The 144179-nt window shown below is 41.1% G+C and overlaps 2 protein-coding genes, 2 non-coding genes and 1 pseudogene across 8 annotated transcripts; 4 read left to right on the top strand and 1 right to left on the bottom strand.

The window, feature by feature from the left end:
- The first annotated feature begins 25416 nt into the window (after positions 1–25416).
- RAB30 (RAB30, member RAS oncogene family) lies at positions 25417–140833 on the top strand. Of its 5 annotated transcripts, none has more exons than XM_053561550.1 (6): positions 25457–25631; positions 125692–125792; positions 127830–127850; positions 129782–129865; positions 133413–133596; positions 139845–140833. In XM_053561550.1, exons 2-6 carry the CDS (start codon positions 125700–125702, stop codon positions 140093–140095), a joined length of 633 nt encoding a protein of 210 aa, XP_053417525.1. In that variant the 5' UTR covers positions 25457–25631; positions 125692–125699; the 3' UTR covers positions 140096–140833. The 5 variants fall into 5 exon arrangements, with proteins under 5 accessions (XP_053417528.1, XP_053417525.1, XP_053417526.1 ...); XM_053561551.1 differs by lacking the exon at positions 25457–25631 and adding an exon at positions 47696–47937; XM_053561553.1 differs by lacking the exon at positions 127830–127850 and having other exon boundaries at positions 25417–25631.
- Positions 31163–31269, top strand: LOC128566137 (U6 spliceosomal RNA). The gene has a single exon (XR_008374433.1). It is a non-coding gene; the product is annotated as a U6 spliceosomal RNA (small nuclear RNA).
- On the top strand, positions 33927–34033 carry LOC128566129 (U6 spliceosomal RNA). Its single transcript, XR_008374425.1, has one exon. It is a non-coding gene; the product is annotated as a U6 spliceosomal RNA (small nuclear RNA).
- LOC128564541 (40S ribosomal protein SA-like) lies at positions 46977–47706 on the bottom strand (annotated as a pseudogene).
- LOC128565198 (protein S100-A11) lies at positions 68612–69102 on the top strand. Its single transcript, XM_053561555.1, has one exon. The coding sequence runs from the start codon at positions 68661–68663 to the stop codon at positions 68976–68978; it is 318 nt and encodes a 105-aa protein (XP_053417530.1). The 5' UTR covers positions 68612–68660; the 3' UTR covers positions 68979–69102.
- Positions 140834–144179: the final 3346 nt, after the last annotated feature.

Here is a 144179-nt window from a genome sequence, read left to right as displayed (position 1 = left end):
GGGTAGCTGGCCGGGTTAGAATCTTCCAACTTCGGTGTATGTGGCTGGTGCCATAACCACTGTGCAACAGGTGCTGAGCTGAAAAATGAATTTTTTTTTTTTTTTTTTTGTAGAGACAGAGTCTCACTTTATGGCCCTTGGTAGAGTGCCATGGCCTCACACAGCTCACAGCAACCTCCAACTCCTGGGCTTAAGCGATTCTCTTGCCTCAGCCTCCTGAGTAGCTGGGACTACAGGTGCCCGCCACAACGCCCGGCTATTTTTTGGTTGCAGTTTGGCCAGGGCCAGGTTTGAACCCGCCACCCTCGGTATATGGGGCCAGCGCCTTAACGACTGAGCCACAGGTGCCACCCCGAAAAATGAAATTTTTTAACTGATGGAGAAATAAAAATTTTTCCAGACCAGCAGACACTAAAAGAATTCATCACTTACTAGACCTGCCCTGCAGGAAACACTCAAAACTACATTATACATGGAACATAGCAATAGATTACACACCAGTGTAAAAGCACCTCATACCCTGTTTCCCTGAAAATAAGACATCCTCCAAAAATAAGACCTACTTACAGGAAAGATAAGACAGCCCCTGAAAATAAGACCTAGCGCATCTTTGGGAACACACCTTAAAATAAGACACTGTCTTATTTTCGGGAAAACAGGGTAGCATAAGAGGGAAAACACAACAACAAAGTTTCATCCAAGATGATAAACAGAACAATCTCCCACACATATCAATACTGACATTGCATGTGAACAGTATGAATGTCCCACTTAAAAGACATAGAGTGACTGAATGGATGAAAAAACACATTACAAGTGTATGCTCTCTCCAAGAAACACATCAAAACCACAAGAATGCATATAGACTCAAGTTAAAAGGATGTAAAAAAATATTCCATGCAAATAGAAACCAAAAGCAAGCAGATGTAGCCATTCTCATATTAGATAAAACAGACTTCACAGGGGTCCTCAAACTTTTTAAACAGGAGACCAGTTCACTATCCCTCAGACCGTTGGAGGGCCAGACCTAGTTAAAAAACAAACAAACAAAAAAAACTATGAACAAGTTCCTATGCACACTGCACATATCTTATTTTGAAGTAAAAAAACAAAATGGGAACAAATACAATCACACCACCTCATGTGGCCCATGGGCCATAGTTTGAGGACCCCTGCAACCAAGGCTAGTTGAAAAAGACATAGTCATTTTATAATGGTAAAGAGATCAATTTAAGAAGAAGACATAATAATCCTAAGTATATGTATGCACCTAATATAGGACTTCCCAGATTCACAAGGAAAATTCTACTAAAACTAAAGAAAGAAATAAACAGTAACATAACCTCCAGAAACTTCAACACTCCACTGACAGAACTGCACAGATCATAAAAGCAGAAAATAAGTAAACTCTGAGTGTAAACAAGACTCTAGAACAAACAGGCCTAACAGACATTTACAGTGCATTTTATCTGAAAACTAATGAATATACACACATTTTTTTCATTACCACATGGAACATTCTCCAAGAATGATCATATCTTAGGCTACAAAACGAGTCTTAGGACATTAAAAAAAAAAAAATCAAAATCATACCATGTACCCTTCTCAGACCATAGTGGAACAAAAATAGAAATCAATTCCTAGGGAAATTCTAAAATCTACATAAAGTCATGGAAATTAAACCACTTCCTATTGATTAATCCTTGGGTCAATAATGAAATTAAAATGGAAATCAAAAGATTCCTAGTACTGAATGACAAAGGAGACACAGCTTTCAAGATCTATTTGATACAGTAAAAGCAGCCCTAAGGGGAAAATTCATAGCCTTAAATGCCTACATGGAAAAGACAGAAAAGGTCACAAATTAACAACCTAATGTCACATCTCAAGGAATGGGGAAAGGAAGAGCAAATCAAACCCAAAGCCAGCAGAAGAGAAGAAATAACAAAGCTCAGAGCAAAACTAAATAAAATAGAAACCAAAAAAATACAACAGATAGACAAAATGAAAAGTTGTTTCTTAAACAAGATGAACAAAATAGACCACTAGCCAGATTAACCAGAAAAAGCTCAAATAATCTCAGTAAAAAAGGAGACATTACAACTGATACCATGGAAATACAAAATATCACCCATGAATATTATGAAAATCTAAATGCCCATATACTAGAAAACATAGAAACATAGAGGAAATGGATAAATTCTTGGAAACACACAATCTTCCAAGCCTGAATCAGGAGGAAATAGAAATCTTTTTTTTTTTTTGGAGACAAGAGTCTCACTATTTTGCCCTCATTAGAGTGCTATAACATCACAGCTCACAGCAACCTCAAACTCTCGGGCTTAAGCAATTCTCTTGCCTCAGCCTCCCAAGTAGCTGAAACTACAGAAGCCCACCACAATACCTTGCTATTTTTTTGTTGCAATTATTATTGTTGTTGAGCTGGCCCGGGCCGGGTTCGAACCTGCCAACCTCGATGCATGTGTCTGGTGCCGTAACCACTGTCCTATGGGTGCCAAGCCAGAAATAGAAATCTTTAACAGACCAATAATGAGTGGTGAGATTGATGCAGTAATAAAAAAAAATCTCCCAGGCAGCGCCTATGGCTCAGTGAGTAGGGCACTGGCCCCTATACCAAGGGTGGCAGGTTCAAACTCGGCCCTGGCCAAACTGCAACAACAACAACAAAATAGCCAGGCATTGTGGCGGGCACCTGTAGTCCCAGCTACTCGAGAGGCTGAGGCAAAAGAATCCCCTAAGCCCCAAAGCTGGAGTGGCACCATTGCACTCTACCATGGGTGATAAAGTGAGACTCTGTCTCTAAAATAAATAAATAAATAAAAATTAAAAAAAACTCCCAACAAAAAAAAAAGTTTTGGACCTGGGTGGCACCTGTGGCTCAGTGAGTAGGGTACCGGCCCCATATACCAAGGGTAATGGGTTCAAACCCGGGTCTGGCCAAACTGCAACAACAACAACAAAAAAAATAGCCTGGCACTGTGGCAGGCACCTGTAGTCCCAGCTACTTGGGAGGGTGAGGCAAGAGAATTGAGTGCTGTCACACTCTACCAAGGGTGACAAAGTGAGACTCTGTCTCTTAAAAAAAAAAAAAAAAAAGCTTTGGACGAGATGAATTTATAACCACAAGGATGATTTAACATATAAAAGTCAATAAATGTGATTTACCACATAAACAAAAGCAAAAGCAAAGACTACACTATGATTTTCTTAATAGATACAGAAAAAGGTACTCAATAAATACAGCACCCTTTCATGGTAAAAATTCTCAACAAACGGGCGGCTCCTGTGGCTCAGTGAGCAGGGCACCGGCCTCATATGCCGAGGGTGGTGGGTTCAAACCCAGCCCCGGCCAAACTGCAACAAAAAAAAAAAATAGCCGGGCGTTGTGGCGGGCGCCTGTAGTCCCAGCTACTCGGGAGGCTGAGGCAAGAGAATCGCCTAAGCCCAGGAGTTGGAGGTTGCTGTGAGCTGTGTGACGCCACGGCACTCTACCAAGGGCAATAAAGTGAGACTCTGTCTCTACAAAAAAAAAAAAATTCTCAACAAACTAGGCATAGAAGAAATATACCTCAAAATTATAAAATCCATTATGAAAAACACATAGCAAATATCATACTAAATAGGGAAAAGATGAAAGCATTCCCCTAAGAATTGGAACAAGATAAGGGTGCTCACTGTCACCACTTCTATCCAACAGTACTGGAAGTCCTAGGCAGAGCAATCGGGCAAGAGAAAGAAATAGAGGATATCCAAATTGGGTACTAGGAGACAAAACTATTCCTGTTTGCTGAAGGTAGGATCTTGTATCTAGAAATTCCTAAAGGCTCTACTAAAAGAATCTGAAAATTGATAAATTCAGCAATGTCTCAAATTAACAAAATCAGTGTACAAAAATAAGTAGCATTCTATGTACTACCCTGTTTCCCCAAAAATAAGACAGTGTCTTATTTTAAGGTGTGCTCCCAAAGATGCACTAGGTCTTATTTTCAGGGGACGTCTTATCTTTCCTGTAAGTAGGTCTTATTTTCAGAGGATGTCTTATTTTTGGGGAAACAGGGTAGTAATAGTCAAGTTGAGAGTCAAATCAAGGACTCAGTATCATTTACAATAGCTGCAAATAAAATAAAATACCTAGGAATATACCTGACCAAGAAAGAAAAAGTTCTCTACAAGAAGAACTATAACTAGAAATCATAGGCTATATGAGAAGAACCATAAGAACTATAAAAGAAATCATAGGCTTGGCACCTGCAGCTCAGCGGCTAGGGCGCCAGCCACATACACTAGGGCTGGCGGGTTCGAACCTGGCTTGGGCCTGCCAAACAACAATGACAACTATAACAAGAAAATAGCTGAGTGTTTGGCTGGTGCCTGTAGTCCCAGCTACTTGGAAGGCTGAGCCAAGAGAATTGCTTAAACCCAGGAGTTGGAGGTTGCTGTGAGCTGTGACACCATGCACTCTACCGAGGCCAACATAGTGAGACTCTGTCTAAAAAAAAAAAAATAGAAATCACAGATGACACAAATAAATGAAAAAACATTCCATTTTCATGGATTGGTAGAATCTGTGTTGTTAAAATGTCCATAACACCTGAAGCAATTTATAGATTCAATGCAATCCCTATCAAAATACCAATATCATATTTCATTGATCTACAAAAAATAATTCTATGTTTTATTAGGAACCAAAAAAGAGCCCAAATAACCAAAGCAATGCTAAGCCAAAAGAACAAATCTGGAAGCATTACCTTACCTAGCTTCAAATTATACTACAAGGCTATAGTAATTAAAACAGTATACAAGTAGAGACACAGGCCAGTGGAACAGGACAGAGAACCCAGAAATAAAATCATTTACCTATGACTGATTTTTGACAAAGCAGACAACAATATATACTTGGGAAAGGAAGCCCTATTCAACAAATGTGCTGGGAAAACTGATTGATCACATGCAAAACAATGAAACAGGACTCCTATCTTTCACCATTTACAAAAATTAACTCAAGATGGATAAAAGACTTAAATGTAAAGGATGAAACAATAAAAATTCTAGAGGAAAACATAGGAAGAACTCTTATAGACATCAGGCTTGGCAAAGAATTTATGACTAAGACCCCAAAAGTGAATACAGCAACAATAAAAATAAATAGTGGGAGACTTGATTAAAAAGCTGCACAGCAGGGTGGCTCCTGTGGCTCAATGAGTAGGCCACCGGCCCTGCATACTGGAGATGGCGGGTTCAAACCTGGTCCGGGCCAAAAACCACAAAACAACAAAAAAAAAGCTGCACAGCAGGCTCAGTGCCCGTGGCACAGTGGTTATGGTGTCGGCCACGTACATCAAGGCTGGCAGGTTTGTACCCAGCCCGGGCCAGCTAAACAACAATGGCAATTGCAACAAAAAAATAGCCAGGCATCGTGGCAGGTGCCTGTAGTCCCATCTCTTGGGAGGCTGAGGCAAGAGAATCACTTAAGTCCAACAGCTGGAGGTTGGAGGGCAGCATAGTGAGACTCTTGTCTCAAAAAAATAAGCAAGCTGCACAGCAAAGAAAATAATCAATAGACAACCCATGAATGGGAGAAAATATCCACGAATTATACATCCAATAAAGGAAAGGCTAATATGCAGAATCTACAAAGAACTCTAACATTTCAGCAAGAAAACAACCACCAGGCGGTGCCTGTGGCTCAGTGGGTAGGGCACCAGCCTCATATACCAAGGGTGGCAGGTTCAAACCTGGCCCTGGCCAAACTGCAACCAAAAAATAGCCGGGCGTTGTGGCAGGCACCTGTACTCCCAGCTACTCAGGAGGCTGAGGCAAGAGAATCTTCTAAGCCAAGGAGTTGGAGGTTGCTGTGAGCTGTGATGCTATAGCACTTTACCAAGGAGGACAAAGTGAGACTGTCTCTAAAAAAAAAAAAAAAGAGAGAGAGAAAGAAAGAAAAAGAATAGAAAAAAAACCACCGACCCCATTAAAAAGTGAGCAAAAAACATGAATAAAAGTTTTTAAACAGTAGATGTAACCAACAAATATATGGAAAAAATGCTTAATATCATTCATCATCAGAGAAATGCAAATTAAACACAATGAGACACAACCTAACCTTCGTCAGAATGGCCATTATTAGAAAGCCAGAAAACAGGGCGGCGCCTGCGGCTCAGTGAGCAGGGCGCCAGCCCCTTATACCGAGGGTGGCGGGTTCAAACCCAGCCCCGGCCAAACTGCAACAAAAAAATAGCCGGGCGTTGTGGCGGGCGCCTGTAGTCCCAGCTACTCTGGAGGCTAGGCAGGAGAATCGCCTAAGCCCAGGAGTTGGAGGTTGCTGTGAGCTGTGTGACGCCACGGCACTCTACTGAGGGCAATAAAGTGAAACTCTGTCTCTACGAAAAAAAAAAAAGAAAGAAAATTATGCCCTGTTTTAAGCACAGAGGGAAATGTGAAAGTAAATATAGATTAGCTCCTGCTCTTGAAGGAACTTACTACTTAGTGGTCATGCACTATCAATGTAGTTGATAGTAAACAAAAATAGGTAGGAAAATAAGAGGATGGAGAGTAGGGAAAAATTAAGTGTAGTCCAATTATGGAAGCAACTTCTTTTTTGGGGGGGGGTAAGAGACAGGGTTCCCTTGTCTTCAGACTAGAATGCAGAGGTGAGATCACTGTTCACTGCAGCCTTGAACTCCTGGGATAAAACCATCCTCCCACTTCCACCTCCCAAAGTGCTATGATTACAGGCATAAGCCACCTCATCTAGCCTGGAAACTTAATGTTCTACTACAAATAATGCTAGCGTGTGTAACAGGAGACCTTATAATGTTCTTTAATAGAGCTACAGGTGGTGGGGGAAAACCTTATTGAGTGACAGAAAAATAGACCTGATGGATGTAGCATATCTGAAAATGCTCTAATTGTATTTTAACCTTTTTTTTTTTTTTTGCTTTTTCTACCACCATCATTTATTATCAGAATCAATTTTGTTGAAAAAAGTTATACTTTTTACCGTCTCATCTTTCTCCTCTCTTTGACCTGTATTTTACCCATTTTAAAAGAAATTGAAGATGAAATAGGCTTTGATACAACTGCATCTTCTTGGAATCTATTATCATAAAAAATCAGGTACCAAAGGACAGTAATTTATTTTCACTAAAAACTAATCATTCCATGGACATTTTGTAGGTTCCCTTTAGAAGATAAACTTAAGTGTTACAGTAATGGCTTTATGGTTATGACTAAACACATGATAATATAAAGGTCAACTTTTAATACATGATATTTTATTCTCAAACATCAAGGCCTTCTCTACCTGCCCCCACGTCCTAGTTTTAAGGCACTGGTAATGAAGAACCCCAATTCAGTCTCCTATTGAGACCAACTAGATTTCCAGAAATGTTCTATTTCTCTGATTACCTGAAACAGTACAGTTTACTAGAGCAAACCTGTCACAAAAGGATAATAGGTATAAGTTAATCAATATTTTAGAGACTAAGCAATCAAATTTCGTAACTTAACAACTTATTTATCCATTAAACAATTATTGCATGCCTATATGTATGTGTCAAGCAGAGGCATGTTGCCTACTAGTACCAGTAATATCTGGCCACCCAAGGCAGTTTACTGCTTTATAAGCCAGCCATTTTGCAACACTACTAAAAGACAAGGAGAATTAGAAGGTAAAGTTGTTTTCTGGATATTGAAATCAGCTTTTGGGGAGCATAATGAATTTTAAAGGTGATTTTCTAACTTTATTTATTGGCCTAGTACACTATTTCTATATTTAAAGTGTAATAGTAAAATATTTCTATATTTTCCAGGTCAAATGACAAATGTTATGCAGATTATTCATAGTTAATTTCAAAACACAAAATTGGGTCATGTGGCCTGCATGAAGTCTGCAAGTTAAAAAGAATATTTGGAATTAAAACTGTTCTGTTGGGAACTTAAATGTCTAAGTCTGTATGTTTGCTTCTAAGTACCAAGTGACCTAGATAAGTATTCTGGGGAGGAAATAACCACAGGCTGACAACAGTCCCTTATCCTAAACCCTTGGAACCAGATATGGTCCCAAATCAGAAATCTTTAGAGTTTAGAATGGCAATAAGGTCCATATACCGTATGTTATAGAACAGCCCCAGTAGAGTATGGGGCATCATATTATGATTAAAGAACATTTCTGTAGTGAAGCGATGAGTACTCACACTAAGTAAAGCCAAGCCTATAAAATGACTTTCCATCAGTACAGGTCAGGCCAGATTTTAGTTTCCAGGTACCTACTTCCTTTATCTGTAAAATGAAGTTCTATTTAACTTTTTCAAGCTATGGATCAATGAACAGGGCTACTTCTGAAACAGAACTAAAATAACCTGCATGATGCATTAATTTAGAGAATTTTGGTCTAGCACTTCACATGTGGATCAGCAACGCTTGGAAATCACTCACTAGCATTTTGTCAATCCAAACAGTGACGTTTTGTATAAACTGCTCAACCTCTTTCCAAACAAGCTATGTGAAAACATACCTACCAATTGGGGGGGGGGGGGCATTAAAAACTCTATTAGTTATAAATTACCAACACAAACCCCAGAAATCACGAAATGTTTTCCTTGAAGAGTGCAGCAGAAAAGATGAAAATATGCTGATTACACTGTGACGGCAAAACAGAAATTATTTTTTTTAGAGACAGTCTTACTTTATCACCCTCGGTACAGTGCTGTGGCATCACAGCTCACAGTGACCTCCAACTCCTGGGGTTAGGCAATTCTCTTGCCTCAGCCTCCCAAGTAGCTGGGACTACAGATACCCGCCACAGTGCCAGCTATTTTTTGTTGCAGTTTGACACAGTTCTGTGCAGTTCGAACCTGCCACCCTTGGTATGTGGGTCTAGCACCCTACCCACTGAACCATAGTTGCTGCCCAAAGCAGAGATAATTATTGCAACATGAACTACAAATATACGGTAATCTATATTTAAAGTTGCTAAACTATTATGCATTTTTATTTATTTTTTATTATTAAATCATAGCTGTGTACATTAATGCGATCATGGGAGACCATACACTGGTTTTATAGACCATTTTCATCGCACTGACATATTTTCATCACACTGGTTAACATAACCTTCTTGGCATTTTTTTATTGTGTTAAGACATTTATATTCAACATTTACCAAGTTTCACAGGTACCCTTGTAAAATGCACCACAGGTGTAATCCCACCAATCAGCCTCCCTCCGCCCAACCTCCCCCCTCCCTCTTCCTCATATTCTTAGGTTATAACTGGGTTATAGCTTTCATATGAAAGCTATAAATTAGTTTCATAATAAGGCTGAGTACATTGGATACTTTTTCTTCCATTCTTGAGATACTTTACTAAGAAGAATATGTTCCAGCTCCAGCCATGTAAACATGAAAGAAGTAAAGCCTCCATCTTTCTTTAAGGCTGCATAATATTCCATGGTGACTATTACACATTTTCAAATAAAACATAAAAAAGATATGTTTTAAATATTTATAGAATTTTTGTCACCTGGTTTTAGTTTCCCAATGGTTGTTTCGTCTCTCTGGGAAATGTATAAAAAATAACCACATAAATGATAGTTTTGGACAATTGCTAGTTTTCTTTTATATACAAAATTGAGGGCACTCACCACATACACCCAGGCTGGTGGGTTCGAACCTGGCCCAGGCCTGCTAAACAACAACTGCAACAAAAAAATATTTGGGTGTTGTGGTGGGCGCCTGTAACTGTAGTCCCTGCTACTTGGGAGGCTAAGGCAAGAAAATCTCTTGGATCTAAGAGTTTGAGGTTGGTGTGAGCTGTGATGCCACAGCATCCTACCAAGGGCAACATAGTAAGATTCTGTCTCAAAAAAATGTTGATAAAATTATGTCTGGGACATCCCCTACATCAGTTGGTCACCCTCAGTAGAGTGCCATGATGTCATCGCTCACAGCAACCTCTAACTCTTGGGCTCAGCCTCCTTTGTAGCTGGGAATATAGGTGCCTGCTGCAATGCCTGGCTACTTTCAGAGACAGGGTCTTGCTCAGGCTGGTCTTGAACTCCTGAGCTCAGGCAATCCACCCACCCTGGCCTCCCAGAGTGCTAAGATTACAGGTGTGAGCCACCATGCCCAGCATATGCCTTATTATTATTATTTTTTTTTTTTTTCAGTTTTTCGGCTGGGGCTGGGCTTGAACCTACCACCTCTGGTATATGGGGCTGGCACCCTACTCCTTTGAGCCACAGGTACCACCCCTTAATTTTTAAATGTAATTCTTACTCTGAAGTAATAAAGATGATAAACATCATACTTAGGGCAATACTTACAACTACAACTTTCAGTTGTTAAAATAGAATGTCCCTCTTCATTCACTTACTGAATGCCTGCTAAGGTTTTTTAGGTAGGTTAATGCTGAGATGTTTGAGCAGTGTTGAGACTTAGAGGAAGAGAGGTACTCTAGATTTGAGGCTGAGCACTAAGTGAGGATAATCTAGTGGTGTGCTAGGCACTTTCCTGGGCTTTTGGAATAGGTGATACAGTGAACACAAGCAAACAAAAAAGCCCTTTTCCTGGAGCTTACACACTAGTGGGACTATTTGATGATGGCAACTCTACTCTTGAATCCCACCTATGATGTAATAGACATTACTTGGATTACAAATAATACCTCTAATCTATTAAGCAATGAGAGCATTTTATCTCTACTATTTCATGTTGCCCCTTGATGAATGTTCTCTAAAATTGAACTCATTGGAAATGTTTATTTACTTGTTTTTGAACCTTATTTGCCTAGTAGATACAGTCAAGCTTGAATATTAAACCTACACTTTGAGATGCCAGCAAAGGAGCTAACTTCTCCCCTATTCCCATGCTGAATGAAACAAATGAAGATAATTTAGTATCTTTTAAAAAGTCTTCACCATGAGAAGAATGAGAACTTCCTTTCTTCAGGACATAAATATCTTGACTTCGAATTATATGAGGCAAGGCACCACGAATTTTTTTAGTACTTTGTCTCTAAAGTCTTTTTCTTTTGAGACAGTCTCACTAGGTCGCCCTTGGTAGAGTGCAGTGGTCACAGCTCACAGCAACCTCAAACTCTTGGGCTTCAGCAAGTGTCTTGTTTCAGCCTCCCAAGTAACTGGGACTACAGGCAGCTGCCAAAACACCTGGCTATATTTTTGTTGTTGTTGTAGTTGTCATGGGTTGGCCGGGTTTGAATCTGCCAGCTCCATTGTATGTGGCCGTGGCCCTAGCTGCTGAACTACAGGCGCCAAGCCTACTTAGTCTCTAAACATCTTTTTCTTTTTGTGTTTTTGCAGTTTTTGGCCAGGGCTGGGTTTGAACCTGCCACCTCCAGAATATGGGGCCAGTGCCCAATTCCTTTGAGCCCCAGGTGCCACCGCTAAAGATCTTAATTAGGACTTGGGATACAATAGTGAAAAATAGGAAGTTCCTATAATTAAAATGTTCAAGCAGGGTTCTTAATCTGGGATTTACAGATGGAATTCAAGGGTTCCATTGATTTGGATGGGGAAAAAAATACGTCTCTTATTTTTAATAATGTCTAATAAAGTAAAAATTGAACATGGGCAATGAATCCCAGTAGTGTTAGCAGTAAATGTGACTCATACTTGAATGCTGATATTTTCATGACACATTATGATTATTGCAGATAACCTAGAAATTTTTTTTTTGAGAGTCTCACTCAAGTCACCACCCTTGGTAGAGTGCCGTGGCATCACAGCTCATACCAATCTCCAACTCTTGGGCTTAAGCGATTCTCTTGCCTCAGCCTCCCGAGTAGCTGGAACTACAGGCGCCTACCACAATGCCCAGCTATTTTTTTGTTGTTGCAGTTGTCATTGTTGCTTAGCTGGTCTGGGCTGGGTTCGAACCTGCCAATCTCGGTGCATGTGGCCAGTGCCAGAACCACTGTGCTACAGGCGCCCAGCCTGGAAAATTTTTTATGTTCACCAGTATGTTGAAATTATAGTAGGGCCACTGTCAGATCTTACTAGTAAAGCCTAAGTATTTCTACATCAAAAAAAAATTTTATAACTATTTCAGTATTACTGGCTTGTTTTGTAATTCAGCGTACTGTATTTTATGCATTGAAAGGCTTTTAAGGATCCCTAGACTTCAGCATTGTAGAATGACAAAAGGGAATCATGACACTAGAAAAGTTAAGAATAGCTTAGAGGGCTGCCGTTATCTTTGTGCCTTCAGGGCCTTGTCCTTGGTATTTACTCAGTACATACGTACAGAATGGAACACATTTAAAACTGCATCCCCCAAATTTTGATACTTTGGGTATCTAGAGTGAGTACTGCAGCACTGCTTATACAAAGTTTTAAAAAATCAAATGTTGGCTGGGCACCCATAGCTCTGCGAGTAGGGTGCTGGCCACAAACACTGAGTTTGGCGGGCTCAACCCTGGCCCAAGCCTGCTAAACAGTTACAACTGCAACCTAAAAATAGCTGGGGGAGGGAGGTGGCGCCTATGGCTCAGCAAGTAGGGCGCCAGGCCCATATACGGAGGGTGGCAGGTTCAAACCCAGCCCAGGCCAAACTGCAACAAAAAAAGTGTGGCAGGCACCTGTAATCCCAGCTACTCAGGAGGCTGAGGCAAGAGAATCGCCTAAGCCCAAGAGCTGGAGGTTGCTGTGAGCTGTGACACAACAGCACTCTACCAAAGGCGACATTGTGAGACTGTCTCAAAAAAAAAAAAAAAAAAAAATCAAATACATTAGGTGAAGCATGATCAAATGATTGACAATTTCCCTAAAAGAATTTTATTATATACCTTTCTAAATAAGCAATACTTGCTCATGTGGTTAGACTATATTCTTCAAGAAATTTCTATATATAGGAAAACATTTACAATTTTGGCATCTGTGTCTTGGAACTGAAGCATGAGTAAGAGGTACTGGAGCATAATGGAAAGAAAACTAAATTATGGACCCACAGAGGGCAGGGGCCCATATTTAGAGGTCTGACTCTAGCAAGTTATTTATTTCAGTTGCTTTCAAGTAAAATTAGGGAGTGAAGAATCACCCGTAGCTTATTAAAAACTTACCAGAACTTACCATTGGATTTTTAAGCAGCATATCCTATGTTCAGACCAGAATCTGTACTTTTAGCACATATTCCAGGAGAGTCTAATGCTGGAAGCTTGAAGACTATGTTATAGAACCAATATTATAGAAAACTGTATATTTGATGGATGTAGATTCAAAACATTAATTTGTCTACGCTGACTCCATAGTATAGCCAGAATCCTAAACTCAAACCTGACTCTAAAGCAATTCTTCCCACTTAGCTATACCTTTGGAGTTGTTATAGATGTAATATTCTTCAAGTGAGCCTATGGTGAACTCACTTCAAGTATTTGAGACCAAATCTTAAAAATGGCTGTATTTATTCAGACAATACTATCCTTATCCCAATTTTTAAACTGTCAGTGATAGAAGTAGTTAATGTTTCTATATACACATACATGAAATATTTTCAGGGCACATAAAGCATCATATACTAAGCTAGGTACTTGGCAAAGTTAAAACTGAGGGGATATTGCTTTAAAATACCTAGAGCAGAGAAAATCAACACTTTTCTTAAAAATTTTTTGTTTTTAGTAGAGACGGGGTTCTTGCTCTTGCTCAGACTGGTCTCAAAAGTCAGAGCTCAAGTAATCCACTCTCCTTGGCCTCCCACAGTACTAGGACTAAAGGCGTGGCCTTTAGTTTTTAATATACACATTTTCAGTAAATCCCAGTGCCACTTTTCTGCTTCAAATAGTGACCTCATATGTGACAGCATTTTATATATTTCTTACAGCAACCTAGTGAGAAAGATTTTTTTCCCCATTTCACAGATGAAAAAGCAGCAGAGTTTCATAACTTGCTCAAAGTTAACACAGTGACTGGCAGAAGTATGATTTCAACCCTGGCAGACTGGCTCTGAAGTCTACATTCTAAGTCATTATACCATACTGCCTTTTGAGTATTTAGTATGCATTAAGCATTGTTCACATATTTCCTTGATTCTTACGAAAACCCAGTAGATAACACATTCTTTTTATAGGACTGAAAGTCTCAGAATGATGAAAAGGCCCAAAGTCATTAAGTGTTGAGATTAAAATTCAGATTTTTTTATTGCTAAAGCCCTTATTCTTAATGACTAAACCAATTCCACATGATCAGTCTTAAGTGGATTTATCCATCATAATGTACTTTTAGTATAGTGTGACACACTGTAGTTCTATTTTGACCCCAACTAGTATAAAAAAATTTTACATGTCCCTGTCAATCAGAGGGATTACTTCTCAGTTATCTAATAACCGTTAAATGCATTTTAAGTGAACTCAACGTTGGACCAATATATCGCCTAAATATTTAGGTTACTTCAAGCTACAATGGGCCATACATAGCTTGAATTTCTACTTAGGTTCAGGAACGCAAACCAACAATCTTTAAGAAGTTTCTTTTGGGCGCCAGCCCCATATACCAAGGGTGGCGGGTTCAAACCAGGCCCCAGCCAAAATGCAACGAAAAATAGCCAGGCATTGTGGCAGGCACCTGTAGCCCCAGCTACACGGGTGGCTGAGGCAAGAGAATCACTTAAGCCCAGGAGTTGGAGGTTGCTGTGAGCTGTGATATAACAGCACTCCACCCAGGAGGAGAGCTTGTGGCTCTGTCTCAAAAAAAAAGATTTTTATCAAATACCTTTGATAAAATAAGTCAAAGGAAGTTTGTTATTGGCACCATAACCTCGTCTGTCTGGTCCAACTGTGGTTTGGGTTTTTTCCCCCCCCCCATTGACCAAAGTGTCCTCTCTGGATCAAGTTTTTGTGTGTGTTTGTTTTTTTTGTGTGTGTGTGTGTTTGTTTTTTAATAAACAAAATCTTGATCTTGCTTTGTGGCCCAGACCCCTCCCAAATAGCTGGGACTACAGGCACCTGCCACAACGCCAGGTATTTTTTTTTTTTTTTTGGTTTAGTCGTCATTGTTGTTTGGCAGGCCTGGGCTGGATTCGAACCCACCAGTTCTTAGCAGCTTGAGCTATAGGCGCCAAGCCTAATAAAAATTATTCTTTTGTATTTCTATCATGCTCAACTTTCTCTACAAAGCTCTCATTTATTGAATAATGGGATGAAATTATACTTCAGGTAATAGAAATTTAATTCATAACTATGTCAGAATTGGACTTTATACTTTTAGTGAGGGCTTTTTTGCCATAAGGTGTCAGTTTCTTTTCTTTCCTTGTACGTTTTCCTCAATTTGCACAGCTATAACTTTCCTCACTAATCTAATGGAATTCAGGTTTTTTTTGGTTGGGGCTGGGTTTGAACCCCTCACTTCTGGTAAATGGGGCTGCACCCTACCCCTTTGAGCCACAGGCACTGCCCAATGTAATGGAAATCAAAGATCTTAGATTGCGCCTGTTCTAGGTAATGTACACTGATAAATACAACTGGGCAACAACAGACAGACAAGTACAGTTCAAGTCTAACCTCCTGATCAAGCACCAAGTGTTTTCTCTAGTACTGGTCCTGAGGATCCTAGTTAGGTTTGGCAAGGAAGTATTAATGATAAAGGTATGAAGAGCAAACATCATCTTTTAGAAACAAGTTAATTTCTCGGGTGGCGCCTGTGGCTCAAGGAGTAGGGTGCCGGTCCCATATGCCGGAGGTGGCGGGTTCAAACCCAGCCCCGACCAAAAACCACAAAAAAAAAAAAAAAAAGAAACAAGTTAAATTTCTCAAAATAAGCTGAGGCTCATATCGTTACCATGCTTTTGAGAGGAAGAGAATCATAAAAATGCACCATTGTTAAGAGTACAACTTTGGTTAAACAGGCAGCCATAAAAGACCTGAAAAGTGGGAACCATGGGCAAGAAAAATTATCAAATGAAAATAATAGAGTAGTATGCAGAAAAAAATTACAAAAGTACTTTAGAGTTCTCCACTCCACCCCCACCCCCCATCTTCTCCTGGCTGTCTTTCAGGGCAGGGTAAAACTTAAAAGCATCCTCACATTCCTTTGGATGTGATCAGACTGCCCTGAGGTACTACGTTATTTTGGCTCCCAAGTAGGGAGATTTAAATATGCTTGTGCTTCTCCTTCCATCTTAAATAGACCTGCACTCATTATTTCTTGCCAATTTCAGAGCCAAACTTCTTAAAAGAAGTTATGTACATTCAATACTTATTTCTTTTTATAGTCCCCTTCATTCATTCCTCAAACCTCCCCAAATCTAGCTTTTCCTCACTACATTAATTCAAAGTTTATTTGGAAAATGAGAAAATCCAGCAACTCTTCTCAGGAAAATACACTGCCAGATGAAAAGTAACAAAAATTGCTCATAAATCATCTCAGGGGCAGCAAGAAACAGAAGCAAACAATTTTAGAAAAAGAAACGTGAATACTGAAAATGGAACAGCTATGGGGCTGAAACTCAAGTTATTTGCAAAGTAAAGTTGAAATGGAGATTCTTGCCATTTAGATTTTCAAATATAATAACAAAAGTGAACTGTTTGTCACCAAAAGTAACACTTTTACTACATTTTCAACTGATCAGACTGATTAAAAGTATTATACTTGGCTCGGGGCCTGTAGCTCAAACAGCTAGGGTGCCAGCCACATACATCGGAGCTGGCGAATTCGAATCCAGCCTGGGCCCGCCAAACAATGACAACTACAACCAAAAAACAGCTGGGCGTAGGGTGGCGCCTGTGGCTCAAAAGATTAGGACGCCAGCCCCATATGCCGGAGGTGGTGGGTTCAGACCAACTCTGGCCAAAAAAAAAAAAAAAAACTGCAAAAAAAATAATAGCTGGGCATTGTGGCAGGCGCCTGTAGTCCCAGCTACTTGGGAAGCTAAGGCAAGAGAATCACTTAAGCTCAAGAATTTCAGGTTGCTGTGAGCTGTGATGTCACAGCACTCTACCCAGGATGACAGCTTGAGACTGTCTCAAAGAAAAAAAAAGTATTATACTATTGTTAGTAAAGTATTTCACAGAAATGGCACCAGATATTACACATATGCAACATGCTATTTAGTTGCAATATAGCAACTGTGATGATATTATCTGTAATAGCATGCTTTTACATATGACCACTTCAGGTAAAAACAAAATCCGTCAGCAATTGTTTTCAGCATGTTTTACTTAAAGCATCTCCTCTAGAGAAACTCCAACTGCTAGTATCATACAAATACAAAAATACACTGATAACTGAGCCAAGGGAATAAACATTGTGCAGTTTCACGGGGACAAGGGCTAAGAAACTATAAAAGACCCACTTAATACTACATAAATGGCTGAAAGTCTACCCTGGGTGCACTCAAGGAGGCTGAGACAGTACAATCACTTGAGGCCAGAAGTTTCAGGCTATACTGTAAAATGATGCCTGTGACTAGCCACTGCATTCTAGCCTGGGTAACACAGTAGGACCCAGTATGAAAGTTTGATGCCGAAGGACAGGTAAGAGGAAAGCTGAGCTTTAGTCTGGCTCAGTTTTTGTTTTTTTAAAGCATTATTCAGGTATCTTAAGGAATATGGTTACTGAATTAACTGAATTTTATCTTCTTAGGGTGATGAAGCTCAGAATAGCCCAGCCTGTCAGTTTAATAAGCACCCATGTATTAAGTTAATCAAATTATGAGATACTTAGCTGTGACAGTTGCTTTGATGAACATTTATTCTTTTTTCTTGAGACAGTCTCACTTGGTCACCCTTGTTAGAGTGCTGTGGCACCTTAGCTCACTGTCACCTCAAACTCTTGAGTTCAAGTGATCCTCCTGCCTCAGCCTCCAAAGTAGCTGGGACTACAGGTGCCTGCTACAAAGCCTGGCTATTTTCTTTTAGAGAGGGGGGTCTCACTCTGGCTTAGGCTGGTCTTGAACCCAGCCTCGAGCTCAGGAAATCCACCCACCTCAGACTCCCAAGCACTAGAATTACAAGTGTAAGCCACGGTGCCAGGCTGATGAACTTTTTTTTTAGAGACAGAGTCTCACTTTGTTGCCCTCAGTAGAGTGCTGTGGCATCACAGCTCACAGCAAACTCCAGTTCTTGGGCTTAGGCGATTCTCCTGCCTCAGCCTCCCAAGTAGCTGGGACTACAGGCGCCCGCCACAACACCCGGCTATTTTTTTGTTGCAGTTTGGCTAGGACCAGGTTGGAAACTGCCACCCTCGGTATATGGGGCCGGCACCCTACCCACTGAGCCACAGGTGCTGCCCCTGAACTTTTTTTTTGAGACAGTGTCTCACTATGTTGCCCTCAGTAGATGCTGTGGTGTCATAGCTCACAGCAACCTCAAACTCTTAGGCTTAAGCAATTCTTTTGCCTCAGCCTCTGGAGTGGCTGGGATTATAGGCACCCACCATAATGCCTGGCTAATTTTTTATTGCAGTTGTCATTGTTGTTTTAGCTGGCCCGGGCCAGCTTTGAACCCGCCAGCCTGGGTATATCTGGCCAGCATCGTACCCACTAAGCTGCAGGCTCCGCCAGATGATGAACATTTTTTTAAAGTTTAACTTTTAGCGTGGCATCCATAGCTCCGTAAGGGTGCCAGCCACATACACCAGGGCTGGCAGGTTGGAACCTGGCCTGGGCCTGCTAAACAATGACAACAACAACAACAAAATAGCTGGGCGTTGTGGTAGGCGACTATAATCTGAGCTACTCGGGAGACTGAGGCAAGAGAATTGTTTAAGCCCAAGAGTTTGTGGTTGCTGTGATGCTATGGCACTCTACTGAGGGTGGCATGGTGAGACTCTGTCTCAAAAAAAAAAAAAAAAAAGAATATATACATTTCTCTTCACCAACACTCCAATGTCGGTGCTATTATCACTGATGTGCAGAATGTTATAAATTCTTGTGACACTGAGCAAACCATTCAAGGGGCAGCAGGAATGCAGGTCACTGATAGGAATTATTTTCCAAAATCCTAGTCAGTCTTGCTACACTATTTCTGAGAAGGCTTCACCCCTTTAAGATGCTGGACCCATTATGTGTTTCAATCTTGTGGTGCTTACAGGGGTCCTCAAACTTTTTAAACAGGGGGCCAGTTCACTGTCCTTCAGACCATTGGAGGGCCAGACTATAGTTTTAAAAAAAAACTATGAACAAATTCCTATGCACACTGCACATATCTTACTTTGAAGTAAAAAAATGGGAACAAATACAATCACACCGCCTCATGTGGCCCTTGGGCCACAGTTTGAGGACCCCTGCTTTAATAGGTTCAACTATCTATTGTCTTGGGTTTTATCTTCTTATTCTTGAGCAGATACAGACAAAAGAATGTTACACAATTTAGAAAGTAAACACCTCAAACAAATTTGGTAAGTGAGCCGAAGAGGGAGTTAAAAGGGAACCAAGGACAATATACCTAATTCTTCCAAGTGTCACTGATGTTGCACAGCAAAATGATTTGACCATGGAGACACAGCAAGTTATGAGCACAAGCACCAAACTAGAATCTTTTTGAAGTTTAAAATGCATTAAGTTCCTCCTACTTCTTTTTTCTTTTTTTTAGTTCCTCCTATTCTAATGAGGCCTGTCTTCAAAGCTAGGCCTTCAACACTAACCCTAGACCAGGACTCCATCATCGATGGGGAGATCTGCATTCTACTGGTTTGCATTTACATTCAGGACTTTAACTTGGTCAATGACTTGGGAAGTTTGGCAACTAAGGATCTACAGAGCAAGCCATAGTGCGTAATTATTAAAAATTAGCAGACTAATCCCAGTGGCCCTCAAACCACTGAATTATACTTGTACACAAGACTATTAAATTCACCTTAAACCTAAATTAACAAATTTTAGCATTTAAAGAAATAAATTTCTTCAGTCCTGGCCAAATACATAAGACAAATGATGTCCTTCCACGCCTAGAACTAAATGACTAACTGAAAACAATCACCTACATAATAATGGGATAGAACTATGGTTTTCTATTCTTGATTTACCTTCAAATTACTGACATGCCTGAAAAATACTTCACAGTTTTATTTCAGAAGAGGTAACTTCTTAGCAGAATCACGTAATGGTATACTTGATGGAAATTACAAACAGACTAAAACATTGCTGTGTTAATTAAAGTAACTTAACGGGTTCATTTCCTACTCTGTAAAGAGTTAGCTTTGAATATTGAATGGTTATAAGAAACTATTTTGGAAAGTTGTTTATTAATAACTCTGAAGTATCTAAAGCTTATACTCAATTGTATAAAGTAAGACCTTAAGCTATTAAAAGGAAAATTGACCTCCTGGGTGAAAGGCTCAACTACAACTTGAACTTTACCTTATAATTATTTTTTTAGAAACTTTTTTTTTTTTTTGCAGTTCCTGGCCAGGGCTGGGTTTGAACCTACCACCTCCAGCATATGGGGCCAGCACTCTACCCCTTTGAGCCACAGGTAAAAACAATGTAACCTAAACATTGTTTCTTTTCTTCTAGAGACAGAGTCTTGCCCTCCTTAGAGTGCTGTGGCATCACAGCTCACAACAACCTCTAGCTATTGGACTTAAGTGATTCTCTTGCCTCAGCCTCCCAAGTAGCTGGTAATCTAAACATTTGTACACACACATTACTCTGAAATAGAACTAAAAAAAAAAAAGAAAAAGAAAACTTAATTTCTTGGTTGGAACATAAAATATAAAGTATGTCATGTGCACTACTGTTTTAAAACATTATTTGAAGAGTCCAACATGAAAATATACACTGAAATAAATTATACAAGGAATCAGAATTCTATTTTATCATGAGAAAAAGAAATCTAATGTTTAAAGGGTAACAATGGCAAGATTGCTGAAGCATTAAAAACACTCAACACGCACCTATGGCTCAAGTAGCTAGGGTGCCAGCCACACACACCAGAGCTGGCAGGTTCAAATCCAGCCTGGGCCCACCGGACAATGACAACTACAACCAAAAAATAGCCAGGTTTGGGCGGTGCCTGTGGCTCAAGGAGTAGGGCGCCAGTCCCATATGACGGAGGTGGCAGGTTCAAGCCCAGACCCGGCCAAAAACCACAAAAAAAAAAAAAATAGCCAGGTGTTGTGGCGGGCGCCTGTAGTCCCAGCTACTTGGGAGGCTGAGGCAAAAGAATCACGTAAGCCCAAGAATTTGAGGTTGTTGTGATCTGTGAAGCCGCAGCACTCCACCCAGGGCAACAGCTTGAGACTTTGTCTCAAAAAAAAAAACAACAAAAAAAAAAAAACAAAAAAACCCCTCAACATTCCTGAATCTAGTTCCAGCCTTATTTCTTGCCATTAGTGGGCAGTATGACCACTGACTAATTTCTTTTTTTTGAGACAGTCTTATTATGTCGCCCTCGGTAGAGTGCCATGGGTTTAAGCAATTCTCTTGCTTCAGCCTCTCAAGTAGCTTGGACTACATGCACCTGCCACAATGTCCAGCTATTTTGTTGTTATTGCAGTTGTCATTATTGGTTAGCAGGCCCAGGTCAGGTTCAAACCTGCCAGCTTTGGTGAACATGCCCTAAACACTGAGCAACAGGTGCTGAGCCTAATTTTAATTTTACCATGCCCACTGCTTTATCTGCAAAACATGGACTAGTTTGTAAGAGTTCACAGCTCTTAAATGGTGTCCTCTAAACCTAAAAGACATTCTATTACATATCATTTACTTAAATATCAAGAATACTATGGTAACATAAAATATCTAAAAAAATTAAGATTTAGGGCAAGGAAAGGAGTTATTAAAGAGACAATTTATCTTCAGAAAATTCTAAAAGATATCTTTTTTTTTTTTTTGTAGAGACAGAGTTTCATTTTATTGCCCTCGGTAGAGTGCTGTGGCGTCACACGGCTCACAGCAACCTCCAACTCCTGGGCTTCAGCGATTCTCTTGCCTCAGCCTCCCGAGTAGCTGGGACTACAGGCACCCGCCACAACGCCCGGCTATTTTTGGTTGCAGTTTGGCGGGGGCTGGGTTTGAACCCGCCACCCTCGGTATATGGGGCCGGCGCCTTACCGACTGAGCCACAGGCGCCGCCCCTCTAAAAGATATTTTGTTGCCTCTTTCGAGATATTTCAATTTCCTTTAAGTTTCTAAATAACTATAATTTTATAGTATCACTGAGCTCTTACTGTGTAAGTACCCCTTATTGTGAGACTTTGCTAATATTAGGCTAAAATCTTACTCTAAGAAATCTACAAGTAAGTTGGGTATCATGGTCCTCTTAAGGCAGTGGTTCTCAACCTTTTTAATGCCATGACCCTTTAATACAGTTCTTCATGTTGTGGTGACTCCCAACCATAAAATTACTTTCATTGCTGCTTCGTAACTGTAATTTTGCTACTATTCTGAATTGTGATGGATGGTCGTAGGCGACCCCTGTGAAGGGGTAGTTTGACCCTCAAAGGGGTCGCAACCTACAGGCTGAGAACTGCTGTCTTGGGCTAAAACTGATCTCCTTTCCCCTCATTTCCCACCTATATCCTCCAACTGCCACGTGCAAAATGATCACCAGGTGAATTCCTCACCTACTCATTTTTTAAATTCATTCACTGGTATAATTAGCAATCCACCTAAAATCTTCACCAAGGTTTATTACTTACATGACACACTACATAAAATACAACTACAGGATGTAGAACATCACTCCACCCAATCTCTGTAGACCAATGGTTCTCAACCCCCTTTGGGGGTCTCCTGCATATCAAATATTTATATTAGGATTCATAACAGTAGCAAAACTGTAGTTATGAAGTAGCAACGAAAATAATTTTATGATTCGGGGTCACCACAACATGAGGAACTGTAGGTTGCAGCACCAGGAAGGTTGAGAACCACTGCTGTAAACTAACCTATGGTTTTAAAAATACACAATATTTGGTTCCAACCCCGATAATTCAACGGGGATGAGTAGGCAACAACCATCTATTTTTAAGAGTTCTATAGATGATCCTGATACATACTCTGCTGAAAAAAGCCCTTGCTTTAACCGCAATTGGCTCCATACTCTTTAATTGGTTACCTGTAATTATGATACAATGTCCTAATTCTCTTTTGATAATAAAAAGAATGTAGGTTGTTTAATCTCCCTAGGCATTTCTAATTTCACTTACAATGTTTTCCTAAGCTACAGTGTTTTCTCTGGGACACTGAGATTTATTTTTAACAAGTTAGCATCACCAATCCCTTAAATATTAGTTTTATAATGGCATTGCTAAAGAGTACAATTTTTCATGTCTTTATGGTCAGATGTCCATTAAATGTAAGGCTAGAAAAACTCCAGACTACCCAAATGTATGACAAATTACAGAAATCACTACATTCTTTTTTTTTTTTGTAGAGACAGAGTCTCACCGTACCGCCCTCGGGTAGAGTGCCGTGGCGTCACACGGCTCACAGCAACCTCTAACTCTTGGGCTTACGCGATTCTCTTGCCTCAGCCTCCCGAGCAGCTGGGACTACAGGCGCCCACCACAACGCCCGGCTATTAGAAATCACTACATTCTATAGGTATAATTTTTAACACCCAAGATTGCTGAGCAATCTGTTGCTTTTTCCACTATACATTTGTCCACCATATAATTCAAATTGAGGTTGTTGCTTATGTAAGGTAATATCTTATAAAATAAACAAGATAAGAACACCCTTGATCACCAACCCCTAAAAATAACTTAAGAGGCTGAAATTAAGCCAAATGCAAATCTGTGGAGTCATTCCTTTTCTTATACTTACCACCATTACTTGCAAAAGTATTTCTGCATAACCAAAATAGCCTTTTTTCACTGTTGTGTTCATGGAGCAATGACACTAACATGTATTACCTTTGCCTAAAAATGAGAAAGGCTATTTATCTTATGGCTTGTTCCTGGACACACAACAAATAAGATCATTCTTCAACCCTGTTTTTGCAGTTATCACCTGCATGCTTTTGATAAACTATTTCTACCATGTTTTGGTCATTTCTAACCTTTCTTTGATATGAGGGTACACTTACCAGCTGTAATTTTATTAACTCCTAACACAAAGGTGTAGTGAATACCTTCAGAGACCCAAGTAACTAGTTAATTTGTTTTCAGAATAATGTGCAAAAGGGAAAAGGAAAAATAGCACAAAGTATTATTAGTATTTTTAACACTTCTGATACCCTGAAGAAGAAATTTCTCATCTTGTCATAGTGTAGACAGACTCTGAAAAAGAACAAACACACAGCACTGTTTTAGTAACATAAGAAAAAAAACACAGTTCATTTGAAATACTGTGCAAAATAACACAAAAGACCAGTAACTTTAAGTTTCAGTTACTTAGTTAAAAAATAGTTTTTAGACATAATCATATGTAGAGTACCATATATATTAAACACTAAATGCATTCCAAAGTATTCTAATTTGGTGATCCATACTAATGAACTTTACATCTCTGCAGTATTTTATCAACAGCATACACTCTAGGTTTATCCAAGACCAGTGTTCCTCCAGAACGGACTGCTAGACGTCAGTAGGCCTATCATCAATAATATCTTCTTTAAACATCTCCCTGCTTTCGCTGGTAGGTGAAACGATGCCGTTTTCAATCGAGTGTACGAGTCTATTAGGGCCGCTTCTCTTCTTACTCTTCTTACTTTGCAGGGCCAAAGCAACTTTCCCTTTTCCAGCTTGGCTACCCTCCAAAAACGATTTCCTTGCACCTCTTTACAAATCATTCCTGTGTGAAAAATCGTTGAGGATCTGAAACCTTGGGAAGGGGTAAGATGGGTTGGTAAACAAATGACAAAACACAAATTAACTTGGAAGTGGAGCCCAACTGTGGCGGGGGGGAAAGTGGGCTTCTCCGAATAAAGGCGAAAAGTCGCCGTCAAGCTCTCCGGACCTCAACAAAGACACCTACTGTCCAGAGTATTCTGTCAGCGGGTCTACATGATACTTGGAGTCAAGAAGCAAACAGACTCCCTCAATCCCTTATTTAGAAAATGAAGCAAGAAGGGTATGGCCCTAAGCAATCCCTTCAGTACCGTGGCTCACTCGGCCCCTTGATGCCGCCTCCGGTCAGACCCGCCCTACATCAGTCCCTTGTGTAGCCGCCACCCTCTGGTTCCCAAGTTCATGCCCGAGGCTCTCGATTCAATCGTCCTCCACCTCACCGTCCCCACTGCACCACCACTCGTCTTCCGCACACCCCAAAATTTCTGCTCGGCTCCGCAGAATTGTCCCGCCAACCTTAACATGGCGGCCGGGCCCCTCCGTTCCTTCACTGTGGGAGCGTCCACCCTTGGCGCATTTTGGGCATTGTAGTTCCAGAGATAGCTTCGGTGTCCCGCCAGGATGTAATAAGACTACAATTCCCAGAACGCACCGCTCCTGAGCATGCCTATTGCGGCTGTTTGGACAGAGGGATGATGTCATTGCAAAAACCTCACTGCATTCATTGTGCTACGGTCTCTCCACCCCCTGCTGCTGCTGGGTTTGCGATTGCCGCTCGCTCCAGCTGAGCTAAGAGTAGCAACAGCGCCGGGGCAGGGACTGACTCCAGCCCTTGGACATAGGACATCGTGGCAACTTCTTTGCGTGCGTGACTCATTCACACATCATTTCTGTTTATGCCTGGGGTAGGGAGAAAAATCCCAAACCAGGTGAGTTGAAGTGATCTATTCAAATGGTTCCACCAAGTTATTCCTCCCGCTTAGTTCTTAAGGCTTTCTTTTAGAAAGATTGGGGTGAGGGCTGGATTGGGGAGGTGCTCACAGGCGCCTCTGAGGAAAAGCTCTGTGCAATTTGGGTCACTGCAAAGAACAACTCCAGCAACCTTCCTCCGCCAGAGTTTCGGTGCCTGCCAATTAATTCCCTAGTCGCAACTCTGCTCAACCTTTCTGAGGCTGGGAGAGGGGGCTGGGGTGGGAAGGATGCTGGGAAGTGCTATTGGAAAATCAGAGGAAGGCAGAGGTGGTAGAATGCAGTCCTGTCATATGCGGCCCGAGCATTAAGGTTTGAGTGGGTAGGGGTGATGCGTGGGGAGAAATGGAGACAGTGATTTAATGTGGTCGCACTACTTTAGAACATTTCTATGTCGCGTGGTCGAGCAAATATTCATTTTTAAGATGTACCTGCTTCTTCTGAATAACTTGAGCTTTGTGGGGCTTTATTTAGTGTGTGTATGTCTATGTCGTTTGCCTCGCCTTTTCTGGTGATTTGAGGTGACAGTGTCCTTTAATCGTGTACTCCGTGCCAGTCGGAAACATTTCACGTGTCTGGGGAAGGTTCCCTTAGGCTGCTGGAAGAAGCATTTTTGTTAAGTGTTTTCAGTTCTTCTGACTGCAGGATTCAGAATTGTTTGCAAGTGGAGCCGACAGATTTGTGCTTGTATGTTTTAAATTACATTGCAATAGGCTCCTTGCCACTGACAATGGTATCATAACGAGCTGCCGTTTTCTGAGGCACAGTCACCACTCATGAATAATGGTTTGGAGAAGGGATCGATGAGGGAAACCGGGTTCGTTTTGACACATTAGGGAAAGGCAAAATTAGAAGCACTGTTAACCTTCATTTGCCATTACTGAAAGATACCCATGGAAAAGTGATTCTGGCCAGAGAAACCAAGGAGCATAGTAATGTAACGCTTATTTTTAAGCGAACTTACTTTTATCAGGATAGAAAGCATTCTGACTTGTGTTACGTGAACTCTCCTAAGAGGGATGATCAGTGCAATAAATATGTTACTTTGAAATAAACAGCTGGCTGACTACAGAACAGATGGGGCCAGTCTTAGCTGAGAGATCTACAACCTTGGAGATGAATGGACCTAGGATCAGCCACACCCCCTCTTGGAATGTCAAAAGAAGGAGAAATGCTAGAGTGTTTGCTTAACTCTAAAATGTTAAACCTTTTCATAACTGAGTTGAGGGAAAGTCATCATCACTCCCTGTCTTCTGCTGCTGAAACAATTTTGTTCATTTTTATTTCAGACCCTTAGGTCTCCAAAGTTGTAGCTGTGTAATACTTCCTTAGATGTTGCTTGTTACTAAACACAATGGACAGTCCATTGTATGGGCTTTGTGGTAAGAGTGATTTATTATGGGCGGCGCCTGTGGCTCCGTGGGTAGGCGCCAGCCACATATACCGAGGGTGGTGGGTTCAAACCCGGCCACGGCCAAACTGCAACAAAAAAATAGCCCGGCGTTGCAGCAGGCGCTTGTAGTCCCAGCTACTCAGGAGGCTGAGGCAAAAGAATCGCCTAAGCCCAGGAGTTGGAGGTTGCTGTGAGCTGTGACGCTATGGCACTCTACCAAAGGCAATAAAGTGAGATTCTGTCTCTACAAAAAAAAAAAAGAGTGATTTATTAGGATGCAATGAACAACTTTTCGATTTGGGAAAAGATCGACAGTTTGCCTGTCCCTATGTCTCTTTTGTTTACTTTTTGCTCTTCTGGACACCTAACCTTTTTACCTGTACTTTACTTTCTTCCCCATCTGACCCATGTTTCTTGAAGTTCTGCTTCTTTCGCTGTCTCTCCATTTGCAGTTTATATTTTCCCTCTGTTTCAAAATCTCCTTCTTATCACTAGTGTATCACATCTCTTTCTCTATCTCTTCCCAATCTCTGACCACTTTCCTGGCTCCTCTTCCCTCTCACCCCAGAACTTGGGGGTGGATGCAGACTGAGTCCTCTTTGAAGATCCTTTCTTTGCCTTTTCTTGTTCTTGGATGAATGGCAATGAGCCTGACCCCTTTGCCTGGTTTGTGGTTTCTGTGATAGATACAATTTTGCCCTAGCAGCATGTGAACAACGAAATGATGAAATGTTGCATTTGGGATCATGTCACTTTTCCTTTCATTGGACCTGTTTTGAGAACTGCCAGTGGGTTAGCAAGGATTTTTAATGCTTTACATGAAATGTTCTCATGATTCCCAGAAAATAAGTAGTCTTCAGATGACTTCTGCCTCATTTAATAAATTTTCCCCCCTTATCCCTGTTCCAGTCAGTGGTGGGAAGGCTGTCTTTTCCCCACTTTTCCTTCCTGTTCCTTGCTGCTTGCTGAGAAACAGTCCAGATAGTGAGATTGCCCATTTATTGTTGTTGTTATTGTTTATTTTTGTTTTATTTTTTGAAGATACCTAGAGAGCAGTTTTCCCTCCTGTCATTTCTTGCCCTTTGTGAAAGAAGATTTTTTTTTTTTTTTGCAGTTTTTGGCCGGGGCTGGATTTGAACCTCCATGGATTTCTCTGGCAATTTACATATTTACAAAGGGACAATGAATCTTGCCCTTTCGTTTACTTGGCCTGATGTTATAGCCCCTATAATCTGGCCCCAGCCTATCATTCGGATAACTATTATAAAATTAATTATGAAGCTACTGTGTGCTAAGCACTGTGGATACTCACTGAAAAGAAGTGCTTTCCTTGGGGGCAGGACACAATTATAAGAGGGACTTTACATAACAAATGCAATGGTGTAACCTAACTCTTTGTACCCTCAATGAATCCCCAACAATAAAAATAATTTAAAAAAAGAAGTGCTTTTCCTGCTTTCATGGCGCTTATACTCTTTAATAGGGGAGACACTCAATGAACAAATGCAAGTGTGAATGCAAGCGCCACTTCCAAAGGGAGATGTCTGTAATGTGGATAGGAGTGCTTCATGTGGGGCACTCCCCTGTCTGGGGTAATCAGAGGTCTTCATAAGAAGATGATATTTTGTGAAGAGTGAGTGAAGTAGTAATTTAAGTGGTGTGGGAGATGCATGGAGTGGAACAAAGAGGGTTTCTGGCACAGGGAACTGCCTTTTTAAGTACAAAGGGCAGAGTGGCGAGTGTGAGGGTTTAAGAGGAGGTTATCAGAATGCAGAAGCAGAGCAAGGGGACTGGGACCAAAATGAAGACGAATGAGGCTAGAGAGGTGGATAGAACCTAGGTAGTTTTCTGAGCCACAGGTAAATTTTGGTCTTTTTCCACAGGACAATGGGAACTTAATAAGGGCTTTAGGCTGGGCACCCGTGGCTCAAGCAGCTTAGGCACCAGCCACATACACCTGAGCTAGTGGGTTCACATCCAGCCCGGCCTGACAAACAACAATGGTGGCTGCAGCCCAAAAATAACTGGGTGTTGTGGCAAGCACCTGTAGTCCCAGCTACTTGGGAGGCGAAGGCAGGAGAATCGCTTAAGCCCAGGAGTTGGAGGTTGCCATGAGCTGTGATGCTATGGCACTCTACCCAGGGCGACAGCTTGAGGCTCTGTTTCAAAAAAAAAGTGGGGGGAGACTTTAAATAGCTAGATGAATGACATATATAGAATTATGTTTAAAATATCATCCTGGATATTAAGTGGAGGATGGATTAGAGGAAAGGCTTGGCCAGAGTGAATGTATGGAGACCAAGTGGCAAGTAATTTTTGTAGTCTATATCAGGTATGGAGGTGCTTAGGTCTAGGATAGTGACAGGTTTGGAGAGACACACTACATTTGAAAGTTATAATTGATAAGATTTGTTGATCAATTGACTGTGGAGATTGGAAGAAAAAGAAGTCAAGCTTGGGCAGCACCTATGGCTCAAAGGAATAGGGTAGCGGGTTCGAACCCAGCCCCAGCCTGAAACTGCAAAAAAAAAAAAAAAGTCAAGCTTGTCTTGAGTTTTTTCTTGAGCAACTAAGGATGATGTCATTTACAAAGAAATGGAACAATGAATGGAGAGCAGATTTTTCTGTGTTTTCAAGAAGGGAGGACTTTTAGATGTTGACTTTGAGGTTCTTGGGAAACATCTAAGATCTTTCACTCACCATGTATAGGATGTGGCATGGTGGAGTAGAAGAGAGCTCTGGATGAGGCTGTCTAGGATTTGGCACTGCTTATTTATTAGCCTTACAATGTTGGACACATTGCTTTCTTTTTCTGAGTTTTACTTTTCTTATTTGTAAAAGGTATTCATTTTATACTGGTAATTTATACTGATTCGCAACTACAAATGCACCATGCTAAGAAAACAACATTGAATAAGATAGCATTTGCTTTAGGGAAATTCACTCAGGGGAGAGAGATAAGCATAAATAATCACCATGAAAGAGATAACTTTGGCAATACTGAACACAGCCCCAAGGAGGCATTCATTCTTGTAAAGGAGGCTGTGTTGGCAAAGTGGCAAGTGACCTTTGACTATAGACATGAAGGCAAGAAAAAGCTTTCTAGACTATGTACCCAGGTACTTAACAGAGTCTCTTGTGAATTAGGGACTCTTTGTTGACTGAATAGACTATCCTAAGTCACTAAGGGTCCATTCAAAAGCTGGAAGTAGCAACACATTGAAAGAGACTAGCTAGTAATAATACAAATGTTAAATGTTCTTAGCCAACCCTTTGTTTTTTTTAGAGACAGAGTCTCACTTTGTCACCCTTGTAGAGCGCTGTGGCATCACAGCTGATAGCAACCTCCAGCTCTTGGGCTTAGGTGATTCTCTTGCCTCAGCCTCCTGAGTAGCTGGGACTACAGGCGCCTGCCACAAGGCCCAGCTATTTTTTTGTTGCAGTTTGGCCGGGCCAGGTTTGAACCCACCACCCTCAGTATATGGGGCCGGCGCTCTACCCACTGAGCACAGGCTCCGCCCCTTTGAAATGTTTTGTAGATGACTTTTAGGGAAATTCAGAAATGTTTCAGATCTGGTTTCTTTGGGAGCCGAACTTCCTTCATTCAACTTAGTTTCTCAAAAAGTCATCCTAATCACATGGGGTTCCCTAGATCTGTGGGTCTCAGAATTTTACAGATAAGCAAAATTACAAAAAATAAAATTGAATGATCTGTGGGCAATAGTTACTTTTCGATAGTAAATTAAAAAATGTTTTCTCTTGGTCTGACTCAGTGGCTCACATCTGTAAGCCCACCACTCTGGGAGGCTGAGGCAGGTGGATAGATTGAGCTCAAGAGTTCTAGACAAGCCTGAGCAAAAGTGAGATCCCATCTCTAAAAACAGCCTGGCATTGTGGTGGATGCCTATAGTCCCAGCTACTCAGGAGGCTGAGGCAAGAAGATCACTTGAGCCCAAGAATTTGAGGTTCTTATGAGGTATGACTCCATGGCACTCTATGGAGGATGACCAAGTGAGACTCTGTCTCAAAAAAAAAAAAAAAAAAAGTTTCCTCTAACTTTTTAATTTTATTTATTTTATTTTTAAATTTTTTTCTTTTGTGCTGTTTTCTGTAGCACATATAATAAAATTAGAGCAACATAGAGAAGATTAGCATGACCCCTATACAAGGATGACACACAAATTTGTGAAGAGTTCCATATATTGGGCAGCGCCTGTGGCTCAGTGGGTAGGGTGCCAGCCCCATATACTGAGGGTGGTGGGTTCAAACCCCGCCCCAGCCAAACTGCAACAAAAAATAGCCAGGCGTTGTGGTGGGCACCTGTAGTCCCAGCTACTCGGGAGGCTGAGGCAAGAGAATCGCCTAAGCCCAGGAGTTGGAGGTTGCTGTTAGCTGTGATGCCAAGGCACTCTACTGAGGGCAATAAAATAAGACTCTGTCTCTAAAGAAAAGAGTTCCATATATTATTAATAAACTGCAGTATATGTATACCATGGAATACTATTCAGCCATAATAAAAGATGGAGGCTAACTTTATATCTTTTGTATTAACCTGGATGGAGTTGGAGAACATTCTACTTAGTAAAGTATCACAAGAATGGAAAAGCAAATGTCCGGTGTACTCAATACTAATATGAAATCGATAGATGAACAAATATACACACACACAAGAGAAAAACATGATTAAACTTAAGTTGGGTGATAAGCGGCAGGGGCAGAGGGGAGGAGGAAGGGGGTAAAGAGATTGGTGTGCTCTCACCTAACAGGTACAATGTAAGGGTATAAGACATACCTCCTGGGTGAGGGGCACAACTACAACTTGAAGTTTATCTAACAAATGCAAATAACGTAACCCAAATGTCTATACCTTCATACTAAACTGAAATTTAAAACATTTTTTTTCTTTTTTGTTCCTCTTCTACTTTGAAGGAATCCTCTCACTTTTTATCTCATAAAAATATATTTAACTATGTGAAAAATTCTCAACATTGTTTTTATTTTGTTGTAGACTAGGAGAAAAAGACAAGCAAAACATCAGAATGTTTTTATACTTTAGGAAACCCCATTGCCCTGTTTCCTTGGCTATAGTGTGGAGTTGGTATCCATCTCCAAATAAGAATATAGTGAATTTTATGTGATCACAAATAATTTATTTTCAGTTTCTTCCTCATAGGAATCCAACCCTTGAAAATCAGGTAGACCTCTTCAAGATTAACCTAACATAGCGGTTCCTAATTCCTCCCTGGTAGGTCTAAGAACGACCATGAACTCCTGAGATCATATGTTAAAATGTACATATGTGCTGAAGTTCATATGTACATGCACACTTTTTTTTTTTTTTTTTTTGCAGTTTTTGGCCAGGGCTGGGTTTGAACCCGCCACCTCTGGCATATGGGGCTGGCGCCCTACTCCTTTGAGCCACAGGCATCGCCCCATGCACACATTTTTAATCACTCTGCATGTGTCCTTGGATAAAATTACATAATCTCTTTGAACCCCTGTTTCTTTGCAATATTGTTGTTAAGGTTTAAATGAGATAATGCATTTCAAATGTCTGACACTATGCTTGGTATAGCTGATGCTCATGGTAGCTGTTTTTTAACATTATATTTATTTATTGTTTTTAATGTTTTATTTAATGGGTGATACTTGTCTTAGTGCCACAGTGACAAACTAAAGAGAAAGCTAACTTATTGTAATGAGACAGCCTGATTGAATGGGAAGTACATAACATCATCAGTGGAGAATTATTGACAGAAATGCTTAACGTAAATCCAAGTATGAGCAAATAATCAAACAAATCCAGATTATGGGACACACTGCAAAAAGGCTGGCCTTTGATCTTTAAAAATGCCAGTGTTGGGCGGCGCCTGTGGCTCAGTGAGTAGGGCGCTGGCCCCATATACCGAGGATGGCAGGTTCAAACCCAGCCCCGGCCAAACTGCAACAAAAAAATAGCTGGGTGTTGTGGCAGGCGCCTGTGGTCCCAGCTGCTCGGGAGGCTGAGGCAAGAGAATTGTGTAAGCCCAAGAGTTAGAGGTTGCTATGAGCTATGTGACGCCATGGCACTCTACCCCAGGGCGGTACAGTGAGACTCTGTCTCTACAAAAAAAAAAAAATAAATAAATAAACAGGAAAAACAACAACAAAAAAAAACATTAAAAAAAAATGCCAGTGTTGTGAACAACAAAACTAAATAAAAGGTATGGGGGACTGATCTACATAAAGAGATATGACAACTAAATGCAACGTGTCATCCTTGATTAGATCCTAGACTTAAAAAAAAAAACCCTAAAGGACATTTTTGGGACAATTGGGGGAATTTGAATGGAAGATATCTATTAGATAATCAGTAATAATGTTAGTTTTCTTTGATATGATAGTGATTCCATCCATTTAACTTAACATGTTGAAGATATTGGTAGAGAGATCAATTGGTGTTCCTGAATGTTGTCTTCAGGAAAGTCACAGCACAGCTGGAAGACTTCAAGGGCTGCTGCAGAAGGCGGTGATTTTCTTGGTCACTTCAAGTATTTAATCAGCCTATGGTCTTGGATATCATTTGTCAGGATATTGTAAGTATTCTCTTATGTCCTTTTTTTTGAGACAGAGTTTCATTTATTAACCCTCGGTAGAGTCCTGTGCTATCACAGCTCACAGCAACCTCCAAATCCTTGGGCTTAGGCGATTCTCTTGCCTCAGCCTCCCGAGTAGCTGGGATTACAGGCACCTGCCATGACGACCGGCTATTTTTTTGTTGCAATGTGGCTGGGTTTGAACCCCACCCTCAGTATATGGGGCCGGCGCCCTACTCACTGAGCCACAGGCACCGCCCTCTTATGTCCTTTTAAAACACAATCTTGTGGTCGCTTTGGCAGCACATATAATAAAATTGGAAGGGCACAGAGAAGATTAGCATGGCCCCTGTGCAAGGATGACCTGCAAATTCATGAAGCTTTCCATATTTTTGTATGTTTTACAAAAAGAAAATAAATTAAAAAAAAACACAATCCTATCATTCTGTGATAGTGCAAACTTCTACAGCTGCTGCTTTATCTTGACATTATTAGAGGTAGTAATAAAGCAGACAAATGTTTTCCCCAGAAAATTCTGCAGAAAAATTTTGTTTTTGAGTTATGGTTAACTTCACTAAAATGTGGACACCATCAACCTTGAGATGAAAATGATCTCCCTTCTCACTCCTTCACTTCTCTGCTACACAACCACATTGGAAAGGGGGAATTTAAACTCTACTTTTAAAATATCTGAAACCAGGTGCTTATCATAAAAGGCCTGTTGTTCGTTTTTCTAAATTTCAGTAGAAGCAATCATAGGGAAGATTTTTGGCATTATTCTTTAGCAAAGCAGGTGTGAGCTGAGGAGTAGGCCATCAGTGACTCACTCTGCCCTAACAGAGACCCTGGGGGAAAGATTGTGAGGATCATGAGCTGTGAATTATTTTCATTCTTTTAGCCATTGTACCTGATAGGAGAAAACAAAAAATTTGAGCTATTTGCTACATGGGCAACTTATCTTTTTAAGTCTCAGTTTTTCTTTTCTTTTCAAAAAGTGAGGATTATAGTGAGGCTCAAATGAGATAATGTGTATAAAAGGGCTTTGGGAAATTTATGTGCACATAAATATGTGCTGTTAGAGTGCTGCTGTCTCTGACTGAGCCAGTTCATTACTAATCTTTCCTTTAATTCCAATGGTATTTGTAGGCTAAAAAATTGGCTTTTAGGAATCCTACCTTATAATGTCTTATTGGTACATCTTCAAGCAATGTTTGTGTGCTACATGCAAGGTATTCTGACAAGGAAACAAAGGCGGACCCAACTGAGTTTTTCCTTCTTCATCACTTTTATTCTAGGAGATTAGTGTCTTTTAATGAGGGTCTTCAATCAAAGGTGTATTGTGTATGCTGTCTCATTCTCTAAATTCTAGGCAGTAGATTTAAGCTACATTTATTTAACATACAAATAAGGAAATAATTCTTAGTAAGATTAAGTAGCTTGTTTTGTTTTTCAGTGTTTACCTAGCCAAAAGAAAAAAAAAAAAAAAAAAGCAGAGGCCTTCTGGAACCAAACTATACTGTTTCTATAGCTGCTTCCTATTTTTGCCTTGCCTTCTAATTGAAAGCATCATAGTTTGGCTCACATGGATTATGGAGGTTAAGAAGTCCCATGATAGGCTACCTGTAAGCTAGAGACCCCAGGATGGTGGTAGCATGCCTTAGTCCAAGTCTGTAGATCTCAGAACTAGGAATGATACTGGAGGAAGTCAGTCAGAGGCTGAAAGCCTGAGAATCTGGTGGCCGGGAGAGGGGGAAATGTGCTGGTGTAAGCCAGCGTGCCTGGTTGTTGTCCCAAGAGAGGAGAGAAAGAATGTGTTCCCGCTCTAGCAGATAGCTCAGCACATTCGTTTTTTCTCTGTTTTTCTTCTCTCCAGGTCCCTATCTGATTGGATAATGCCCATCAAATTGAAGAGGGAGGGAGTCTTTCCCTCCAAATCCACTCTGAGTTGCAAGCTAATCTCCTCTGGATATACCCCTAACGCACACTCAAAATAATGCTTTACCAGGTTTCTAGGTATTCTTTAATCCAGTCAAATTGATACCTAAAATTAATAATCACAGCAGTTACCCTTGCCTTTTAAGATTTTGAAATTTTTAAAGATTCCTGGGCTCAGCGCCTGTAGCTCAGTAGCTAGGGCACTAGCCACATACACTGGAGCCGGCAGGTTTGAATCCAGCCAAATAACAATGACAACTACAACCAAAAAACAGCTGGGCGTTGTGGTGGACTCCTGTAGTCCCAACTACTGGGGAGGCTGAGGCAAGAGAATCGCTTAAGCCCAAGAGTTTGAGGTTGCTATGAGCTATGATGCCATAGCACTACCCAGGGCGACATAGTGAGACTCTGTCTCAAAAAAAGAAAGAAAGAAAGAGTACCCCTTTCTTTTGTAATGAATGCAATTATCTGTGGGGGTAATATCTTGAGATTGTTTGAATATCATGTTCCACAACAAGTTGTATGCAGTGATTTTTTAATATCTGCATCTGTTAATAATCTTGGTCTAGGTCAATTAGTATTTATAAAAGGATGATTTTCTAATTCTCTCTTTCCTTCTATATTTATTATCTAATAGATGAGCTTCACCTCCCCCCACTTTAAAATATCACTTGGACTCATTGGTTCCCCCACCAAGTGTTCTAATCCCTTACCAATTTTCTTGCCTTTCTTCCCTCCCAATCTTACGGTTTTTGATACTCAGATTGTCCCAAATGTAGCCATTAAGAGCTTATCTTATTTTATTTGATCCTAAAAGCAACTGGATAAATTAGATGAGAATTTGCCCTTCCAAGCGAGGAAACAGACTCAGAAACTACAAGTAGCTTTCCCAGGGTCACATAGCTAGTCAGCAGAGGTGGGCAGATTGCAGACCTGGTTCTAAGTGGTTCCTGCTACTCCACACTGCCTCCTGGACATCCACAAACAGAATGACACCTGCTGAAACCAAAAGGAAAGACCGTGATCATTGCATCCTTGTTGGTGTAGCAAATGGTTGGAAACTCCCATTAGTGTGCATCACTAGGGAACGGGCTAAATAAATGGATATGTTGGGCGGCGCCTGTGGCTCAGTGAGCAGGGCGCCGGCCCCATATGCTGAGGGTGGCAGGTTCAAACCCAGCCCCGGCTAAACTGCAACAAAAAAATAACCGGGTGTTGTGGCGGGTGCCTGTAGTCCCAGCTACTCGGGAGGCTGAGGCAGGAGAATCGCCTAAGCCCAGGAGTTGGAGGTTGCTGTGAGCTGTGTGATGCCACAGCACTCTACCGAGGGCAATAAAGTGAAACTCTGTCTCTACGGAAAAAAAAAAAAAAATGGATATGTTTACCCAAAGGAAAACTATGAAACTATGGGGTGGCGCCTGCGGCTCAGTGAGTAGGGCATTGGCCCCATATACTGAGAGTGGTGGGTTCAAACTTGGCCCCGGCCAAACTGCAACAAAAAATAGCCAGGCATTGTGGTGGGCTCCTGTAGTCCTAGCTATTTGGAAAGCTGAAAGAGAATTGCCTAAGCCCAAGTATAGTAGTCCTAGCTATTTGGAAAGCTGGAAGAGAATTGCCTAAGCCCAAGAGCTAGAGGTTGCTGTGAGCAATGATGCCACAGCACTCTACCGAGGGCAAGGAAGTGAGATGCTGTCTCAAAAAAAAAAAACAAAGAAAGAAAACTATGAAACTACAAACAAGAGTGACGGTGTTCTCTATTACTGATATGGAAAGATCTCCAAGGACAAAGATAAAAAAGGAAAGCACTGGGTGGCGCCTGTGGCTCAAGGGGTAGAGTGCCGGTCCCATGTGCCGGAGGTGGCGGGTTCAAACCCAGCCCCGGCCAAAAACCAAAAAAAAAAAAAAAAAAGGAAAGCACTGAACGGTATATATTTGTGAAAGAAGCAGATAATTAAATATCTTTGAATTTGCACAAAGAAAGGAAGGTATAAAAACATAAAGTGATTACAAGTAGAGGGAGGGTGGGAAGAGTAGATAGTAGATTGTGTGTGTATACTAAGATTTCTCAAGATTTATATAGTGTTGATATTTAATAGCTTTACTGAGATATAATTCACATATACCACAAATTTACTAAAGTCAATAGTTTAGGTATGTTGATGGAGTTGTACACAATCAATTTTATTTCATTAACTTTTTTTGGTACTTTGAGTTGCTGTTCACACAGTTAATTTTATTATTTATTTATTTTATTTGTGTATTTATTTATTTATTTTTGAGACAGAGCCTTACTATGTCACCCTTGGTAGAGTACCATGGTGTCACAGCTCGCGGAAACCTCAAATTCTTAGGCTTAAGCGATTCTCTTGCCTCAGTCTCCCGAGTAGCTGGGACTACAGGTGCCCGTCACAATGCCCAGCTATATTTTGGTTGCAGTTGTCATTGTTGTTTACCAGGCCTGGGCTGGGCTCAAATCTGCCAGCCTCGGTGTATGTGGCTGGCACCCTATGCACAACACACCACGTATGGTATGGTTCCACATATGGTTATATGAAATGTTCATAATGGGCAAATCTATAGCAACAGAAAATAGATTAGAGCAATGGCAAATGACTGCTAATAGGGACAGTTTCTTTTGGGGGTTAATTTACCCCAAACATTTCATATAACCATATGTGGTGTGCTGTGACTGATATCTTTAACTTCTGAACATTTCATATAACCATATGTGGAACCATACCGTATGGGGTGTGTAGTGACTGATGTCTTTAACTTAGCCTAATGTTTTCAGGGTTCATCCATGTTGTAGCATGTTCCATTGTATGGATATACCATCTTTTATTTATTCATTTATCAGTTGATGGACATTCGGATTATTTCTACCTTTTGGCCATTATGAATAATGCTGCCATAAACATTTGCATACACATTTTTTAGTGGATACATATTTTCTTTCTTTTTTTTTTTTGCAGTTTTTGGCCGGGGCTGTGTTTGAACCTGCCACCCCTGGTATATGGGGCCGGCTACTGCTTGGGCCACAGGCACTGACCTAGTGGATACATATTTTCAATCAATTATGGTACATGTCTAGATTGAAATTGCTGGGTCAACTGGTTACTCTATGACCTTTTGAGTGAATTGGCAAATTGTATTTCAAAGCAACTAGACCATTTTATGTTCCCAACAGGAATGTTTAATTCCTCTAATTTCATGGGAGGCGCCTGTGGCTCAAAGGCTCCATATGCCGGAAGTGGCGGGTTCAAACCCAGCCATGGCCAAAAACTGCAAAAACTGCAAAAAAAAAAAAAAAAAGAAGTTCTAATTTCTGCACATCCTTGTCAAAACTTGTTATTATGTATTATTATTTAAAAGAAAAAAAATTTTTGAAGCAGAATCTCACTTTTTTGCCCTCAGTACTGTGGTATGATAGCTCACAGCAACCTCAAACTGTTGGGCTCAAGCAATTCTCTTGCTTCAGCCTTCCAAGTAGCTGGGACTACAGGTGCTTGCCACAATGCCTGACTGTTTTTAGAGACGGGGATCTTGCTCTAGCTCAGGCTGGTCTCGAACTCCTGAGCTCAATCTATCTACCCACCTCAGCCTCCCAGAGTGCTAGGATTACAGGCATGAGCCACTGCCCCTGGCCTAAAATTGTTATAATTATTTTTTTTTTGTTTTGTTTTGTTTTTTGTAGAGACAGAGTCTCACTGTAATGGCCCTCGGTAGAGTGCCATGGCATCACACAGCTCACAGCAACCTCTAACTCCTGGGCTTAAGCGATTCTCTTGCCTCAGCCTCCCAGTAGATGGGACAACAGGCGCCCGCCACAACGCCCAGCTATTTTTTGGTAGCAGTTCAGCCGGGGCCGGGTTTGAACCCGCCACCCTCGGTATATGGGACCGGCGCCCTACTGACTGAGCCACAGGCGCCACCCAATTGTTATAATTATTTTTAATAAGTTCTTGCTCTGTCACCCAGCCTAGAGTGCAGTGGTATGATCATAGCCCACTACAACCTTAAACTCTCGGCATAAACCATTAGCCTCCTGAATTATTGGGATTGTGGAGGTACATGCCACCGTGCCCAAATAATTTTTTTTTGTGGAGACAAGTTTTCATTATGTTGTCCAAGCTGCTCTCAAACTATTGGTCTCAAGCAATGCTCTTACCTTGGCCTCCAAAAGTGCTGGGATTATAGGCATGAACCACCATTTCCAGAGTGTTATTATTTTTATTGTAACCTCTAGTGGCTATATCACAGTGAATTTTGAACCATATAAGTGTTTTAGTAATATAGTATCTGTTCAAGAAATAAAATAAAATTAAATAAAATTAGAAATAGCAGCTCAGAAAGAAAAGTTTCAGATGGCTAATTGAAGGATCAGGGTGTGGAGAGATGGTCTCAGGGTATCCACAAGCTTCAGGTCTTTCTCATTTAGCCTAGTGTCCTGATGCATATACATTTTCCATTTTCTTTTTAGTATCATTCCACTTTTCCTCCTCTGTTGCTCTCCCAGGTTCTTTGCCCAGAGGCTGGGAGGTTTGGGTATAAAGTGCTGCCCTCAGGGTCTTTTGCATCAAGTGCAGCTCTAGGGACAGAGTGGCTAGGACCACACTGTTTTTTTTTTTCCTTTGAGACAGTCTCACTGTGTCACCCTCAGTAGAGTGCAGTGGCGTCACAGCTCACAGCAACCTCAAACTCTTGGGCTTAAGCGATTCTCTTGCCTCAGCCTCCCAAGTAGCTGGGACTACAGGTGTCTGCCACAATGCCCAGCTGTTTTCTGTTATAGTTGTCAGTGTTGTTTAGATGGCCCAACCTGGGTTCGAACCCACCAAATTCAGTGTATGTGGCTGGCGCCATAACCACTGTGCTACAGGTGCCGAGCCGACCACGCTGTTTCTTAAGACCACAGAAAGTACCGGGATTCTGTGTATTATGATGTTCTCACATTGGCTTCCTCAGTACTCATGATGAGGACTTTAGCCATTGGTGGCTAGTCACAAGGCAGAGGTATGCTTTAGAAAGATCTCACATCGGGGCGGCACTGTGGCTCAAGGAGTAGGGCGCTGGTCCATATGCCGGAGGTGGCGAGTTCAAACCCAGCCTTGGCCAAAAAAAAAAGAAAGATCTCACATGTGGAGTTTGAATTGAGTTCTTGCATTTTCAAGCTGCGTGATCTTATGCAAGTCATAACTACTCAGAGGCTCAGATTCTTCAGTGAAGTTGTGACTAGCCCAACATCATGCAGTCTGAAAACAGGAGATGTCTTGTCTCAAAATACCTCTTTATAAGTAATTACTAATTTTAAAGGGACAAATAGTAATGTTATAGAGGAGAAACATGGCAGACACCACTTTTGCTAAATGATCAAGGATAATACCAGTGATGGGTCACATGGATATCTAACAAGGACACAACATCACTGTGTGGCATTCTCACCAAAAAAAAAAAAAAACATAACCCGATCTAATCAGAAATACCTCAGAAAATATCTGATAAGCTCAAATTTTTTTTCTTGTATTTTACAAAATGGTAAAGTTCACGAGAGAAAAAGACTGTGGAATAGTTGTGGATTAAAGGAGACTAAAGACACATATGAGCAAAATGTAACATATAATCCTGGATTGGATGTTTCCCCAGAGAAATTTTATTTTTCTTTTGCTGTAAAGAGCATTATTTAGTCAACTGGTGAGATCTGAATACGAGTTGAGATTAGATAATAAAATTTCCTGATTTTGATAATTACAATGTGGAAATACAAGGACTGTCCTTGGTTTTGTTTTGTTTTTTTTAGGAAATATATATATTTAGGAGTAAAGCAGTTGTCTATATGTAGAAAGAGAGAGAACGATAAAATGTGGTAAAATATTAACATTTGGATAATCTGGGTGAACAAACATAGATTCTTGGTAATTTTCTTGCAGCTATTTTGTAAATCTGAAATTAATTAAAAAATTAAAAGGTTAAGATGGAAGGAGGGGGGAATGCTAATACTTAGAGCATAAGTTGTTGTGAGGATTAAACAAGGCTCAGTTTCAGCATGGTGCTTGTCACACAGTAGGCCTCACAGGACAGGTGGGCTTCTGGGTTGGGCAAGGCAGGTAGTAACTTTTGGCCATTATTTTTGAGCCTAATTAAAATTGGCCAGTGTTATATGATGATAATATTGTTCTGAATCCCAATTGGGACCCATGGTCTGACAAAAAAAATTTGTTCCTTATTTATAAATTCATCTAATTGCAAAATCTTACAAAAATATACACATCAAGTCACCTTTAATTATCTATTTAAATCATCTTGATATGTTAAATCTATGTGAAATCATGTTTGTCCTAGGAAAACTGGGGGTAATGATCACTTTTCATATGGGCCATTGTGGGGCTGGTTCTGCCTCTTACTTTCTTTTTCCCCTGTCCCTTCCTTCTCCCCTACCTCCAGCACTCAGTTTCTGATTTTTGTCACAGAGAGCTGTTTTTTGTTTTTTTAAGTTTTGATTATAAATAAATTCCATTAATTTTTTCTCTTACACAGTTCAAGAAAACAAGACAGATGTAAATGTAAGTTGGAAGAACATTTCTGAGGTTGGATATAGGTCTCTGCCATAAGGGATTGCTGACTAGAAAATCAGAGGCTGGCATTCAACTAATATGTTACAAAGTGTTATACAGTGTTAATAGGTGTTTTGAAAAAAGAGGTCGGGGATTGTTAGGGACACAATAGATGGAAATGGTGCTTTTTAAAATGTATTCCACAAAACCATTCTATTCCATTCTACCTTCCTCAGAACCTCTCATGTGAACAGTGTTCCACACACACAAAAAAACACTTTGAGGCTCAGCACCAGTAGCTCAGCTGCTAGGGCGCCAGCCACATACACCAGAGCTGGCAGGTTTGAATCCAGCCCGGGCCGCCAAACAACAATGACAACTACAACTAAAAATAGCCAGGTGCTGTGGAGGGTCCTTGTAGTCCCAGCTACTTGGGAGGCTGAGGCAAGAGAATTGCTTAAGCCCAAGAGTTTGAGGTTGCTGTGAGCTGTGATGCTACAGCACTCTACCCAGGGCGACATAGTGAGACTCGGTCTCAAAAAAAAAAAAAACCACTTTGAGAAAGACTGCAGCAGACCAAATCAGAGAGTTGTTTTAATTAGCTATGTCAAATGTTAATTGTTTTGGGAAACAAAAGAACTTGAATAAGCTTTTCCTTCTAAAATTCACACACTTTGCTTTCTGAGAGCTAACTTTGGAAAGAATGTTTCTGGTCTGAAAAAGTAGCAACCTGAAAAGGAATTCATGTCATACAACTGGAAATTTGGGGAAGAGCTCAATTTCTTTTGAAAGAGATTAGAATAAATACTTTTCTCTGAAATAGTAATATTTATTTTCTTTTTCATCTTTTTACTGAAAGCCTTAAGACATGAATGATTAAATTTAGAACAGATTTAGTCCAGGCACTAAAAACCCTCCAAGAAATCTTAATTAAAAAACATTTTCGAGATCTTGGATAGGCTATTTTGCTGAGTGAAAAGATCCTTAGTGTAACAGTTAAGTCTATTCTTTCACTTTTTTTTTTTTTTTTGGTGAGGCAGAGTTTTACTATGTGTCACCCTCGGTAGAGTGTTGTGGCATCATAGCTCACAGCAACCTCAACCTCTTGGGCTTAAGTGAGTCTCTTGCCTCAGCCTCCCAAGTTGCTGGGACTATAGGCACCTGGCTTCAACACCCGGCTATTATTTTTTTGCAGTTTTGGCCAGGGCCGGGCTTGAACCCACCACCCCTGGTATATGAGGCCGGTGCCCTACTCCTTGAGCCACAGATGCCGCCCAGTTGTAGTTGTCATTGTTGTTTGGCAGGCCTGGGCCAGGTTCAAACCCGTCAGCCCCAGTGTATGTGACCAGCGCCCTAGCTGCTGAGCTATAGGTGTCGCCAAGTCGATTCTTTTAAAGTGAAAATTTCCACCTCCTGGAGCTGCAGCTATATAACTATAAAGATTCAAATTCAGGGCGGCACCAAATTCAGTGGGTAGAGTGCTGGCCCCATATACCGAGGGTGGCGGGTTCAAACCCGGCCCTGGCCAAATTACAAGAAAAAAATAGCTGGGTGTTGTGGTGGGTGGTTGTAGTCTCAGCTACTTGAGAGGCTGAGGCAAGAGAATCGCCTAAGCCCAGGAGTTGGAAGTTGCTCTGAGCCGTGTGAGAGAGAAAAAAAAGATTCAAATTCAATGATACCGGTCAAGATTCTTTGTTATTGCTGTGGACTACCCTTTTGTTTTTACTATTTCTTGCTACAAATTGTTTGGTCTAAGAATTCTGCATGCGTTTTGCTTTTAAAAGTTTTGACTAGGAAGCAAAATGGCATGTTTGTATGTACAATAATAAGTTACTTTCATTCTGTAATTTTATAATACTATCGGTAAAATTTTTTTTTTAGTTTATGATGTGACAGGTGCTGTGCTGGTTTGCATAAGTTATATCATTTAAATGTGGCAAAACGACATGAGAAAACTAAATCCCTGTGAGCTTAAGTTAACATGCTTACAGCCATGGGACTACCTAAGAGGCAGATCTGGGACCAAAAATCAAAGCCAGTATTGTGTGATTTTTTTCTGTGGTGCAATTTGCAATTTTGTATGGAGGATGATTAGTTTTTCACTTTGTCTTTGAAGCTGGGTCCTGTCCTGTTTACTTGATGGGTATTTTGGTGTCCCTTGCGTGTTAGGCTCCAATATTTATCACTATTAAGTTCACACTCAAGAGATGAAAATAGTACGTCATGCTCATAGCAGCATAATTCACCATAGCCCCAAAGTGGAAGCAACCCAAGTGCCTATTGATGGATGAACAGTTAAACAAATGGTATTTATATGTACATACAATGGAATATTATTCATCCTTTAAAAGAAAAGGAATTCTGACATATGCCACAGTATGAATGACCTTGAGAACATTGTGCTAAGTAAAATGAGCCAGTTGCAAAAAGAGAAATTACTGTATGATTCTACTTGTATGAAGTATCTAGGGTAGTCAAATTCAAAGAAACAGAAAGTGGTGGTTGTCAGTGGCTGCGGGAACTTTTTAATGGGTATAGAGTTTCAGTTTTATAAGATGAAAAAGTCCTAGAGATTAGTTTCACAACAATGAATGTGAATGTACTTTATACTGCTGAACTATATACTTAGAAATTGCTAAGGTGGTAAATTTTATGTTATGTGTATTTTATCACAATTTTAAAAAGCCAGATAATGACCTTGTCTTAGTCCACTTTTGCTGCTACAGTAAAATACCTGGGACTGGATAATTTATAGAAACACAAATTTATTTCTCCCAGTTATGAAGGCCAGGAAGTCCAAGATCAGGGCACTAGCAGGTGTGGTGTCTGGTGAGAGGACGGCTCTTGGCTTCCAAGATGGCACCTTGTTTCTGTATCCTCCAGAAGGGATGACTGCTGTGTCTTCATGTGCTGGAAGGGATGAAACGGCAAATTCACTTCCTCAAACCCTTTTTTTTTTGGCTGGGGCCGGGCTTGAATCTGCCACCTCCGGCTTATGGGGCCAGCGCCCTACTACTTTGAGCCACAGGCGCCACCCCTCAAACCCTTTTATACAGGATTCATGAGGGTGGAGCCCTCATGACCTAATTCATCTCCTAAAGTCCCTACTTCTTAATACTGTTACGTTGAGAATTAAGTTTCAACATGACTTTCAGAGGGGACACAAATAGTCACACCATGGTACTCCACCAGTGTGTGGTTAAAATTGATCAGTGAGATGAAGAGGAACTGAAGAAGTCACAGGGATTAGACAGGGTAGGTCTGGCTGGGCAGTAGAAGATGGTAAGATTTGTATGGCAATGAGGAAGGTGGGAAGGGCAACCACGTGAAAGGAACAGTGAGCAAGGTTCCAAAGATGCCTTAAGATCCGATCCTAGCAAGGAACAAGTCTCCAAGTACATGGTTCTATAATTATGGGTGTTCCAGCCTCCTTCTACGTGGTCGGAGACTTAAAATCAAAGTCTAAACCAGGTTCATAAAGGTGTAGTATGCTGGGCAGAGTCATCTATGAGTCAATCAGTAAACATTTATTTAGTATGTAGTGTTGGGTGCTATGCTAGACACTTGATGTATGTTGGCAGACTTAATAACGCCAACAATTGTGGAGTTATTAATAGCTCCAATTAACAGATGCAGAAAGTGTGACTCAGAGAGAGGAAGTAACTTGTTCAAAGCAGAGAAGTGACTTTGCTTCTGGTAGGTGGCAGAAGCAAGACTTTGCCTGTGGAGCTCATTGTGTCTACTAAGCTACACAACTTCCCTTGGGAGTGAGTGCAAAGTGCTGTTTGCCTTTGAACTACGGTCAAAATAGCAGGTGCCCTACTACCACCTGCCATCTTCTTGTTGCTTTTTAGGGTACCTTGGCTGAGTAATCTTGTGTCTCTGAGGCTCAGCTTTCTTTGTGTTGTCGTGGGGTTGTTTTTGTTGTTGTTATTGTATACTACCGACTAGATGACCAGGGAAAGGTTCAGCTTTCTTATCCATGAGATGAAGACCTGTATTAGATGAGATTATTCTAAAATTTCTCCCATATCTAAAATCCCCATTCATTCATCCATTCATCAAACACCAATTTTTTTTTTTAGAGACAGAATCTCACTTTGTCACCCTTGGTAGAGTGCTGTGGTGTCACAGCTCATAGCAACCTCCAACTCTTGGGCTTAAGTGATTCTCTTGCCTCAGCCTCCCAAGTAGCTGGGTCTATAGGCGCCTGCCACAACACCCAGCTATTTTTTTTGTTGCAGTTTGGGCGGGGCCGGGTTTGAACCCACCACCCTTGGTATATGTGGCCAGTGCCCTACTCACTGATCCACAGGCACAACCCTCAAACACTAATTTTGTGTCTATTATATGCCAGGTACTGTGCTGATGTATGCTGGCAAATAAGATTTGTCAGTTTCAAAACTATTAAGAAATGAATATAATTGTGATGGATGCGTTACTTAGTTCAATGTAAGCATTTCACATTGTATATGAAAGCAGTACCCTGAACCCCATAAATGCATCAATGTACAAAGTTATGATTTAATAAAAAATAATTAAAAAAAAAAGATTTGGCAGGATACTGTTTTTGCCTATAAGGGGATTATAGGCTAGTGAAGGAGACACAGACAATTATACAATACAGCCATAGTGCTGGTAGTGATATATATAAGAAACTAGTGGAGCATAGAGAGAGAGCACCTGACCCTGTGCTCCCTGTGCTGGGTAGGAGAGGACCCCAAAAAACCAGGGGGATAATGAAAAAGACTGCAAGAACCTCATCTTCCTGTTGTCCATATGGTCATAAGCACTGCATATTTATTAAATTGAGTAAAGCCTCGGTAAGCTGCTTTTTTTTTTTTTAAACTGATGTTTATTTTCCTCCTTTATTTCCATCTTGTTTAAGAGCTTGTGGAAGAACAGCTTAAGACCACTCAGTGGTTGTTCCTACCCATTCAGTGGCCTGAGCAGTGGGAGCTGCAGACCAGTCTTCAGTGGCAGGCTGGGCACTCCAGTCTTCAGTGGGGATCTGCTGAATAGGCACAGAGGGCACTTGCAGCCTTCTGACCAGTCTGCAACCTCTGGTTGCGTAGCAGTAAACTCAGGAGCTGGAGCAGTCCATTCACCCTGAAATTCCTCCTTGGTCACAGCTTTCTCAGCAGCAGCCTGCTCTTCCTTTTTAATCTCTTCAGGATCTCTGTAGAAATAGAGATCTGGCATGACCTCCCATGGATGTTCACGAGAGATGGTGCCACGCATGCGGAGAACTTCCCGGGCCAGCATCCACCACATCAAACCTACCGAGTGAGCTCCCTTGTTGTTGCAAGGGATGGCGATGTCCACATAACGCAGAGGAGAATCTGTTACACAGAGCAATGGTAGGCAGGTTAATATAAGATGCCTCTGTGAGAGGTTGGTGGTCAGCCCTGGGATCAGTAACCACTAGAAGACGAGGCTCCCGGAAGGCTGCCGGGATCTGGTTAGTGAAGGTTCCAGGAGTGAAGCAGCCAGCGATAGGAGTGGCTCCAGTGGCAGCAGCAAGCTTCAGCACAGCTCGCTGGCCAGTGTCCTGGAGGATAGGACACTGACATCGGCAGGGTTTTCAATGGCAACAATGGCCCGAGCTGCCAACAGAAGTTTTTCCCAGGTCCTCTTCAGATTTATGATGTAGATACCATCACTTTTCCTTTTGTAGATGTACTGTTCCATTTGGAAGTCAAGATTGGTGCCACCTAAGTGGGTTCCTGCTGCAAGGAATTTGAGGACATCCTCCTCCTTCATTTGCAGGACATCAAGGGTGCCGGACATTGTGAAAATTTCCCTTTAAGTTACGGTGGGAATCCAGAACAACGCTGTGTGGGCCCTCCCCGAGTGGTGCCGAAAAGCTTTTTTTTCTTTTTTTGAGACAGAGTCTCACTCAAGCTGTCGCCCTGGGTAGGGTGCTATGACGTTACAGCTCACAGCAACCTTAAACTCTTAGGCTCAAGCGATTCTCTTGCCTCAGCCTCCCAAGTAACTGGGACTACAGGCACCCACCACAATGCCCTGCTATTTTTTTGTTGTAGTTGTCGTTGTTTCTCAGGCCCTGGCTGGATTCGAACCTGCCAGCTCTGGTGTATGTGGCTGGTGTCCTAGCCGCTGAGCTACAGGCACTGAGCCAGTAAGCTGCTTTTTATCTTAGGCCTTATGATAATACTGTTACATTGAGAATTAAGTTTCATGTTAAGATATCCATATTTGATAGATAAGCATAACAATGTGTCAAATATCTATAAAGTTTGGATGCTGTTTCAGATTAGAGAAAGAATATAAGGTTAAAAAGAGACCTCTGGGGTAGATTTTTAAAAAGATAATTTAGGAAGCATGGAACAGGTTAAGATTAGTAAGAGGCCCAAGGGCCCACAGTTACTTGAAACATTTGCAAAGTAAGTTACAGACGGTTATGCTTCAAGAAGCAAGTGAAGTGTCCAAGACACTGGGTAAAATCCATAATTCACTTGAAATTACTAAGGAATGGTAAATTACTAAGGATTAGATCTACCATGTATTAGAATTCTAATACTAAGGAATTAAAGTGAAAGTTGAGGAGCAAAGAGCTCACATTTATTGAGCAGGTACTATGTCAGGCACTATGCTATGCCCTTTACATTTATAATTTTATTTTATCCTCCCTACAATCCCGTATGGTAGGTGTTCTTATCATTACTTTACAGGAGTAGAAAATGAGGCTCAAAGAGTTATTACTTGCTGAAGGTCATAGCTAACAAGAGACTGAGCAGTGATTCAGGCCAAGTTCATAAAAATCAAGGTCTTTGTATACGTGGGTACAGGGCTCCCCATCATCCATGGAAGTCATGATAGTCAGGCGAGGTCAGCTCTTCAAGTTTCCTAACACCTAACTCCCTGAAGGACAGCTCCTCCAGTTTCCTGTGCCTTCCTTCTGAGGTGGTAGATCACCAGGTCTCAGAGATAAATGGCTTTTACTAAAACATTAATCTCCACCCCTTTTCTCCTCTCCCCGGTAGTATATGAATGTTTGATCTTAGCAATTTATCTCTTACAAGTGGTTCATAAAAACCACCAGTGAGAATGTTGATTGAGGCCAGCTAGGTTTATGTAGTTAGTCCCTTCTCCCTCTCCAGATAGGGATATCTTCAGCTCATTTGCTCTGTCTCTGTGGCCCCGAGTGACCTTGTCAGAAACCTTGAATTGTAAGATTCTTACAGAATCACATAGAACTCTCAACACTTCTAATCCTCTACCTCAGGCTTCTTCTTTCTCTTTCAAGATTCCTTGTGGTCCTGATTTCTTGTTAGGGAATGTTTTCTCAGCTGGCTTTGGAAGCAGGCCAAGTACAGGCCCTTTAACCCCTCAGAAAGTTCCCATAAATGACTGCATGAAATGTGGAAAACTAGCGTCCAGCATGGGTTGATGAATTACGGCCATGGGGAAAAGTCTCCTCGAGGCAGCCAGTTTCTGTGCCCTGGTACTCCATGGTTTGGGCTACAGTGAAACGGATAGAGGATCTGAGGTCAGGAGATCGGAGCTCAAGTCTTGTGGCTCCAGCCACAAATCATGGGGCCAGAGCACTTGACTTGTCTGAGTCTGTTTTCTGAGCAGTAAATGAAAGTCTGATGACAATCCCAGCTTCAAACTGCTATTCTGAGAGTTAGATAACTCAATGTATAGTGTAAAAGGGTTTTATAGCAAGCTTGTAGAATGTATTACAGATGTTAGTGCTTGTTGTTATAGACCAAATTTGGCTCAATGAAAAACATTTCTGAAAACTGAGCAAGATGCCTGCTGTGTCATCACCAGCCCACAGTTCCTGGCAAACATGATTATTGCCTAGGGAGGCATTTATGGTATCATTCTCTTGTTTATTTTTATAATCTTCTCATTTATAGTCTTGTAAATGCTACCAGAAGCTCATCAGTTTGTTGGAATTATTATCTTGTTCTGACAAATTTTCTAAGTGTTCCCTAGACATGTAGGAATTGTTGCTTGCTTCCATCTTTTTGCTTAGTAAAGTGATCGCTATTCATCATTGAGTTGGGAGAAACTCAATTCTAACTTGGGCGAAGAGTGAATTGTGGAAAGGATGCTGAGATATTTTATATAAACATGAACATAAATGATGGAGCTGGAGCTAGGAGGTATTAGAGAAGGTAACTTCCCTAAAGGGCCCCAAATGTCAATGGCTAAATCTCACTCTGGTTATTGCCAGAAAACTGACTTACACTCTTAATCGTTCCAAGTAAAAAAATCTCAAAGAGTAAGGATCGGACCAGTTTGGATCACATGACTACATGGCCCTAAGGGCAGGGTGATTTAGTACAGATGTGGCCACTGAGGGCCACAATGCTTGGGCTGCTCTTAGAGGAGGGGGAATCATTGTGAGGTAAAGAGTCACCTCATTTGCCATCCACTAAAAGGTCTAACCTCTCTTTTTGTTTTAGTCTGGTGGAAATTTTAGTGCAATTTAAGTCATCTTTCTAACCTTCTTTACTATAGCCACACCAAATGTTTTTTTTTTTTTGAGACAGAGTCTCACTTTGTTGCCCTCTGTAGAGTGCTTTGGCATCACAGCTCACAGCAACCTCCAGCTCTTGGGCTTAGGTGATTCTCCTGCCTCAGCCTCCCAAGTAGCTGGGACTACAGGCACCTGCCATAACACCTGGCTATTTTTTGTTGCAGTTTGGCCGGGGCTGGGTTTGAACCTGCCACCCTTGGTATATGGTGCTGGTGCCCTACTCACTGATCCACAGGTGCCGCCCTATATATATATATATATATATATATTTTTTTTTTTTTTTTTGAGACAGGATTTCATTCTTGCTCAGGCTGGTCTAGAACTCCTGAGCTCAAGCAATTCACCCACCTCGGCCTCCTAACTGCTGGGATTACAGGCATGAGCCACCATGCCCTGTCAAACTGTGATTTCTTTCTTTCTTTTTTTTGCAGTTTTTGGCCGGGGCCATGTTTGAACCCACTACCTCTAGTATATGGGGCCAGTGCCCTACTCCTTGAGCCACACGTGCCACCCCAAACTCTGTGATTTCTAAGTAACAGTCTGACAATCAAGTATGTGCTGAGAGTGTATTGTACTTGTAAATGGACATGGTCTACAGAGGTCTGGTGAAAAAGCACCCCCATCCCTTTTCAGCAGAGCTCCTTAAAAAGAGGAAAAGAAAAAGAAAAAGAAAAGAAACCCATCCTTTGAAAGCAGCAAAAGGTTTATGCCTAGCAGTGATTTATGCATGTACCGAGGAGGAACATTAGAAGAATAATAGCTGGCTGTTTATTTTGGAAAGTATGTGTAGTGAGAGTCGAGGCAGGGAGCTTTATTGTTTCTTTTGCCTTATTCTAACGTCCATTAGTGTTAATAGGATCATATATTCTAGACTTTCCTTGGCTTGCTGCCCTGACATAAATGTTTGAGTTCCTTGTTTTGGTTGTATGTATTCTTAACAACAGCAGGAGAAAAAAGAAACAATGTTGTGAGGTAAATTATTCTGTATACCTTATTGTGGATGGGATTTATCCTCTTGAGTCCGTGGCTACTAAGCTTACTCTGCTTAGGTGATTTGTGTTTCTGATAGCTATTTCAAGATAGTTTTATAATTTGCCCAAGGGGTTTGTTCAGAGGATGGCTAAATGTTCTTTCTATTGGGTGGAACAAGGTGAGTCTTAATCCTGGTTATCTGAGCTCCACATCCTTCCAGGTAGCACTGTCATCTAAAGGCCAGCAGAGCTGCTGTTCCTCTGCTTGTGGTATCCCTCCTGGGTGCATTTATTTAGACAGGAATTTGATACACAATGATCTGATTTACCCTCTGGGTGGGGGATTTAGTGCTTAGGGTTGCTGCTGCAGAATCCATTTTTTCAATTAAACAAATAGCAGTTGAGTTCCTGTTGTGCTTTGGGTATTGTTTCAGACTTGATAATTTTCTGGGTTAAGAGCCAGAATGAGACTGTTCAAGGAAACCCGCAGAATAAGAAAACTAAAATGTTGGGGTTTAAAGGGATCTTAAAGATAATCTAGTCCAGGGATCTGTAAGCTCTTTCTGTCCAGGTCCTTTGGGGGCCACATATGGTCTGCGATGCATATTATTCTTTGTTTTTACAGCCACTTAAAAACGTAAAAATCGGGCAGCGCCTGTGGCTCAGTGAGTAGGGTGCCGGCGCCATATGCCGAGGGTGGTGGGTTCAAACCCAGCCCCGGCCAAACTGCAACAAAAAAATAGCCGGGCGTTGTGGCGGGCGCCTGTAGTCCCAGCTGCTTGGGAGGCTGAGGCAAGAGAATCGCGTAAGCCCAAGAGTTAGAGGTTGCTGTGAGCCGTGTGATGTCATGGCACTCTACCCGAGGGTGGTACAGTGAGACTGTCTCTAAATAAATAAATAAATAAATAAAATAAAATAAAATAAAAATGTAAAAATCATTCTAAGAAGGAGGTGGAAGCATAGACTAGATTTGGCCCATGAGCCATAGTTTGCCAAGCCTTGATCTAATAGATTCTGCTCATTTTTAGCAAGGAGGAAACTGAAGGCCAGAGAGTGAAACAAACCCCTGCTTCCCATCCCCACCCTCAGGTTACACAGTTAGTTCCTAAGGCAGCTGGATTGGTGACACTTATTAAAGGATCCCCAGAGGTCAGGCCCACACCTGAAATTGACTAGTTACTTTGCATGGGTATAGCTTTGGTACTGAGGGAAGTATGAACCTTAGTAAATTGCTGAGTCTTGGGGTTCCTACCACACTCCAGGCACTGTTAGTGATGAGATGTTGTACTAATTTGCCACCTGGAAGAAAAACTCGGACCCCACTTCAGGTATAAATCAGATGGTGATTTATTACACCTGTGCAGGCGGGTCGCTGCCCAAAGGGCAAACGGCCCCGAAGAGAAAAGCAGGCTGTCTTTTATACCATTTTTGTGCTGTCACGGCAAGCCAAGCAAAAACAGAAGCAGAACATGGCTGTTGGTTAGCTCAGGGGGTAGCTCCGGGCAGGGTTACAGAGTGGGGGTGGGGGTGGGGCTGGTTGGCTCAGGGGGTTGCATCGTGGAAGCTGGCATGAGGACAAGCTTGGCTTGGGAAATTTTGCTTGAGTAAGCTTTCCACCATTGTTTAGCCATTGCTAGGGGGTTGGGTAAGTTCTACCATTGTTTTACCTGTTGCTAGGAGTTTTGGGGAACTCAGGGAACATCTTGTCCTGAAACCTGTTTTCAGAATTAACCCAAGGGAGGGGTTTGAGACGTGTGGGGACTCAGGCTGAGACAGGTGCCTTTAGGGGTCCTTTTGCTGGGTACTACAGAGAATGCAACGAAGTCCCAGCTCTCAATCAGCTTAGTTGTTGGTGTAATTAGGTCAGGTGGCCATGTGGAAAGTGGCATATAGAGACAATAGTGGGTACTGTGGAAGCACAGGTGGGCACTTCCCTGTGAGTGGGATGCTTCAGAGAGTATATGAATGAATGAATTCATTTGTTCATTGTACCTCTCCCACTTATGTTTTGGAAGCTTCTGCCAACCTAAAGAAATGAGCAGGGGTCTGCCCCCCCACTCCACCCAGTTTCTTGTTTCTTTCTTTGTGGACTGATGATAACCTGTGCACATCCCAAATATGCCTGAGTGAGTAATGATGTTAAAGGAACTCAAAAGATTCAGACAGCTGCTGGAGAAGGAAAGTTGCTTGTTTTACTGGTTTATCTGAGCAGAGCTATTCAGAGACCTGAAATTGATATAGGATTCTCCCCTTCAGGGCTGGACAGGGATCCCCCATTCTCTAGGCCCAGGTGAGTTCAGAAATCAGACCCCCTTTTCCAGGCACAAACAGGCTGCCTTTTCCAGGCCACACCCTCTGGGCTCTAACAAGATTAGGAACAAAAGCAGCCTAAGAGGTTTTTTGGGTGGTTCCACCTTGAGTAGAGAACACACACCCTAATCCCTTCCCTGAGACAAAAACTGCCAAGACCTAATAACCTTGCCCTAGAGGAGGGACTGCAGTCAACTTAAAAAGGATATTTTTCCACCTACCAAATCCTGGCCAAAATCTACTTCTCCAAACAATAGACAAAGGACTCTAGAGAGATTTCCCACTTGAGTCTTCCCCTTTACCAGAAGCTCCTGCTGCTTTTTCACTCCTTCTCTATTCCTTTCTGTCTAAAAAAATCCTCTCTTACCACTGATCTATAGCCCATGGGTTCATTCTTTGAATCCCTGAGACCAAGGACCTACTGAAGAAGAAATTCAATTAACAAAACCACATAAGAGCAAGAGAAATAAGTACAAAAAATAAAAAATAAAAGAACAAAAGCACATGAGATCAATCATGGAGGCTTTAATATTCTAGAACTTGAACAGTATAAGATATCCTTCTCATTTGTAGGCATTTGAGAAATTCCTTAAAATAGAGAAACACCTGAATATTTGTTTTCTAATAGAAAGTAATTAGGATCACTTGGCTACAACCTCTGATTTAATAGATACAGAACATGGGTCACGCAGCTAATTCATAAAATCTCAGGGTTCCTTTTAGATAAAAAGGACGTTGTGGCGGGCGCTTGTAGTCCCAGCTACTTGGGAGGCTGAGGCCAGATAATCACTTGAGCCCAGGAGTTTGAGGTTGCTGTGAGCTGTGAGTCTCAAGGGCCACAACTTGAGACTCTTGTCTCAAAAAAAAAAAGAAAGGAATAAAAGATACCTAGTATAACCACCCAAGTAATAATCAAGATTGGACCAAGCGTGGTAGCTCACGGTTGTAATCCGAGCACTCTGGGAGGCTGAGGTGGGAAGATTGCTTAAGCTCAGGAGTTCCAGACCAGCCTGAGCAAAAGACCCCATCTCTACTGAAAAAATAGAAAAACTAGCTGGGCCATGTAGTGGGAGGCTATGGTCCCAGCTTCTTGGGAAGCTGAGGTAAGAGGATAGCTTGGGCCCAAGGGTTTGAGGTTGCTGTGACACCATTGGCACTGTACCCAGGGCAACAGACTGAGACTCTGTCCCCCCCCAAAGAAAAGTAGACTAAAGATTAATAATCATAGCCAACATTTATCTCAAGTTATTATCATATATATTGTAACATATATTATCTAAATTCTGACAGTAACCTTATATAATAGTTATGATTACCATTCCCATTTTCCAGCTGAGGAAACTATTTAGAGAGATTAAGTAAAATTTTCCGAAGGTCACCAAGCCAATAAATGATAGTGTCAGGATTCAAATCCAGGCTCAAGTGCTTAACTGTGCTGAAAGCTCTTTACTCCACCTTGATTAAGTGCTTGAATTTGCTTCTCCATCCACTTGTGAGCTCGTCGTGGGCAAGGGCCATGAAGATCTATGTTTCCCCACTCTGGGCTTAGTGCATAAAATTTGCTCAATGACCGAATCAGCCAAACCACAGTTCTGGAGACAAGTGAGTGGGCAATTCAGGGGTTGAGGCATCCCCATGTCCATGTCTGCTGATGTCTACTTGTTCCCTGAGACGGATAGGCTTATAGGCAGCTTTAGGCCAGGAAAGCCTATTGCCCTGCAGCTATCTTTATGATGTCCCTAAACATTTTTGAGAATTAATGTGCACAGTAGAATTCTCTTTGAACTTAAAAGCTTCCTTGAAGATGGGATAACTTGGTTGCTTTCTCTGAATCTGATGAAGTTTGAGGAGGCAACTAGAAGATTCTCTCTGCATGTGGGGCCTTCTTTTGCACAGCCATTTTAGTTGAAAGTTGTGATTTCAAACTATATTTTGAGGCATCCTGGGGCGTGTGGGCTAGAGAATCAAGGAATTTTTTTTTTTTTTGAGAATCGAGGAATTTTTTTTTTTTTTTTTATAGAGACAGAGTCTCACTTTATAGCCCTCAGTAGAGTGCCGTGGCCTCACACAGCTCACAGCAACCTCCAACTCCTGGGCTTCAGCGATTCTCCTGCCTCAGCCTCCCGAGTAGCTGGGACTACAGGCCCCCGCCACAACGCCTGGCTAGAGAATCGAAGAATTTTATAAGAAAAATTGGGCATAGGTTTGCCTTTGAGCCAAATGATGCCTAAAACAAATATCTTTGCAGCATTGATTTTTCCATTCCAACAGATGAGAACAACCAATGTGTTAAATGTATAGTACCTTGCGATATTTTCTTCCTTTTCTTATGTAGTTGAACGTTTTTCTCACCTGACAGTAGTAACACATGGGGTTGCTCCATGGATTTTTTTTTAATGTCTAAGATATTTTAGCAGATTTATGGAGATTATTATTATTATTATTTGAGACAGAGTTTCACTTTGTCACCCTTGGTAGAGTGCCGTAGCATCACAACTCACAGCAACCTCAAACTCCTAGGCTTAAGTGATTCTTTTGCCTCAGCTGGGACTACAGGCACCTGCCACAAAGCTCAGCTATTTTTATTTTTTGGTTGTAGTGGCCATTGTTGTTTGGCAGGCCTGGGCTGGATTCGAACCTGGCAGCTCCAGTATATGTGGATGGTGCCCTAGCCACTGAGCTATAGGCACTGAGCCATATTGGAGATTATTATTAAAAAAAAAAAAAGAACAGAGGTGGAGCAAGATGGCGGCCAGGTTCAGCTTTCCTGCAATTGGGCACAGTGAGTCTGGGGCGTTAAGACTCCAGGCATCTCTGGCTGGAGGGATCTGCCTATAATCATCCCTTTGAGGATACAGGGAGTCAGCAAGGGACTTCTGGACCCCAAGAGGAGGACAAAAACAGTGGAAAACTGGCAAGTGGTTGTGTGTGTTTGATTGACCTAATCCTACTGGCAGCCGTAAGTATAAGCAACAGTTGAGACTGCAAACTGAAAAGGCCTTACCTGTGAACTGTTTGGGTGTTTTTGGACTTGGTACTCAATTGAACTGCCTTGGGGAGAGCTTGAGCAGGAGTGTGGAGAACTTTGGGCATTGTCTAGGGCCCCAGACTGAGCCGCTGACCCAGACAGAGCTAATAGTGTCCGGCTATGGGCCACAGGGAGCCATGGTGAGAGAACTGCCCCGGCAAGTTCCACCCTCAGGGTCACAGAGAAAGGATCGGGCGGGAGCTAGTAACCTAGTGACTGAGCAGCCTAAAGGCGGGGACTGAGCTGCTTTACAGCCTTAACCCTCAGGGGCAGACTGAGACCAGCTTTGGCACACTGGAGCCTTGGGCTGTTGCCCTGGGTAGTGTGCCGTGGCGTCACAGCTCATAGCAACCTCAAACTCATGGGCTTGGCACCGCCTGGACCTCCATAAGGGCTGCGCCGTGACCCCTGACCCATGACCTGTGCCCGCTGGGCCTCCGCATGCCCTGACCAGGAAATGCGGGAGCCATGCAATCCTGCGTCCTCCCACCATATGTGGATGGTGCCCTAGCCACTGAGCTATAGGCACTGAGCCATATTGGAGATTATTATTAAAAAAAAAAAAAGAACAGAGGTGGAGCAAGATGGCGGCCAGGTTCAGCTTTCCTGCAACTGGGCACAGTGAGTCTGGGGCGTTAAGACTCCAGGCATCTCTGGCTGGAGGGATCTGCCTATAATCATCCCTCCTCTTGGGGTCCAGAAGTCCCTTGCTGACTCCCTGTATCCTCAAAGGGATGATTATAGGCAGATCCCTCCAGCCAGAGATGCCTGGAGTCTTAACGCCCCAGACTCACTGTGCCCAGTTGCAGGAAAGCTGAACCTGGCCGCCATCTTGCTCCACCTCTGTTCTTTTTTTTTTTTTTAATAATAATCTCCAATATGGCTCAGTGCCTATAGCTCAGTGGCTAGGGCACCATCCTCCCTGCCTCCACACCGGCCCGCTCATCTGGCCAGGGACTCTGGTAGCCTCCCTACCCTCCGGAGCCCTCCCTGCCTCTGCACAGAGCCCTTCTCCTGGCCAGAGACAGCTAGAGCATTGGGCTCTCTGGGCCAAAGTCACTGGGTGCCAAGCACTCCCAGAACTGTGCGCACCACCTCCTGCCCTATTGCTGGATCCAGGTGTGTCACACTCTGTAGCTGCTTCCACAACCAGAACTCCCTGGCTGGGGCAGCCCCAGAGGAGCAAAACAGGGTCACTCCCTACAAAGATCCAGCAACATTAGCGTGATCCCACTGGGGTCTAACTTGGAGAGACACCTCCCCAACTCTGAGGACAGCCAGAAGCAATGGTGAAAAACAATCATGAGGTGAAATCAACAGAAAAACTCTGGCAATACGAATAATCAGAGTAGATCAACTCCCCCAAGGATCAATGGGACAGACACAGCACAAGATCCCCTGCACAAACAAATAGCTGAGATGTCAGAAATTGAATTCAGAATCTGGATAGCAAATAAGATCGAATTAGAATTCCAAGCAGTAACCCAAAAGATATCTTAAGAACTCAATGAATTCAAAGACCAAATGACCAAAGATTTTGACACATTGAGACAAGAAGTTGCAACCCTCAAAGATCTGAGAAACACAGTAAAATCCCTCAGTAACAGAATGGAGCAAGCAGCAGAAAGGATTTCTGACATTAAAGACAAAGCTTTCGAATGCTCCCAAACTCTCAAAGAGGAAGAAATGGAGGGCAAAAACAGATCACTCTCTCAGAGAGCTCTGGGATAATTTGAAGAAAACTAATATACGTCTTATAGGGATCCCTGAAAGCAACGAAGTGGCTTCACAAGGCATAGATTAGCTTCTCCATGAGATTAAGAAGGAGAACTTTCCAGACATGCCAAGACATTCTGTAATTCAGATAGCAGACAGTTTCAGAACTCCAGCACAACTCAACCCAAATAAGACATCCCCCGGACACATCATAATCAATTTCACTAAAGTTAACATGAAGGAGAAAATTCTGAAAGCAACCAGATGAAAGAAAAGCATCACCTACAAGGGCAAGAATATTAGAATAACTGCAGATCTCTCTGCTGAAACCTTTCAAGCTAGAGGAGGATGGTCATCGACTTTTAATCTCCTAAAACAAAATAACTTTCAAACCCAGATCCTGTACCCAGCTAAACTGAGTTTCATTTATGATGGAGAAATTAAATACTTCAATGACATTCACATGTTGAAGAACTTTGCCATAACTAAACCAGCTTTGCAGGATATTCTCAGACCTGTCCTCCATAAAGACCAGCGTAATCCTCCACCACAAAAGTAAACCCACCCAAAAATTTTGATCAACTTCCAACTTCCACAGTCGCAAAAGGATTAAAAATGTCCACCACTCGTGGGCGGCACCTGGGGCTCAGTCTGTGGGGCGCCGGCCCCATATACCGAGGGTGGCGGGTTCATACCCGGCCCCGGCTGAACTGCAACCAAAGGATGGCTGGGCGTTGTGGTGGGTGCCTGTAGTCCCAGCTACTCGGGAGGCTGAGGCAAGAGAATCACTTAAGCCCAGGAGTTGGAGGTTGCTGTGAGCTGTGTGATGCCATGGCACTCTACTGAGGGCCATGAAGTGAGACTCTGTCTCTACAAAAAAAAAAAAAAAAAAAAGTCCACCACTCTCAAAAGGCTTATCAATATTCTCAATTAATGTGAATGGTTTAAAGTGTCCTCTAAAGAGGCACAGGTTGGCTAACTGCATACAAAAACTCAAGCCAGAAATCTGCTGCATATAAGAATCGCGTCTTACATTAAAAGACAAATATAGACTCAAGGTGAGAGGATGGTCATCTATACTCCAAGCAAATGAAAAGCAGAAAAAAGCAGGTGTTGCATTCCTATTCACAGACGCAACAGACTCTAAACCAACCGAAATAAGGAAGGATAAGGATGGACACTTCATATTTCTTACAGGTAATACTCAATATGATGATATTTCAATTATTAATATTTACGTACCCAACCAGAATGCACCTCAATTTATAAGAGAAACTCAAACAGACATGAGCAACTTGATTTCCTCCAGTTTCATAGTAGTTGGAGATTTTAACACCCCTGTAGCAGTGCTGGATAGATCCTCCAAAAAGAAGCTAAGCAAAGACATTTTAGATTTAAACTTAACCATTCAACATCTGGACTTAACAGACATCTACAGAACATTTCATCCCAACAGAACCTCTGGGATACTGCAAAGGCAGTCCTAAAAGGGAAATTTATAGCACTGCAAGCCTTCCTCAAGAAAACGGAAAGAGAGGGCGACGCCTGTGGCTCAGCAGGTAGGGCGCCAGCCCCATATGCCGAGGGTGGCGGGTTCAACCCCAGCCCCGGCCAAACTGCAACAAAAAAATAGCCAGGCATTGTGGCTGGCGCCTGTAGTCCCAGCTACTTGGGAGGCTGAGTCAAGAGAATCGCATAAGCCCAAGGATTTGGAGGTTGCTGTGAGCTGTGTGACGCCACGGCACTCTACCGAGGGTGATCAGGTGAGACTCTGTCTCTACCAAAAAAAAAAAAAAGAAAACAGAAAGAGAGAAAGTTAATAACTTAATGGTACATCTCAAGCAACTGGAGAAGGAAGAACACTCCAACCCAGCAGAAGAAAAAAAATAACCAAAATCAGAGCAGAATTAAATGAAATTGAAAACAAAAGCATTATACAACAGATCAATAAATCCAAAAGTTGGTTTTTTGAAAAGATCAATAAAATAGATAAACCTTTGGCCAACCTAACCAGGAAAAAAAGAGTAAAATCTCTAATTTCATCAATCAGAAATGGTAACAATGAAATAACAACAGACCCCTCAGAAATTCAAAAAATCCTTAATGAATACTACAAGAAACTCTACTCTCAGAAATATGAAAATCTGAAAGAAATCAACCAATATCTGGAAATAGCCACCTACCAAGACTTAGCCAGAATGAAGTGGAAATGTTGAACAGGCCTATATCAAGTTCTGAAATAGCATCAACTATACAAAATCTCCCTAAAAAGAAAAGCCCAGGACCAGATGGCTTTACATCAGAAATCTACAAAACATTTAAAGAAGAACTAGTACCTATATTACTAAACCTCTTCCAAAATATAGAAAAAGAAGGAATATTACCCAACACATTCTATGAAGCAAACATCACCTTGATCCCCAAACCAGGGAAAGACCCAACAAGAAAAGAAAATTTTAGACCAATATCAGTAATGAATATAGATGCTAAAATACTCAGTAAGATCCTAACAAACAGAATCCAACAACACATCAAAAAAAGTATACACCATGACCAAGTGGGATTTATCCCAGGGTTTCAAGGCTGGTTCAATATATGTAAATCTATAAATGTAATTCAGCACATAAACTAAAAAATAAGGACCATATGATTCTTTAAATTGATGCAGAAAAAGCTTTTGATAATATCCAGCATCCTTCATGATCAGAACACTTAAGAAAATTGGTATAGAAGGGACATTTCTTAAACTAATAGAGGCCATCTACAACAAACCCACAGCCAATATCGTATTGAATGGAGTTAAATTGAAATCATTTCCACTTAGATCAGGAACCAGGCAGGTTGCCCATTGTCTCCATTGCTCTTTAACATTGTAATGGAAGTTTTAACCATCGCAATTAGGGAAGAAAAGGCGATCAAGGGTATCCACATAGGGTCAGAAGAGATCAAACTTTCACTCTTCGCAGATGATATGATCGTATATCTGGAAAACACTGTGGATTCTACTACAAAACTTTCAAAAGTGATCAAGGAATATAGCAATGTCTCAGGCTACCAAATCAACACCCATAAATCTGTAGCCTTTATATATACCAACAATAAGCCAAAAAAACAGTCAAGGACCCTATTCCTTTCACAGTAGTGCCAAAGAAGATGAAATATTTGGCAGTATACAAGGACATGAAAGATCTCTACAAAGAGAACTATGAAACTTTAAGAAAAGAAGTAGCTGAATATGTTAACAAATGGAAAAACATACCATGCTCATAGCTGGGAAGAATCAACATTGTTAAAATGTCTATACTACCCAAAGCAATATATAATTTTAATGCAATTCCTATTAAAGCTCCATTGTCATATTTTAAAGATCTTGAAAAAATAATAGTTCATTTTATTTGGAATCAGAAAAAACCTCGAATAGCCAAGACATTACTTAGCAATAAAAACAAAGCAGGAGGAATCATGCTACCAGATCTGAGACTGTACACTAAATCAATAGTGATGAAAACAGCATGGTATTGGCACAAAAACAGAGAAGTAGATGTCTGGAACAGAATAGAGAACCAAGAGATGAATCCAGCTACTTACCGTTATTTGATTTTTGACAAGCCAATTAAAAACATTCAGTGGGGAAAAGATTCCCTATTTAACAAATGGTGCTGGGTGAACTGGCTGGCAACATGTAGAAGATTGAAACTGGACCCACACCTTTCACCATTAAGACAGACTTTCATTGGATAAAAGATTTAAACTTAAGATATGAAACTATAAAAATGCTTGAAGAAAGTGCAGGGAAAACTTTTGAAGGAATAGGACTGGGTGAGTATTTTATGAGGAGGACTCCCCAGGCAATTGAAGCAGTATCAAAAATACACTACTGAGACCTGATCAAACTAAAAATCTTCTGCACAGCCAAGAACACAGTAAGTAAAGCAAGCAAACAGCCCTCAGAATGGGAGAAAATATTTGCAGGTTAACCTCCGATAAAGGTCTAATAACCAGAATCCACAGAGAACTCAAATGTATTAGCAAGAAAAGAACATGTGATCCCATCTCAGGGTGGGCAAGGGACTTAAAGAGAAACTTCTCTAAAGAAGACAGATGCACGATCTACAAACACATGTAAAAAAGCTCATCATCCTTAATCATCAGAGAAATGCAAATCAAAACTACTTTGAGATATCACCTAACCCCAGTAAGAGTAGCCCACATAACAAAATCCCAGAACCAGAGATGTTGGCGTGGATGTGGAGAAAAGGGCACACTTCTACACTGCTGGTGGGAATGCACACTAATACATTCCTTTTGGAAGGATGTTTGGAGAATACTTAGAGATATAAAAATAGACTTGCCATTCGATCCTATAATTCCTTTATTAGGAAAATCACAATATAACATAGATATCTGTACCAGAATGTTTATTGCAGCCCAATTCATAATTGCTAAGTCATGGAAGAAGCCCAAGTGCCCATCGACCCAAGAATGGACTAGCCAATTGTGGTACATGTATGCCATGGAATATGATGCAGCCTTAAAGAAAGATGGAGATTTTATCTCTGTCATGTTTACATGGATGGAGCTGCAACATATTCTTCTTAGTAAAGTATCTCAAGAATGGAAGAAAAAGTATCCAATGTACTCAGCCCTACTATGAAGCTAATTTACAGCTTTCATATGAAGGCTATAACCCAAATATAGCACAAGAATATGGGGAAGGGGCCAAGGGAGGGTAAGGGAGGAGGGAGGCTAGGATGGAGGGAGGGTAATGAGTGGGGCCACACCTACGGTACATTTTAGAATGGGTACAGTTGAAATCTACTAAATGCAGAATATAAATGTTCACATACAATAACTAAGAAAATGCCATGAAGGGTACGTTGAACAGTTTGATGAGAATATTTCAGATCGTGTATGAAGCCAGCACATTGTACCCCTTGATTGCACAAATGTACACAGCTATGATTTAACAATAAAAAATAATAATAAATAAAATTAAAATTAAAAAAAGAACAACTCTATCTAGAGTACTGTTTGTTTGTTTTTTCAATAAAAATGGTATGGGATTTGTTTGCCATTCATCATAAACAGAGCTTTTCCATATAGCATAATAAAGCCAAGGTCCTTAGGTTTTAGTTCAGAAAGTTATATCCTTTGAACCTAAGTCCTGAGTTTGTTTATATAAAGCAACACACAGCATTAATGATTGGTATATGTCACTCAGAGAGAAAATCCAAATTAAATAAAAAAGGCTTTCATTAGGTTGTGAAAAACAGATTTAGGTTCTATTGGTAAGACTCTGGGAATTTTTAAGGAGGGAGAGAAGTAAGACTTGATATCCTCCTTATATGTAGGCATTTGAGAAATCCTTTAAAATAGAGAAAGACATGTACGTGTGGTCTTTCTAACATAAGGTAATTCAAAGACTTGCCAATGTTTTTTTGACAAAGCTTTGTTCTCTTCATGTCCTATCTAACCCTACACAGTTTTTCTTCTGATCATATCAGTAGTAAAATCTCATGTAGGGATTGCTTGCTATTAATACCTATCTTTAAACATTTCTTAACTGTTGTTAATGAATCTTTTAACATATCTGGGTATACCCCTGGTCTACTGCAGTTTATATCACCCCTCCTCTACCTTCAGCAATAGTAATAATTGCCTTTACTAAGAAGCAGCAGGAGTTGAGGGACAGCAAGAACAAATGAGAAGGATCTTGTCACTATGTGGTAGTTTGCTATGTTATGTGTACTAGCTAAGTATCCAGCATCGCCATGTTCTGGAGATAGGTGTGGTTCTTTTTTTCTAAGATTTTATTTTGAAAAATTCAAATAAACAGATTAGTACAAAGGACAGCCCCAAACCCTTCACTTAAATTTACTAATATTTTGCCACATTTAGTTTAATCTTTCTCTATTAATGCATATTTACATTTTTTAAGGGGGAGAAGATACCATGATACTTTATCTCTAAATATATCGGTATTTATCTCCTAATTATAGGGGGAACATTCTGCATAACTACACTACCATTACCATGACTTAGAAATTTAACGTTGATTCTGTAATATTGTTTCATCCACTGGGTATAGTCTATATTTTAACTTTTGCCTCTGATAGTCCTCAGAGTTCTGAAGGTCATTTGGGTGGTCCTTCAAATGTGGATCACGTTCAGCTGATTGGCTGGGCTCCATCATACATTTGGAGTCAGATGCTGGATTGAGCAGGGGCTGGTTGGCCTCAGTTTGGATGGCTTATTTTGCTCCAGAGGGTCTCCCATCCACCATCAAGCTAGCACAGTGTTGTTTCCATGGGTTTGGGACAGATCTAAGTGAGAGTGGAAATGTGCAAAGCCGTCTGAGGCCTAGGTTTAGAACTGGCACAGCATCTCTTCTATTGCCATCTTTTGGCCAAAGTAAATCACAGACTCCTATTATTGGGAGAAGCTCCAAGGTCGTATTGCTCAGCAGCATGGATACAGGGGCATGAACAACTATAGCCATTTTCCCAAACTATCTATCATACCCCTATTGTCCAATAATAAATGTTAATATTAAGAATATTAATAAATGGGCAGTGCCTATGGCTCAGTGAGTAGGGCACCGGCCCCATATACTGAGGGTGGTGGGTTCAAACTCGGCCCCGCCAAACTGCAACAAAAAAATAGCCCGGTGTTGTGGTGGGTGCCTGTAGTCCCAGCTAATTGGGAGGCTGAGACAAGAGAATCACCTAAGCCCAAGAGCTGGACGTTACTGTGAGCTGTGACGCTATGGCACTCTACTGAGGGTGACAAAGTGAGACTGTCTCAAAAAAAAAAAGGAATATTAATAATTATAACTATTGATTTGTTTTTAATCCAGGATCTAATCAGGATTACACATTAAATTTAGTTGTTATATATTTTTAGTCCTCTTTCTTTACTCTCTTTAAATTTATAAGAGTCTCTCTTCCTTTTGTGTTTTGTGATATTTTAAAAATTCATGCCTGTTTGCTTAAGAATAGCTCACAATCCAAATTTGTCTATTTCTCCATGATTATATGCAGGCTAAACTCTTTTAGAAAGAATTCTAACTAGTTCAGGTTGTGTATTTCCATTCCGTCACAAGAAGAGGTACATCATGTTAGTTTGTACAGATTATTGGTGATGCTAAGTGCAAATATTTGGTAGGGTAAGGTCTGCCAAATTTTGCAATCATAAAGATGCCATTTGTTTTAAAGATGCCTGGACTTTTATAAAGTGTTAATATTCTTCAAATCACATCCACATACGCTCTTCAGATACCATGTATCTAGCCTAATTTAGTACTATGGAGAATCTAAAAGAATGGTAAGGAATGTTGCCTGTCTGAAGGAATATATGGTTTTCTTGAGTTATTCTTTTTAAAACCAAACAAATACTGGAGTGGTTAATGATTGGTTTATAAAAACTTTCTATTGAAGTATAATGTACATACAGAAAAGTGCACATATTTTAAGTGTATAGCTGAAGCAGTTTTCAAAGTGAACTTATCAGGGTAACTAGTATCCATATTCAGAAAAAATATAACCTATAGAGCAATATGATGACTGATTTTTATCTGTATAGAACTTAAATCCAAGGGCTGGGCGCAGCGGCTCACGCCTGTAATCCTAGCACTTTAGGAGGCCAACCAGATGGATTACCTGAGCTCACAGGTTCAAGACCAGCCTGAACAAGAGTGAGATCCGCTCTAAAAATAGCTGGGCATAGTGGCAGGCCCTATAGTCCCAGCTACTTGGGAGGCTGAGGCATGAGAATTGCTTAAGCCCAAGAGTTTGAGGTTGCTATGAGCTTTGATGCCATGACACTCTATCAAGGGTGACAAAGTGAGACTGTCTCCAAAAAAATTAAAAAAAAAAAAACTTATATCCAAATGATAATTGCCCTTTTCAATATATGGGGCCGGCACCCCACTCCTTTGAGCCACAGGCACCGCCCCGAAAATCAGTATCATTTTAAGTTGAAAATGGTGTTCCCAACTTGATCATTCTTTGTAGTATATTCATTAAGCTTGATTCAGAGTAACTTTTCACAATGTCCCACACATCAAAATCTCTTTTCTTTCATTTCTGTCTCAGAGCAGAATATCACCTCTGCTTTCCCAGGGTAAGTGGCCTATTCCTTTGTGCATTCGACCCTGGTGCTCTTGTCTTGCTGGTGTCTGGTTCTCCTATTTCTTACTTGCATCTTATCCATCTGTCTTCCTTTACCTTCCCCTGCCCCCCTTCTAGATCTTTCTTCTCACTTTGTACACTTATTAACAGTCTTTCTGCATCGCCTCCTCAGGCTACTTACAATTCTTTCCTTCTTCCCTCCTTTTGTTGCCATGCTGCATTTTTTCTTTTTCTTTCTTTTTTTTTTGTGGTTTGGGCCGGACTTGAACCGACCACCCCCAATATATGGGGCCAGAGCCCTACTCCTTGAGCCACAGGCATCTCCCTGTTGGCATGCTTCTTAAAAGACTGCCTCCTCCTTTGTAAAACCAGCACATTGTACCCCATGACTGCATTAATGTACACAGTTATGATTTAATTAAAAAAAAAAAAAAACACGACTGCCTCTTGGTTTGCCACCCTTGGCTGGCGCCTGTAACCTGTGTCTGTAACCTTAGTACTTAGGGCTCTGGCCACATACACTGGGGCTGGCGGGTTCGAACCTGGCTCGGGCCTGCAAAACAACAATGACAACAACAACAAAAATAGCCAGGCGTTGTGGCAGATGCCTGTAGTCCCAGCTACTTGGGAGGCTGAGGTAAGACAATCGCTTAAGCCCAACAGTTTGAGGTTGCAAAAAAAAAAGACTGCCTCTTCTTCCTCTTTAACCTATTCATCCAGTTGCCCTTTGTAACATGATTTCTTTCCCCACAATTCTAGTAAAGTTTATTGGCAAACTCCTTCTTCCTTTGGAGGTCTTACTCATCTTTTCTTCAAGATGCTCCCCTCCCTCAGCTTCCTTATATTGTGTGCTCTTGGTTCTCTGCCCCCTGCTCAGAGTACTCCTTTAATAATTTTGACTTCCTTGAGAAACAACAACTTGGCTTCTTGGCTTCTTTTGGTCTCTATGAGAACAGAATTTCTTTTGTTTTGTTTTTCTTTTCTTTTTTTTTGAGACAGAGTCTTACTATGTCACCTGGTAGAGTGATATGACATCACAGCTCACAGCAACCTCCAACTCTTGGGCTTAAGTAATTCTCTTGCCTCAGCCTCCCAAGTAGCTGGGACTACAGGTGCCTGCCACCACGCCTGGCTATTTTTTTGTTGTAGTTGTCATTGTCGTTTTAGCTAGCCCGGCCTGGGTTCGAACCCTCCAATTTCGATGTATGTGGCTGGCGCCATAACCTCTGCTCACGGATGCCAAACGAAGAGAATGGCATTTCTTATGAATTTTTTTTTTTGGTAGAGAAAGAGTCTCACTTTATGGCCCTTGGTAGAGTGCTGTGGCATCACACAGCTCACAGCAACCTCCAACTCCTGGGCTTAAGTGATTCTCTTGCCTCAGCCTCCTCAGTAGCTGGGATTACAGGTGCCGCCACAATGCCCTGCTATTTTTTTGTTGCAGTTTGGCCGGGGCTGGGTTTGTTTATTTTTCCCTAATTTGGGCAATTACTAGTTATATGAGTCTTGTGTAAGTTACTTACCTTCTAGAAATCACTTTCCTGGCTCGGGGCCTATGGCTCAAGCCACTAAGGCGCCAGCCACATACTTCTGAGCTGGCGGGTTCGAAATCCAGCGCAGGCCTGCCAAACAATGATGGCTGCAACCAAAAAATAACCAGGTGGTGTGGTGGGTGCCTATACCAGCTACTTGGGAGGTGGAGGCAGGAGAATCACTTGAGCCCAGGAGTTGGAGGTTGCCATGAGCTGTGATGTCACAACACTAACCAGGGCGACAGCTTGAGGCTCTATCTTTAAAAAAAGGAAAGAAATCGACACAACTTGCCGCGCCGCTCCTAGCCACAGCCTCGGTACCTCACTCAGCTCCAGCATGGCAAAAGTCCCCAGCCCCACTGAGACCGAGCGGTGCATTGAGTCCCTGATCGCTGTGTTCCAGAAGTATGCTGGAAAGGACGGCTACAGCTACACCCTGTCCAAGACTGAGTTCCTGAACTTCATGAACACAGAGCTGGCTGCCTTCACAAAGAATCAGAAGGACCCTGGCGTGCTTGACCGCATGATGAAGAAACTGGACCTCAACTCTGATGGGCAGTTAGATTTCCAAGAATTCCTTAATCTTATCGGAGGCATGGCTGTGGCTTGTCATGAATCCTTTCTCAAGGCTGCCCATCCTCACAAGCGGATGTGAGGACCCCACCTGGCCTCCAAACCCACCCCATTTCCTTCTAGACCCCATCATCAACCCCTCCTCAGAGCCCACACATCCCCTGAGCCCAGCACACCCACCACCCCATGCAGGACTCACTTGCAGTTAGCAATAAAACAGTATTTTTTTAAAAACAAAAAAAACAAAAAAAAAAAGGAAAGAAATCAGTTTCTTAATTTTTAATGGATTTTAAGGATGATAACAGTGGCTACTTTCTGGGTTATTGTAAGGACTGGATGAAAAAAATGCTATAGTTATGGATCTATAGTAATAATCATTGTGTATCATTATTATTATTATTTTTTTTTTTTTAGAGACAGAGTCTCACTTTGTCACCTTTGGTAGAATGTCGTGGCGTCACAACTCACAGCAACCTCTATCTCTTGGGTTTAGGCAATTCTCTTGCCTCAGCCTCCCAAATAGCTGAGACTACAGGTGCCCGCCACAATACCTGACTATTTTTTGTTGCAGTCTGGCCAGGGCCGGTTTTGAACCCACCACCTTTGGTATATGGAGCTGGCGCCCTACCCACTGAGCCACAGGTGCCACCCAGCTATCATTATTATTTTTAATGAAATGTGTCAGACACTGAGCTTTGGTCCTCACATCAAACATCCTGACTTAGACACTATTTGTCACACATTTCAAAGAGATAAACTGAGACTGAGAAGGATTTGCCAGAGGACAGAGGCTAATAAATTGTAGATACAGGATATTCTATTTTATAGGTTGTACCTTTCATCTGCACCAGAAAGCTTTTCAGCATCTTGTATGACACTTAGAAGTGAACTAAGAGTCACTTTACAGTGACTGAAATTAGCTAACACTGTTTTCATTTACCTTTCGAGAGGTAGGACATACCACACTGAAGAAGTTCTACCCTGCTGGGGAAACTCCAGGCCTAAAGGTCAGATTAATAAAGATTTTATCTTAAAACCATAGAATTCTAGAGTAACTTGATTCAGAGGACTTTAGTGGGTGGCATTTTGCTTACCCACTTATTGAATTCTTTCTGTAACCACCTACCCAAGGACTCATATAGTTTGTTCTTTTACACTTCCAATGACAGGGAAGTGATCATTTCCACTCCTGAGGCAGTTCGTTCCACTTTCTACGGCTCTGACCCTGAGACCCATCTTCCTTACATCAAACTGAGCTCCTTTCCTATGTCTGCCTTCTGCACCTTGGTCCTAATTTGGCCTTCATGGTAACATGAAGTGGAACCTTTGTTTCCTAAGGCACTCTTTCAGATTCTTACAGTTTACTTTCTATCTTAACTCCAAACACTACCTCTTTACCAGAGTAAGCAGGTTCAAACCTTCCATTCATAACTTCTCCTGAAAAAATGCAATTGAATCTACTTTCTTTTTTCTTCTTGGTGGGGTACGAGGTTTGACAATTAAGTTCTCTAACCCATCCTAGAAAAAGTGCTACATACCTTATTGCTGAACTACAGTCACTTTTAGAGTACTCTCTTTGGGAAGCCATGCACTGACACCAGCACCTCATCTACTCTTCAAAGCAAGTTTGGAACTCTTTTTTCTGGAATGACCATCAGAGCTGTCATTGTATGAGGTCTGACAGTTAAAGTTCACAAACTTGCTACCATGTGCTTTTGTTGGCAGCATTGTAGAAACAATTCAATAAAGTTTCATAACCTTGGTATATCAGTGTGTATATCAGCCATGTTCATGTTGACTTGTGATGGTGTCTATTATTGTTCTGTGTTTTTGTATGCTATATGACAACAGCTCTGATGATCATTCCAGAAAGAGTTCCAAAATTGCTTTGAAGGGTGGTACATAGCTTCCCAAGGGTAGTACTTCAAAGGTGACTGTAGTGATGTTCAACAATGAGGTATGTAGCACTTTTTCTAGGATAAGTTTGTGAACTTAATTGTCAGACCTCACATAGAAGAGAGAACATGGGTATCTAATGAGCATTTTGCTTCTTCTCAAGTCTCTGTCTTAATGCATGATACTACTATCTACCCAGAAACCTAGGAGTTTGTTCCCCTCACCATTCACATACAGTTCATCAGCATGTCTTTTTAGTCTTATCCCTAAATATTATTAAATCCTCTCCCCTACCATCCCTATGGTCCAAGCCACCATCATCTTTCCCCTGATTCCTAACTCTGGCTCCCTTCCTGTACTGCTTCCTCCACACAGCAACCAGAATTATTTCTTTAAAGCATAAATCAAATCATGCTACTTCCCTGATTAAACTCTTCTTTCCTTTCCTATCACCCTTAGAACAAAGCCTATACCCTGTGTCCTAGTCAACAAGGTCAATTCTTTCTTATTTATTGCTCACTCTGATGTCTTGGTCCCTGATCTCTTTTATAGTATATTCCTTGGATGTGTCATCTTATACCTGCAGCTGGTCTTGGCCTTATTCTGATTGCCTGTAATCTTCTTTTCCTAGCTTTGCAAATAGTTGGCTCATTCTTATTTTTCAGGTCTCAGCTCAAATCCCACTTCCTCAGAGATGCAGCACCAGTTACTCACCCAGGTCCCAAACTCATCACCCTGCAGCTATCTTTTGTATCTGCGCTGTCATGTTTCCTGATGAGGCAGAAGCTCTTTGGTGACTGGACTTATCTCATCAGATTGACATTTTTATCCTCTGTAAGTGGTGCAGTAGCTGGCTTATAGACCGTGATTCCTCAAAAACTATCTGAGGAATAAATGAATGGAGTCATAATTGACTGAATGAAAGGGTGTTGGAGTCATATTAAAAACAGATTTGAACCTGAGTTTCATTGCTTCCTGTATGACTTTGGGCAAATTATGTTATCTCTCTGGGCTTCAGTTGCCTCATCTGTATAGAGCAACCCTATCTACGTCACAGAATATTGTGAAGGCTAATTACAATACTGGCTGTGAATGCACCTGCCATAGTACCTGAAACATATTAGGTGCTCAGTCCACTCAAAACCTGCTGCTTAATTCTGAATATGCGTAGAAGAGTTCTATCAAGCTTGCTTAATGGGGCTGTTTGTGTGGTGTGCCTGTGTGTGTGCATGATCCATAAGATGACTGTGATTCCCCTCAGGTAACACTTGCCTGGCTGGGAAGACAGTCCTGATCCAAGGTATTAGCTGTTGTTCTGAATGATGCTCAGTCTGACAACCTTGAGGAGCTGAGACCAGACCCTTCACTTGGGGCTGAACACAGACCCCCAAAATCTAAACAATCAAACCTTACATTGTGTAGCCCAATTCTTGTCAGTGTCTAGACAGTCATCTCCTTTGGGAAATCACTGTTGCTCTGAGAGGAGGCATGTGATCTCCTGTCAAGAATATAAAATGGGCCTGTGAGATACTGGGGTGGAGGGACTGCTGTGAGGTTGTGAAGGTCTGTGGAGCAGACCCTACAGAGGGAGTGTCTGCTTCTGTACTCACAGAAGCCTCTGCCTCATGGTGGTAGCCTTCTCCACACATGTTGGTCAGCAGATCCCATGGTGCCTGGGAAGGTGGAAGCCAAGGATTCTGTGTTTCACTAAGGGGTGCTGAGAGGAATTGAAGGGCAAGCCTGGAACATTGGCTACCTGCTGGGGAGGGAGCAGAAATACTCAGGCCATTTGCTTTTTTGGCACAATGGCCTAGGTGGCTCCCTCTATAGGCGGTTAGGGTGAGTGTTGTAGGTAAGGGCTATAGAAATAGACCTAGGTTCAAATCCTGATGATTGCATTGACTTGGGCCAAGTTACTTACTGCCTAGCTTTAGTTTGCTCTTTGTAAAATGGAGATAATAACAACTCCTATTTTATTTAGTTGCTGTGAGGGTTAGATGATATAGTGCATGCTGAAATAAGCTCAGTGCCAGGCACATAGCCATTGGTCAGTTAAGTGATCATTCTTTTTATTAGGCAGGACAAGTCAGGAGTTTGAGTTTTATATTTCTAATGAGACTCACTAATACTGAACTCTGAGTCTTGGTTGCCCACTTGGTAGCTGTGCGCCTTAAACAAATTATCAAACAACTCTGAGGAAGTGTCCTTATGTTGAGATCATAGCGCCTGATGCATAGTAAGTGCTCAAAATACTTATTTCCTCTCCCTTTGGGTCTCAAGTATCTGAAATACGGTCCCTTTAAGCTTGTTAAGATTCCTCACTAGCCTTGTATGCAGCTGTAGGCAGACAGCTTTGGCAGAAGGAACGAGACTCTCTTTCTCTCTCTCTTTTTTTTTAAATGACTGTTTCATAATCTTTTGGCTCAGATCTGCTGCTGCCACACCCTGTGCTTCTCAGGATCCCTGGGTCCTGTTGAAGTTAGCATGTGCCTTGCCTATAACCTAAATTACCCTGGCTGCTATGCAAGGTGTTACTGAATGCAAAATGAATTTTCTTCCCTGCTCCTTGGGGCGAAGCTGGCTCAGAGATTCTTAGCTGCAGGGGGAGGGGCTGGTGGGCCTGGACTGCAGTTGCACTTATCAGCCAAGGGTTTTCTGGATTTCATTAAAATTCTCTGGCTGTCTTTCGGGATTGCTCCATTGGATATGACTGCACTGGAGCTGGTCCAACTGTTCTTTCAGCCACATACCCATCAAATTACAAAGCCCCTCAGGACAAGAGAAAATTGAAGGTAGGGGTCTTGCTCAGCAATATTTGTGGTAAGGGGCTCCCGTCTATACCTACAGAGTTTGAATTCTATAAAGTCTTAAATACAGATGGGGAGGCAGACATAGCTGAGCTGGGAATGGGCAGCAAAGAGAATCTTGCTTCATCTTGCTTTTGAGGACATACTTACTCTTGAGGATGGATGGGTTTCCTGACAGCTATCAAAGTGTCCCCATGTGTTACATTAAATGAAATCAGCCTGATTTGATCATACTTCAGAAGTGCTGATACTCTTATATTCACCCCTGGGAGCTGGGGTTGGGTGGCAGTTCTCTGAGGGTGACAGGCTGAATTAGAGCAAAGAGGATTCAGTTTTAAATGTTAATTTCTGGTAGTGGACGGAATCTCCCTTGAGACTGAAACTTGAATCTGAAAACCTAGGTTCAAATCATGACTCTGTTATTAAATTGCTTTATGACCTTGGGCAAATTACTTCCCTGAGTCTCAGCTTCACAGCGCAGTTGTGAGGATTAAATGAGATAAATTATGTAAAGCCCTTGGCATATCATATGCTGTCCACAAACGTTAGATGTTGTTATAATTGGGATAGTTTTGACCTGTCATTCCAACTCACTGAGATATATCCCCGTTCTGTCATCTAACATGTTCATTCTGCATCCCTCCCAGCTTTGCGTCATTTAAGAATTTGATGCAAACGTGTTCTCTAGGGCAAGCTGAAACTCCTCTCACTGGAAAAAATACATCAGAACCATATTATTATGCTTCCCAGTGAGAGGCTTAAGATGTTGGGTATTTTATATTTAGGCAACTTAGAGAAAAAGGGTTTGTTTCCTATTGTTCTTGATGGGTAGATTGTGAGAAAGTCATTTTAATTGATCTTGGATGTAAATGTCTCCTGATTATACTCCTGAGAGCATCATGAAGGCCCCCATTTGCCTTCAGAGTAAATTTCTTTTCCTGTCTTTTTTCCTTTTACTCTGTTCTTCAAACCCATTCAAACCTTATATTCTAGCCACTGTGGACAGCTTACATAAAAATAATTAACATGAAACATATATATCAAAGAGTATTGTAAGTAGGTATTTACAAGTTAAAGAAAAAGATTAAAATAAAATTGTGTACTTATAATTCAATTTTTCAAATGGAGCATTACAGGTACCCTAGAAGCTACTATGTACCCTCCACCCCCAAAATCACACCCCCTTCCTGCCTCACCGCATATAAGATTATCCTGACTTTTGTGTTGATCATTCTCTTACTTTTCCTTAACTGCACAGTGTGTATTGCTAAAACACATTGTTTTTAAAAAACAAACCTACTAAACTTTGTAAGAAAAGGACCACTATGAGGGTTGTAAACTCTGGGTCATAGTCTGGCTTAACCTTCCTGGGGGGTTACAAAAGGCCCTAGTGGGAAAGTCAGTGGGCAAGGTTGTTAGAGAATCCTAGGAAATACAAGTCTCACCACTATTGGGGCATCTGATGGGGTTACTGGACATATGATAGGCCAGGCACTGGACATATGATAGAAAAATGGTCAGAGAGATTGGACTATACTGTCATTTTTGCTTCTAGTTTCTCTTTGGCCTACCGCTAGCTCTCAAGGAGAAGGTCAAAGCAAAACTCTTCTTCTAGCCTCAACACATAGGACGGAGGAGATGAGCAGGCACTTCATCACAAGGTCAAGACAAATGGAATCAGAAAAGAATCTGGCCAAGTTTACCTGCATTTTTTTTTTCAGGTTAAAAAGTGAGTATGCAATACCACCATACCACCTATGGAACATCCTTGCCTAAAAGTTGACCCATAAAATCTAATCTAGCCTCTGGAGCTAACTTTAATTTATTGGAAAGATGGGGGAAAGGATAACAAGTTGAATTACATCCTAAGGAGGCAGATAAATTTAGAATATAAAACATTCTGTTGGACAACTGACTTGGCTTCTGCAACAAGTCAGTGGCATGAAAAAACAATAAAACGACTTAAGAATTATAACCAAATATAATGTGTGAAACTTGTTTTGATTCAGATATGTTAGTTTGCTAGAGCTACTGTAAAAAACATTACACACTGCCAGGCACGGGGACTCACACCTGTAATCCTAGCACTTTGGGAAGCTGAGGTGGGAGGATTGTTGGAGCTCAGGATTCGAGACCAGCCTGAGCAAGAGTGAGACCCAGTCTCTACTAAAAATGGAAAAATTAGCTGGCCGTTATGGTGGGTGCCTGTAGTTCCAGCTATTTGTGAGGCTGAGCCAGGAGGATTGCTTGGTTTCAGCTTGGGCAACAGAATGAGACTTTGTCTAAAAAAAAAAAAAGATACCATACACTGATGGCTTAAACAGAAATTACTATTCTGACAGTTTGGAGGCTATAGTCCAAGATCTTAGGTGCTGGCAGGGATGCTGTCCCCTGAGCCTCTCTCCTTGGCTTGCTGATGGATGCCCTCTGGCTGCCTGTTTCACATGGTTGCTCCCTGCATGCATGCCCCTGGTATTCTGCTGTGTGTCCTAAGCTCCTCTTTTTTTAAGGATATCAGTCATCTTGGATTAGGGCCCTCTCTATCAACCTCATTTTAATTTAATTACCTCCTTAACAGCAAATATATGTGCAATCACATTCTGAGGTACTAGAGATTAGGGCTTCAATATATGAGTTTGCTGGGGAGGAGGCACAATTTAGCTCTTAACAATCTAATTGTAAAAAGGCATTTGTGAGATGTTGAGGAAATTTTATTATGGACTGGGTATTAGATAACATCAAGGAATTACTGTTGATTTTCTTTTCCTTGTTAGTTTCTATAAGTGTGATAATAGTATTCCAATGTAAAAAAGTGGGTAATATAGAGATGGGTTCTGAAGTACATAGAAATGAAATGGTATAATATAGAAGTTGTTTTAAAATATGTAAATAAAGAAAAAATAGGGAGAAAGGATAGATCGAGTTAGTATGTCAAAATCTTTATAATTGTTGAATTTGGATGATGAGTTTAGGGGGTCTACTTTTGTGTATGTTTGAAAAGTTTATAATCATACATTTTAAATATTTGAACCAGAACACAAAAGGAGATTTAATGGCAGTGGGTTGTTGGTTGATGACTGTCTCCAGTATGTCTGTCCCTATAGTTGTACTTCTTCAGCCTGGTTGCTACTATGTATGTCATGTTGGGGTCCTCTGTTGCCAAGCTCTTCGCTCATTTTGTCACTCTTGGGTATAGTGTGTGGTGTCACAGCTCACAGCAACCTCAAACTCCTGGGCTTAGGCGATTCTCTTCCCTCATCCTTCCAAGTAGCTGGGTCTACAGGTGCCCGCCACAACGCCCGGCTAGTTTTTGGTTGTAGTTGTCATTGTTGTTTGGCAGGCCTGGGCCGGATTCAAACCTGCCAGCTCTACTGTATGTGGCTGGTGCCCTAGCCGCTGAGCCACAGGCACCAAGCCCCTTAGAACTTTTTAAATTTCTCTCTGTTGTTTTCCATATCTTTGTTTTTTTTAATTTTACACTTTAGAAGATTTCTTCAACTTTATCTTTCAGTCCTTTTGTGTTTTTTTTAATTAAAAAATTCTGCTATTATGTTATCAGTGTCTAAGAGCTCTTTTTGTTCTCTGTTTCCTTTATATAATATCCTAGTTTTATTTCATGGATGTAGTTTTATTTCATTTTTGTGAGGATATTAATGGTATTTCCACCCCTATGTAATATCTGTTTCCTTTGAGTTGCTTTGTTGTGTTTGCCCTGGTCTATATTTTCATTAGAGGATTTCCCAAGATGTCTCTCTAAATGTGACCGTTGGCTGTGTCACTGTCCATTGAGAAGGAGGGAGAAAAGCTGTCAAGACCTTGACATTATAGTAAATGAAAGAAGCCACTCACAAAAGAACACACAGTGTATGATTTCATCTATAGGAAATGTCCAGAATAAGCAAATCTGTAGAGATAGAAATTAGATTTAATAGGTGTTTGGGGCTGGGGCAGGGTTGGGGGGCAAAAACAGAGTGACTGCTAATGGGCATAGGGTTTTTTTGAGGGGTAATGGGAAATGTTCTAACACCGATTGTGGTAGATGATTGTACATCTCCGTGAGTATGCTAAAAACCATTGAATTGTATTCTTTAAAAGGGCGAATTGTATGGTATGTGAATTATAGCTCAAAAAAAGCTGCTTAAAAAAAATGCTGTTGCAGGCTGTGCCTGTGGCTCAGTCAGCAGGGCGTCGGCCCCATATACTGAGGGTGATGGGCTCAAACCTGGCCCTGGCCAAAATGCAACAACAACAAAAAAACAGCTGGGTGTTGTGGCAGGCGCCTGTAGTCCCAGCTACTCAGGAGGCTGAGGCAAGAGACTCTACTAAGCCCAAGAGCTAGAGGTTGCTGTGAGCTGTGATGTTACAGCACTCTACCGAGGGCGACAAAGTGAGACTCTATCTCTTAAAAAAAAAAAAAAATGCTGTCGGGAGACTTGGAATGTGGAATGGAAATCATTAACTCTGAGCCTCACTACAGAGTGGGGTGTTTATTGGGCACCACTGCTGTCAGCATCTACATGTTTTGTGTTGGGTACAGTCACCAGAGAAAAGTCTTCCACCCTCCTTTGAGAGTGAGGTTCTCCCTGGCAATGCTCAGGTGTCCTGAGGAGGAGTGTGGGATCTTTCCCCTCCACTGTCAGTAGGCACAGTGCCTTGCCTTTGATATGTGCCCCACTCAACCATGCTGGGCACTTGGAGGCCAGAGACATCTTCCTTTCTATTATTGGAAATTCCAAAGATTTACAGAAATAGGGAGGATATTACCCAGGTACCCATAGCTCGGGTTCACTAGTTGTCGGGTTGTGGATAATTTTGTTTCATCTGTGTCCCCCAATTGTCTCCCCCAGATTATTTTCAAACAAATGCTAAACATTTCTGTTTCATGCTCTCCAGAGACTTAGCCTGCAGAATTCTGTCAGTGAAGAGGAGGAATCTAGAGATCTAACTTCTTAAGCAGCTTTCATTCTTGTTTTCTTTATTCTATCATCTTATAGACTGCCAGGCCCTGTGCTTTTTAAGGATTCCCTGCTTTAAAGCAACTGAATCCTCAGCTTTCCCTGCATCTGGTTTTGGATTCATATTTCCTGACTCTGCTAGGTCAGTTACTACTTGTTCATCTGCTTCCCAAGCTTTCAAAATTTGATACCATTGACTTCTCTTGTCTTTTCCTGTACTTTGAAGGATTTTTTAGTAAGAAAAAAGTAACTTACTGAATTTTTGTTGGATTTTTGGATAAGTGAAATTAGATGCAATTGTTCATCATGCCACCTTCTCCAGAAGATTGGCTGCTGATTCCCCTCCACCCCCGCCCCAATCTTGCGCTATCCTATTCAACTTAATCTTACAATCTTGTTTTAGTTATTTATATATGTATTTATTTTCTTGCCTGGAAGATGCCTTTTCAGTGTTTTAAGAACTAAGAGGAATCTCCTTATTGACCTTAATGTCCAGACAAAGTTAAACAGTCCCTGCTTTTGTACATACCTGGCATTTTGTACTCACCCCTCATCATAGAAGCATTTGCTTGCACCTTGCATACACAGGGTAGTCTGTTTCCTTGTCTCTCTGCCCTGGCTTATGCAGCAGGAGGAAGACTATACCTTATTTTTCTCTGGATCTTGAGTACAATGCTGATGCTTTGCTCCGAGTAAATATGTTAACTCTCACATTGGATAATTTAGCATTGCACTTCCAGGATTGGGGACAGATAAGTGTACAATGCCTCTTTCCTTCTTGTCTTTCTTTTTTTTTTTTTTTGTAGAGACAGAGTCTCACTGTACCGCCCTCAGGTAGAGTGCCGTGGCGTCACACGGCTCACAGCAACCTCTAACTCTTAGGCTTACGCGATTCTCTTGCCTCAGCCTCCCAAGCAGCTGGGACTACAGGCGCCCGCCACAACGCCCGGCTATTTTTTTGTTTTTGTTGCAGTTTGGCTGGGGCTGGGTTTGAACCCGCCACCTTCGGCATATGGGGCCGGCGCCCTACTCACTGAGCCACAGGCGCCGCCCCCTCCTTCTTGTCTTTCATAAGCATGACTGTTTGGTAAATATTACCCACATGCCTCTGGCTTGTTGTTATGCAATGTTGTTTGTTTGCTTTCAAGTCTGGTGTTTTTTACCCAGTCAGCAGGTTGCAGAGGGAGGAAGAGCAGCTATGTAAGTGTAAACATCCTAACAAAGAATGAATGAACTCAGCTGGAGATGTCTTGTTGGAAAGGCTTGTCTTGGAAAGGCTTGTAGTCTTCATTATGCTTCAGGATAAAAAAGGAGTAAATCTGTTCTCTTGACAACTTCTTAGTTCTACAGTGTCTCCCATTTTGTAGAAAGGAAAAACCCTTCCTACAAAATCAGGAGAATTTTTTAATTGCTGATTTTATTATTTTTTAAAAAAATCTGATGTTAATGTGTGACATCCTGATAAATAACCTATTGTTTCATAAAGTGTATTCCCCATGTATTAAAGTAAATATCCTCTTGGAGGAAAGAACTAGGGAACTATCTTGTGGTCAAACTTGAGATGCTGGATTAAATGCAGTTAAATAGGGTTCCTTACTTCAAGATTTCTCAGGGTCTTGTTACTGTGATTGTGAATTTCCTAGAGGGATACATAGTCCCTAGAGGGGCAGCATTTTCTAATTTACTTTTCATCTGAGAAACAGGAGTATTTTGGTGTTGTGTTTTGTGAAACAACTATGGAAACAGCCTCTCAGCTTAAATCCACACTTTATGGTCCAGTTCAAATGGCATTTCCTACAAGGTTTTCCTGTTTACCCCCTGAGATATACAACCCTTTCCTTTGAGTTGTACTGCATTCATTTGTCAAATTATCTTCCCATGTCTCCTCTACTTGCCAGGAGGTATGATATGTTCTTATACATATTGTTATATCATTTTCCACTTCATTGGGGACATTGTCTTATACAAAAATGCTCAAGAAATGTTTGCAAACTGCATTGGTTTCTGAGCTGAGTCATCCTAGTGTCCAGAGGGCACTGGCAGGGATGGGAGCCCAGGATAGGTCCAGAATTTGAGACCCTTGCCACTCAGGCATATGGGGTGGGGGGCACACAGTGCAGAGGCCAGTGTAAGAGGTCTGATGGGCATAATTGGAAAGCAAAAACAGGAGATGCTGACAATACATATTAAACCTGCTGACAGCCTGTTGTTTGTGGTAAGCTCTGAATACTTAATGCCAACCTTTTAAGTGGGCGATATTCTTCTAATTTCATAGACAAGGAAATGGAGCAAGTAAAAAAGGCAAAGTACAAGTAAGTGCTTAAACTGCAAAGATGAACAAAGCCAGTCCTTTCCCATAGGAGCTCCTGTTTCAAGGAGCAGACAGTCCTGTAAGTAAATAACTGTGAGCACTGGAGTAACTGCACGGATTAAGCTCTGTGTAAGGTATTATGGGAGAACTAGATAGGAAGGAGAAAGGAAGGAAAGAGTGGAAGGTGGTGAACCCAGGAAAGCTTCCAGGACAGTAATTGCCTAAGCAAGGTGGGGAGCACAGGGCCTGAACCATGGGGGTGAGAGGTATCCTGAAAAATTCAGCATTACTAGGTTATGAAATCCGAGTTTGGTAAGAACTGAGGCTGGAGAAGTGCAAGGTGTGTCATAAATAGGTTGCAGAGTTCTGGACTTGATTTTGAAAATGATGGGAAGTGCCGAGCACAGTGGCTCACACATGTAATCCCAGCACTTGGGAGGCTGAGGCGGGTGGATTGCCTGATCTCACAGATTCAAGACCAGCCTGAGCCAGAGCAAGACCTTGTCTCTAAAAAATAGCCAGGCGTTGTGGCGGGCACCTGTAGTCCCAGCTACTTGGGAGGCTGAGGCAAGAGGATCACTTGAACTCAAGAGTGTGAGGTTGCCGTAAGCTAAATGCCATGGCACTCCACCAAGGGTGACCAAGTGAGACTCTGTCTCAAAAAAAAAAAAACAACAGAGAAAGAAAATCATGGGAAACCGAGGGTGGTGCCTGTGGCTCAAGGAGTAGGGCGCCTGTCCCATATGCTGAAGGTGGCGGGTTCAAACCTAGCCCCAGCTAAAAACCACACACACACACAAAAAAAGAAAATCATGGGAAGCCATTGTAGGGTTTTTAGTAGAAGAACTATTGTCCAGCCCATATTTTAGATATATACCCACCAAGTAGTGAAACATGATTCTGAGCTGGGTAGGATGGGGAAGCAGCACCTCTCACCCAAGGTGTAGGTGAGGTAAGCTGAACTCTGACTCAAGGCAGTGGCAGGAGTGGCGTGGAGGGGAGGAGGGCACTGGTTTGATGAAAATCAGCAAGCTGGGAAGGTGTTAGGGAGCAGACAGGGGTGAAGCGTGGCTCGTGCTTTGTGCTTGTGCACCCCTCTTCTTCCGTCAACTGACATTTCAGGTCTGCCCTGATATGAGCTCTTACCTTAGCAAACCCTGTGTGAAATGTGGGCTTAGGAACAATTAGGAGACAGTGTTTTATGGAGAGACTTGTGATATGAAATTCCTTTAAATACCATTGACTTCAGAGTGTTTATGTGTTGTGCATCTCAGAATTCTTATTTTCATAACTCCAGAAATAAACCTATTGGGTAAAGTAGTGGCTCCCAAACCAGTTTATCATCATAATCACCAGAGAATATTTTCTTTCCCAAGTTTTATTTCTGAAAAATTTCTATCATACTGAAAATATGAAAGAGTAACGAAATGAATATCTAAATATCTACCAAATTGACAGCGCCTGTGGCTCAAGGAGTAGGGCACCAGTCCCATATGCCGGAGGTGGCAGGTTCAAACCTAGCCCCGGCCAAAAACCAAAAAAAAAAATAATATAAAATAAATATCTACCAGATAAATTAAAATGATGTTAATATTTTGCCTTATTTTCTAAATATGTGTATGTATGTACATCTATTTGCATATATGCTTATATGCTGAACCATTTGAAAGAAAGTTGGAGACATTATAACACTTTACCTGAAATTCTTATTTTAGCATGTGTCTTCCAAAAGTAAAGACACTTGATACAACCCAATTATTGTATCTAAAACAAAAAAAGAAGGCCAGGTGCAGTGGTTCATGCCTTATAATGCTAGCACTCTGGGGGGTGAGGCAGGAAGATCCCTTGATTTTAGGAGTTTGAGATAAACCTAAGTAAGAGCAATAACCCATCTCTACTAAAAATAGAAATTAACCAAAAGAACACCAGGCATGGTGGTGAGGTACTGTAGTTCTAGCTACTTGGGAGGCTGAGATGGAAGGATCACTTGAACTCAGGAGTTTGAGGCTGCTTTGAGCTAGGCTAATACCATAGCATTCTAGCCTGGGTAATAGAGTGAGACTCTCTCTCTCAAAAGAAAAATCATCTAATATCAGGCCATATTTATGTATCCTCAGTCATGACCAAAGTATGTTTTCATTTTATTAATTTTCAAAAATTTTGCATTATTGGCTGGGTGCCTGTAGCTCAACGGCTAGGGCTCTGGCCATGTACACCAGGACGGGCAGGTTTGAACCTGGCTTGGGCCTGCCAAACAATGACAACTACAACAATAAAAAAATAGCTGGGCATTGTGGAGGGTGCCTGTAGTCCCAGCTACTTGCAAGGGTGAGGCAAGAGAATTGCTTAAGCCCAAGAGTTTGAGGTTGCTGTGAGCTGTGACACGACAGCCCTCTACTGAGGGTGACATAGTGAGATTCTGTCTCAAAAAAAAAAAATTGCATTACTAATGGAAGAAATTCTTTGTAGTATTCTAGATTCTATCTTTTTTTTTTTTTTTTGAGACAGGGCCTCAAGCTGTCGCCCTGGATAGAGTGCTATAGCATCACAGCTCACAACAACCTCCAACTCCAGGGCTGAAGCGATTCTCTTGCCTCAGCTTCCCAAGTAGCTGGGACTACAGGCACCCACCACAGCACCCGGCTATTTTTTGGTTGTAGTTGTCAATGTTGGCAGGCCTAGGTTGGATTCGAACCTGCCAACTCTGGTGTATGTGGCTGGCACCTTAGCCGCTTGAGCTATAGGCGCCCAGCATAGATTCTATCTTTTATAGTGGCCTTTTTTAATTGTAAAATTATCTTTATTTTATTTATTTATTTTTTATTATTAAATCATAGCTGTGTACATTAATGCAATCATGGGGCACCATACACTGGTTTTATATACCATTTGACATATTTTCATCACACTGGTTAACATAGCCTTCCTGGCATTTTCTTAGTTATTGTGTTAAGACATTTATATCCTACATTTAGTAAGTTTCACATGTACCCTTGTAAGATGCACCATAGGTGGGATCCCACCAATTACCCTCCCTCAGCCGATCCTCCTCTCTCCCCTCCCCTTCCTCTCCTCCTTCCCCATACTCTTGGGTTATACCTGGGTTATAGCCTTCATATAAAAGCCATAAATTAGTTTCATAGTAGAGCTGAATACATCGGATACTTTTTCTTCCATTCTTGAGATACTTTACTAAGAAGAATATGTTCCAGCTCCATGCATGCAAACATGAAAGAGGTAAAGTCTCCATCTTTCTTTAAGGCTGCATAATATTCCATGGTGTACATATACCACAGTTTATTAATCCATTCGTGGATCGATGGGCACTTGGGCTTTTTCCATAACTTAGCAATTATGAATTGGGCTACAATAAACATTCTGGTACAAATATCTTTGTTATAATGTGATTTTTGGTCTTATGGGAATATACCTAGTAGGGGAATTATAGGATTGAATGGCAGGTCTATTTTTAGATACCTAAGTGCATCTTTCCAAAAGGAATGTATTAATTTGCATTCCCACCAGCAGTGTAGAAGTGTGCCCTTTTCTCCACATCCACGCCAACATCTCTGGTCTTGGGATTTTGTGGTATGGGCTAATCTTACTGGAGTTAGATGATATCTCAAAGTAGTTTTGATTTGCATTTCTCTGATGATTAAGGATGATGAGCATTTTTTCATATGTCTGTAGACCGTGTGCCTGTCTTCTTCACAGAAGTTTCTCTTCAAGTCCCTTGCCCAGCCTGAGATAGGATTACTTGTTCTTTTCTTGCTAATACATCTGAGTTCTCTGTGTATTCTGGTTATTAAACCTTTGTCAGAGACATAACCTGCAAATATCTTCTCCCATTCTGAGGGCTGTCTGCTTGCTTTACTTACTGTGTTCTTGGCTGTGCAGAAGCTTTTTACTTTGATCAGGTCTCAGTAGTGTATTTTTGAAGCTGTTTCAATTGCCCCAGGAGTCCTCCTCATAAAATATTCGCTGAGACTGATTTCTTCAAGAGTTTTCCCTACACTTTCTTCAAGCATTTTTATAGTTTCATGTCTTAAGTTTAATCTTTAATCCAGTGAGAATCTATCTTAGTTAATGGTGAAAGGTGTGGGTCCAGTTTCAGTCTTCTACAGACCGCCAGGCAGTTCACCCAGCACCATTTGTTAAATAGGGAATCTTTTCCCCACTGAACGTTTTTAATCGGCTTGTCAAAGATCAAATAACAGTAAGTAGCTGGGTTCATCTCTTGGTTCTCTATTCTGTTCCACACATCTACCTCTCTGTTTTTGTGCCAGTACCATGCTGTTTTGATCACTATCGATTTATAGTATAGTCTGAGGTCTGCTAGCGTAATTCCTCCTGCTTTGTTTTTATTTCTGAGTAATGTCTTGGCTATTCGAGGTTTTTTCCGATTCCATATAAAATGAAGTATTATTTTTTTGAGATCTTTAAAGTATGACAGTGAAGCTTTAATAGGGATTGCATTAAAATTGTACATTGCTTTGGGTAGTATGGACATTTTAACAATGTAGATTCTTCCCAGCTATGAGCATGGTATGTTTTTCCATTTGTTAACATTTTCAGCTATTTCTTTTCTTAGAGTTTCATAGTTCTCTTTATAGAGATCTTTCATGTCCTCTGTTAGATAAACTCCCAAGTATTTCATCTTCTTTGGCACTACTGTGAATAGAATAGAGTCCTTGACTGTTTTTTCAGCTTGACTATTGTTGATATATATAAAGGCTATCGATTTATGGATGTTGATTTTGTAACCTGAGACACTGCTATATTCCTTGATCACTTCTAAAAGTTCTGTAGTAGAATCCCTGGTGTTTTCCAGATATACAATGATATCATCTGCGAAGAGTGAAAGTTTGATCTCTTCGGACCCTATGTGGATACCCTTGATCACCTTTTCTTCCCTAATTGCGATGGCTAAAACTTCCATTACAATGTTAAAGAGCAGTGGAGACAATGGGCAACTTTGCCTGGTTCCTGATCTGAGTGGAAATGATTTTAATTTAACTCCATTCAATATGATATTGGCTGTGGGTTTGCTGTGGATGGCCTCTATCAGTTTAAGAAATGTCCCTTCTGGTGGTGTCTGTGGCTCAGTGAGTAGGGCGCCAGCCCCATATACTGAGGGTTCAAACCCAGCCCCGGCTGAACTGCAACCAAAAAATAGCTGGGCATTGTGGCGGGCACCTGTAGTCCCAGGTACTCGGGAGGCTGAGGCAGGAGAATCGCGAAAGCCCAAGAGCTGGAGGTTGCTGTGAGTCCTGTGACATAATGGCACTCTACAAAGGGTGTTAAAGTGAGACTCTGTCTCTACAAAAAAAAAAAAAAAAAAAAAAAGGAAAAAAAAAAAGAAATGTCCCTTCTATACCAATTTTCTTAAGTGTGCTGATCATGAAGGGGTGCTGGATATTATCAAAAGCTTTTTCTGCATCAATTGAGAGAATCATATGGTCTTTGTTTTTTAATTTGTTTATATGCTGAATTATATTTATAGATTTACTTATATTGAACCAGCCTTGGGACCCTGGGATAAAACCGAGTTGGTCATGATGTATAATTTGTTTGATGTATTGCTGGATTCTGTTAGTTAGGATCTTGTTGAATATTTTTGCATCTATATTCAATAGTGATATTGGTCTATAATTTTCTTTTCTTGTTGGGTCTTTTCCTGGTTTGGGGATCAGGGTGATATTTGCTTCATAGAATGTGTTGGGTAGTCTTCCTTCTTTTTCTATATTTTGGAACAGGTTGAGTGATATAGGTACTAGTTCCTCTTTAAAGGTTTGGTAGAATTCTGACGTGAAGTCATGTGGTCCTGGGCTTTTCTTTTTAGGGAGATTTTGTATGGTTGATGCTATTTCAGAACTTGATATAAGCCTGTTCAACATTTCCACTTGGCTAAGTCTTGGAAGGTGACATGCTTCCAAGTATTGGTCAATTTCCTTCAGAGTTTCATATTTCTGAGAATAAAGTTTCTTATAGTATTCATTAAGGATTTTTTGAATTTCTGAGGAGTCTGTTGGTATTTCATCTTTGTCATTTCTGAGTGATGAAATTAAAGATTTTACTCTTTCTTTTTTCCTGGTTAGGTTAGCCAAAGATTTATCTATTTTATTGACCTTTTCAAAAAACCAACTTTTTGATTTATTGATCTGTTGTATAATCCTTTTGTTTTCAGTTTCATTTAATTCTGCTCTAATTTTGGTTATTTTTTTTCTCCTACTGGGTTTGGGGTTGGAATGTTCTTCCTTTTCCAGTTGCTTGAGATGTCCCATTAGGTTGTTACCTTCCTCTCTTTCTGTTCTCTTGTGGAAGGCTTGCAGTGCTATAAATTTCCTTCTTAGGACTGCCTTTGTGGTATCCCAGAGGTTCTGATAATTGGTGTCTTCATTGTCTTTTTGTTCTAAAAATTTGATAATTTCCTTCTTAATCTCATCTGTGACCCAACTATCATTCAGCATAAGGTTATTTAACTTCGATGTTTTTGTATGAGTATGCAGATTCCTGTTGTTACTGAGTTTATTTTTTATTTCATGGTGGTTCGAGAAGATGCCAGGAATAATTTCTATTCCTTTAAATTTACTGAGATTAGACTTGTGACCTAAGATGTGATAGATTTTGGACTATGTTCTGTGGGTTGATGAGAAGTATGTGTATTCAGTTTTCTTGGGATGAAATGTTATGTAGATGTCTGTTAAATTCAAATGTTGGGTGGTTAGGTTTAAATCTAAAATTTCTTTGCTCAGCTTCTTATTGGAGGATCTATCCAACACTGCCAAAGGAGTGTTGAAATTTCCAACTATTATGGAGCTGGAGGAAATCAAATTGCTCATGTTTGTTAGAGTCTCTTATAAATTGAGGTGCATTCTGTTTGGGTGCATAAATATTAAGAATTGAAATCTCTTCATACTGAGTATTACCCTTAACAAATATGAAGTGACCATTCTTATCCTTCCTTACTTTTGTTGGTTTAAAGCCTATTGTATCTGCAAATAGAATTGCAACACCTGCTTTTTTCTGGTTACCATTTGCCTGAAATGTGGATGACCATCCTTTCACTGTGAGTCTATATTTATCTTTTAAGATGAGATTCTTGTATGCAGCAGATATGTGGCCTGAGTTTTTGCATCCAGTCAGCCAACCGGTGCCTCTTTAGAGGATAGTTTAAGCAATTCACATTAATGGAAGATATTGATAAGCCTGGTAAAATTTTGGGTATTAAGTTTTTCAAAAGTCCAGTGGACATTTTTAATCCTTTTGCCACTGTAGAAGTTGGAGTTTGATCAAAAGTTTCTGAGTGACCTCACTTTGTGGTAGAGGATTGTCTGTTCATTATGGAGGATAGGTCTGAGAATATTATGAAGAGCTGGTTTCGTTATGGCAAATTTCTTCAACATATGAATGTCATTAAAGTATTTAATTTCTCCATCATAAATTAAACTCAGTTCAGGTGGATACAGGATCCTGGGTTGAAAGTTGTTTTGGTTTAGGAGATTAAAAGTCGATGACCACCCTTTTCTGGCTTGAAAGGTTTCACCAGAGAGATCTGAAGTCATTCTAATATTCTTCCTTTTGTAGTTTATGGTTTTCTTACTTCAGGCTGCTTTCAGAATTTTCTCCTTCATATTAACTTTAGTGAAGTTAATTATGATATGCCTGGAGGATGTCTTATTTGGTTTGAGTCATGCCGGGGTTCTGAAACTGTCTACTATCTGAATTTTAGAATCTCTTGGCATGTCTGGAAAATTCTCTTTCATAATTTCATGGAGAAGAGCCTCTGCGCCTTGTGAAGCCACTTCATCACTTTCAGGGATTCCAATGAGGCAGATATTAGCATTCTTCAAATTATCTCAGAGCTCTCTGAGAGAATGATCCACTTTTGATCTCTATTTCTCTTCCTCTTTGAGAGTTTGGGAGCCTGTAAAAGCTTTGTCTTCAATGTCAGAAATCCTTTCTTCTTCTTGCTCCACTCTATTACTGTGGGATTCTACTGTATTTTTCAGATCTTTGAGGGCTGGAAATTCTTGCTTCAATGTGTCAAAATCTTTGGTGATCTTGTCTTTAAATTCGTTGAATTCTTGAGACAACTTTTAAATTTCTCCTCAAATTTCCAATTCTCACTTTTTCTTCATTCTGTTAATCTTGTTTGCAATCCAAACTCTAAACTTGATTTCTGATATCTTGGCCATGGGTTTATGAATGGAATCTTTAGTTAGGTCTGCCATATCTTTCCTTGGCAGGGTGGTTGATATACTCTGTTTATTCATGTTAGCAGAGTTTTTCTGCTGATTTCACCTCATGATTATTTTACACCATTTGACTAGATGAGTGGATAAAGAAAAGTTGGGATCGGGGCTCCAGGAGTAGTGATTAACTAGCCCTTTGCCCAAAATCTGGGACTGATGTCTGTACCTTTTCCCCTGGAGCTTTGCCAAAGATCTGTACAGTGCTATGGCCTGAGAAACTGGGGACCTGCTTGGTGTGGTGGGGTTAAGTGGCTCTGTCTTGTTTTCAGCTGGTCTCTGTACAACCGTAGTGAATCAGTTACACTGGGTTGAAGTCTCAGGTGTGGAGAAATACTAGCAATTAGTAGTCACCCCACCCCCCATGGGCAACAATTGGAAAAGGAAAATCAAACCTTCTTACACCCAGACACCCAGGGTCCCACTTGGATTGTCCTCATGCAGTTGGACCAGTTTAAGAGGTCCAAATCAATTGTCTCTCAGGTGGGAGAGTTTGAAAGTTCTCTCGCAACTAGATCACAGGGGTCTGCTGACAACTCAACTGAAATATGACTTGCTCCGGTGCTCCGTGAGGTCAGGAGGACCCACCCAACAAATAGACTAGTCTGGGAAGGTTGATGCCTCCTTCCCCACCTTGCACGTCTGTCACACCCAGTCACTGATAACCCCACAGGGCTGTGACCCAGTTGCCTCCAATGAGCAGATACTCCAGGAGTTTACACCTGCCTGAATCACAGGGAGATCTATGTCTTCTCAGCCAGGCTGCTGCTCTTTGCCACTATCTGGCAGCTGGAGGTGAGGCCTGACAACCTTGGGCGCTTGATGGAGGCTGGGGCTGTTCACTCAGTTCTAGCCCCGCTGCTGATTGATGTTGCTGACAGAATAGAACAACTTTGCAGAATTTGTTTCTGTCCCAGCTAAATTCCCCTGCAGAAGAGAAGCTGTTTTGAGTTCACAGAACCTGGGCCTCAGGCCCTGTCTGTGCTGCTGTAATTTGTATTCACAGCATGGTTAGCTGTCAGTTCCAGCCTCCTGCCCTCCTTTGTCTCAGCTAATGATCCTCTGAGGGACGGGTGCATCCCCAGGCTCAGCAAAGTGGTCCTTTTGATGAGCCCTGACCTGAGGATCTGCCAAGCCATGTGTTTTCTAGTCCCCGAGCTCTACCCAGCCCAGTGCCGCCTCAGGCAAACCATTTATTCACAGGGCCTGCGTTTCCATCCCAAATCTTTTCTACCAGTGGCTGCCACCAGAGAAGATGCCCGGCATCCTCTGTTTGCCCAGAGTGACAGGGGGTGTGACTGCAAAATATCCAGGGTTGAGCCCTATTGTTGCCAAAAAAAATGGCTGCTACTTTGTACCTCGGGGCACTGCTGCTCCTGTGTGGTGCCCTCTCAGCCAACTGTCCTCTCCTCACTCCTGTGTTGCAGAATCAGCACTGACCAACAGCAGTCCATGCTCTGTCCACACCTTTAGAGAAAACACCCAAGAATCTGGAGTACTGGCACACAGGCTTCCAGACCTTAGAGTGAGAGTAGAGGGGAGTGCTGGGTGTTCAGAATTGCAGGTAGAGAATATATACAGTTTTATGCCTGGCAGGAGAGTGCCATGGAACCCTAGTAGGGTAAGTAGGTCCAGTTTTTAGAGGGTCTCTCCCGTGGGATATAATGGGAGGACTTTTGAACTCTGCTCATGTGTTTATGGGGTACTCCAAGCCGTTTTCATGGGGGAAGGGACTCCTGTCTGCTTGTCGATGCATTTTGTACCTTTTGTTTGTATCCTTGGGGTCACAGCTCACCTTAGCAGGGTTGATGTACATTCTTCAACCTTCTCTCTTGGCGCAACTCTAATCCGCCAGGTTACTTGCTAAATTTCTGTCCTTTAACTCTCCTTCTAGATGGGAGTCTCTGTGGAAAGCTGGTTTCAGCCAGTCATCTTGTTGTCTCTGCCCTTCTGCTATCTATCTTTATTTTAAAATTACAAAATAAAACATACTTATAAAAATTCAAACAATGCAAAAATATAGAGTACAAAATATCTAATATCTAAAGTAAAAATTGGAAGACCTCTCTCACTCATTGTAAGTTAGCAAAACAGATTTTTTTTTTTTCCAGTTCTTTTCTTTTTTTGGCCAGAGTGGGTTTGAACCAGCCACCTCTGGTATATGGGGCCGGGAGCCTACTCCTTTGAACCACAGGCGCTGCCCCAAAAAACAGACTTTTTGTTTGTTTGTTTGTTTTTTGAGACAGAGCCTCAAACTGTCACCCCGGGTAGAGTGCCGTGGCATCACAGCTCACAGGAACCTCCAACTCCTGGGCTCAAGCAATTCTCCTGCCTCCGCCTCCCAAGTAGCTGGGACTACAGGTGCACTGGCCACAACGCCCGGCTATTTTTTGGCTGCAGCCATCATTGTTGTTTGGTGGGCCTGGGCTGGATTCGAACCTGTCAGCTCAGGTGTATGTAGCTGGCGCCTTAGTCACTTGAGCCACAGGCACCGAGCCTTTTTTTTTTTTTTTAGTACCTTTGTTTATTTAGGCTTACTGAAATGTATTGAACCAGATGAGTCTCACGTGCGCGTGCACACACACACACATATGGATATATGGTGAACCCACATGGTACTCAGAAAGGGGAGGGTTAGCAATTATTTGGATAATTAATCAAGTTTAGATGGCTTTATGTTCTATATATTCTTACATTATTCAGAGATCCTTGAACTTCAGGATTTTGGGTTTTTTTGGTGCTCCATAGACTATGTATGAATATGTTCCATGGGAGGAGATAGATGTCAGCAGATATGCAGATACATATATATTCTTCAATTGTTCACATTGGGAAAAATAGCAACATTACATAACCAAGATTTTAGGTCTTAAAAACATAATATAACTTCTCATTTTGTCCTTGTTTATTGGCAATAGAATTGTTTCATCCACTGAATTACAGTGAAATTAAACAAGACAAGAATATGCATGAAAAGTGTTAAGTGTAAAAATTGAGCAAAAACACGTTTGCCTAAGAGGTTTTAGTGTTCCACATATATGAACATACATGTTAACCTGACAGTAAGTACAACTATAGTGTTATTTGTGGCCATTATTAATTTATGATTCATTGATACACTATCTGGATTGTAAATGTCCTTCCTCTTTCCCTACCGTCTATTCTTTCTCTCTTCTCATTTCTGGTGCTAGTATAGGTAGCTATAAAGGTCAAAGACCAGGCTCAACTCCTTGAGGTTTTATTCTTTCTGTCCCACTTGTTAGTTTTGTGGCCTCAGGCAGGATGATCCTCTGCTGCTTATCTCGGTGCTCCTATTGTAAAATGGAGAAAAGACCACCCCACTTACTGCAAACTTCACTAGGTGTAAACTATTTAGAAAATTAATGTAAAACATTCCTTATAGGTTTTTACAGATTCATTGCACTTAGGATACTGAATTTCTATCTTTTTAGAAATCTAGTTAACTTTGTGAGAGCCATACTTGAAAAATAATTTTTAATTGAAATAAAACACATTCAGAGGAGTGCCCAAAATGTATATTATGTTCATTTCAATGAATCATCACCAATCAAATACATACTTTTCTTAGAAGAACTCTCCGGGCCTCCCCCCTCATGTCTAATTCTTCTTTCCCACAGGTAACCTCTATCCTGACAGATCTCTGTGTATTTATACTTAGCGAACTGAAATATTATACGGGAGTTTAGCTCCCACATAGTTTAAAATATATGTTCCTACAAACCTTGTGTGTATGTATATTTAAGTGGTTTCTTCTGGGATTTTTTTTTTTTTTTTTTTATTGTTGGGGACTCATTGAGAGTACAATAAGCCAGTTACACTGATTGCAATTGTTAGGTAAAGTCCCTCTTGCAATCATGTCTTGCCCCCATAAAGTGTGACACACACTAAGGCCCCACCCTCCTCCCTCCATCCCTCTTTCTGCTTCCCCCCCCATAAACTTAATTGTCATTAATTGTCCTCATATCAAGATTGAGTACATAGGATTCATGCTTCTCCATTTTTGTGATGCTTTACTAAGAATAATGTCTTCCACTTCCATCCAGGTTAATACGAAGGATGTAAAGTCTCCATTTTTTTTTTAATAGCTGAATAGTATTCCATGGTATACATATACCACAGCTTGTTAATCCATTCCTGGGTTGGTGGGCATTTAGGCTGTTTCCACATTTTGGCAATGGTAAATTGAGCTGCCATAAACAGTCTAGTACAAGTGTCCTTATGATAAAAGGATTTTTTTCCTTCTGGGTAGATGCCCAGTAATGGGATTGCAGGATCGAATGGGAGGTCTAGGTTGAGTGCTTTGAGGTTTCTCCATACTTCCTTCCAGAAAGGTTGTACTAGTTTGCAGTCCCACCAGCAGTGTAAAAGTGTTCCCTTCTCTCCACATCCACGCCAGCATCTGCAGTTTTGAGATTTTGTGATGTGGGCCATTCTCACTGGGGTTAGATGATATCTCAGGGTTGTTTTGATTTGCATTTCTCTAATATATAGAGATGATGAACATTTTTTCATATGTTTGTTAGCCATTCGTCTGTCATCTTTAGAGAAAGTTCTATTCATGTCTCTTGCCCATTATATAAGGGATTGTTGGCTTTTTTCATGTGGATTAATTTGAGTTCTCTATAGATCCTGGTTATCAAGCATTTGTCTGATGAAAATATGCAAATATCCTTTCCCATTGTGTAGGTTGTCTCTTTGCTTTGGTTATTGTGTCCTTAGCTGTACAGAAGCTTTTCAGTTTAATGAAGTCCCATTTGTTTATTTTTGATGTTGTTGCAATTGCCATGGCAGTCTTCTTCATGAAGTCTTCCCCCAGGCCAATATCTTCCAGTGTTTTTCCTATGCTTTCTTTGAGGATTTTTATTGTTTCATGCCTTAAATTTAAGTCTTTTATCCATCTTGAATCAATTTTTGTGAGTGGGGAAAGGTGTGGGTCCAGTTTCAGTCTTTTACATGTAGACATCCAGTTCTCCCAACACCATTTATTGAATAGGGAGTCTTTCCCCCAAGGTAAGTTCTTCTTTGGTTTATCAAAGATTAGGTGGTTGTAAGATGTTAGTTTCATTTCTTGGTTTTCAATTCGATTCCAAGTGTCTATGTCTCTGTTTTTGTGCCAGTACCATGCTGTCTTGACCACTATGGCTTTGTAGTACAGACTAAAATCTGGTATGCTGACGCCCCCAGCTTTATTTTTGTTACTAAGAACTGCCTTAGCTATACGGGTTTTTTTCCGGTTCCATACAAAACGCAGAATCATTTTTTCCAAATCTTGAAAGTACGATGTAGGTACTTTGATAGGAATGGCATTGAATAGGTAGATAGCTTTGGGAAGTATAGACATTTTAACAATGTTGATTCTTCCCATCCATGAGCATGGTATGTTCTTCCATTTGTTAATATCCTCTGCTATTTCCTTTCTGAGGATTTCATAGTTTTCTTTATAAAAGTCCTTTACCTCCTTTGTTAGGTATATTCCTAGGTATTTCATTTTCTTTGAAACTATGGTGAAGGGAGTTGTGTCCTAAATTAGCTTCTCATCTTGACTGTTATTGGTGTATACAAAGGCTACTGACTTGTGGACATTGATTTTATATCCTGAAACATTAGTGTATTTTTTGATGACTTCTAGGAGTCTTGTGGTTGAGTCTTTGGGGTTCTCTAAGTATAAGATCATGTCATCAGCAAAGAGGGAGAGTTTGACCTCCTCTGCTCCCCTTTGGATTCCCTTTATTTCCTTGTCTTGCCTAATTGTATTGGCTAGAACTTCCAGCACTATGTTGAATAGTAAAGGTGACAGAGGACAACCTTGTCTGGTTCCAGTTCTAAGAGGAAAAGCTTTCAGTTTTACTCCATTCAGTAAAATATTGGCTGTGGGTTTGTCATAGATAGCTTCAATCAGTTTTAGAAATGTGCCACCTATGCCTATACTCTTCAGAGTTCTAATTAGAAAAGGATGCTGGATTTTATCAAATGCTTTTTCTGCATCTATTGAGAGGATCATGTGATCTTTATTTTTGCCTCTGTTAATATGGTGGATAACGTTTATAGACTTGCGTATGTTAAACCAGCCTTGTATCCCTGGGATGAAGCCTACTTGATCATGATGAATGACTTTTTTGATGATAAGCTGTAATCTATTGCTAGGATTTTGTTGAGAATTTTTGCGTCTATGTTCATGAGTGAGATTGGTCTGAAATTCTCCTTTTTGTTTGGGTCTTTTCCTGGTTTTGGTATCAGGGTGATGTTTGCTTCATAGAATGTGTTGGGGAAGATTCCTTCTTCCTCAGTTTTTTGGAATAATTTCTGCAGTACAGGAATAAGCTCTTCCTTGAAGGTTTGATAGAATTCTGGAGTGAAGCCATCTGGACCAGGGCATTTTTTAGTTGGAAGCTTTTTTATTGTTTCTTTGATCTCAGTGCTTGAAATTGGTCTGTTCAGGAGGTCTATTTCTTCCTGGCTAAGTCTAGGGAGAGGGTGTGATTCCAAATATTGATCCATTTCCTTCACATTGTCAAATTTCTGGGCATAGAGTTTCTGGTAGTATTCAGAGATGATCTCTTGTATCTCTGTGGGATCAGTTGTTATTTCCCCTTTATCGTTTCTGATTGAGGTTATTAGAGATTTTACTTTTCTATTTCTAGTTAGTCTGGCTAATGGTTTATCTATTTTATTATTTTTTCAAAAAACCAACTCCTTGTTTCATTAATTTTCTGAATGATTCTTTTGTTTTCAATTTCATTGATCTCTGATTTGATTTTGGCTATTTCTTTTCTTCTACTGAGTTTAGGCTTAGATTGTTCTTCTTTTTCCAATTCAATAAGATCTCTTGTGAGATTGTTGATGTGCTCTCTTTCTGTTTTTCGAATGTAGGCATCTAAAGCGATGAATTTTCCTCTCAAAACTGCTTTTGCAGTATCCCACAGGTTTTGGTAGCTTGTGTCTTCATTGTTGTTATGCTCAAGGAAGTTAATGATTTCCTGTTTTATTTCTTCCTTCACCCATCTGTTATTCAGCAGAAGATTGTTTAATTTCCATGCCTTTGGGTGGGCTTGAGCATTTTTGTTAGAGTTGAGTTCCACCTTTAGTGCCTTATGGTCTGAGAAGATACAAGGTAAAATTTCAATTCTTTTGATTCTGTTGATATTTGTTTTGTGTCCCAGGATATGATCAATTTTGGAGAATTTTCCATGGGGTGATGAGAAGAATGTATATTCTTTATCTTTGGGGTGGAGTGTTCTATATGCATCTATCAAGCATAGTTGTTCTAGGGTCTCATTTAAATCTCTTACATCTTTGTTTAATTTAATTTCTGTTTAGAGGATCTGTCCAGCTCTGTAAGAGGTGTGTTAAAGTCCCCTGTTATGATGGTATTATCAGATATCATATTGCTCAGACTGAGTAAGGTCTGCTTCAAGAATCTGGGAGCATTTAAATTGGGTGCATAAATATTTAGAATGGAAATGTCTTCTTGTTGTAGTTTTCCCTTGACCAATATAAAGTGACCATCTTTGTCTTTTTTGACTTTAGTTGCTTTAAATCCACATGTATCTGAAAATAAGATTGCAACTCCTCTTTTCTTCTGAATTCCGTTTGCCTGAAAAATTGTCTTCCAACCCTTGACTCGGAGCTTTAATTTGTCTTTTGAGGCCAGGTGTGTTTCTTGCAGACAGCAAATGGATGGCTTGTGTTTTTTAATCCAGTCAGCCAATCTATGTCTCTTCAGTGGGGAATTCAAGCCATTAACATTTATGGAGATAATTGATAAGTGTGGTAGTATTCTATTCATCTTATTTGGTGAGAGTCCATTGCTTAGTTTTATCTTTTGCATCAGTGTGGAGGTTAGGTTTTATCCTTTGATTTCTGAGTTCTTACTTTGCTGCTGATCCATTGTGGTGGTCAGTGTGCAGAACAGGTTGAAGTATTTCCTGTAGAGCTGGTCTTGTTGTGGCGAATTTCCTCAATGTTTGTATATCCGTAAATGATTTGATTTCTCTGTCAATTCTGAAGCTTGGCTTAGCAGGGTACAGAAGTCTGGGCTGAAAATTGTTCTGTTTAAGTAGGTTAAAGGTAGATGACCATTGTCTTCTTGCTTAGAAAGTTTCATTAGAGAAGTCTGCGGTAACTCTGATGGATTTGCCCCTGTAGGTCAACTGGCGCTTACTCCTGGCAGCTTGCAGAATCTTTTCTTTTGTCTTGACTTTGGACAGGTTCATCACAATGTGTCTTGGAGAAGCTCGGTTAGAGTTGAGGCGACCTGGGGTCCGATATCCCTCTGAAAGCAGTGTGTCAGACTCTTTGGTGATGTTTGGGAAATTTTCTTTTATAATATTCTCTAGTATGGCTTCCATTCCTCAGGGGCATTCTTCTTCCCCTTCTGGAATTCCTATAACTCGTATGGTGGAACGCTTCATAAAGTCCCATAATTCTGACAGTGAACGTTCTGCTTTCTCTCTCTTCTTTTCTGCCTCTTTTACTGTCTGAGTTATCTCAAGAACTTTGTCTTCTACCTCTGAAATTCTTTCTTCTGCATGGTCTAACCTGTTGCTGATACTTTCCATTGTATCTTTAAGTTTCCTAATTGACTGTTTCAGTTCCTTCAGGTCTGCTATATCCTTTTTATATTCTTCATATCGTTCATCTCTTATTTGATTCTGTTTTTGGATTTCCTTTTGGTTATTTTCCACTTTATTAGCAATTTCCTTCATTGTTTCCATCATTTCTTTCATTGTTTTCAACATGTGTATTCTAAATTCCCTTTCTGTCATTCCTAACATTTCTATACTGGTGGAATCATCTGCAGTAGCTACCTCATGGTCCCTTGGTGGGGTTGTTCTAGACTGGTTCTTCATGTTGCCTGGAGTTTTCTGCTGATTCTTCCTCATTAGTGATTTCTTTTATCTGTTTCCTTGCCCTAATTTTCCTTTCACTTCCTCTTTCTCTTTAAGTTCTTGAGCCTGTGGACTAATGGTTACAGGACCAGAAGGGTGAGAAGGTTGAAGAGCAAAAGAAGGGGATGGAAGAAAGGAGGACCGAGTGATAAGAAAAAAAGAAAGATAGAGAAAGGAGAGGGGGTGGGTATAAGGAATATTGACAAAAAGAAGAGAGGCACAGAAAGAGGTAGACAGGGCAATATAGGTGTACAGTAGGGTACTTTGACACAACCTTAAAAATCCCCACCTTCTGGGGGTGCCCAGTTGCGTGGTTCCCTTGAGGTTAGCAGCTCTTTGCTAACCTGATCAGACACAGTACCCCACCTCCACCAAGTAGAGAGGAAAGACAAAAATGCTATAAATCAAACCAAAAGAAGCAAACAGAAAACTTTACGGGGATAAAATTGGGTGAAAAACCAAATTATATCGGTAGAAACACTAGCAAAAATGAAGTTGAAGTTATTAAAAAAGGCAGCAATGGGAAATTATAATTAAACTAGGAAAATTGAGAAAGAAAAAGGGATCTGTGTGGAAAAGATTGAAATTAAAAAAACAAAAGAACATCAGGAACGTCAAAATAAACAAACAAAAAAAACAACCAAACAAAAAAAAAAAGAAGAAAAAAATACACAACCAAAAACAAAGCAGTTTGTATATGTTATTGAATATTGTCTGGGCAACACGTGGTCTTCTGGGGTATGAGATGTTAGTCACAGTTCTGATACGACTGGAGGCTGCTGATTTCTCAAACCGCAGCAGGTAGACACCCTAAATCTCTCTTCAGCCTACTTGAAAGGCATTTTGAACTTGTAAACTTGTTGAGCAGAAGCTTTCCCAGCTTTCTGGCTGGAATCGCTGCTGAAGTGGCTATCCACTTACTCAGTGTGCCAAAACCGGTCTCCCTCTGCCCCTGAGGGTTAGGGCTGCCAGGCGGCTCAAACCCCACCCTTAGGCTACTTGGTTGCTGGGTTACCAGCTCCCACCCGTTTCTAGCTCTGCGACCCTGAGGGCGGAGCTTGCCGGGGCAGATCACTGACAATGGATCCGTGTGACCCACCGCGAAACACTATTAGCTCCGTCTGGCTCAGCGGCTCAGACTGGGGCCCTAGACAACGGCCAAAGTTCTCCGCACTCCCGCTCAGGCCTTCCCCAAGGCAGTTCAACTCAGTGCCACGTCCAAGGACATCAAAACAGTTCACAGGTAAGGCCTTTCTGGTTTGCAGTCTCGCTGCTACTGAACTTACAGTTGTGGGCGGGTTTACACGGATTGAACACACGCGACCACTTGCCGGTTTTCCACAGTTTTAGTCCTCCTCTTGGGGTCCAGAAGTCTCTCGCTGACTCCCTGTATCTTCATAGGAGTGATGATAGGCAGTTCCCACCAGCCAGAGATGCCTGGAGTCCTATCTCCCCAGACTCACGGTGCCCAGATGCAAGGAAGCTGTTACTCAGCTGCCATCTCGCTCCGCCTCCTTCTTCTGGGATTTTTAAACTCACCGGCTGCCGTGGTGACAACCGCTGCGGCTCCCCGTTCCTCGCCGCCTTTTCGAGCCTTTTTTTTTTTTTGAGACAGAGCCTTAAACTGTCGCCCTAAGTAGAGTGCTGTGGCATCACAGCTCACAGCAACCTCCAACTCTTGGGCTTAAGTGATTCTCTTGCCTCAGCTTCCCAAGTAGCTGGGACTACAGACGCCCACCACAACGCTTGGCTATTTTATATTATTTTATTTTTTTTGGTTGTAGTTGTTATTGCTATTTGGCAGGCCTGGGCTGGATTCAAACCCTCCAGCTCTGGTGTATGTGGCTGGCGCCTTAGTTGCTTGAGCTACAGGTGCTGAGCCAACAAAACAGATTTTTTTTTTTTTTTTTGAGACAGAGTCTCACTTTGTTGCCCTTGGTAGAGTGCCGTGCCATCACAGCTCACAGCCACCTCCAGCTCTTGGGCTTAGGCGATTCTCTTGTCTCAGCTTCCTGAGTAGCTGGGATTATAGGTGCCCACAACACCCAGCTATTTTTTTTGTTGTTGTTGTTGCAGTTTGGCCAGGGCCGGGTTTGAACCTGCCACCCTTGGTATGTGGGGCGGGCACCCAGTCGGGCACCCACCACTAAACAGATTTTTTACATTCAGGATATCTAGGGGAGGGATCTAGGAATCTTATTTATTTATTTATTTTGTTTTTCCTAGCAATCTTATTTATTTATTTTATTGTTGGGGAATCATTGAGGGTACAAGAAACCAGATCCTAGCAATCTGATTTTTAAGAAGCTGTGTGGATGAGTTTAATGTAGTTCGTGGTATCAACAGTTGAGAAGTCCTGGTTTATTGTAAGGCATACTTACAGCCATCATTTTTACTTGTGATCAAACCAAGAACTACTTAATTAAGTTTCTATGATACGTTCAGCTATGTGCTAGGACTGTGGATGATCTAATATGGTATATAAAATATGTGATCTGTCTTTAAGAACATCTTGTTGGACAGATAAAACTGACATTTACAAAGCCATTAGGAGGAAAAGAGTTAATATTAATGGAGAATTTATTGTATGCCAGGTACTGTGGCAAGTGCTTTACAAAAATATCTTACTTAAATCTCACAATTGCCCTTGAGGTAGGTAGTATTATTCCCAATTTCTAGATGGGACAAGCAAGGAGTGACTTGCCCTCTTATTCAGTCTGTAAGAGGTGGAACAGAGCCATAATTTGAACTGAAATTCATCTGAATTATTCTGTTACTAAGCCATGTCTCAAAGTAACACTGGCCGACAATTGTATTTCCTACTGAAAAGTGCTTTTACAGTCCTGCTGATATTTGAACCATAGAACAGTCTAATATGATCAAGAGCTAAATTTGTCTTGTGCTAGTAGCTTAGTGTTAGAAAGGTTCAGAGGAGAGATCAGGGTGGCCTTCATGGGAGAGATGGCATCTCTCTTGCCCTGAAGGTAGAAGCAAGCTTGACCAAGCAATGAGAAGTTAGGTGAGAGAAAGACTGGAGTGGTGGTTGGGTTGTGCTGCCATGTGGTAAAATAGGGTAGGCATGGAAAACAGGGGTGCACACCCACAGCCTCTGGCTTCTTGAGATGGCCAGGCAAAGAGAAAGAGACAAAAATGACAATGTACCTTGATTTTCTTTTTTTTTTTTGCAGTTTTTGGCCCGGGCTGGGTTTGAACCCACCACCTCCGGCATATGGGGTCAACGCCCCACTCCTTTGAGCCACAGGCACTGCCCCAATGTACCTTAATTTTTATTTTCAATTTTGCTAAACATAAATACATAACTGGTATTATTATTATATTTTTTTTTTTTTTGGTAGAGACAGAGTCTCACTTTATTGCCCTTGGTAGAGTGCCATGGCGTCACATAGCTCACAGCAACCTCCAGTTCCTGGGCTTAAGCAATTCTCCTGCCTCAGCCTCCCAAGTAGCTGGGACTACAGGTGCATGCCACAATGCCTGGCTATTTTTTGTTGCAGTTCAGCTGGGGCCGGGTTTGAACCCGCCAGCCTCCGTATATGGGGCCGGCGCCCTACTCACTGAGCCACAGGTGCCTCCCACATAACTGGTATTTTAAAAAATATTTTTTACTATCTTATAAAGTCACTGAAGAGTTTGCTGTGATTTTTCTCCATGTCCCTATCCTCTCTTCCAACCGACACTGAGCATAAAAGGGTAACCGTTGGCGGTCCTACACCTAGCAGGACCCCAGCCAGATTTGCAAACATAAATGACATTTGAGTGAAAAGCAATAATAGATGTCTGTATGAGGAACAGAGCTTGCTTGCATAGATGCAAGGAGTGGGTGTATGTTTGCGCTGGCTCTCCCAAGTTCTCTGAAGATTCTTTCCAGCTCTGTTCTGATTATTTTCAGAGCCTGGAGTTGGGACCATTTGCAAATACTGCTGTATATATTATAGTTGATGGTGTGGTGAAATGATTCAAAACAGATCTGGATTAGTACCTTAGCTCCTCTGCTTATCATTTCTTTTTAAACCTTGAGCATCTTATTAACTTTGTTAAGATTAAATCTTTCAGATCTTTGTAATTTGTAGGTATGCTACCTCTGTCTGCTATCATTAAATTTACCTTACAACTGGCTAATTCTCAGTAACAAATAAACACATTCTAGTATTTCTTATCTGAACATATCCCCCATTCTCATAACCTTTACTAATTTTGTCTCTTAAATACGGCAAAATAAATTTTTTTAATAAATTCTTTTTTTAATTAAAAATCCGTTGGCATTGTATTCCCCTATAGCTATCTCCTAGTTTCCTTTTCTTGGTAAAACTTACAAGTTGTCCATAGTTTTGTCTTTTGCTTTCCCCCTCACTCTAATCTCTTCCCATCAATCCATGAGTATTGACCTTGTCTATGTCCGTGAATGACATTCATGCTGCCAAGTCTAAGGCTTCTTATTTGTTTTGATCTGCCTCATTCTCTCAGCAGCATTTGACAAGGTTAATCGCTATCTTCCTAGACACTCTGCTTCCTAAGTCTCTTCCTGCCTGTCTGGGCTGTCTTCTAGTCTCCTCAATCTCGAAAGGGTGATATGCCCAACTTCTGAAATGGTGCTCTTTCTTCTCCATTTCTTCACTTTCTATAGATACCCTCTTTTGATCCAGTGGCTTTATATAACACTCATTTCCTAATGACCCTCAGATTTGTATCTCCAGCCTCAAACTTTGCCTGGAACTTCAGATTCATGTCCACATAGACGTCTCAGACATTTCAGATTTAACATGGCCAAAAGAAAACTCCCAATTTAGCCTCCTCTCCAAACTTGCTTTGTTTTTCCAATCTTCCTGCCTCAGTTAAGTGGTACCACTATACCCCTGCATGCTAAAGACAAAATATCTAGGCATTACTTTTTTTTTAAATTAATGTTTGTTTCATTGAGGGTACAAAGAATTAGGTTACACTGATTGCAGTTGTTAGGTAAAGTCCCTCTTGTTATAGGCATTACTTTTGATTTCTTCCTTTTCCATCCATATCCAGCCCTTCAGCATATTCTATCTTCAAAAATTTCCCAAATTTATTCCCATCCCTCCATCTACACTATTATCACACTAGTACAAGCTACTTAGATTATTTGCACTAATCTAACTAGTCTCTTTATTTATTTATTTTTTGAGACAGAGCCTCAAGCTGTAGCCCTGGGCAGGATGCCATGGCATCACAGTTCACAGTAACCTCCAACTCCTGGGCTTAAGTAATTCTCTTGCCTTAGCCTCCCAAGTAGCTGGGACTACAGGCACCCACCACAACGCCTGGCTATTTTTTCGGTTGTAGTTGTCGTTGTTTGGCGGGCCTGGGCTGGGTTTGAACCCATCAGCTCTGGTGTATGTGGCTGGCGCCTTAGCCGCTTGAGCTACAGACGCTGAACCTATTTATTTATTTTTTGTTGTTGCAGTTTTTGGCTGGAGCTGGGTTTGAACCCGCCACCTCTGGTATATGGGGCTGATGCCCTACTCCTGGATCCACAGGTGCCACCCATAGTCTCTTTGTTTGTACTGGTATTCACATCACAATACCCTCCATTATCAGAACTAGAGAAATTAAAAAAATCAGTTTATGTTACATTCCTTAACATCCCGCCCACACTACTCCCTGCAACTCCATGTGGCCTCCCACTGCGCTCACAATGAAATCCAGGCTCCTTGTACTGGCTTTCCAGGGTCCATGTGATCTGTCCCACCCAGCCCTCTTCTCATTGACAATGCAGTGTCTTTTTTTTTTGTTCCTTGAACATGTCAAGCTCATTTTTACTGTTGGGCTTCTGCACTTAGCTGATCTTTCAGCCTGAAAAGCTCTTCTTCCGATCTGCATGTGCTTGGCTCTGTCTTATTCAAATCTCATCTTAACGAAAGCCACTTCAGAGAGGTCCTCTGATATTTCATTCTACAATAATTGGTCCCTTCCTCCGATTTTAATTCTCTGTTAGTGCTTATCACTCTCTGATAACTTTGCTTGTTTATTTATGTGCATACTTATTTTTCCATCCACTCATTGCTCTATTTTTATGCTTAAGAAGGAGGGGAGGACCGTGTCTGCTTGTTTACCCCTGTATCCCCTGCTCCTGGATCTGTGACTTACACAAAATAGATGCTCAGTACAAATATATGGAATGAGTGAATATGTTTGTCTTATCTATAAAATGGAGAGGCTAATAATTTTTATGTCTCAGAGGTGTTGAGGACTTAGATTATCTAATTTGATAATGCATATAAGGTGGATAAGTTTGTGTCCAACACATCATGTTTATAGAAACTGTACCATTTTTTAAAGTATCTGGCTCACTATAGACATCCAACAAAGATTAATTCTCTTTCTTTTAGTCTGGGTCTTCTGCAGTATTTTATTTTTATTTTTATTATTATTATTTTTTTTATTGTTGGGGATTCATTGAGGGTACAATAAGCCAGTTACACTGATTGCAATTGTTAGGTAAAGTCCCTCTTGCAATCATGTCTTGCCCCCATAAAGTGTGACACACACTAAGGCCCCACCCACCTCCCTCCTTCCCTCTTTCTGCTCCCCCCCCATAACCTTAATTATCATTAATTGTCCTCATATCAAGATTGAGTACATAGGATTCATGCTTCTCCATTCTTGTGACGCTTTACTAAGAATAATGTCTTCCACTTCCATCCAGGTTAATACGAAGGATGTAAAGTCTCCATTTTTTTTAATGGCTGAATAGTATTCCATGGTATACATATACCACAGCTTGTTAATCCATTCCTGGGTTGGTGGGCATTTAGGCTCTTTCCACATTTTGGCGATTGTAAATTGAGCTGCAATAAACAGTCTAGTACAAGTGTCCTTATGATAAAAGGATTTTTTTCCTTCTGGGTAGATGCCCAGTAATGGGATTGCAGGATCAAATGGGAGGTCTAGGTTGAGTGCTTTCAGGTTTCTCCATACTTCCTTCCAGAAAGGTTGTACTAGTTTGCAGTCCCACCAGCAGTGTAAAAGTGTTCCCTTCTCTCCACATCCACGCCAGCATCTGCAGTTTTGAGATTTTATGATGTGGGCCATTCTCACTGGGGTTAGATGATATCTCAGGGATGTTTTGATTTGCATTTCTCTAATATATAGAGATGATGAACATTTTTTCATGTGTTTGTTAGCCATTCGTCTGTCATCTTTAGAGAAAGTTCTATTCATGTTTCTTGCCCATTGATATACGGGATTGTTGGCTTTTTTCATGTGGATTAATTTGAGTTCTCTATAGATCCTGGTTATCAAGCTTTTGTCTGATTGAAAATATGCAAATATCCTTTCCCATTATGTGGGTTGTCTCTTTGCTTTGGTTATTGTCTCCTTAGCAGTACAGAAGCTTTTCAGTTTAATGAAGTCCCATTTGTTTACTTTTGTTGTTGTTGCAATTGCCATGGCGGTCTTCTTCATGAAGTCTTCCCCCAGGCCAATATCTTCCAGTGTTTTTCCTATGCTTTTCTTGAGGATTTTTATTGTTTCCTGCCTTAAATTTAAGTCCTTTATCCATCTTGAGTCAATTTTTGTGAGTGGGGAAAGGTGTGGGTCCAGTTTCAGTCTTTTACATGTAGACATCCATTTCTCCCAACACCATTTATTGAATAGGGAGTCTTTCCCCCAAGGTAAGTTCTTGTTTGGTTTATCGAAGATTAGGTGGTTGTAAGATGTTAGTTTCATTTCTTGGTGTTCAATTCGATTCCAAGTGTCTATGTCTCTGTTTTTGTGCCAGTACTATGCTGTCTTGAGCACTATGGCTTTGTAGTACAGACTAAAATCTGGTATGCTGATGCCCCCAGCTTTATTTTTGTTACTAAGAACTGCCTTAGCTATACGGGGTTTTTTCCGGTTCCATACAAAACGCAGAATCATTTTTTCCAAATCTTGAAAGTACGATGTAGGTACTTTGATAGGAATGGCATTGAATAGGTAGATTGCTTTGGGAAGTATAGACATTTTAACAATGTTGATTCTTCCAATCCATGAGCATGGTATGTTCTTCCATTTGTTAATATCCTCTGCTATTTCCTTTCTGAGGAGTTCATAGTTTTCTTTATAGAGGTCCTTCACCTCCTTCGTTAGGTATATTCCTAGGTATTTCATTTTCTTTGAAACTATGGTGAAGGGAGTTGTGTCCTTAATTAGTTTCTCATCTTGACTGTTATTGGTGTATACAAAGGCTACTGACTTGTGGACATTGATTTTATATCCTGAAACATTACTGTATTTTTTGATGACTTCTAGGAGTCTTGTGGTTGAGTCTTTGGGGTTCTCTAAGTATAAGATCATGTCGTCAGCAAAGAGGGAGAGTTTGACCTCCTCTGCTCCCATTTGGATTCCCTTTATTTCCTTGTCTTGCCTAATTGTATTGGCTAGAACTTCCAGCATTATGTTGAATAGTAAAGGTGACAGAGGACAACCTTGTCTGGTTCCAGTTCTAAGAGGAAAAGCTTTCAGTTTTACTCCATTCAGTAAAATATTGGCTGTGGGTTTGTCATAGATAGCTTCAATCAGTTTTAGAAATGTGCCACCTATGCCTATACTCTTCAGTGTTCTAATTAGAAAAGGATGCTGGATTTTATCAAATGCCTTTTCTGCATCTATTGAGAGGATCATGTGATCTTTATTTTTGCCTCTGTTAATATGGTGGATAACGTTTATGGACTTGCGTATGTTAAACCAGCCTTGCATCCCTGGGATGAAGCCTACTTGATCATGATGAATGACTTTTTTGATGATAAGCTGTAATCTATTGGCTAGGATTTTGTTGAGAATTTTTCCATCTATATTCATGAGTGAGATTGGTCTGAAATTCTCCTTTTTGTTTGGGTCTTTTCCTGGTTTTGGTATCAGGGTGATGTTTGTTTCATAGAATGTGTTGGGGAAGATTCCTTCTTCCTCAGTTTTTTGGAATAATTTCTGCAGTACAGGAATAAGCTCTTCCTTGAAGGTTTGATAGAATTCTGGAGTGAAGCCATCTGGACCAGGGCATTTTTTAGTTGGAAGCTTTTTTATTGTTTCTTTGATCTCAGTGCTTGAAATTGGTCTGTTCAGGAGGTCTCTTTCTTCCTGGCTAAGTCTAGGGAGAGGGTGTGATTCCAAATATTGATCCATTTCCTTCACATTGTCAAATTTCTGGGCATAGAGTTTCTGGTAGTATTCAGAGATGATCTCTTGTATCTCTGTGGGATCAGTTGTTATTTCCCCTTTATCGTTTCTGATTGAGGTTACTAGAGATTTTACTTTTCTATTTCTAGTTAGTCTGGCCAATGGTTTATCTATTTTATTTATTTTTTCAAAAAACCAACTCCTTGTTTCATTAATTTTCTGAATGATTTTTTGTTTTCAATTTCATTGATCTCTGATTTGATTTTGGCTATTTCTTTTCTTCTACTGAGTTTAGGCTTAGATTGTTCTTCTTTTTCCAATTCCATAAGATCTCTTGTGAGATTGTTGATGTGCTCTCTTTCTGTTTTTCAAATGTAGGCATCTAAAGCGATGAATTTTCCTCTCAAAACTGCTTTTGCAGTATCCCACAGGTTTTGGTGGCTTGTGTCTTCATTGTTGTTATGCTCAAGGAAGTTAATGATTTCCTGTTTTATTTCTTCCTGCACCCATCTGTTATTCAACAGAAGATTGTTTAATTTCCATGCCTTTGTGTGGGGTCGAGCATTTTTGTTAGAGTTGAGTTCCACCTTTAGTGCCTTATGGTCTGAGAAGATACAAGGTAAAATTTCAATTCTTTTGATTCTGTTGATATTTGTTTTGTGTCCCAGGATATGATCAATTTTGGAGAATGTTCCATGGGGTGATGAGAAGAATGTATATTCTTTGTCTTTGGGGTGGACTATATGCGTCTATCAAGCATAGTTGGTCTAAGGTCTCATTTAAATCTCTTATATCTTTGTTTAATTTCTGTTTAGAGGATCTGTCCAGCTCTGTAAGAGGAGTGTTAAAGTCCCCTGTTATGATGGTATTATCAGATATCATATTGCTCAGACTGAGTAAGGTCTGCTTCAAGAATCTGGGAGCATTTAAATTGGGTGCATAAATATTTTGAATTGAAATGTCTTCTTGTTGTAGTTTTCCCTTGACCAATATAAAGTGACCATCTTTGTCTTTTTTGACTTTAGTTGCTTTAAATCCACATGTATCTGAAAATAAGATTGCAACTCCTCTTTTCTTATGAATTCCATTTGCCTGAAAAATTGTCTTCCAACCCTTGACTCGGAGCTTTAATTTGTCTTTTGAAGCCAGGTGTGTTTCTTGCAGGCAGCAAATGGATGGCTTGTGTTTTTTAATCCAGTCAGCCAATCTATGTCTCTTCAGTGGGGAATTCAAGCCATTAACATTTATGGAGATAATTGATAAGTGTGGTAGTATTCTATTCGTCTTATTTGGTGAGAGTCCATTGCTTAGTTTTATCTTTTGCATCAGTGTGGAGGTTAGGTTCTGTCCTTTGGTTTCTGAGTTCTTACTTTGCTGCTGATCCATTGTGGTGGTCAGTGTGCAGAACAGGTTGAAGTATTTCCTGTAGAGCTGGTCTTGTTGTGGCGAATTTCCTCAATGATTGTATATCCGTAAATGATTTGGTTTCTCTGTCAATTTTGAAGCTTATCTTAGCAGGGTACAGAATTCTGGGCTGAAAATTGTTCTGTTTAAGTAGATTAAAGAGATGACCATTGTCTTCTTGCTTGGAAAGTTTCATTAGAGAATTCTGCGGTCACTCTGATGGATTTACCCCTGTAGGTCAACTGGCGCTTACTCCTGGCAGCTTGCAGAATCTTTTCTTTTGTCTTGACTTTGGACAGGTTCATCACAATATGTCTTGGAGAAGCTCGGTTAGAGTTGAGGTGACCTGGGGTCCGATATCCCTCTGAAAGCAGTGTGTCAGAATCTTTGGTGATGTTTGGGAAATTTTCTTTTATAATATTCTCTAGTATGGCTTCCATTCCTCTGGGGCATTCTTCTTCCCCTTCTGGAATTCCTATAACTCGTATGTTGGAACGCTTCATAAAGTCCCATAATTCTGACAGTGAACGTTCTGCTTTCTCTCTCTTCTTTTCTGCCTCTTTTACTATCTGAGTTATCTCAAAAACTTTGTCTTCTACCTCTGAAATTCTTCTTCTGTATGGTCTAACCTGTTGCTGATACTTTCCATTGCATGTTTAAGTTCCCTGATTGACTGTTTCATTTCCTTCAGCTCTGCTATATCCTTTTTATATTCTTCATATCGTTCATCTCTGATTTGATTCTGTTTTTGGATTTCCTTTTGGTTATTTTCCACTTTATTAGCAGTTTCCTTCATTGTTTCCATCATTTCTTTCATTGTTTTCAACATGTGTATTCTAAATTCCCTTTCTGTCATTCCTAACATTTCTGTATAGGTGGAATCCTCTGCAGTAGCTACCTCATGGTCCCTTGGCGGGGTTGTTCTGGACTGGTTCTTCATGATGCCTGGAGTTTTCTGCTGATTCTTCCTCATGAGTGATTTCTTTTATCTGTTTCCTTGCCCTAATTTTCCTTTCACTTCCTCTTGCTCTTTAAGTTCTTGTGCCTGTGGACTAAGGGTTACAGGACCAGAAGGGTGAGAAGGTTGAGGAGCAAAAAAGGGATGAAGGAAAGGAGGACCGAGTGATAAGAAAAAAAAGATAGAGAAAGCAGAGGGGGTGGGGATAAGGAATATTGACAAAAAGAAGAGAGGTACAGAAAGAGTGAGAAAGGGCAATATAGGTGTACAGTAGGGTACTTTGACACAACCTTAAAAAAACCCACCTTCTGGGTGTGCCCAGTTGGGTGGTTCCCTTGAGGTCAGCAGCTCTTTGCTAACCTGATCAGACACATTACCCCACCTCCACCAAGTATAGAGGAAAGACAAAAATGCTACAAATCAAACCAAAACAAGCAAACAGAAAACTTTACGGGGATACAATTGGGTGAAAAATCAAATGATAGCGGTAGAAACACTAGCAAAAATGAAGTTGTAGTTATTAAAAAAGGCAGCAATGGGAAATTATAATTAAACTAGAAAAGTTGAGAAAGAAAAAGCGATCTGTATGGAAAAGATTGAAATTAAAAAACAAAAGAACATCAACAACGTCAAAATAAACAAACAAACAAAAAAAAAACAAACCAAAAAAAAAGGAAAAAAATACACAACCAAAAACAAAGCAGTTTGTATATGTTATTGAATATTGTCTGGGCAACACGTGGTCTTCTGGGGTATGAGATGTTAGTCACAGTTCTGATACGACTGGAGGCTGCTGATTTCTCAAACCCCAGCAGGTAGACACCCTAAATCTCTCTTCAGGCCACTTAAAAGGCACTTTGAACTTGTAAACTTGCTGAGCAGAAGCTTTCCCAGCTTTCTCGCTGGAATCACTGCTGAAGTGGCTATCCGCTTACCCAGTGTGCCAAAACCGGTCTCACTCTGCCCCTGAGGGTTAGGGCTGCAAGGCGGCTCAGACCCCACCCTTAGGCTACTTGGTTGCTGGGTTACAAGCTCCCACCCGTTTCTAGCTCTGCGACCCTGAGGGCGGAGCTTGCCGGGGCAGATCACTGACAGTGGATCCGTGTGACCCACCGCCAAACACTATTAGCTCCGTCTGGCTCAGCGGCTCAGACTGGGGCCCCAGACAACGGCCAAAGTTCTCCGCACTCCCGCTCAGGCCTTCCCCAGGGTAGTTCAACTCAGTGCCAAGCCCAAGGACATCAAAACAGTTCACAGGTAAGGCCTTTCTGGTTTGCAGTCTCGCTGCTACTGAACTTACAGTTGTGGGTGGGTTTAGACGGAAAAACACACGCGACCACTTGCCGGTTTTCCACTGTTTTAGTCCTCCTCTTGGGGTCCAGAAGTCTCTCGCTGACTCCCTGTATCCTCATAGGAGTGATGATAGGTAGTTCCCACCAGCCAGAGATGCCTGGAATCCTATCTCCCCAGACTCACGGTGCCCAGATGCAAGGAAGCTGTTACTCGGCTGCCATCTTGCTCCGCCTCCTAGTATTTTATTTTTAAATAGCCTGAACTTGGGCAAAGTGAAAAGTACTTCCCAGTCAGTGAGGACTCTATATTTTTCTCCCGAAGAAAAGGTATAAAAAACACTGTTCAATGAATAATCAACATCAGCTAGTTGAGAACAATTTTTACAATTATTTTTCCCCTACCTGCATATACACAGAGGCACTGTATTATACCAAGGTTTGGTTTCTCTTGGGAAATTGCAATTTTCTTCTTTGGTTATATGATCTTTGCCAATTAATTCTCCTTAGGATCGAAGTGTTTTGTTTCTGTTTTTTTTTTTTTTTTTTTGAGACAGAGCCTTAAGCTTTCACCCTGGTTAGAGTGCCATGTCATCACAGCTCACAGCAACCTCTAGCTCCTGGGCTTAAGTGAGTCTCTTGCCTCGACCTCCCAAGTAGCTGGGACTACAGGCACCCGCCACAAGGTCAGCTGTTTTTTGGTAGTAGTTGTCATTGTTGCTTGGCAGGCCTGGGCTGGATTTGAACCCGCCAGCTCTGGTGTATACGGCTGGCGCTTTAGCCACTTGAGCTATAGGTGCCGAGCCAGGATCAAAGTGTTTTGGGGTTTGATTTCCTCATCCTCATGTTTAAATTCCATGAAAAGTATTCCCAGCTTTTGTGTGTACTGATCAGTTTTCTTTTTGCATTTAGTTTCTACTGAAATGCTAGGCAATGACTATACAAATAGGAATTCATAAGGGTCTCTGTCCTTAAAGCCTAGAAGAGGCAAGATATAAAAACCAGGGAGGATAATAAAATTTCCCTAGAGAAAGTCTCTGTAGAACAGCAGTTCTCAACCTGTGGGTTGCAACCCACAGGAACTGTATGCAAGGGCTGCGGCATTGGGAAGGTTGAGAACCACTGCTATAGAACATAGAGGAGGCACAGAGTAGGGAGGGACTTATTCACATGGGGGATAGAGGGAGGTCTCAGAGGTAAGTGGTTGTTCACCAGCCAACAGGGAGAGAAAAGCCGGAGAGTAAATGTGTGGAGAGATGAACCTGTCTGCTGGTCCACTCTGGGAGTTTAGCTAAGCCAGCGAGGTGCACAGGGGCTGTGTCATGGATGGCTATGTATGCCTTGCTAGGGAATTGAAATGTTTCCCACAATAACAGTAATAGTAGCAACATCTAACATTTAGTGAGCACTTCTTATGTGCCAACCTATCTTCTTTGTCCTTTATTGTACACATGTTATATTATATTATATTTATTTATTTTTGTTTTTTGAGACAGAGTCTTACTTTGTTGCCCCTCGTAGAGTGCTGTGGTGTCATAGCTCACAGCAACCTCAAACTCCTGGACTCAAGTCATTCACTTGCCTCAACCTCCCAAGTAGCTAGGACCACAGGTGCCTGCCACAGTGCCCAACTATTTTCTAGAGGGGGGGGTCTCACTCTTGCTCAGGCTGGTCTCAAACTTCTGAGCTCAGACAGTCCACCTGCGTTGGCCTCCTGGAGTGCTAGGATTAAAGGCATGAGCCATTGCACCCAGTCCCATATTAATTCCTTTAATTTGCATGACAATGGTATAAAGTAGGTACTGTTATTATCACTGTTTATAAGCACCAAGAGGATAGGGAAGCTGCTTGAGGTCACCCAACTCGTAAAGGGCAGAGAACAGGATTCAGACTCAGGCAGTTTGGCTCCAGGGTTTGCACTATACTTCTCTTTACAGATGACTTTATGTAGGCAGCTCAGAGCCCCTGAGGAGATTTAAGTGTGGGAATAAAATGATCAGATTAGTTCTTTGGAAAGATTGCTGTGGAGTCACATTAAATCTTGTACAAGAGTTTGTTTTTGAAAGCATCTAAGGCAAAAATGCTGAACTCCATTTCTACCTGCTTGGGAGTGAATTTGCTGTGTTAGTGGCAGCACACCAGGTCTCAGTCAGTTCAGCGCTGCAACTTTTCCTTTGTCCTTGGATCAGAGGGCAGTCTTTGTGAAGGACGTGAATGTAATAGATGAAAAGTCGGTTCGTGTTGAGGTATCTTGCTGTTTGCAAAGCAAGAAAGAGATACACTCCTGCAGAAACTGAGCCTCCCCTGGCGACAACAGACTCAGCCTCCCCTCATGCTCTCCAGGGCCCAGGTCCATTTAATAGGTAGTAGAACTCGTGCATTGCTTAGATGCTTTTCCCTGTCCTTATTCCTCTCTCTAGAGAAGTCCATAGTGGTCTAGGTGCAGGTCAGGCATATGTGTTACGATCTGAGCTGCTGCACATAGAGCACTCACACAGTTGTGCCAAACTCTCAGAGTGGACCACGAGACAAGTTCATCTCCCCACACATGTACTCTCCAGCTCTTCTGTCCGGAGCAAGGTAGGACCCCCCCATTTAACTGTGTGCAAATGGGGAAGTAGGAAGGAGGGACAGAGAACAAGCAGAACGCAGCAGCTGCTGCCACTATACCAGAGTTTGGGCCCAGTGTGGAGGGGAGGAGAATTAGGACATGAGATGTGTAAAGGTTAAATATTCTGGACCTAATGACCAACTGGATTGGTTCTCTTCAAGCTTTTTATGATCTGAAAACGTAATACGTCAGTGTCTTTCTATTTTCAAAATCTGGCAAAATTCCTTCTAATTTCCAGCTACATCAGCTTTGGTAGCATAGCACTCTCCACATTTTGGCTTCTGGCTACTGCCTCATAGGCATCTGCAGGTGTTAGGAACTCTGATCAATCCATCTGTTTTGTCGTAGTAGTGCAATACTTCTGTTTTTTACCTACAGGCTGGCATTAGATGAGGACTCTTGATAGCCATGGTTATGTTCTAGCACGCGATTTGTGTTAAGGTCCCTGGTGTTTCAAAACTGAAATGAAAACGTTGATGTGATCATAACAGTAATCAAAACAAAACAAAGCCAGCCAGTAGATAGGAAAAAGAAACTGGGAGGACACCTCAAAATGCTAACAGTGACTGTGTTCCTATTGGCAATTAATTTTTTGCTTTTCTGTGTTTTCTAACTTTTGAAAAATGGGGCTGTGATACATGAAAAATGGTTGTTGTTTTTTTTTTTTTTTTTGAGACAGAGCCTCAATCTGTCACCCTGGTGACAGGGTGGCATCACAGCTCACAGCAACCTCCACTCCTGGGCTCAAGAGATTCTCCTGCCTTCGCCTCCCAAGTAGCTGGGACTACAGGCGCCTGCCACAACACCTGGCTATTTTTTGTTTGCAGCCGTCATTGTTGTTTGGCAGATCTGGGCTGGATTCGAACCTGCCAGCTCAGGCGTATGTGGCTGGCGCCTTAGCTGCTTGAGCCGCAGGTGCCAAGCCATGAAAAATGTTAAAAACATGTTTTTTAAAAAGGACAAACTTAAAAGCTCCCATTAATCTCATAATGCTAACACATGTTTTTTCTTTTGAAATGGACTCCTTCACATACATGCTTATTTGTTATAGCTGCAGTCCTGACAAATGCAGCTTTGTGTATTCTTCTCTCGTATTATGGCCTATTGTCAACGTTATTGTATTTCTCTGCATAGTTTCCATAACTGGCATTTCTAATGGCTACCCTGTATTCCATGGAGTGGATGTTTTATACGGAACTATCCCCTCTTTGGACATTGGGATTGTTTCTGATTCTTTACTCTTTTAAGTAATATGTAATGAGCGTTTTTGTTCAGTTAGCATTTTCAGTTTGTTCAGTTCTTTCCTGATGGTGAGCTCGCTGCATGAAAGATTGGAACTCTAGTAGCTTTTAGATCCTGCTTTCTCGAAGAGCCAACTGAATGTGGATGGTCACTAGCTTCCTATGCGTGTTTTATTCTCATGTTTCCCTCACCACTATTGTGCCCCTATGATATTTTCATAATGTGCATGGTTTCTAAGTAAGTCATGTTTATTGAATAAAATTTAGAAAAGATATACATGTGCAAAGAAGAAAATAAGCTGTTCAAAATCTCACCACCCAGAGAAGGAAGGACTTTAAAAATGTATTTCCTTCCAAATATGTATTTCATAATGTTACATCGTGTGGGTCTATGAAAGTGTAGCCACTTCTTTATTGTTGGATAGAAGTCGTACTCCTCCCGCCATCTTGGGAGGCGATGAACTTTTTTGTGAAGAAATCTTTCTACACATCTTGGAATCACTCCTTAGGAAACTCCTCAGAAGCAAAATTGCTGGGTCAGAGAATGTGGACCTGGTTAAGGCTTTTGATGAATATTGAAAACTTGCTGTTAAGGATAGTTGTGCCTATTTATACTTTACCTAACTAATGCCTTCACTAGGTTAACACGAGTGGTCATTTATTTATCTTTGTATCTGGAAAGTTTGGACCTCTCTGCTTTTTGGTCCCTGGGCATGTTGTTCCTGGGATAAAAATCCCAGAATTTATTTATTATTTAGAATTCCCCCCAGGTTCTATCTGTTGGTGAATTTTACCCATCTGTATCTTCCACCCAGGTCCCCTATAGCATGTTTACCTGGATTCTTGCTTTTCTGTCTTTTTGAAATCTAGAATTCTTTGTAAGAAACTCCTTATTTTAGCTTAAACATTTATTTCCCCCATTCTTGGCCATTTCCTCAATAAATACTTGTTGAATTCAAGTTTGAGGAACTCAGAGTGTAGAAGGGAAGATGGACAGTTAATTATAGATAATTACAATATAATGTGATGAGTCCTGGGGTTATGTTATTTGTACTGGATTCCTGGGAGCATGGAGAAAGAAGATACTCATTCTGCATAGGATATTTGGGAAGAAATTACAGAGGAAGGGGTCTTTGAGCTTTGTCTTAAAGCACAGAAAGGAATTATTCAGCAGGAGCGAATGCTGGGGAAGGGAAGAGCATATGCATGGCATGAAAGGACATGAGATGTTTGGAGAAAAGTGTGCGATGGAGTTGAAGGTATTACAGGCCTTAGAGAGAGATGACTTTGGGCCAGATTATAAACAGCCTTGTTACACTAACCTAAGAAGTTTGAATTGCATCTTCAAGCCTGAAAATTAGTAGGCACTTTGGGGGAAACACACAGTAGACGGGCCACAGGGCACCTGATTAGAAGTCTGGAGCAGACCTTGGGTGAGAGCTGACAAGGGCCTGAGACACATTGGTGCAGTAGGGACGGAGGTGGAGCAGAGTGGTATTCAAGTTACATTTCTGACAGAGAATGTGCAGTCCTTGGTGACAGAAAGCTTAGGGCATGCTGTATCTATGTGTGTTGGAGGACCAGGTTCAGGAAGAATTTGTACTCTATCTCCTGTGAAGGAATTTGCCAACATACAGGTAAGATAATACTTAGGGAAGCATTTAGCAAATATAGATGTAAAAACTTATTGATAGTAACAGTATTATAAGAAATCTGCCCTATAGGGCTGTTCCAAGGGTGTAAAGCGCCTAGACTCCATACAAACGGTCACTCTTTTGCATGACACGGGACCTGTCACAGACTTGGAAGACAAACTTGAGGTTATTCCTATTTTACCCTCATGTATTCTGGTCCCAGAGCATGTAGACAGTTGCTTCCTTCTTTTTCTTCTGCTTCTAGTGAGGAGGGGATCTGTTTGAACAACTGAGGGAAGGGTCCAGCCAGGTATGACAGTCCTCAGGCAGGGAGGAGACACCGCTGTCTTTGGCAGCCCTCTGGTCCTGGGCAGAGGACTATTAGGGGAAATTCTTGAGCCCAGTTCTGGCTGATGGCCCTGACCTCTGGCTGCTTGGCCAGGCTCTATTGTGTGCTCAGGCTGGGGGAGGAGGTCCTTCCCTTCTAGCCAAGTAGGCCCCGGGAAGCTTCTGCAGAGGAAAGATTAGACGCAGGCCCTGATTTAGAGAAAACAATGGAGAGGGTAGTGAAAAGCCCCTAGTTCTTTGTTGTGGTATTGTTTATTATTGCAGGACAACAAGAGGGACCCTTGCCTGCTTGTGCAAAAGACAGAAACAGCAAGTTGGGCCTGGAAGGGCCTTTTTTAGATCGGTTTGGCAAACGTGTTTGGCAGACAGAATCTCCCCATCTTGGTAAGGGATTGAGTGGAAAGGGTATCCTTTTTCTTCCCCCAGGAAACAAAGTGCCAGCATTTCCAGGTTCACACTAGTCTTTTTTTTTTCTTTTTTTTTTTTGAGACAGAGCCTCAAGCTGTCACTCTGGGTAGAGTGCAGTGGCATCACAGCTCACAGCAACCTCCAATTCCTGGGCTCAAGCGATTCTCCTGCCTCTGCCTCCCAAGTAGTTGGGACTACAGGCACCTGCCACAACGCCCAGCTATTTTTTTTGGTTGCAGCTGTCATTGTTGTTTGGCGGGCCCAGGTTGGATTTGAACCCGCCAGCTCAGGTGTATGTGGCTGGGGCCTTAGCAGCTTGAGCCACAGGCACCGAGCCCATACCAGTCTTTTTGTCAAGCACTTGCTTCTAGGTGCGGTGGTACAAAAATAAATTAGCTCTGCTTGGGGAGTTAACTGAGTGGGAGCCTGAGCAGGTCCTAAGCAGCAGCCCTTCCCTCCTCCTCTCTCCTGTCTGTGGAAAACCAAGTCTGCACTGAGCGCAGGGATGTTCCACAAGACCAGCCCTCTCACTGCAGCAGGTGAAAGAACACTGAAAGATAATTTAGAGGTTTGGTTTGGTTTAATGCTGCTGAAATGCTGTTTTTTGGAGTAATTTTCATCTTTCTTACATGTTTGGAATGCCAAGTCTATTTTGTATTTCTAGAAAACAGGAAAATATCAAAAACAATATTTACTAAAAATAAAATAAAATATTTTATTGTTTTGATTTTTGAAAATAATATCGTAGAGATCTCAGGCCTGCTCTCTCTTCTTTCTTCAACTCCTCTTCCTTCCTCTTCTCCTCCTCCTCCTTTCTTGGTGCATTTTTTTTTTTTTTTTTTGAGACAGTATCTCACTATGTCACCCGCAGTGGAATGCCATGGCGTCACAGCTCACAGCAACCTCCCAACTTCTGGGCTCATGTGATTCTCTTGCCTAAGCCTCCTGAGTAGCTGGGACTACAGGCGCCTGCCATGATGCCTGGCTATTTTTTGGTTGCAGTTGTCATTATTGTTTGGCAGGCCCAGGCTGGATTCAAACCTGTCAGCTCTGGTGTATGTGGCTGGCGCCGCAACCACTGTGCTATGGGCACAGAGCCTTTGGTGCATATTTTAAAAAAATATTCTAAGGGCTGTTTCTGAGCTCGTTCCTCCTAACTCTACCCTCAATCTATGGCTTGGATCCATGCCAGCCGCCCCTGATGGTTCTGCCCACGGCTTTGCCCAGCAGGAATTTGTTTGTATTTAGAGTCAGGGGATCTGTTTTCTGGTTCTATGGCTTACATGCTAGGTGGCCTGAGGCAAGTCACTTTTTTGGTTTCAAATCCCATCTCTATAAAAGTGGGAAGAAAAAGATGGGCTTTCTGTTTCCTCGGAAAGATTCTGTGTCAGTGCAGTCTGAGTAACATCTAAGTTGTACAAATGTGTGAGAGTTTTATTTTTATTAGTGACACAAACAAGCTATTGTTTGACTCATTGGTTTGGCTGTCATACTGTGGGTACTGATTTTGAGAGAAGTTGGTCTGAAAGAATAAATCCACCTTGTAGGGACTCACTGTGCTGAGACATGGTTTACTGGGGAAAGCCACAATACACACAGTGAACTGGAAAGGCAACTCTAGGGGAACATTTCTTCCTGGGTTTCCTATCACAGGAAGGGTGCAGAGGGACAGACAAAAGGAAAAGTGAAAGATAGAAACGGGGCACCTCAAGCAGATATTTTTAACAAGGCCTCTTTCTGTACTAGGAAAACACTACTTTTAAGCACTACTATAGACAGAATGGAAAGACAGTATGATTTAAGTGTTGAAGGTTGTCTTTTTTCCTAGAAAGAGCTCATTATGATAGCCTCCCCACTGTTTCTTTTGTATCATTCAAAAATATCTATGTATACACAGATACAGAATTATTAATACATGGCCCCCACTCCTTTTTTATACTATACATGTCCTTCTCCTCTTTGCTTCTTTTACTTAATACATCCTGCAGGCTTTCATTGATGTATGGTTGCCATCATCTGTACAACAGTTTTTCTGCTGACTGGCTTTTAGCTTATTTTCACAATTGCTGTTATGAATACAATTTGTAATGAACATCCTACTTCATATGTCTTTGTACACAGGTGTGAGTATAAATGTGTAATAGATTCCTAGAAGTGCAATTGCTGGGTCAGAAAGTTTGTAAAAGCATTTTTAGTTTTAAATCAATACTTTGATTTACCTCCCACTAGTAGTATACAAATGCCCCATTTCTCCATAGTCTTACCAACAGAGAATTTTGTCAGTCTAAGAAGAAAAACGGTCTCTCATTGTAAATTACACTTTTAGTTATAATTTATAGTTAAAATTTAGAATTACAGGGCGGCGCCTGTGGCTCAGTCGGTAGGGCGCCAGCCCCATATACCGAGGGTGGCGGGTTCAAACCCGGCCCCGGCTGAACTGCAACCAAAAATAGCCGGGTGTTGTGGCAGGCACCTGTAGTCCCAGCTACTCGGGAGGCTGAGGCCAGAGAATCGCTTAAGCCCAGGAGTTGGAGGTTGCTGTGAGCTGTATGATGCCATGGCACTCTACCAAGGGCCATAAAGTGAAACTCTGTCTCTAAAAAAAAAGAAAAAAAAATTTAGAATTACAAATTCAATATAGTTTCAATTTATCTTATGAGTAAGGCTGATCACTTTTTATTTTTATTTATTTTTTTTTTTTTGTAGAGAAAAAAGTTTGGCCGGGGCCGGGTTTGAACCCACCACCCTCGGTATATGGGGCCGGCGCCTTACCGACTGAACCACAGGCGCCGCCCTGTCTGATCACTTTTTTAAAAATATAAGTGCTATTTTTACTTCTTTTCTTGTGAACTATCTGCTCATGTCCTTAGTCGATTTTTTTTCTAGTGAGTTATTGAATTTTGCTTATCATTAGTAGGAACTCTTTATGCAATTAAAGAAATTAGATCTTAATTATATGTATTGCAGATTTTTAGCCAGTTCTTCATTTTAATTGTTTTTCCCTGAAGAATTTTTGAAACAAATTGGCCAACTTTTTATTTTATAGCCTTGAATTTGAGTGATTCTTAGAAAGCCTCCTCCACTTTAAGATCATATGTAATGTTTTCTTCTAGTACTTTCTTTAAGTGCCTGTTTTTTAAGATCCAAACCTTGAATCCATCCAGAATTTATTTTAGTATAAGGAGTTAAGAAGAGTACCAACTTAAGCTTTCCCAGAAACAATTGGGAGTTGAATATAGGTACTTTTACTCATTAGCTGTTAGATTTTAAATTAATGAATTAACCTCTCTGAACCTCAATTTACTTATCTGTACATGTACAATGGGAATAATAATACCTACCTAACGCTCTGTTGAAATGATTCCACAAGATTACATAGGAAAACATGTAGCACGGTTCCTGGCACACAGTGTGTTCAAATCATGGTCCAAATGGTCGGGAGCCTGAGAACACATAGTGTGTTCTGGCAAAGAGGAAAAATTCTAGGTGGCCAGGATACAGAGGCTACTGTGCAACTCACCAGCATGCCACTTAAAGGGAGTCAGTCACTTCATCACCTAAACCCTCAGTTTCCTCATTTGCATAATGAATGATAAGAACTAGCTTATTATCTTTCAAAAGTGAAAAAAAATATTGTAAAAAAAGAGTTAGCTCTTAAGGTTGTTGGGAGGTCCAAATTAGATCATATCTGTGAAAGAATTTTATAAACTGTGAAGAGCCATATAAACATGCTAGAGTTTATGGCCTGGTGAATAAGAAGCAGCTATAGCACAAGTGGATGTCTGACATTCTTAGCCAAGGAGAATAATTAACTTGCAATAACGTGAAATTAACAGCTGACGTGAAGCAAGTGAGCTTGCAGCAGTTGATTAGAGTAATGGTTAGTAATTGCCTCCCAGTAATGAAGCAATGATGAGCTTCCTGAGACAGAACCTTGTTGGCGTGAAAAATGGATCAGAGGCTTTCATTCAACGTATACTTACGGAGTACAGCAGTGGGATAAGCAGAGAACAGTACCTTGTTCTTAAGGATAGTAGGGGCAAGAGACTTGTAGAGCACAATTCCACCCACTCCCCACTGGGCGGACGCACCTGCGCAGAGCTATTTGGAGGGAGGTCCACTGTCTTCTGGGATTGGAGGAAGAGGAGACTTACCTGGGGAGCTTCCATGACAATTTGAAACCGATCCCTGGAGTCTGGCCCAGTTTCTTTCTTTTTTTTTTTTTTTGTAGAGACAGAGTCTCACTTTACCGCCTTCGGTAGAGTGCCGTGATGTCACAGGACTCACAGCAACCTCTAGCTCTTGGGCTTCCATGATTCTCCTGCCTCAGCCTCCCGAGCAGCTGGGACTACAGGCGCCCGCCACAACGCCAACCTCAGCCCACTAATGCCTTCCTGAAATTTTACTTATTGCACTTTTTTATTTCTGTTTGGTTGTTTTGTATTTATCAGGGATATATTTTTCCTTATGCCCTATCCATTTCTCTACACGGCTTCTGGGTGGACATGGTGTTATGCTGATAGCCTCTGTTCCCATTATGACCTTACTACTCATATTTTCCCTTCATTGGGTTGCCAAATTAATAGAGGATGCTCAGTCAATTTTGAAATTTAGATAACCAACAAATAACTTTTTTTTATAAGTGTGTCCCACATAATATTTGGGTCACATTTAATCCTAAAAAATTATTCATATGTCTCGTGCAATATTGGGAACAAACTTATATTAAAATTTATTTGTTACCACCTGAGATCAAAATTTCAATGGGTGTCCTCACTTTCTTTTTCTTTTTAACCTTTCTCTCTTTCTCCTTTCTTCCTTTCTCCTTCCCTTCCCTTCTTTCTCTTTTTCTCTATCTCTTATTCTCTTTCTTTCTTTCTCTCTCTCTCTTTCTTTTTCTATTTCTTTTTTTCCCCCCGTACACACAGACTACATTTTTAAATAAAGAGACCAAATACTTTTCTCCCAGAGGTTCATGTAAAAAATATTCAACAGAGCATGAAAGTAATTTCTTGTAGAAAGGGGAAGTGTCTTAACTTTTATTCTGTGGCTTCCTCCAGGTGGTCACCACGTGACATAAGGTTGACTATGACAAAGACTCTCTTTCCCCTTCTTTACCTAAAGATGCTCTTAGCTGCCCTGTTTCTCAGGTTTTTATATTTGGATATCCTATTCTGGATTCCCTACTTTGTTTCTTTGACCTCTGGCAAAGAAGTAGACATAAATGTGTGTAAAACAATTTAGGCACAGAAAAAGATGCAATCCAGTCCCCATTTTTCCTGCTTCTTATGGTTTATGAAAGTGGGGAGCCTCTGGTCTTTCTGCTATCCTTGTGCCTATCCCTGAGCTTTATGTTCTTTTTAATTTTAATAGCTTTATTAAAATTTATTTATTTATTTATTTTAGCAGTCCAGGCCAGGTTTGAATCTGCCACCCCTGGTACATGGGGCCAGTGCTCTAACCACTGAGCAACAGGTACCCAGCTTTATTGAGTTTTAGTTGACATGCCACATTCCTGAGTGTTTATTTGATGCTTAAATTATTACAGTATGTTAGAAAGAGTTTTTGTGTTTTAAGCCAGAGGGGAAGAGAAAAGAGAAATCACTTTTATTTTACTTTATTTTTATTGAGTCCTTCATCATTCAGTTCACTACATCTTTCTTGTACTCTTACTATGAGCTAAGCATTGTGAAAGGCATAGAGTATTGGAGCCAGGTTGTCTGGGTTCGAATCCCAGCTCTACCAGTTGTCCATGGTGGGACCTAATGACTTCTTATTTAACTTCACTTGTGCATTAGTACTTCTGTCAAGTTAGGACACTAATAGTGTAGTGTCTACCTCATACGACTGTTGTGAGGATTAAATCACATATTATAGGGTGAAATGATGATGACAGTGAGGACAATGATCGTGACAAGCAGGGGGTGGGATTGGGACTCAACCAGACACTTCATTGCCTTCATGTGTCCATAGTCATGAGAGCGTGTGTGTAGCGCTGAGGAGCTGAAAGGTGGGGTTAGGAGGAGATAGAAATAATTGATTATAGTTAAGCATGGTGAGTATTACTACAGGGTTGGGAGGGGAGGGCGTTGTGGCAGCAGAGAGCAGGGAGCCAGCCCCCTCACAGGTAAGAGGGGCATACTAGGGGAAATGGTGTTTAAGCTGAGATCTAAAGGGGGAGTAAAAGTCAAGTGGGCCAGGTATGGCAAGCATCAGTTGTGTTCTGTGCTCTGGGCAGAAGGACCATATAGTGAAGGTCTGAGGTCAAAACTGATCTTATGGTATTTCAGCAGCTGAAGAAATTCAGTGAGCCTAGAGTGTGGGCTATGAGGAGAATATTGAGAGATGGGGCTGGCAGTGAAGGCAGAAACCAGATCGTGGAAAACTTGGGAGTCATAGTAAGGAATTTGGGTGACTAAGAGCCAGGTGCTGCTTTTTGGGGTTTCCATGAATTCAAGCATCACAAATCTGTAATATAGGTGTTATTAGCCCCATTTTGTCGATGAGGAAGTTGAAGCTCTGAGATATTATCATTTGCTGAAAGGCAGGTGTACTACTTAGAAGGTAGTACAGCCATGATTTGAACTACATCTCTCTGACTCCATACTGATGAAACCATATACCTTAAAGTTTAGCTGTTAGCTTTCTGATTTGGGGTCACCTTCTTAATTTCCTTTAACCTCAATTTACTCACTTGTAAAGTAGGTAATCTGTTAATAAATACTGGCCTCATATACTTATAAAATCACTTGGAAATATACAAAAAGGACCAAGTATAGTGCCTGACTTACAGTTAGTGTTATCACTGCTTTTGGACCCAGATTCTTTTGTAGAGTAATGTTTTTCCTTCACAGTCTCAGTGAACTGAGGTGGAACCCCATGAATTGCCACCTGCATATTGGCTTGGTTGTTAGTCATCCTTCCACGGATCAATTGAAATCCACATGGAAGTCACCTTTGCACACAGGGAATTTACTCCCCTGATACTTGACAGCCCAGTGCTTTGGGCCCTCTTTTCTGCCCAGCAGTCTACAGCCCTTTGAGCTTCAGGTCTGCTGGCAGGCATGACGCTGTGGCTTCCCTAACACTCCCGATCACCCTTCCACTCATGAGCTCATGGATGTCCTTTGCTCTCCCTCCTGAGTCTCCTGGGCCTGTTCTGCCTTCACCAGTGGTTCTCAACCTTCCTAATGCCGTGACCCTTTAATACAATTCCTCATGTTGTGGTGACCCCCAACCATAAAATTATTTTTGTTGCTACTTCATAACTATGATTTTGCTACTGTTATGAATAGTAATATAAATATCTGATATGCAGGATGGTCTTAGGCGCCCCTGTGAAAGGGTCATTTGACCCCCAAAGGGGTCGCAACCCATAGGTTGAGAACCGCTGGCCTACACCTTATAAAGTGAGCTCTTTATAAGGCTCAAATTGTTACTTTACATTTTTGTTGCTATTTAACTTTTCTCACATTGGTCTTGAGGATGGACATTGTTTCCTCTCTGTATATCCTTCAGTGACAGCACAGCACCATAGTAGGCACTCAATAGAGTAACAATTCCTTTCGCCAGGATAATAGGGTTTTATGGGTACCAAGACTCTTTTGTTAAGGTTTTTTTTTTCAACTTCACAATAGTCTTCTGAAGTAGATGGAGCATACAGTATTCTTTTTTAGCACAATTGGAGAAACTAAAGCTCACCCATAAGCAATATACCCATTAATTAATTTTTTCCTTCTATAGAGTAGACATTTACTAAGGGGAGCTCTGTCCCAGGGACTAAGAAAAATGGAGCTAAAAGACATAATCCTATCCCTCCAGAATGAGGAAGGCATTTGAACAGTGAGTGAAGTTTTAGGAGAGAGGAATGGTGAAAATATTTAACTTTGGGGGAGAATATCAGTGAAAGATTCAGAGAGAAAAGGATTGCTTACGCTGGGCTTTCAAGGACACAAAAGGGGTAGAAGAGAGGGCATCCCTGGAAGAAGAAATGGCACATCCCAAAGCCTATGGGGTGAGAAGACAGGCCCTTTGTGAGGTCATGTAGCATCAGCCTGGCTGGAAGGAGGTATATAGGAATGTCATGATGTGGGGGAGAGATGGCTGTGATTCACATTGGTAAGACCCCAAGACCCCCAGGACTTGCAGGAGACTGAAAGGGCTCTTCATAGCTCTTTCCCGTTCCTCAGTCTCCTAGTCACCAGCATTTCTTCCCAGAGGCATACATAGCCCATAAGCTACTGTTAAGCTCAGGATGGGCTCTGCTCTGTCCCTGCTTTTTTCATCCCCAGCTTGTTTGCACATAAATCTTTAATCTCTCCATGCCAAAATAAAACAGATCTTATCACAGGAGCAACCTGTGACCTGACTGTTTGGATGAATAAAGATTACCAGGTGAAAGGACATCTGTGTCATTTGCTCTTTGTGGCATGAGGTAGCAGGGAAGGAATAAAGTCCGCTTATGACAACACCTATGTTCTGCTCTCGCTGGCGGGGTCACTAGAGGGGAGCATAAAATTGCTCTTTAAATGAGTTAGACCTGTTGTTCCTGAGACAGTGCTGGTGTAACTTGAGCTCGGTGGGGAAGTGTGTGGTGCCCTCTCACTCTTTCCTATATTTGCTTTGTAGCTGTATAAATGAGTATGGAAGATTATGATTTCCTGTTCAAAATTGTTTTAATTGGCAACGCTGGTGTGGGGAAGACGTGCCTCGTCCGACGATTCACTCAGGTAAGGGAACTCAGAAGCCCAGAGTTGGGTTTCTCAGTCTAGCCTGCGGGATTAGGGTGACCTGGTCCTAGTGCCAGCTCTTGACTGTAAATTCCTTTGCCCCTGAAAACTGCATCCACTTTTTAGCATAGACTAGAGGGTTTTAAGCCACCTCAAAGGAACATGGCTGTGTGGGTCATACCAACCGTCCCATGTCTCTTCTTGCTTACTATGAGGAAAGGGGCAAGTGGTTTTACTTTCTGTGTGCAATATAAAAAATAAGCTATTATATAAAAAATAGATTATTAGTTAATAATAGTCCAAAGTTAAAACAAATGACATCAAATAGAACCTAAATATTAATTTAAAAAATTTGAATACAAATTAAACCAAATTCCCTGCCTGTGATCTCTTATATCCTCCCAGTAAACTGAGTGAATCATTTTACTTTAGAAACAAGTATGCAGGTTTTTTTAATCTCTTCAATGGGAATGAAATGAAAACAGTGAAATATTATCTGAAAGTAATCGATTGGTCCCTCTTATATATGGCCTAAATACAAGTTCCCGGGCGGCGCCTGTGGCAGTGTGTAGGAGCCGGCCCAATATACCGAGGATGGCAGGTTTGAACCCGACCCTGGCAAAACTGCCACAAAAAATAGCCGGGCGTTGTGGCAGGCACCTGTAGTCCCAGCTACTCGGGAGGCTGAGGCGAGAGAATCACCTAAGCCCAGGAGTTGAAGGTTGCTGTGAGCTGTGACGCCATGGCAGATGGAATAAATAAATAAATACAAGTTCCCTTTTGAGCTGCCCTTTTGAGAATCACTGCCAGAGATTATATATCTTTTTAATATAAAAATTAGTAACAAATCATTCTGAAGTTGCCCTCCTTTGTGTTTTCCCCTGAAAAACATGAATGGTGCCCTTTTCAGGACATTTGTGCATGTTTCTTGCATTTTCTTAAAGTGCTCACTGGGAAAATTAAGACTCACTCTTCTGTCTAGGGCCCAGGGCAACCTGGTGCCAGGGAAAAGCACTGGTTTAAGAGTCAAGACTCAGGTCTTAGTCCCAGTTCTGCCTGTGGCTTACCCTGCGAGCCTGGGTAAGCTACTTCCCTCCTCCCTGCAGTACATGAGGGCCGGGTGAGCTCCAAGGCCCCTTCCAGTTTTGACAGTCTGTGGTTCTGTGGAAAATTGGAAAGGCAGATTGAATAACACAAACAGATTTAGGATCCAGAGTCGCTTTGGAAAGGTCAGGGTTTTTCCCATGACAAATGAACACAGAATAAACCCTTGCTTTTCACAAAACCCTGGCTTAGTGAAATCAAAAGTAACAAGTTAACAGGCATCTGGGCTCAGTCAACCACTACAGAGATATATTGGAAACTCCAACTGGTTTTACTTCCACCTAACATTAGTATTCTTTTCTGCTTCCGACAGAAGGACAAGTCCGCAGAGAAGCAGAGAAATTTTCAGTCCCTTTATCAAAACTTCCTTATCTTAGTACTGAAAGTCACTTAGAGATTATTCAACCCACTCCTCTCATTTTATAGAGGAAGAGCTCAGAACTAGAGAGACTGAATGGCTTGTTTTGCGTCTCGCATCATGCTAGTGGCGAGGCCAGGATTTGAACCCAGGATTCCTGGTTCCCAGCCTTATAATTTCTGTCTCCAGTACGTTCTCGCCTCAAAGATTATTCTCTATAAAAACCTTACCAACAAGAGTGAAAATGCCTCCATTTTTAAACAGTAATGTTTACCAACAGGCATACTTGTTTTTCTTCTTTATTTTCTTTTTCTGCCTTTTTTATACACTTCCCAGCCTCCTAGTTCTTCCCTCATAAGTTCGTATTTCATAGGCAGGATTATGTTTGTTTTTGTTATTTAGTAGACAGTTAAAATAAATTGCATTCAGCTGTTTTTGAGGTATGAGGGTTTGGGGAACAAAATGGTGGGGAAAATTTGTGAAGGATTTGTTTTATTTTTTGGTATTTGTTGAGCTGCAAAACAGCTGGAGCTATAAACTTGAAGCTTGGCAGCCTTATATCTGAGCCAAAACAGAAGAAAATTGATTCAATATTTGTAAGTAAAGTTATGAATGTTTATATTTATATCTTTTTGCAGACATGCTCTGGGGGATTTTCTTTTAGTTTGAAGCTTAGCCTTTTAAGTTAAAACTTTAATTAGAGAATTCTTGATTAAAGATATTCCAATCTGAGCTGCCAGAACTAATAAAGTCCATTTTACTTTAATTTCTTGGAATTCTGAAGTCTAAGTGAAGAGGGAAGAGAAATTAGGTGAAGAGTTCTTTCTTTGTTTCTTTTTCTTTTTTTTTTTAGAGACAGAGTCTCACTTTATCGCCCTCTGTAGAGTGTGTGGCATCACAGCTCACAGCAACCTCCGGCTCTTGGGCTTAGGTAATTCTCTTGCCTCAGCCTCCTGAGTAGCTGGGACTATAGGTGCCCACCACAACACCCGGCTATTTTGTTGTTGTTGTTGTTGTTGTTGTTGTTGTTGCAGTTTGGCTGGGACCGGGTTCGAACCCGCCACCCTCAGTATACTACTCACTGAGCCACAGGTGCCACCCAAAGAGTGTCCCAGCTATTTGGGAGGCGGAGGCAAGAGAATTGCTTGAGCCCAGGAGTTGGAGGTTGCTGTGAGCTGTGATGCCACAGCACTTAGCCTCATATTCACTGAACTTGGGACCCAGAGAGAGTGGTTTATCTTAGATCACACAGAGATCCCAAGACTGCTGCCTCCTGGTTTAACATTATTTCTACTCTTCTGTCTTCCTGATGACTTTATTTTCTTAGATTATCTTCCCAGTGTCACTGTTCCAGATCCCTTGTATTTATAAATGCATGATACATTGTACTGAAGAAAACATTGATCACCTTTAGGGTAGAGGAAAATTCAGAAGCTTCACTGTCTTTTTGATTCTCAATATGAGTTCTTGTTTGTTTTTACATATTATTGCCCACCCTGGTGGCTATTCATGATCAAGACTGATAACCAGTTTTTTTTTGTTTTGTTTTTTGAGACAGAGCCTCAAGCTGTCACCCTGTGTAAACTTCTGTGGCACAGCTCACAGCAATCTCCAACCCCTGGGCTCAAGCTATTCTCCTGCCTCAGCCTCCCAAGTAGCTGGGACTACAGGCACCTGCCACAACACCCGGCTATTATTTGGTTGCAGCTGTTGTTGTTGTTTTGGCGGGCCTGGGCTAGATTCTAACCCACCAGCTCAGGTGTATGTGGCTGGCACCTTAGCTGCTTGAGCCACAGGCACCGAGCCTGATAACCAGTTTTAAGTTTCTTTGATGTTGCCACTTTTAGAGGACCTATCCATCTTGCCCCTATTCAACAATCTTTTTTTTTTGAGACAGAGTCTCACTTTCTTGCCCCTGGTAGAGTGCTGTAGCATCATAGCTCACAGCAACCTCAAACTCTTAGACTCAAGCAGCTCTCTTGCCTCAGCAAATAGCTGGGACTACAGGCACCCACCACAACGCCCAGCTATTTTTTAAGAGATGAGGTCTCGCTCTTGTTCAGAAACCTCTTTACTGTAAACTCTAATCTCAACTCTTAAATTTACCCACCTCAGCCTCCAGAGTGGTGGGATTACAGGCATAAGCCACCATGCCCAGCTATCCAACAATCTTGATTATCCCTACAGTCTTACTGTTGTGTCTGATCTTTCTGTTTCATTCTTAAAATCAGGTCCTCGCTGCTCTTTGCCAATTTTGACCTTCACATGGTCTTCTCTTCCTTTCTTTGTGTCCTTTTGTCTTTCCTTTTAGCATTTCCTCTCTCCTACTTTCTCTCTGCTCTCTCTTACCCTCAAGACATACACACAAAGTTAAACAGGGCTCCTGTGACTCTAGCCAGAATTCTCTTTTCTACCATTTAACTCAGCCAAAGGGAGAAGCTATAGATGGTTAGTGGTGGGGGTTGGAGGAGGAATTTCATTTAATTGAAAGATTTTCTTAACTATTATTTTCCATTTTCTTCTTTAGGGTCTTTTCCCCCCAGGTCAAGGAGCCACAATTGGAGTTGATTTTATGATTAAGACAGTGGAGATTAATGGTGAAAAAGTAAAGGTAAGATGCTAAATGTTCATTAAGGGTTTTGTGTGTTGTGTTTCAGTTTAGGGGAAGTAGTAGTCTCATTACATTTATTAAATCTCTTAATTGAAACCCACATTGAGAAAAGCATACTCAGCCCAGAAGCTTGTCTTTTTTTTTTTTTGAGACAGTCTCACTATGTCACCCTCAGTAGAGTGCTGTGGCATCACAGCTCACAGCAACCTTAAACTCTTGGGCTTAAGCAATTCTCTTGCCTCAGCCTTCCAAGTAGCTGGGACTACAGGTGCCTGCCACAACACCCAGCTATTTTTTTTGTTGTTGTTGCAGTTATCATTGTTGTTTAGCTGGCTTGGGCTGTATTCAAACCTGCCAGCCTTGGTGTATATAGCTGACCCCATAACCACTGTGCTATAGGTGCTGAGCTGGAAGCTTGTCTTTAAACAGAGTTCTTCAGACCCTTTATGGAGGCAGGAAGAGATTTTTGGATGGTGTGTTTTTAGACTGGACACAGAGAGAGAATGGCTAAGGCAAGTTTTTATCCTGTCTCCTCTCACATTGGAGGTAGCATAAAGACAAGGAAGAGATTTCTTTCTGGATCTCTTGAGTTGGTCAATAAGCAGAGCTACCTCCTCTAAATGGCAGCCCCATAAAAGAGATTCTTGATTCCTATATTTCATTGTGGGTCATTTCATTATGAATCTTTTTTTTTTTTTTTTTTTTGTAGAGACACTTTATGGCCCTCGGTAGAGTGCCATGGCAATCACACAGCTCACAGCAACCTCCAACTCCTGGGCTTAAGCGATTCTCTTGCCTCAGCCTCCCGAATAGCTGGGACTTACAGGCGCCCGCCACAACGCCCAGCTATTTTTTGGTTGCAGTTCAGCCGGGGCCGGGTTTGAACCCACCACCCTCGGTATACGGGGCCGGCGCCTTACTGACTGAGCCACAGGTGCTGCCCATTCATTATGAATCATTTATTAAAATTATCCTGTCTCTTGCAATACCCTTATTCCTAGTAAAGGAGAGATCTCTATCCTGTGCCCTCTCACTCCTACCCCACCTTGGTGAATTCTGAATGGTTTGGTACCTGGAAGGAGAGTGTTATGTCCAGTAGAAGGAGAAGGGAGATAGTGTTTATTGAGTTCCCACTATTAAATACATGTCAGTGCCTCCACTAGGTGTTTTTACATGTGTTATATTTAGCTTAATCTTTACCATAAACCCTGTGAGGTAAAAGTAGTTTTATACTTGTTTTATAGACTTCAGAGAGGTTAAGTAACTCACTTTTCCATGGCTGTACTGTTAGAAAGAAAGGCAGGCAGGATTTGAACAGATTTGGCCAGTGGGCACACCCCTTTGCTTCTCTAGGGTCTCTTCTACCATGAAAGAAGAAGGGAATGAAGCACAATTGGCCCTTCACTGATTGTGGAGCAAGGAAAAGAAAAGGTGATGGAAAGAAATGTGAAGTGAGACTAAATTACATTGGGGGGGTGGTGGGACGGGTTGACTGACCTTTGGTGACGTATGATTTACACATGGTTCAGAATTACTGAAATTCCACTGACAGACCTTTCAGAGCTGAGTCTCATGGAGGGAAGTAATAACCTAGCCATCAGTAGCACAGAGAAATCTGGCATCAGAGTTCTACCTAGGTCCCAGTCTAAGCATCCCAAGTTTGGGTCCATGTTATTTGCATCCTTCTCCCCTATGTACCTGCAGTCCTTCCCTTGAGTGCCTTGGGAAGGTCAGAGAAACTCCACGATGTGCCTGCAGCATTTTAGAGATGCCTGCCATCACAGAGAAGTGTTTAGGTGAGGCTCCTGTTGGGGGGTGGGGGGGGACAGAAATTCGTCAGGTGTCATGAGGGAGAATGACAGAGATTCTGCAAGGGAGACCATATGGGATAGGGGATGGGGAACCTGGCCTAGTCTAAGGGTTCCAGAAATACTTCACTGAGGAGTGACATGTCTATGGAGATGAATGCACCTGTGACCTAGGAAATGTATCCAATTAGAAGGGAAGATTGTTGCTATTGATTCCTTACTTTTCTTTTTTCTTTTTAAATTTATTTATTTTTATTTTATTTATTTATTTTTTTTTTGAGACAGAGTCTCACTCTGTCGCCCTCAGTAGAGTGCTGTGGCATCACAGCTCACAGCAACTTCACTTTTGGGCTTAAGTGATTCTCTTGCCTCAGGCTCCCGAGTAGCTGGGACTACAGGCACCCGGCATAACACCCAGCTATTTTTTGTTGCAATTACCACTGCTGTTTTAGCTAGCTGGCCAGGGCCGGGTTCAAACCTCCCACCCTCGGTGTATGGAGCTGGTGCCCTACCCACTGAGCCAAAGGGGCCGCCCAATTCCTTACTTTTCAAGTCCTTGTGATTTGTTCTCTACTCAACAGTCTCTCTGGAAAATAGTTCTTTTTTAGTAGTCATCTGCTCTAGACAGGGTGATTCAGGGAGGAGAAGTGAGAAGTATTTTGCCTTTGCCGTTATTAGAGTCATCAGTTATTAGATCTTAGAACTGGTAGATGACTTCAGAAAATATGAACTTTCAGCAGGTTGCATATTATTAACCCATTTTTATAAAGAAACAACTAAAGCCTAAAGAGATTTGCTCAAAGTCATAAAGCTTAAAAGTGTTGGAAAGAAATTATTTTGTTATCTGCCATGGCATTGTTCCTATTTTCATTAACAAAGATAATACCTTAATACATTCATTTGAATTTTGAACTGGAAAAGGTGGTGAAGTCGGATCCCCCCGCAACATCTCTAGTTGCTGACCAAAATAGCAATAGTCACAGGATGACGCCTTGCTCTGCATTGTGACTTTTATAATATAGGATGGTGGTTAAGAGCGTAGACTCTGGAGCCACAATGCCTGGTTGAACTGGCTCTGGGACATACTGGCTGTAACAGTTGAACAAGTTAATCTCCCCATGCCTCAATTTCCTCCTGTGAGAAATGGGGATTGTGATAGGACTTACCTCATCAGGTAATTTTGAGGAATAAGTGAGTTACTACATGTAAAATGTTCAGAATAGAGATTGGCATATAGTACATTTTCAATACATTTTTCTAAATTTATTATTTAAGAACAAAGAGGAAACTCTTAAATAAGAAAGAACAAAACAATTCCCTCTTCCTAACCAAAAAAAAAAAATCTTGGGCAGCACCTGTAGCTCAGTGAGCAGGGCGCCGGCCCCATACACCGAGGGTGGTGGGTTCAAACCCAGCCCCGGCCAAACTGCAACAAAAAAATAGCCGGGCGTTGTGGCTGGCGCCTGTAGTCCCAGCTGCTCGGAAGGCTGAGGCAGGAGAATTCTCTAAGTCCAGGAGTTGGAGGTTGCTGTGAGCTGTGTGATGCCACGGCACTCTACCGAGGGCAATAAAGTGAAACTCTGTCTCTGCAAAAAAAAAAAAAAAATCTTAAGTACCATTTTTTTTATTTTTTTAGGGCAGAAAATAACTACGGAATAATTTGGACGAAGGTGCTCCCATTTTCAAACAAAAGCAATTTTCTGCTTCTCTAACCTGATCCTTCTTTTATGCTTTTATAGCTACAGATCTGGGACACAGCAGGTCAAGAGAGATTTCGGTCCATTACCCAGAGTTATTACAGAAGCGCCAATGCCTTGATCCTCACCTATGACATTACCTGTGAGGAATCCTTCCGTTGCCTTCCTGAGTGGTTGCGGGAGATAGAACAATATGCCAGCAACAAAGTCATCACTGTGCTAGTGGGTAAGTAAGGACTAATGAGGAGGGAAAGTGGCTTGTGGACATCATGGGATTTATAGTCATGTAAAGCTTGTGCTTCATACCTTCCAAGAATATAGTCTATAGCTATATACCTTATGCCACCAACATTCCCTTCTTCTGCCATTGAAGAGAAAACAAAATAGGTCCTATCCTGTGGTGATGCTTTAGAAAAATAAAGTAGAAAACATTACTGATTGTTTTTTCTATCAACATAGATTCTAGGGAAGACGTTGGATGGTCATGAAACTTACATGGACTGCTGAACATTAAAAAAAAAGAACACTAACTCTACCGAGGGCAACAAAATGAGACTGTCTCTAAAAAAAAAAAAAAAAACCAAAACTAATTTTTTAAATGATGGTAATGGCTGGTCCCAGAAGTAAAATATCTTTTAAGTTGATAAGGAATTCATTACTGAAGCAATTGTTTATTGATCCAAAAATGGACTTTGTTTTTTTCCCCTCTTAACATTTATGTTGATTTAAGAACTTCTGTGTTTTAGAAAGAATCCACTAAGGGAAATGCTGCAGTTTGTTTTATCTTATAGGAAAACAGAACCTCTGTTCTTTACGTGGGAAAAGCAAGAAAACAACCGTTGGTTTCTATGGTGACAAACATATCCATTAAGAACAGAATTGCAATGAAATGGACCAGATTATTAACATTCTAAGTTACAGACGACATATAGTTAACACTAAGCTAAACAAATACTTTATATAGCATTATAACTGGTATAGATGTTCCAGGAATCATACTAGGAACTTTGTGTATTATTATCCCTCATTTACAGATGAAGAAACCAAGGCTCAGAGGTCTCAAGGTCTCAAGTATGTAAGGTTGACTCCAAGCCTTATGGTTGCCCACCTGCAATATTCTGCTTTTCCTTCAGGCTGCATGGTTAAGTATCTGCCTTTGTATGAGGTAGTGCTGCATGTCCAGTCTTAAAATCCCACTTGCACAATGGCAAACCTTTGCTGTGAAGCAGTTGAGAGCCCTCAGCTCTGGACTTGTGCTTTTTTTCTGTTCCATGGAAAGCCTTTGAGAGGCTTGAATCAAAAAAGCATTACTAATTAGAGTTTTATCTAAGGAAATTAAATAAAGATGTGAGAGGAGATAGTTCAATATGAAAAAGGTTTTGGCCTTTTTAACAAAACAGAACAAAACAAAACCTTTTTTACTGTGGAAAATTTCGAACCTAACAAAAAATGGGGAAATAGTACAGGGAATCCTCATGTACATATCTCTCAGCTTTGATAATTATCGACTGATAGCCAATCTTATTTTATCTGTTCTCCATCTATTCTGTCCACCCTCTTCCTGAGATTGTTTTGAAATAAATCCCAAATGTTGTATTAATTTGTCTTTCAATATCTATGTATATCTCTAAAAGTTAAGGTTTTCTTTTCTTTTTGAGACAGAGTATCACTCAGTTGCCCTGGGATTGAGTGCCATGGTGTCATAGCTCACAGTAACTTCAAACTCCCAGGCTTAAGCAATCCTCTTGTTTTAGCCTCCTGAGTAGCTGGGACTGCGGGTACCTACCACAATGCCTGGCTAGTTTTTCTATTTTTAGTAGAGATGGGGTCTTGCTTTGCTTAGTCTGGTCTCAAACTCCTGAGGTCAGGAGATCCACCTACCTCTGCCTCCCAGAGTGCTAGGATTACAGGCAAGAACCACTGTCTCTGGCCAGCCTAAAAGATAAGATTTTTTTTTTTTTTTTTTTGAGACAGAGCCTCAGGCTGTCGCCCTGGGTACCATGCTGTGGCATCAAGCTCACAGCAACCTCCAACTCTTGGGCTCAAGCGATTCTCCTGCCTCGGCCTCCCAAGTAGCTGAGACTACAGGTGCCTGCCACAATGGCTATTTTTTGGTTGTAGCTGTCATTTTTGTTTGGTGGGCCTGGGATGGATTTGAAACCGCCACCTCAGGTGTATGTGGCTGGTGCCTTAGCTGCTTGAACCACAGGCATTGAGCCTTTTTTTTTTGGAGACAGTCTCACTATGTCACCCTCAGTGGAGAGCTGTGGCATCACAGCTCACAGCAACCTCAAACTCTTGGGCTTAAGTGATTCTCTTGCCTCAGCCTCCCAAGTAACTGGGACTACAGGCATCCGCCACAACAACCAGCTATTTTCTTGTTGCAGTTGTCATTGTTTAGCTAGCCGGGGCTGGGCTTGAACCTGCCAGCCTCAGTGCACGTGGCTGGCACTGTAACCACTGTGCTATAGGTATTAAGCCAAAAGATAAGATTTTTTTTTTTTTTTTTTGAGACAGAATCTCACTTTGTCACTCTTGGCAGAGTGCCGTGACATCATAGCTCACAGCAACCTCAAACTCTTGGGCTTAAGCAATTCTCTTGCCTCAGCCTCCAGAGTAGCTTGTACTACAGGTTGCCCGTCACAATGCCTGGCTATTTTTTGTTGCAATTCTCATTGCTGTTTTAACTGGCCAGGACCGGGTTCAAACCCACTACCCTCGGTTTATGGGGCTGGCACCCTACCCACTGAGCCACAAGTGCCGCCTGATTTTAAACTGAAAACCTAACCACAATGCCATTTTCATACCTAAAGTACATTTTTTTTTTTACATAAGAACATAGCCATTCTTATTTTTATTTATTTATTTATTTGCTTTTTATTACTTTTATTTATTTATTTATGGTTTTTAGCCAGGGCTGGGTTTTAACCCACCACCTCCGGCATATGGGACCGGCGCCCTACCCCTCTGAGCCACAGGTGCCACCCCATACCTAAAATACATTAACAATTCCTTTTTAGCCTCAAAAAATTTAGATAATGTTCAAATTTCCCTGACCGATTCATGGATTCTTTTTTTTTTCAGCTTGTTCAAATCAAGATCCAAATAAGGTCCATGTGTTATAATTGATTATGTCTTTTGATTCTTGTCTGTAGGTTTACTTTCTATTTTTTTCCTTAGAATTTATTGCTTAAGTGTTTGTCTTATAGACTTTACAATTCTAAATTTTGTTAAGTTTACCCCATGGTATCATTTGACATGTTCCTTCATTTCCTATATTTCCCCTAGATTTTTAGGTATGTAAATGTGTAAATCTAGAGGCCTGATGAGACTCAGGTTCCTTTGTTCTTTTTAGCCAAATACGGTATTTTGAGGTACAGTTCTCACAGGACAGGAAGAACACTTCATTTTTTTTTTCTTTTAATTCACTACTTTTTTTTTTTGAGACAGAGCCTCAAGCTGTCGCCCTGGGTAGAGTGCTGTGATATCACCGCTCACAGCAATCTCCAACTCCTGGGCTTAAGCGCGAGTCTTTTGCTTCAGCCTCCTAAATAGCTGGGACTACAGGCGCCGCCACAATGCCTGGCTATTTTTTTTTTGGTTGTAGTCGGCATTGTTGTTTGGTGGGCCCGGGCTGGATTCGCACCTGGCTGCTTAGGTGTATGTGGCTGGCGCCAAGCCTATTCACTACTTTTCAAAGTAATGAGTTGGTTGTCTAATACCTTTCAAAAGTAACTATTGAAGTTTGTTTATATTTTTACTATTATAAACTTAGGAGTTAGATATATTTGATGTATTCCTGTCTCTTGCAATTATTATTATTGATGCTCCAATTTTTTCAACTTTGACAGTGGAAGCTTTTCAAATGGGCCTCTAAGTCCTTTTAATTTTTTTTTTTTTAATATTTTTACTTTCTGTTATAAATGTTCCAGTCACATCTTAGGTATTTCCTGCCCCAGACATGAAATTAACCATTTCTTTGAGAAGTGCTGTTTCTTTTTTTTTTTTTTTAAGTTTTTTTTTGTTTTTATTTTTTTTGTGGTTTTGGGCCGAGGCTGGGTATGAACCTGCCACCTCCAGCATATGGGACCGGCGCCCTACTCCTTGAGCCACAGGCGCCGCCCGTGCTGTTTCTTTTTAATGGGAAGTTGTATTTAGAGGCTATAAACTGGATGCTGGGAGTCCTCCTTACTAGTGGGTTGGTCATTAATGTCAGGCTTTTTGGTGGATAGAGCTGTGTGTCTGAGTGAGCATGTGGGCATGCATGTGGGTGCATGTGGTGAATTCCACAGAATCTACAGGAAGGTTATATCTTGTTAGGCTTTACTAGCTGTTCTGATTCACAAGACTATCATAGACCACATGTGGCACCAGGTTCATTTAGAACAGTGGTTCACAACCTTTCTAATGACTTCTAATGCTGCGACCCTTTAATACAGTTCCTCATACTGTGGTGACGCCCAACCATAAAATTATTTTTGTTACTACTTCATAACTGTAATTTTGCTACTGTTATGAATCATAATGTAAATATCTGATGTGCAGGATGTATTTTCATTGTTACAAAGGGGTCGCGACCCACAGGTTGAGAACCACTGATTTAGAAGAATACAGGACAGGAAATAGTTTAGCAGCAGGCCAGCAGCAGGTATCATTCTTCAGTAGGAGTAATCCTTGTAGCAGTCCAGATAGCTTTCTAAGGCAGTGCAGTTGTGAGGAAACAAGGCTCACTTTAGGTGAGGGCAGGATCTACCCTGGCCTAGAAGCCTCAATGCCCTATAGGAGCCAATATTGCTTATAACACCTCCACAGACCTAACTTTCAGGGTCTCACCACCACCTTCAGGAAAGCCCAAAGTTACTGCTTTCCATTAGGTAAGTTATCAATCAGGAGTCATTTTTACCATAAGCACTATTGCCTGGTAACACAATTGACCTATCACCTTTGATCTGTCATGTTTGCCAGAGAATCATTCACATGGATGCATCTATTGATACTTCAGAACTGCAGAGATTTTACTTAACCTCATTAATTTTGAAACTGTATTACCTTTTTCTCATGCCAAAACCCCAGCCAAGGAATCTGAGTAATATAATTACTCATATTCTTTATCTCATAATACACATACAGCAGCCTCAGAATAATAATATAACACTACCACCAATGGTAGTGTTGAGATGATTACTGAGGTAGTTCAAGATTTTTTAAATTAATTCCTTGTTTTTAGAGTATTTATCTGTGGGGATGTATAGTTAAATTATTATATCTTAAAGTGACTTGCAATAGTTCCTCTCTGTGTGGTTATACCAGTATGTGACAAACATGTTCATTTGTTTAATTTTGTTTATTTATTTATTTTCAAGACAGAGTCTCATTATGTCACCCTCGGTAGAATGCTGTAGAGTCACAGTTCACAGCAACCTCAAACTCTTGGGTTTAAGCAATTCTCTTGCCTCAGCCTCCTAAGTGCTGGGACTACAGAACGCCCTGCTATTCAGGCTGGGTTCGAACCTGCCAGCCTCAGTGTACATGGCCGACGCCGCAACCACTGTGCTATAAGCACTGTGCCATTTGTTTAATTTTGCTTTTAATTTTTAGGGATTGCTTTTTAAATTTAATTTTATATTAATTATATAATTATAAGCAATTGCATAATTATAAAAAAGTAAGTTTTTAATGTCAAACCTACCAAACAAAGCCTATTTGGAGAGATCTGGTTTTTATTCATGTCTCCTCAATGCTATTCCTTTCATAGTAACCTTATCTTTTAAACTTAGATTTTGATTTATTTTTCCACTAAAAAAAAGGCAATAGGGCGGCGCCTGTTGCTCAGTGAGTAAGATGCCGGCCCCATATGCCGAGGGTGGCGGGTTCAAACCCAGCCCCTGCCAAACTGCAACAAAAAAATAGCCGGGCATTGTGGCGGGAGCCTGTAGTCCCAGCTACTCGGGAGGCTGAGGCAGGAGAATCACCTAAGCCCAGGAGTTGGAGGTTGCTGTGAGCCGTGTGACGCCACGGCACTCTACCGAGGGCAATAAAGTGAAACTCTGTCTCTACCAAAAAAAAAAAAAGGCAATAAAGTATATAATGTATATATTCATATTCTTTCCTTTTTATTGGCTAGATAGTTGCTTTGTTTTTTCACTGAGCAGTATCAGTGAACTAGTGTTCTCATTCTAAGGCAGTCTATGGAAATATCCATCATTGTTTTTTACAGTGGCAAATATCTCATTGTGGGGATGCACCACAGTTTATTCAGTAGTTCCCTACTGATAGACCCTTGAGCTTTTTCCATCTCTTGCCATACAAATAGCACTCACATTTTAAAATAAACATTTCGGTAATCACAGTTATAGTCTGCTTTGCTTTACACTCCCATCTGTCTGATTTGACTTCAGAACTGGAATTGCATTTTATGCTTCTAAGCCTGCAAAAGGTCATATGATGATTCTTCCTTTGATTTTGCTGTTACAGGCAACAAGATTGATTTGGCTGAAAGGAGAGAGGTATCCCAGCAGAGAGCTGAAGAATTCTCAGAAGCTCAGGACATGTATTATCTGGAGACCTCAGCCAAGGAATCTGATAATGTAGAGAAACTCTTCCTTGATTTAGCATGCCGACTTATCAGTGAAGCCAGACAGAACACACTTGTGAACAATGTATCCTCACCATTACCTGGGGAAGGGAAAAGCATCAGCTATTTGACTTGTTGTAATTTCAACTAAAGGCTAAGGCAAGGAGAAGCAAAAGGGATCAGCAGTTGCCCTGATGGGCCACAAGTTTCCGGGGAGATCTGGAGGTGACTGTGGCTCCCACTCTTGGACCTTGTGACTCCTGTGGGATCCTGAGCTTGCAAAGCATGGCAGGCCAAGGGCCTTAACCATAGGCCAGCATCATCAGAACACATCATGGTTTCACCTTTTTGCAGTCTGGAGTTGGAGCAAGAAGAAAATTGCAGTAGGCACTCCATGATCTGCAGAGCATGTTGCTTTTCTTTTTTTTAAAAGCAAGTAAAAATGCATTCCTGAACACAGCCCAGGGGGAAACGGACTGTAGGAATCCCTCATGCACGTCATTGGGTGCATGTGGGGGCTGTTCTTTAGGGCTTCAGGGCTTCAGTGGTAATCTTCTGGGGGTCCTGGTTTTCTTTGCAACCAGATAAACCAAAACTGGGAAAGCCAAGTACTGTCTCTGTGGTGTCTCTGTGTGATGACCCTGTGGGGATTTTGAAAAGTGTTATATCTCTTGTCCACAGGCACTTTCAAGAACTTTGGGAAGTAAAAATGAAATGAAACCTTTACCCATGACCAACAGTAACAATCATTGTTTTAATAATACATTCAAGCTCCATGACTCCTTTTGGTGCTAATGATTCTGCTGTTTCCTAGACCAAACATTTTAGTACATTGATGTCCTTAAATGTATTATACAGAAATAAAAAATGGGGGAAGTCCATGAATCAGCACTCTTTCTCAAAGTCTCATTACTACCTTATTTAAGGTGGATCTGTTGGAAAAGGGAGTAATTTTCCTTTCATATTCCCTTCTGAATCTCTACCATCTTCTTCTATTCTCTTATTTTCCTGCATTAAGTAAATGAAAAAAAAATTGAAAAATGAAAAAATTACAGATGTTGATAATATCTTAATATAAATGATTAGCTCTAAAACATTATGAAGAATATGAGAAAACTGACCAGATATGACCAAAATACTGTGGATTAATGGACTGTCGCATAGGATACCAAGCAGAGCACAGTGTTAGATAGCAGGTCACATCTTTTGCTTCCTAATACTGTCCATCATGGACAGACCAAGGCTTAGGATTTTGTAGATTTTTTTAGTACGATCAGTGAGAATAGCAACAGATGAAAAGTTTCATGAACCATTTTTGTATCTTCCAATGACAACCTAAGAAAAATTCTGTTTGTAGAAGCAGGTTGAACTGTCATTTATCCTTTCTTTCTTATAATGTTACTCTCAGACTCGTGACCATATACTCTTTCCTATTTCTTTTTCTTTTCCTCTCTTTCCTGGTCTCTCCTTTCTTCCCTCCCTTCGCCCCTGCCCCAACCCCTCCACCCCACTTCTTCCCTCTCATCCTTACATGCATTGTTACTGCACATCTCCAAATGAAGGTGTACATGCCTTTACTTAGCCAATTTTAAAACATGACTTAAAATGGAATGTGCTTCTGTTTCTTCAGTGCCATACTTAGATAGCTTCCAATTTGTTTTCTGATATGAGTACAAACTGGGAAAATAATTAAACCTGTATGCTGTTGATGCTGTCAGAGGTTTCTGTAGCTTGCTGCTTAGCTTAGCTGAGGGATAAGTAATGGAATAAGATATGATATATAATTCCACCATTGTTATAGATGGTGACAATCTCATTCTGGATACGTTGATGTTTGAAAGCTATTTAATTGTAAAGAAATGAGTCATGCAGAGACATGATATTGATAATGCACTTCTAGCATTTCTTTAGCAGGTTCCAGAGTGACCCATCTCTTACACCTGGGATTATACATATTGTATAAGAGAATGAACTTTTGATTGGCCTCACTGTATTTTTCCTTATCCTATGGGAAAGAAAAAGGGATTCCAGAAGTTTGACCTTTTTCCAGAAGTTTGTGTTTGTTTGTTTGTTTGTTTGTTTGTTTTTAAGAAATCTGCCTCTATGGGAAAGAAAAATCACCTTAATAAAAATCAAAATAATTTATAATGATTGTTATCTTTTCCTCCCAATCTTCTCCACTAAGCCAGCAACTAAAGGTATTCAAAAAACAAGTTAATCAAAGTGGGTAGAATTTCTCTTTTTAAACTGTGAGGAAATGTCCTTAAGTTTAGATTTATTACCTTTCATTTAGGGCAAAAGTGCAATGTCCCCAGCACATGATGACCCAACTTTGTCTCACAGCAGGAAGTGTATTGAAAATAAAGTTGCTTTGTAGACTTAGAGGAATGGGTTTTGTTAGACTGGACTAATGTACAGGTAGTTGCAAAATAATAACTTTTAGGGCCACATTTGTATTATGAAATTCTTATTCCCTAGGGTTCAGCCTCCTCTCTGTACCCTTGGACAGGCTCAGAAGGGAGTTAGAAAGCTCTTTTTTTGGTTCTTGTCTTCCCTGTTGCTCCTCCCAGCTTTTCTGTCACTTTTAGTAACCCATCCCTGGCCCATCATCAGGGACACATGGGAATGTGGGAATTTGGGGGTTTTTTCTTAGTTGTGTGAATTGCAGATTAGGCCTTATGGACACTTGTCTGTGGATCTATCTTAAGTTTGAGAACAATCCCTGACAGTATTGTAGGTGCAATAAATATTAGTTGAATAAACAATTTAGTGCCAAGAGGGGCTTTTTTGGTTAAACAGAAATTCCTTCAAGTAGAACTTGAGAAAGGACACTAATTAAATGAAGTCATCTTAACCCAGGCCAGGACCTAAACTAATTGGTTCACCTGATGCTTCTTATTGTCATGACAATATTTGCTAAAATGAGCCTTCTTTAGATAAAAATGAATTCTCACTTAATGATAGTTGAAAAAGAGTTGTTTTATCATAATTTAATTTTGCCTGTTCTGATTAATAAGACTATCAGAATTCATGTCTTCATTTTTGGTGGACATTTTTCTTCTTTAATAAAGTTATTAAATATATGGCTGAACTTTTTTTAGTTTCCAAAGGAAACACATGATATTCATGTCATGAAGTCAGGCTTGGGAATTCTATGAAATCATAGTTTGTGAATGATATTTCACTATGGCTTTGCATAGTCTGCATCCTCAAAAAATTCTGTGCTTTCTTCTTTGCCCATGGAAGGCTTTTTTATCCTTTGTATGCTATTATTATATATGTTGAATTATATTAAGATTTATTTTTGTGACTATAATAAGGGGCCAGTTATCTTCTTTGTAGATTACTTAGACTTACATTGACTCTGCCTGGTCTTTTTTTCCCTTTTAGTTATTTCATGTTAACATCTCTGCCTATGTAAATTGGCAAGAAAATAACTAAAAATGAAACTTAAATGGATTGACTTGACGATCTGTCAAGTTCTGATTTAGAAAGGTAGAAACCACTGACCAAAATAAGATTTATTTTAAGCCATTTAGACTTGTTGGAGGAAGGAGGCAGATTTACCAGAGGACTGGATTCTTATATTTCTTCTGTTCAAGAATGTATCCCTAATTAGGACCTGGTGACATCCACGGTGGTAGGTCAGTGATTTGCTTCCTTCACCCATTAAGCTATCCCATAATTATACTGGATTTAGCATCAAATTTCAGTTAATGACTTGTTCTGAATAAATATCAGTTGCAAATAATTTTGAATTGGTCTTCTGGTACATGTTATTATAATCATAAAAAGCTTATTTTTAAAAAAAATTTTTTTGAGACAGAGTCTCAAGCTGTTGCCCTGGTAGGGTGCTGTGGCATCACAGCTCACAGAAACCTCAAACTCTTGGGCTTAAGCGATTCTTTTGCCTCAGCCTCCCGAGTAGCTGTGACTACAGGCGCTCGCCACAATGCCTGGCTATTTTTTGGTTGTATTTGTCATTGTTTGGCGGGCCCAGGCTGGATTCGAACCGCTCAGCTCTGGTGTTTGTGGCTGGTGCCCTAGCTGCTTGAGCTACAGGCGCTGAACCATAAAAAGTTTATTTTTTTCTGCATATCAAACCAATGGCCTTAAAGATACATAAACATTTTCTATTTCTTAATCTTGTAGAACTCTGTATTTCTTGGTCATAAATATTAGGTGTCATTTCTCTATTAATTTCTAGGAGAGCTCTTCTAGGATTTGCCATTCCT

The sequence above is a fragment of the Nycticebus coucang genome, chromosome 14 (genome assembly GCF_027406575.1).
Source record: "Nycticebus coucang isolate mNycCou1 chromosome 14, mNycCou1.pri, whole genome shotgun sequence".
NCBI classification, from domain to species: domain Eukaryota; kingdom Metazoa; phylum Chordata; class Mammalia; order Primates; family Lorisidae; genus Nycticebus; species Nycticebus coucang.
This window is presented reverse-complemented; position numbering and strand designations above follow the sequence as displayed.

Excerpts from the sequence above, each read along its gene's own strand:
- LOC128565198 (XM_053561555.1), top strand. The coding sequence starts at position 68,661 with ATGGCAAAAGTCCCCAGCCCCACTGAGACCGAGCGGTGCATTGAGTCC.
- RAB30 (XM_053561550.1), top strand. The coding sequence starts at position 125,700 with ATGAGTATGGAAGATTATGATTTCCTGTTCAAAATTGTTTTAATTGGC. Across the intron at positions 127,851-129,781 it reads AGAAAATTGATTCAATATTT|GGTCTTTTCCCCCCAGGTCA; the intron begins GTAAGTAAAGTT and ends TTTCTTCTTTAG. Across the intron at positions 129,866-133,412 it reads TTAATGGTGAAAAAGTAAAG|CTACAGATCTGGGACACAGC; the intron begins GTAAGATGCTAA and ends ATGCTTTTATAG.